Source organism: Budorcas taxicolor, chromosome 22 (assembly GCF_023091745.1).
Source record: "Budorcas taxicolor isolate Tak-1 chromosome 22, Takin1.1, whole genome shotgun sequence".
NCBI lineage: Eukaryota > Metazoa > Chordata > Mammalia > Artiodactyla > Bovidae > Budorcas > Budorcas taxicolor.
Genome location: NC_068931.1, coordinates 54735128 through 54879306, shown reverse-complemented (window position 1 = coordinate 54879306; position 144179 = coordinate 54735128). Strand labels below are relative to the sequence as shown.

At 41.2% G+C, this 144179-nt stretch overlaps 2 protein-coding genes across 2 annotated transcripts; one reads left to right on the top strand and one right to left on the bottom strand.

Moving 5' to 3' along the window:
* The first annotated feature begins 45914 nt into the window (after positions 1-45914).
* On the top strand, positions 45915-104518 carry CCDC68 (coiled-coil domain containing 68). The gene is made up of 11 exons (XM_052660537.1): positions 45915-45940; positions 68070-68198; positions 70000-70086; positions 71918-72058; positions 73284-73409; positions 75188-75316; positions 81970-82052; positions 92633-92738; positions 94039-94122; positions 101492-101568; positions 104423-104518. The coding sequence occupies exons 2-11, from the start codon at positions 68079-68081 to the stop codon at positions 104478-104480; spliced, it is 1011 nt and encodes a 336-aa protein (XP_052516497.1). The 5' UTR covers positions 45915-45940; positions 68070-68078; the 3' UTR covers positions 104481-104518.
* Positions 104519-120624: 16106 nt separating this feature from the next.
* RAB27B (RAB27B, member RAS oncogene family) lies at positions 120625-133186 on the bottom strand. The gene is made up of 5 exons (XM_052660554.1): positions 133034-133186; positions 131238-131323; positions 125825-125928; positions 122356-122479; positions 120625-120814 (listed from the first exon to the last, which is right to left on the bottom strand). Exons 1-5 carry the CDS (start codon positions 133184-133186, stop codon positions 120625-120627), a joined length of 657 nt encoding a protein of 218 aa, XP_052516514.1.
* Positions 133187-144179: the final 10993 nt, after the last annotated feature.

Sequence of the window (144179 nt, the reverse complement as noted above, 5' to 3'; positions counted from 1 at the left end):
TGTAAGCACTAAATATTTCATTTTAAACAAATAAAAATTTGTACCAGCTTAATTCCTAGAAAATATTTATTTGATTAGTGGAGATTGAACATTTTTCCATGCACTTACTGACTAATTATATATTACATGTGTACTCAGTTGCTCAGTTGTATCTAACTCTTTGTGACCCTATGGACTGTAGCCTGCCAGACTCCTCTCTCCATGGGATTTTCTCAGCATGAAGACTGAGTGGATTATCGTTTTTACCTCCAGGGATCTTCTCAACACAGGGATTGAACCTGCATCTCCTGTGTCTCCTGCGTTGGCATTTAGAATTTTTACCACCGAGCCACCTGGGAAAACCAAGTATATATTATCTTTTGGACATTACCTGATCCTGACCTTTATGAAGTTTGAAGGGGAGGGTGAATCAGAGGTTTTATTGGCTGCTCTCTAGTTGGTAAGACCTATTTCTGTTAAAGAATAATAAACTGTCTGTCATTTATCGTCAATATCTTTCTCGGTCTCTTATTTGGCTTTCTTGGTCACAGAAATGTAATATTCTCCTGTGCTCAAATCTCAGGGACTTGGAAAGAATGACAAATGCGAATGCATAAGTAAATAAATCTAAGCAGGACCTTCCTAAAAGAGCTCGGAAATGGGGGCGGTTATGTTTGTGGATGCAGGTGGCTGCAGGCCGCCGTCAGTCCAGCCCCAGCCCTCTGACGCTGGCAGGGTGGCCAGATTACAGTCGTGTTCCCTGCCACCGCTCCCGGGGAAGGCACAGGCTAGGTGCCCTTCCTGCTGCTCGGTGGTGGATAACCTCGCGAAGAACCCCGTCAGAGAGCGAGTTACTTAAAATAAAATGAGAGGAAGACTTTAAAGAGATGGAACATCTGCGATAAACTCATTTTCTGTGTGAGCACCCATGGAGATGCCTGTCTGGGTCGGTTGAACAGCATTTCTAGAGCAGTTGAAAATTCATTTCATTTCATTATTGGAACGGTTCAGGCACCCCGGTTTGGATCAGGGAACGGCTTCTTAAACCTGCAGGAAGCCCATTTACCCCTGCTGAGGCTCCAGTTCCCTCTCTTATGGGAAGGTAGAGAGGTCTCGCTTACAAATCCTGGCAGATACATATATATATATATATATGCCTATCCATATATCTTCCTTGATCATAGAGACAGATAGATTTGTATTAAAGGAATGTGAACATTTCTGTCTCAAGCAGCCTTAATACTATCCCTTTTCTGTTTGGGTCTGTTTCAAGACTACTTTCCCAACCCTCTCATCTGTTAAAAATACTGCTCTTGGTGTATTCTTAAACAGAGAAGACACCTCTGAGGTGACACACAGCAGAACAGAGCATCAGTTCTCTCATAGCCAGCCGTGAAGCAAGTTGGGGTATTTTTCAAGCAACAAACACTGATTGAGAAAACTTTTCAAGAATCCCAGATGGCATTTACAGAGTCAGAACGAAATTAATGGAGGGAGGAAAAAAAAATCCATATAACTCGAAGCCTTCACAATGAGAGCTATGTTTCTACCCCTTCCTCTGGTGTGACACTCCTGGCCTCAAAAGCTGTAACTACAAGCCTGTTCTTTCACCCTCCATGTCACAGAAGGAGCCCAAAGCCAGCAGACAGTGGGAAGAGGTGGGTGAAGTGACTGAGCCTGGGGCAGGGGGCGCAATGTTAAGGATGGGGGCGTGGTGATTGGTATAACACAGGATAACAGAAGACAGACAGCCGGTTACAGCCATTCTGCATCCGCAGAGTGGACTGGCAAGGAGTGAGTGGGAGCAAAGAGAGTTGATTAGTGGGTACCAACATCCCCGAGACCGGGGAGCAGGCGCTGCTGCAGGGGAATCTGGACAGTTGGGGCCCAGATCAGGGTGAGAGAGTTTAGAAAGTGAGTGACTCCAAAGGGGAGTTTCCCAGGGGAACTCGGTGCAGCCCCCATCCCTGGGTCCTTGGCAGGACCACACGACTTCTCTAATAATATGAAGGATGGAATATAAGGGATTGAATAATAATATAATAATCCCTCTTGAAAGCAGAACCAGACAGTCACTGAAGCGTGGACCTAGGCTCATGAGAAACAAGTCAGAACCCAGGAGAGATGGCTCCCAAAGACAGTAGCAGACCCACCGCTGAGGACGAGTAGGACAGCTCTGCAGAGGGGTCCACCTGAGGCCCCCTCTGCACGTCTGGGGTTCTGGACCCTTCTCAGGTCCCTACTAAATATAGGATCAGTCTTACACCTCCAGACAGCTACATCCGCTGAAGAGAGAGAGAGAAACAGAAATGACAGAGAGAGAGTGTCCCGCTGGACTAAAGACAAATCCATATAGTAGTAACGTGGTCAAGTTCGATGACTCAGATGGTAAAGAATGCCTGCAATGCAAGAGACCTGGGTTCGATCCCTGGGTTGGGAAGATCTCCTGGAGGCAGGCATGGCAACCCACTCCAGTATTCTTGCCTGGAGAATCCCATGGACAGAAGAGCCTGGTGGGCTACAGTCCATGGGGTTGCAAAGAGTCAGACATGACTGAGTGATTAACACTTTGTAGTTAAAATTGAAAATTTAAGAATATTTTACTAACGTCAATGCCTGGTAGTAGATGTGCATGTGTTTTTAAAATGGGACTTTCAAGTCAAAGTTGATTAACCTTTCCCAATGGAAAAGACCAAACTGGGAATTAGTAGGCAAGGGAAGACGGGGAGGGTAGGAGGACTCAGAAGCCCAGTGTGCACTGGAAGAATCGTAGCACCAAGATTCTTGATGTTAAAGGCTCTGTTAATGTTTACTTCACACCCCAAGCCATTTCTATCCTCTATGTAGTTTATCTGTCCTGGCCTTGGGCATAACTGGGAGCCTTATTAATGCACATTGCTGGACTGGAGGCATCACAGAAAATCAGGGAAGCTGGTCTTCTGGCTAAGCAACTGGAGCCAGTTCTGGTCCCGAGAGAGCTCGGCTCTGCTTTGTGGGATAAAGTAGCCGGGTCATGGACTGAAGCAGGGCCGTGCCAACACCCATTATGTGAAATATTTTGCAAGCGCTGAACGCTTTGAGACGGGTACTGTTTACCATTTTAAGCAGTACAGCTTGCACATCGATTTGTCTGGCTTGGAATCTTCTGGTGCTAGAGGCTATAGAATGTCTTCTTGGTCTGGTAATATTTGTTAGATGGAGGGTCAGCCTGGTGGATTCACCATGGTACTGAAAGTACAGGATGACGGATCTGGTACAGGGTATTTGATCTGAATTCCCGACCTTCAACTGATTCACCTTTTGCCCGCGTGAAATTAGTAAAATGGCTACATTAACATTTCTTTCAATGCTCTCTTTTAAAGAGTACATTTTTAAGCACGGAAATAATGCATTTAAATGTGCTCTGCAGAATGCACATTGTTTATAATAGACCAAGAAAATTGCAAGTGCAAAAGTACAAATTGTTTTAGACATGAGCAATTTTTGTACTTAGAGTGCTTATAACCGCCCAAAATGCACATTTTAGTGTATAAGTGCTGAGAAATGTCTTTTTAAATGTTGACTTGTGATATAGACATATCAAACAGTCTCATTAATTGCAAATACATCTCAGTTACTCTCTATCTCTTGAACTAGAATAATGCCTACCTCATTTTGATGACCAATACAGAGCAATTCACACATATATAATTTATGAGTAGGAAGCAAGATGGGAAAAAGAAATGTACAAAATGGTACGTCCTTTACCTCAAAAGACAAACACCTTTATTTTATGTATTTGAACAACTGAGCTTGTTGTTAGATCTGAACCATAAAGGTGGAAACTAGGAGAAAGAAAAATAGACAGGAAGGAAACAGAAATAGAATAATGGTGGGAGTTTGGGGAAATAACAGTTATTTATCCATATGACAAATAAAAATGAATGATTTTTTGGCAGAAATATTTCATTAAGGTAGGGTTGTGCCTTTTTTACTCATTTATATTAGGCTCAAATGCCAGAAAAATGTTATTATTTTGCCTACTCTCATTTATTAAAATCATTTTTAAATGTAGTTCCCAGACTTCCATCTGTCATATCAGGAAATAAGCTAATTTTCTCTTTCCTTTTTTTCCCCAAATATACTAGAAGAAATTAGATAAACTAATGTAATGTAGTTTATTATATATTTTTTTCTACTGTATAAGAATTTACATCCTTGTTAGAAAACTCTGAAATATAGAAAAATTGAGGGAAAAAATTCATTATTCTCACCACCCAGAGGGAACAAATCTTAACATTTTAGTGAATTTCCTTCCCTCCAGTCTTTTTCCCCCCTCTATAACCACTTAAAGGCTTAAATCAGCAGTTTTGCAAAGGGCTAAAATATCCGGAGTTTAATAATGATTAGCTACATTCTTACTATTTTCTCGCAGATTGAAAGGAAACAACGAAACATTCAGGCATCTTGCTCTGAGGCCCAAAGAAATGATGCTTTAGTCTACACTGAGTTAATTTCAGCCTTGCATCCCTCACTGCTTTTGATGTATCCAACCATATGTGCCACAGAGCAGAGCCTCCGTATACTGTTCCCAAGCCTCTCTCCCCAGTGCCTCGTAATGAGGATGGAACCACGAAAGCAGCGGCGGTGAAGGACTCATACCGTTCAGAGCGTCAGTGCAGAATAAATCTAATGAGCTGAGTGTCTCAGGAGGCATCCAAGGGTTCCAAAATTGGAACATAATACATGGTAAGAATTTTCTTCCCAGGAGATGTTAGCCAGTAATAGGTCTGTTTTAATCCCATTAGTTTAAAGTGTAAGTTGCTCTTTGCATGGCTTAGTCTTTTACCAAAGATTGATGCGAAAGCAGTCTACGTCTTCCAAGTGAAGGGAGGTGTGGATCATTCCGTGGGAAGTTCAGGTTTTAGGAGCAGACTTTGCCTCTAACGGTGCACGTTCACACTCACCCCACTTGAACGCTGTGCTGTGTGTCTGCCTGCATGAGGATTCAGGAGACCTCGGAAGCTCAGCTCCAACCACCGGCCACTCAGCTGACTGACCTTTATTCTATTGTCCCCAGTGGAGGCACAAGAGAGGTTGTTCTAAATTTGCGAATGCAGATTTGACGTTAATTATCACCGATGTGGTTTACAGACTTAACCGTTGCAGACTCAAATTACGTATGCTTGGGAGCCTTCATACATGAGTAGCCAACTCTACCTAAGAGAAAATTTGGCAACTTTGTCCTGGAACCAGTGGTTTCTTCCTCGGGAAAGTAGTTCTGGTCTGACCTTTTCTATGAATTTTTGTTTCAGGAAGGCACTGTTGTCCTAATCTTTCTGAAGACTTCGTAACTCAGCCCCGAACATCATCCAACTGTTATCTCTGGCAGGCTGCTCTTGTGTTATCTTCACATACTTTCCAAGAGGTTGACACCTGCTTTTACTGAATCAGAGGACTAGACTTTGGGGGAATACTCTACGTTCTATTTGCTCTGCCTAAGTTGTGCCATAGTTAGTGTCAATACTGTTAATGTGCACGCACACACCTTTTTAGGAATTGTGTACGTCACTGACTCATGTGCACGCACACACCTTTTTAGGAATTGTGTACATCACTGACTCATTTCTGTGTTTTATTATTGCCTTGGGATACAGAACTATTCATCATGAAGATGGTATTCCTTGTTTGCCTTGGTTGATAACACTGAACTTCATTGTACTCTCTCTTCCTCATTTGTTCCCTGTCCCTTCAAGGCGATCCTTACTCTGGCCCTCAAACAAGCCAGCTTCTGCTTATTCCTTGCGATTATTCTGCTGCTGCTCAGGAATCATTGCTTCTCCCGTGGTTACTACTACTGTTTTGCTTGCTAACTAGTGAACCGGGGTCATTGTCAGACAGTCACTTCCTTTGGTATTTCTCTAAATACTGGATTTTCTTTAGCTCCAAAACATTCTTCCCAAATTCCTTGTATTTCCTTTTTAGTCTGGATAAGGGAATGGTAATTTTTTTCTGTGGAGGGCCATGTAGTAAATGTTTTAGGGTTTTCTGATGAAGCTGTCTCCGTAGCAACCACCCAACTCTGCCACTGCAGCACAAAAGCACTGCAGACAAGATTTTGACAAATGGCTGTAGCCATGGTCTAATAATACATCATTTACAAAAAGAGGCAGCAGAGCAGATTTAGCCTGTGGGTCACAGTTGGCCCACCTCTGTTCTGGGCTATCACCTGTCAGGTCAGGTTGGCTGGTCTCCTATCCCACTTTTGGCACATTAAGGAGTTATAAATATTTACAAGCACAGTTATGTTAATCATTAGCCATTGAAAATCTAATAATCATAATAATGACACATTTTTGGACATTCAGTATGTCTTAGGCACCATGTTAAGCATAGGAGGTGAATTGCCTCATTTAATTAGCACCATGACCTCATGCGGTCGATTTTAATATGAGTCTAATTTTTTCAATGGGGAAGTTGAGGCACAGAGAGGTTGAATAACTTGCTCAAAATTACCTGTTGGAAGGATTCCAGTTGTTACCTCCAGACCCCATGCTGGTCACCACTGCTCAGGGCTGCCTCCCGGATATTTGAACACGTGACTTCAGGTGAGAGACTATAAATCCAATGACATCACAGGGACAACAGCTGGTCTGGTGTGTTTGGTCAACTGTATCCAAAGAAGTAACAATATTGCCATCGGTGACCCCGCCCCCCCCACCCCGTTCTCGGGTGATGTTAAAAGCTGAGCATCATGACCTCAGAAACCACTCTGAAGTACTTTAGCCAAAGGTAACTGCTTTTTCTTGCTGTCTTTTGATTCTCCACAGAGAATCCGAGGGGAAAAGTGCTCGTTGGTGGAGAACCTCTTTATTCTATGGTGCACTGACATCACTTGGATTTCCAGTCACGCAATTAACATCAGCCTCAGGTCAGATAACTTTTAAATTTTGGCAGAAATTTGGGGCTGGAGGAACACATCCTCAAGGGTTTGCTCTGACTGAAGCCTGTAAACAGCAAGTCCTTACTCAGCTTTGTCGAGTGCAGATACAAGGTGAGGGTCAGTTAGCCGTGTTATAATGTGTGACTATGGTTTTTCCAGTTGTCATGTATGGATGTGAGAGTTGGACTATAAAGAAAGCTGAGCGCCAAAGAATTGATGCTTTTGAACTGTGGTGTTGAAGAAGACTCTTGAGAGTCCCTTGGACTGCAAGGAGATCCAACCAGTTCATCCTAAAGGAAATCAGTCCTGAATATTCATCGGAAGGACTGATGCAGAAGCTGAACCACCTGGTTGACCACCTGGTGCAAAGAGCCGACTCATTGGAAAAGACCCTGATGCTGGGAAAGACTGAAGGCAGGAGGAGAAGGGGACGACAGAGGATGAGATGATTGGACGGCATCACTGACACAATGGACATGGATTTTGGAGGACTCAGGGAGTTTGTGATGGACAGGGAGCCCTGGCGTGGTTCGGTTCATGAGGTCGAAAGAGTCAGACATGACTGAGCAACTGAATTGAACTGAACTGAACTGAACTGAATGTCTGGCTACGTCACTTAGCCTCTGTAATAAATGAGTGCAGATATATTTTTAAAAAATCTTTGTCTATATAAAGAAGCTACCAAAAAGCTTTCTCCTTTTTTCTTTTTAGATTTTTTAAAAATGTGGACCATTTTTTTTAAAGTCTCTATTGAATTTGTTACAATATTGCTTCTATATTATGTTTCGATTTTTTGGCTTAGAGGCATATAGGTTCTTAGCTCCTTGACCAGGGATCGAACCTGTACCCTCTGCATTAGGAGGCAAAGTCTTAACCATTGGACTGCCAGAGAAGTCTCTCCAAAAGCTTTATCTTAAGTGAAATAGTTTAAAAGCAGCTTATGTAGGGAAAGGTCCCCAGAATATTAGTGTCTTTATGTAAAAATAAATAAATGAATGAATTTTCTCTGAGCATCTATCACATAAAAATACGTATTCATTTCCTAATATAGGTATGGTTGAGTGGGCAGTAAGTAGTTTATCTATGATACAGTTTTAAAAAGCCTAACAACCTTAAAAAAACCTGATCACACACACAAAAAGCTGAAAAATAAAAAAGGAAAGAGGAAAAAAATTAAAATCCTCTTCAATTGCCCATTGAAAGAGAACCGTGGACCAGTGTCTAGTGTTTCCCACTTTTCTGGGCATAGTCTACATGCAGGTCATTTTTAAAAAGCAGAGCTAAAGACCTAACCTTCCCTGTACCCACCCCATCCGTAGATCATTGTTGAGCTAGTGCAGAATATAGCCTTGCCTCTTTTCTGCCATTCACCATTATAAAGTGAGCACTTACCATATCAATGGCTCAGCTGGGAAAGACTCTGCCTGCCATGCCGGAGACCTGGGGAGACCTGGGTTCGATTCCTGGGTTGGGAAGACCCCCTGGAGAAGGGAAAGGCGCTCCAGTATTCAGGCCTGAAGAAGTCCATGGACTGTACAGTCCATGAAGTCACAGAGTCAGACACAACTGAGAGAGTTTCACTACACTTCACCATGTCAATAAATGGCATGCAAAAGTATCATTTAAATCGGACCTTCTAATTCCTCTTCACCAGGTAACAGGATTTCCTTCTCACAATTATCTGGCACTCACTTGGATTCCTCATCAAAATGATTTATTTAAGATGTGAGGAACATTGGGACCTTTCCCTTAAAATGATAAAAATAAAACCTTTATGGGTTTAATGTTGGTTATCTGGAAAATTCACTTATGCCAAACTCATAATGGTAAATGAATGAGCTGTTAATGAATGCATATCATGTCTGGTCCAAAAATGTCTATCTACATGACAGAATATAATCAGTATTCCTTTAAACCAATGCAGAGCAGTAGAATCTGTGTCTCAATACAGGTGTATTTTTAAATGAAAATCCAAGAACTATGGATACATAAGTCAAACAAAAACTGAAGTGATTACTTGTTAAAGCAAATTTATATGAATAATTACTGCAATTTAGACATCCAACAACTTCTTTTTCAGATAAACATTTTCAATCTTGCCACTTCCCCCCCTTCAAAATACATACACTCATCTGACACAACACACAACACACAACACACACAGCAAACACACACACTTGCTCACAAAAACACTCTTGTATTCCTGGATTAGTCAACCAAGTCTCCGTTTTGCTGTCGAGTTTAATCATAAGATTTAGTGACAGATATTTTTCATATCTTGTCATATCTAAACTTGTAGAATCACGTACATATGGTGAATTTTGGTACAGAGTCATGACCAGATTTTTTTCTAAAGCACAAATCAAAACATTTTGATCTTTCATTTAATATAAGCAATAAACCCCTTCACTTTACCTTTTTTTGTAACTTTGTAAAGCATGTGATTTGGGTGGTGGGTGGGGGGGGGGGCTGGGGGCTGTTTCACTGTGTCAAGAAGCATCTTGAATCCCTCTGCCTTTTTTTCCCTTCCTCCTCGAAGGCTCTTCAAGCTTGGAATTCAGCTCCAAATTGGAGTCTAACTAAAATTTAATTCGGTTGTTAATCCCATAAGGGAATACAATAACTGCTACACATGCTGGCGGATTCAAAAATCTACAAATTTTTACTTTTAATAATGTTTTCCCTGTCTCTAATTTCCTGTGCAAGAAAACATTCTCTTGGACAATTACCCCTGTAATGGCCTTGCCAGAATCAATTTCAACTTTAGCTGTCTCAAAGAGTTCAGTAGCAGTCTGAGATTCTTTTCCCCTACTATTTTCATTTTGCTGCATAAGAAACCTGTTTCCTTTTTCCTTGCCTTCTCAAATGCTCTCACATATCATTAAATATACATAGGAGGTATAAGTATTAGCATTATGGAATAAGGACAATATTCAAACTGTCTCCAACTCCCAAATTGGTTAAGTTCTAAAACCCCTTTAATCAATCATTTAAAGCATGTTACACATCTTTACCCTGCTGGCTCAGTGGCAAAAATCTGCCTGCAATGCAGGGGACGCAGAAGACTGTGAGTTTGATCCCTGGGTGGGGAAGATCCCCTGCAGAAGGGAATGGCAATCCACTCCTGTATTCTTGTCTGGAAAATTTCATGGACAGAGGAGCCTGGTGGGCGACAGTCCACGGGGTCACAAACAGTCGGACACAACTGAATTGACTGATTACACACACGTGCACGCACACATCTCCCCAGAGAAACAGCGGTAGCCTTAAAGGATAGGGTCCAAGAAAAACACACAAAAAAATAATTTAAACCATAATGCATCGGTTTAAAACACTTTCAGCAATATTTTAATGGCACCAAGCCACTGTGATGATGAGAAATTCATTCTGAATTCCAGTAACACAGAGCAGAAACACATCACTCCCCATTCAGTGGTTTCTCTGCAGGGGACGGAAGAACTGGCATGCGGGGCTAGGGTGGATTGCGTGACAGAGGCGAAAGTAATCCCTATGCCAATATCTTGTTAACACTCTACAGCTTCAAAAGGAAACACATTTCTCTGGGTAAATCACACCCCAGGGGGATCCAAGTGGAGGGAAAAAAGGATACATTTATCCAGAAAAAAAAAAAGGAAGTTCTAGTCTTCAATATATTCATTGGCCTGGTCTTTGTCTATCAGATTCTTTTTTATTTTCACTGAGAAGAGCGTGAGTTTTTTGGGAATAACTTTAAGATGTAACGACAGGCAACTTGCGTAGTATCGGGGGCTCATAAGCTTCTCTCCCGTCACTGTTGCATTTGCACGTAAGACTGTCATCAGCAGAAGCGACCAGCAAGCTGACTGCAAGGAGGTGAGTGAAAGCATCACTTAGAGAGCGTGTCACCATGGAGGGACCAAATGGCAACTTCATGGCTCAGAAGCAGTCCTTCCACTTCCTGTGCCCAGTTCAGACATCACTCAACAATTGCTCTGTTGTGACCTGCTGAGTCTGAATGAGGCTTCAGAATCTTTTCCTACAATGGTGCCATATTTTTTTCATAAAAACATTCATTAAAAAAAAAACACAATCAATATAATCTATCATATTATCACACCAAACCAGAAAAACCCTGTAATCTCAACAAGAAATGCCTATGCAAATCTAACTCTAAATGGATCATGGACTTAAATGCAAAACCCAGGAGTATACAGCTACTTGAAAAAGATCACAAGAGAAAACCTCTGTGACTTTAGGAATTTTTACGTATGAGTCTAAAAACATAATCCATAAAGGAACAAGTTGATAAAATGGACTTCATCACCCATAAAGACTTCTGCTCTAGAAAGACGCTGGTTCAGAGAATGAAAATCTAACGAGAGACTGGGACAAAATATTTGTGCGTCATGCATTTGACAATGGAGTTTTAAATCTAGAACATACAAAGACCTCTTGAAAATTAATTATAGGAAACAAAAACCCTCATTTTAAACATGGGAAACAGATTTGAACACACTTTTTACCAAAGAAGACATACCAATGGCAATGAACTCATGGAAATATGCTCAACAGCCTAAACCATGAACGAAGCTCGAACTGGAACCATAGACAAGACTACACACCGAATATGGTGGCTAAAATGAAGAAGTCTCACCACGCCAGGGGTAGGGAGCAGCTGGAAGTGACTTCTTGGTGGGAATATAAAACAGTGCCACTCTTTGGCAATTTCTTAAAAAGTTAAACACACACACACCATATGATTCAACCATTGGGCTCCTAGGTATTTACCTAAGAGAAATTAAATATCCATACAAAGCCTTGTATATATGAATGTGCAAAGCAGCTTTATTTATCATAGCCAAATACTGCAAGCAACGGAGATGTCTGTCAAAAGGTGAATGGATAAACATTCACCTGCATTATTTCCATGCAGTGGGGTGCTAGTCAGTAACAAAAAAGAATGAACTCCGTGATGGACATAAAGGACTTTTAAAATGGTTTTGCTGAGTGAAAGAAGCAAGGCAAAGAGAGTATAGAATGAATGACTCCATTTACATAAAATTCTAGAAGATGTAAACCAACCTAGAGTGACCGAAACAGATGCATGGTTGCCTGGGGGCCTCGGGGCCGGATATAATAGAGGTTACAAGAAGTGCACCGAAACTTCAGTATTTCACCACTGCAGTCACACTCAGGGCTTCCCTGGAGGCTCAGACTGTGAAGAATCTGCCTGCAATGTGGGAGACCTGGGCTGGATCCCTGGGTTGGGAAGATCCCCTGGAAAACGGACCAGCTACCACTTCAGTATTCTTGCCTGGAGAATTCTATGAATAGAGGAGCTTGGTGGGCTACAGTCCATGGGGTCACAAAGAGTAGGACACGACTGAGCGACTTTCACTTTCATTCGTGTGTCAAGATGGAACAAGTTTACGTTTTAAATATCTGCTGCTCACTGAATGTTAGTTGTAGCTCCATAAGGTTGTTATCAGTTGAATTCAGTCCCTCAGTTGCATCCCACTCTTTTCGACCTCATGGACTTCGTGGCACACCAGGCTTCCCTGTCCATCACCAACTCCCGGAGCTTACTCAAACAAGGTTGAGGTGTTATAAGGTTATAAGGCTTTGGGGTGTTATAAGGTTGCTATAACATCCCCAAATAAAAATCATCAGCTTTACAGACTAATTCAATCCTTTGGAGAGAATCCAACGGGATGGATAGTTCAGTTTCATGCGAGGAAAGAGTATTAGTATTCAAGAATGGTTTCTAAACTGATCAGAGGTTAGAGATGGACTATTCGGTGACTCAGTGGTAAAGAATCTGCCTGCCAGTGCAGGGGATATAGGAGACTTGGATTTGACCCCTGGATTCGGAAGATCCCCTGGAGGAGGGCATGGCAGCCCACTCCAGTATTCTTGCCTGGAGAATCCCAAGGACAGAGGAGCCTGGCAGGCTACAGTCCACAGGGTCGCTAAGAGTCAAACAGAACTTAGCGACTGAGCATGTACATGTTAATCCTGTCTAATTCGGCTAAGAGATCAAACAACACTGATTATTTTTTAAATAAAAAATGCAAACGAGCTACTTATTAGCAATAGTGGAGAGAAAGGCAGATGTCCGGATCGACCTGGGCTTTCCCCACTGATGCTCTCCGGACTGAAGGCAATGGACTTCCAGGCATCCCCAGCTCAGAATGGACGTGACTGGCGATGGCTAGTCTTGGACCTTCAAGACTCCAGATGGGAAGACAGCATCTCTCATTCTAGATCTTTAAGGGGACAGCACAGTCCTCTCACTTCCAGACCCAGACCCAACTCCTTACAATGCTCCTGTTTGTCTCTCTGGTCCTGCCAACACAGGCCACTCTGAACTGTCCCTTCCTACCCATGCTCAGGGCTTAGGTCCTCAACTGACTTCCTCATAGAAAACTTACAGGTTCTAGTTGCTTACCCTGTGTTGGGAGAAACAATTTAATCAGGGTCAGGGTGTAGAATCTCATCACTGCTACATTCAAGTCTTGCTGACCAGCTCAGATTGATAGCTAACCCACATTCTTTTTAAAAGATTGTATTTGTTTATTTATGGCTGTGCTGCGTCTTTGTTTCTGCACATGGCCTTTACTTAGTTGCAGCGAGTGGTGGTACTCTTTCTTGAGAAGAGGGGCTTCTCACTGCCTTGGTCTCTCTTGCTGTGGAGTTGCTCCGCAGCATGTGGGAAATTCCCAGATCAGGGATCGAAGACATGTCCCCAGCATTGGCAGGTGGATTCTTAACCACTGGACCACCAAGGAAATCTTAACCCACGTTCCTAAAGCAAAAATCTATAACCAAGCTACGGGCTGTGTTTTCCGACTCCTAAATCTCCAGGTGAGGAAATCCTAAGCAAGCAATATACTCTAACAAAGTCCCTAGAAATAGCGTCACTCATTCTTCTTCCCTTTGATTCATAAATGAAAGGGAGAGAAAAGAAAAGAATCTTAAGGAGTCTTCTAAACTTCAAGGGTCCGTAGGAGCTTTGGGTGAGTCACAACTTGTTAGTCTTTGATGTTCCCAGCTGTAGAAATGGAAAGATTATACAGAAAGATCTCGAAGGTCTCATTCAATTCTATGCAGACACATATGTTCGCAGGCCTTAGTGGGTTTGCAATCTGGTAAAAGTGGAAGACTAACCATCCTGAAAACACAGCAAAGATTGCTAGGACAAAAAAAATACAATTAGGTATCCAGTTATGTGGTACAAATTCTGGATATTCTAAGGATTGGGCGCACAGTCATCTCTGAGGTTGCAGAAGCAAGTCAAGGTTCATGGCGAAGTGGTAGCATCCTCTGGGTCTTAGGCATGACTTGTTAGCACTGTAATTCCAAAATCCACTGGGGCAGTGGCACATTTTCTGGGCAGGAAGTGTGTCTTCCTAATGGTTGCACTTCTCCCGAGACCTCCCAGTCTACCCATTGGATTTAGCTCCAAATCCAGTCTGTCTTGTCCTGTTTACTGTGGACTCATGCATGCTAGTCCAACTCTGCTGTGAGGCCTTTGAGAGCCTGGTCGAGTCTCTACTTTTCTGTATCCAGATTCACTGATTCTGTGGTTCAACACCAAAGTGAAACCCATACTCGTTAAGTCACAACCCTTTCCAAACTCTTCTCACGGATTTAAAATAAATTTAAAGTGTATGATAAAGGCATGTTTCAAAGGAAAAGAAATCATTCAAGGAAAACCCGGGGGCCTGGAGAGAAGGGAGTATGGGTGTAGATGCCTGTCCGGTGTTGGGTACGGGCATGCTATTCCCTTCAGTCGTGTCTGACTCTAGGCCACCCCATGGACCCGCCAGGTGCCTCTGTCCATAGCATTCTTCAGGCAAGAATGCTGGGGGGGTTGCCATTCCCTTCTCCAGGGGATCTTCCCGACCCAGGGATCGAACCTGTGTCTCTTACGTCTCCTGCACTGGCAGGCGGGTTCTTTATCACCAGTGCCACCTGGGAAGCCGTGTCTGGTATATACACACCACAAGAAGTGCATATATGCACAAACATGCACCACCCTTTGGAAGCCATGGGTTGGAGAATATGGGCCTCAAGGTTTTTGGTTATTTGGCTTATGTTGTTTGTGGTTAGTTCTGCTCTCTTCAATCCTGCTTGCTGTCTTTTAAAATCCTTCCTCCACACTGTATAATTTGGGTACATTATGCTGAGGTCCTTAGGAATTGTCGTCTTGTGAAGACTGTGTCAATATCCCTTCCCCAGCCTCCAGTATGGAGCTGGGCATAGAGTGATGCTTTATAAGGATATCAGTTTCTTCATCTATTTATTTATCCCTTATATTTGATTTTCCTTAGGTAATCGAAATGTTCTTTGCTTCATTAAATTACTGTAGAGTCAAATTTCAGAGCATGGCACAGCAGTTGGCTAAAGCCAGAAGCTCCCTTGAACCTAGACCCGCCCGAATAGTATAGAAATTTGAGACATGATGGTTTAGGGTACTTGAGTTAGAGTATGGCTTATGTCTAGTTTCTATGTAGAGCATGGGCCAGGAGAGGTGTAGTGGATTGTGTTAATAGCCCCAAGTTTTCTGTGATTGAACAAAAAACAAACTTGGAGCCATTAACACCAGCTATTAAACCCCTCCTGTTGAAGCTGAAACTCCAGTACTTTGGCCACCTGTTGAGAAGAGGCAGCTCATTGGAAAAGACCCTGATGCTGGGAAAGATGATGGGCAGGAGGAGAAGGGGACAACAGAGGAGATGGCTGGATGGCATCACCGACTCGATGGACATGAGTTTGAGCAAGCTCTGGGAGATGGCGCAAGACAGGAAAGCCTGGTGTGCTGCTGTCCATGGGGTTGCAAAGAGTCAGACAGGACTGAGCAACAAACACTTGCAAGTATTTCTGATTCCTTCCTGAACTTGTGCCCTCTGCCATGGGAAGCTGCGCTTGTAGTCAAGAGGTGAACTCTGTTCCCGCCCACCCACCTTGGGTTTGGGCCAAACTTGTAACTCGCTTTGGTAAACTGACGACGGCAGAAGTCACAGTGGGATGGGTCCAAGTCCAGGCCACAGGGGCCCAGGCATGTTTCCCCCTGTCCTGCCCTTTGTCCCCTGCGACGTTGATGAGAACATACTTGGGGGAGCCTGCTAGACGCTGTGATGTAGGAATGTTTCTTTTAAAATCATACATCTAGGCCTAGAAATTCTTAAATTTCTGATTTTCTGGAAGTGCGGTGATTATTAATTGGTTTGCTTTAGTTTGACTCTTAAACTGCATTGCCATTTTATTGACCTAAACATTTGCATACACAATTTAATTATTCCTCATCAGCATAGACCCAGCTACATTATTTCCAAATTATGAATTTTGTTTGGTTGACATAAATTACCAATCAATATTTAAAAAAATCTCTTGAAGGATCCCCTACGTCATTTTCAGGGCAAAGTAACAACTGAGCTGAGAAAACTAGCACACCACCAAATTGCCTATCAAGTGTTTTAATTTTAGATAAATCTAAATTTATATAAAATTTAATAAATTTAGTTATTGACTTTCAGACATACCTAAATTTATTTTATGGGGCTTCCCTGGTGGCTCAGAGGGTAAAGAATCTGCCTGCGATGCAGGAAGCGTGGGTTTGATTCTTGAATCAGGAGAAGGGAACAGCAACCCACTCCAGTATTCTTGCCTGGATAATCCCATGGACAGAGGAGCCTGGTGGATTACAGTCCATGGGGTTGCAAAGCGTCAAGTCAGACACAACTGAGCGACTAACTGGGCAATTTTAATTTATTCATACCAAAAAAAATGTATTAAATAAATACCACAAGTCTGGCACTGTGGATGCCAGAGGGCTGGCATCCTGTCTGGGTGGATACCAGAGGGTACAGAGATGCTAATTCCATTTTTTTTTTTTTTTTTTTTTTGGTTTGTTTTCTGCACTTAGGATCCTGTGTGAGGCAAAGGTACAGGTGATGGAAATATTCATTAGAACAGAACCAAGTGCTAGAGAAAAGGCTCACACAAATTGCTGTGTGTTGGAGGAAAACACTGTCTCTCCTTCATTCCACACGCAAATTCCAGCCCCAGTAGGCAGACAATCCCTTGACTTCTTAGTTCTTAGATTCAAAGTTTCCTCTCTTCTACTGCACCAAGATGGGCCGGTGGAGCTTAGAAGAACAGGCAAAACTGGGTTAACTCGATCACATATTCACAGATTCTGGGCTAGCTCCCCAGATAATGTCTTGGCCCCTAAAAAGTGACCGCTCAGCGACTGGACAGCCAAAGTTTGAATTCGGGAGGTGCTTTGCCGCAAAGCGGTGAGGAGGGTGAGGCTACGGCGATCCGACTCCAGTGGGGCCGCCTTCTCTGCTCCAGCCCGAGGAACCCACTGCTTGAGGGCTTCTGGGTTTCTTTCTTGGAAGCCTAGAGCTACTCCAAGTATCACATTGTTGCTGTTTTTCAGTCACTCGGTTGTGTCTGACCCTTTGCAACCCCACAGACTGCAGCACACCAGGCTTCCCTGTCCTCCACTATCTCCCAGCTTTAACTCAAACTAATGTCCATTGAGTCAGTGATGCCATCCAACCGTCTCATCCCACTGTCATCCCCTTCTCCTCCTGCCTTCAATCTTTCCCAGCATCAGGGTCTTTTCCAGTGAGTTGGCTCTTCGCATCAGGTGGTCAAAGTATTGGAGCTTCAGCTTCAGCATCAGTCCTTCCAATGAATTTTCAGGGTTGATTTCCTTTAGGATGGACTCGTTTGATCTCCTTGAAGTCCCAGGGACTCTCCAGAGTCTTCTCTAGCACCACAGTTCAAAAGAGTCATACACATTCAATAAAAGCATGAAATCACCTCACCCCCAGTGCCGTAGTTTACTGAAGGCCATTCCCTGTCTTTTGCATAAGATAACTGGGAGAGCGAGTGATCCCTGTTCAGTTAAGAACGTGGGCTCTACGTTCAAACCTCAGCTGCACAGCTTGGGACCAAGTGACTTGGGTGAGTTACTTAACTGTCCTATGCTTTGGTTTCTTAGTTTGTAAAATATGGAGATAAGTATGTCAGATGATCTCATCAGTTCAGTTCAGTCGCTCAATCGTGTCCGACTCTTTGCAACCCCATGAATCGCAGCACGCCAGGCATCCCTGTCCATCACCAACTCCCGGAGTTCACTCAGACTCACGTCCATTGAGTCAGTGATGCCATCCAACCATCTCATCCTCTGTCGTCCCCTTCTCCTCCTGCCCCCAATCCCTCCCAGCATCAGAGTGTTTTCCAATGAGTCAACCCTTCGCATGAGGTGGCCAAAGTACTGGAGTTTCAGCTTTAGCATCATTCCTTCCAAAGAAATCCCAGGGGTGATCTCCTTCAGAATGGACTGGTTGGATCTCCATGCAGTCCAAGGGTCTCATATAAAAAAAATCTAGGTAAACTTGGGACAAAGTAGATGCTCAATAAATATTAGCCGTTTCTCATTTCTGTCTTCTAGAGTTGACATTTGATTTTACAATCCAAATGTGGATGATTCTAGCACCTATGACCATCCCGTGAAACAAGAGCACTGTTTAGGGCAGCGTGAAAATTTCCCGAGTCCTGGGTTTTGTGATCCTAAGTATAATCCTGACGACAGAAACCTGGATGTCTAGGCACTTTCTGAAATGTCCACTAGGTGGCGACATGCTGTCATATTTACTGTGCTCACTGTCTAAATTTGAAGCAGGAATCCTGAGATTTGTACGTTCTCCTCAACTGATAATTAAGAATCTTGTTATTAAAAAATGCACTGGCTACAGTCATCATTAAAAGAAAAAAATCTCAAATTAAAGACTTCTTGTTTAAAAATAATATTTTTTTATTCACATGTTTGAATTAGTTATCTTAGTTTCAATAAGAGCAAAACAGTGTTAACTATTACACTCTAGGATTGTCTATTTCCTAGTCTTGGGCTCTTTTTTATTTAAATTTTGAATGTTCTATTTTAACTTGCTGCTGCTGCTGCTAGGTCGCTTCAGTCGTGTCCAACTGTGTGCAACCCCATAGACAGCAGCCCACCTGGCTCCTCTGTCCCTGGAATTCTCCAGGCAAGAACACTGGAGTGGGTTGCCATTTCCTTCTCCAATGCATGAAAGTGGAAAGTGAAGTCGCTCAGTCGTGTCAAACTCTTCGCGACTCCATGGACTGCAGCCTACCAGGCTGCTCTGTCCATGGGATTTTCCAGGCAAGAGTACTGGAGTGGGGTGCCATCGCCTTCTCTTTAACTTGCTGGTTTCCTGACAAAGGATAAAGAATTTAAAAGATGTTCATATGCATGATTCAAAAAAATTCATTGCCTGCCCTTCCTTTTATTTGCCATGATATCAACAACTTAGAGGGGCAAAGGATAAAAAAGTTTCCTCTTCTCATGGATTTTATGATCTTTGATGAAAATATTGATACAGACAAAAAAAAGTCAGAAACAGCACCCGGGTTTGATTGTGTGGTGGTAAAACAAGGGTGGCACTTGCCCCCCAGAAATATCAAAGTAATTTTCCGAAGCGAACTTCTGCTTTATGTTCTTCGGCAATCCCTTTGGGCTTCCCTGGTAACTCAGCTGGTAAAGAATCCGCCTGCAATGTCAGAGACCCCAGGTCGATTCCTGGGTCAGGAAGATCCCTTGGAAAAGGGATAGGATACCCACTCCAGTATTCTGGCCTGGAGAAATCCATGGACTGCGTAGTCCATGGGGTCGCAAAGAGTCTGACACGACTCAGCAACTTTCACTTTTAGTGTGTTTATGTGGAGAGGCACGGAAAAGACACAAGGGAGAAGAAATAAATGAATCTGACAAGAAGCTTTGGGAAGCAGTTATCAATATGAGAACAAAGATTAAACAAAAATGTTTGTGGATGAGATGGAAAACATTTCTAGTGATTCCAATTGGCATTAAAAATTTATATCCAGAGGAAGGGCTCAGGTTAATAAGGAAAGCATAATTATATAACAAAACCATCGTAAGGATGGAAATTATAAGGAGGATTGGAAAATGTTTGCATGATGAAACTGGTCCTTTACATAATGTCCATTTGAGGACATTGTTGAGAATGCTTTGCAAGTGCCGTGACACATCTGATTGCTTACTTATATTTACTGTAAAGCATTAAGTGGATGAGGAGCAGTTGATATTAACGAATGAAGTTCCAGAACAAGTGCTGTCTGTAGGCATTGCTTCTGAAATCTCAGAGCCTAGAATAAAAGAGTAATATGTTCTTGATCAACACACATGCCAAGTCTTTGCTGCTGCTGCTGCTGCTAAGTCGCTTCAGTCGTGTCCAACTCTGTGCAACCCCATAGACGGAGCCCACCAGGCTCCTCTGTCCCTGGGATTCTCCAGGCAAGAACACTGGAGTGGGTTGTCATTTCCTTCTCCAAGTCTTTACTTTTTCATTAAAAGTCATTCATGATCCAACTATTGCTTGAAAATGAACCTCTTGGCCTGTTTAAAACTGTCGTTCTCAAACTCAGATTTTCAAGCAGACTTTCAAAATTACTTTTGCCTTTATTACTGACAGTACAGGGGCCATAGTGGAAAGGGAGGTTTATTGATTACAATGTGTATTATTGAGGAAGGATTAGCTAGCATAAACTTCCAATTAAATTGAAAGTCATCCTGTGGTAATATATATATACATATTTGCAAATGCCGTGTGGTAGGGTTTTATCTTACTTGTTTCGTACAGAACACCCAGTCAGTACCTGAATGGCTTAGAATTATCGAAAGCCATAGTTGCTGAGCATTGGAAACTTAGCCTTGTCAACGGTTGGCCAAAAAGTTCATTTGGGTTTTTCAAAAGCATCTTATGGAAAAACCTGAATGAATTTTTTGGTCAACCCAATATATCATTGTTGATTAAACAAATTTTGACTCTGTGATACAGGTCTTAAGATGGTAATGCATCTCAGTGTTGCATAGCGGGTTTTCACCCATTTGCTTTGTAAAGAATGCACTGTCAGTAATGAGCGGTTCAGAACTATTGATCATTGTAATTGCCGAGAGAAGGAAGCTTAACCTTAGCAGGAACAAAGAATATCATTGTTCCTTCAACAAATATTTACTGACTTCCTGACTTAGGTGAGTCCAAACAGCCATAGCCTCTGCCTCACAATTACTCACTGATTTTAACAGGGAAACAGGCCATAAGTAAACATTTGTAATACATGTAGCAATGGTGGGAAGGCAATGGTGGAGATCTGAAATTAAGGAGGAACGTTTGCTCAGAGTATAGACCTGTAAAGATGTGGACGGACCTAGAGAGACTGTTATACAGAGTGAAGGAAGTCAGAAAGAGAAAAACGAGAATCATGTATTAACGCGTGCACGTGGAACCTAGAAAAAAGGTGCAGATGAACCCATTTTCAAGGCAGGACTAGAAATGCAGATGTAGAGAGCAAACAGGCGGGGGGCGGGGAGGAAGGGTGAACTGGAAGATCAGGATGGACGTGTGCACGCTACGGCGTGTAAACTAGATCCTGGTGGAAGCCGCAGTTACAGCCCAGGGAACGCAGCTCGCCCTGCATGATGACCTAGAGGGCGGAGAGGCGGAGAGCGGGAGCAAGGTCCAAGAGTGAGGCGGTGTATGTGTGCGCAGAGCTGCTCCACTTTCCTGTGCGACAGAGACTAACGCAATATTGTTAAGCAACTATATCCCACTTAAAAAAAAAAAAAAGAACGTAAGTCTGCTAATGGATGGCATCACCGATTCAACGGACATGAACTTAGGCAAATTCCGGTAGATGGTGAGGGTCAGGGAGGCCTGGCAGCTGCAGTGCACGGGGTCGCAAAGACTCGGACACCACTCGGTGACTAAACGACATCGGCAAGTCCACTAAATCAATGACTCACACAGGTAAAACAAACAGCCCCTCACAAAACCCCGTGCTGTTTAATATAATTATGATCTTTCAAATAATCAGTAAGGACGTCACATTACTAATTTGTTGATATCCTTCAAGCTAGCACAGAATCTACAAAACAAAAAAATCAAAATTCTATCTGATACCCAGACTGCTGACTCATAGGATTTAATTTCTAGTGTCCATCCCATTGATAAAATCTATGAGTATTACCCCCGACTCTGGATACTGGCAGCTGGTGAGGCATGTCTCTAGAACCCCCAAACACTTCCACTTATACCAGTGAATTATATGCTTATTAAGTAACAATTACATTTTCCCCAAACCTGTTTATGCCAGTTCTACACTACATTTTATTTTTAAAATGTATTTAAATAGTATGTAAACTGATAAAATAGCATTAAAAAAAAGAGCTCTTAAGATAAGCACAGGTAAGAAAACTAATGGGTTAGGAGAAATAGTAAAAATCTAGAAGGGTCCTATCCTTAGATTGCTTCATAAGCATGTTTAAGTCTCTGCTTTTTTTAGAGGAACTGAATTTGGACATTCTAGGACATGACCTTTTGAGTGTATGTATTTAGAGTCAGGAAGGAGTGGCAAGAACACACAGAAGAACGACATGGAAGCAGTCTTAATCACCTGGATAACCACGATGCTGTGGTCACTGACCTAGAGCTGGACATCCCGGGGTGTGAAGTCAAGCGGGCCTTGGGAAGCATCACTGCAAACAAAGCCAGTGGAGGTGATGGAATTCCAGCTGAGCTGCTAAAAATCTTAAGCGAGGATGATGTGAAAGTGCTGCTTTCAACATGTCATCAAATTCTGAAAATTCAGCAGGGCCACAGGGCTGGAAAAAGTCAGTGTTCATTCCAATCCCAAAGAAGGGCAACTCCAAAGAATGTTCAAACTGTCATGCAACTGTACTCATTTTACATACTAGCAGGGTTATGCTCAAAATCATTCAAGCCAGGCTTCAGCAGTATGTGAACCGGGAGCTTCCAGTTGTACAAGCTGGGCTTTGAAAAGGCAGAGGAACCAGAGATCAAATTGCCAACATTTGTTGGATCATGGAGAAAGCAAGGGAGTTCCAGGAAAACATCTACTTTGCTTCACTGACTACACTAAAACCTTTGATTGTGCGGATCACAACCAACTGTGGAAAATTTTTAGAGAGATATGAGTACCAGACCACCTTACCTGTCTCCTGAGAAACCTGTATGGGATCAACAAGCAACAGCTAGAACTAGACACTGAACAACAAACTGGTTCAAAATTAGGAAGGAGTATGACAAGCCTGTGTATTGTCACCCTGCCTGCTTAACTTATCTGCGCGGTACATCACAGGAAATGCTGGGCTGGATGAATCACAAGCTTGGACAAGATAGCCAGGAGAAATAATGACCTCAGATATGCAGATAATACCACTCTAATGGCAGAAAGTGAAGAGGAACTTAAGAGCCTCTTGATGAGAGTCAAAGAGGAGAGTGAAAAAGCTGGCTTGAAACTCAACATTTAAAAAAGACTAAAATCATGGCATCTGATTCCATTACTTCATGGCAAAAGATGGGGAAAATGTAGAAACGGTGACAGACTTTATTTTTTGGGGCTCCAAAATCACTGTGGGTGGTGACTGCTGCCATGAAATTAAAAGACGCTTCCTCCTTGGAAGAAAAGCTATGACCAACCTGGACAGCATATTAAAAAGCAGCGACATAACTTTGCCAACAAAGGTCTGTATAGTCAAAACTATGGGTTTTCCAGTGGTCATGTATGGATGTGAGAGTTGGACTGTAAAGAAAGCTGAGCGCAGAAGAATTGATGCTTTTGAACTGTGGTGCTGGAGAAGACTCTTGAGAGTCCCTTGGACTGCAAGGAGATCCAACTAGTCCATCCTAAAGGAGATCAGTCCTGAATATTCATTGGAAACACTGATGCTGAAGCTGAAGGTCTAATACTTAGAGCACTTGATGGGAAGAGCTGACTCATTGGAAAAGACCCTGATGCTGGGAAAGATTGAAGGCAGGAGGAGAAGGGGATGACAGAGGGTGAGATGGTTGGATGGCATGACTGACTCAATGGACATGAGTTTGAGTAATCACTGGGTAATAGCAGAGGAGAGAGGAGCGTGGTGTGCTGTAGTCCTTAGGGTTGTAAAGAGTGGGACACGACTTAGTGACTAAATAACAACAAAATTTAGAATCAAGATGCCCCATGATGATTCAACAGAATTCAGTCCCTTACTCAAAGACTTGGACTCTGACTCAAAATACTGATGAATAAAGGTATACTTACGTTTTGCTGCTAAGTCGCTTCAGTCGTGTCTGACTCTGTGCGACCCCAGAGACGGCAGCCCACCAGGCTCCCCCGTCCCTGGGATTCTCCAGGCAAGAACAATGGAGTGGGTTGCCATTTCCTTCTCCATGCATGAAAGTGAAAAGTGAAAGTGAAGTCACTCAGTCGTGTCTGACTCTTAGCAACCCCATGGACTGCAGCCTACCAGGCTCCTCGGTCCATGGGATTCTCCAGGCAAGAGTACTGGAGTGGGGTGCCATTGCCTTCTCTGAGTTAAAGTAAGATGTTTAAAGTACTTACAGATCATTTTTTATGATTCTACTTTAACCCACTTTTTGCATCCCACTGTAATTTTTTTCACCGAAAATTCTTTAATGATAGTCCAATACCCACCACTCCCACTTTTGAAAGCTTCTTCCTCCTTAAACCCTCAAATCAAGACTTCAGTGATATCGAATGGTTCCCCTGACAGCCCAATACAAATCCAAGGGCCCGTGTCTTTCATTTCATTTTTATTCACTTTCCATTCCCTGTTCGTTCCATGTTCAGATTCTCACATTTAGTAGAAGGCTCCCAGCTAGCCTGCTGCCTCCAGCCTGCCCTACACATGGTGGTCAGATTCATCTCCCTAAAATACAGTTCTGTTCAGTTGCCCAGGTCCTTCTTGGAAGGTTTGTGTGGCTGGGCAGGAGTAGGTTTGATATTGAGGGGGCAGATAGGGGCAGGAGAGGAGGACTGGAATAGGGGTGCATGGAGGGGGTCCAGAGGCAAGTTGAATGGACCGTGTAAACCAAATCAGAAGAGTTTACAGAAAAAACAAACAAACAAACAAACACACACACACAAACTGTGGTTGAGGAAGAGCCAGGAAAAAACACTGCCAAATGTGAGGGCTGAAGGGTCTCACTGAGGGGGAAAGCCATGAAGGGAAATAGGGTTGCAGGACCGGAACGTGGTGCAAGTGACAAGAAGGCTATGAGATAAGGAGTATGGGGTTGGCTTTCTTTGAGCTATTTGGTCTTTGAGTTGTTGAGCAATCCTGGAATTGGGGTTGGGTCACCTGGTAGCTCTATATTTAGTTTTTTTAAGGAACTTCCAAACTCTTCTCCTTAGCGGCTGTGGTTTAGTTGCTGAGTTGGATCTGACTCTTTCAATCCCAGGGACTGTAGCCCGCCAGGCTCCTCTGTCCAAGGGATTTTCACACTCCTGTCAACAGGGTAGAGAGTTTCCGTTTTCTCCACACCCTCTCCAGCAATCCTTGTTTGCAGATTTTGTTGTTGTTGTCTTTGATGGCCCATCTGACCCCTGTGAGGTGATACTTCATTGTAGTTTTGATTTGTGTTTCCTCTAACGACGAGTGATGTTGAGCATCTTTTCCTGTGCCTCTTAATGCCTTTTCAGTTGTTTGCCTACTTTTGGAAATTCCTTGCAAAATTATCAGTCCCCACTGCTTGCATTCTTGTTGGGATTGTTGACCAGCATGCTGTTTCCAACTTTAGCCGGACAGGGAGCAATGACTCATAGAGACCCTTAGGGTTCTCTGTCTTGGAAATTTGAATCTTGGGTGGAGAGAATCTTGGGTCCTGATTCATTTTAACAGTGTCTTGGAAACACTTCCTATTGGAAGTGTTAATTCAGTTAATTCTGTTGCAGGCTGTCTGAGAGCACCGACTGATTCTTCGGATTAAAAGACTATCCTGGGGCTTCCCTGGTGGTCCTGCGGTTAGGAATCCGCCTTGAAATGCAGGGGCCGCTGGTTTGATCCCTGGTCTGGGATGATACCACATGCCTGGAAGCAACTAAGCCCGTGTGCCACCACTACTGAGCCTGTGCTCTGGAGCCCAGGAGCTACAACCACTGAACCCTGAGCGCCTAGAGCCTGTGCTCCAGGAGAAGCTACCGCAATGAGATACCAGCCCACTGTGTCCAAGAGTAGCCCCCGCTTAGCACAACTAGGGAAAGCCGGCGTGTAACAACAAAGACCCACCAGAGTTTAAAAAAAAAAAAGACTATCCCGGCCTGTGCCTATGGGGCTTTTCTGTCCAAACAATCACTGATTCCCTCTGATCTGGCATATTGCATTCATTTCTGGCATATTGCATTCATTCATATTGCATGACTTTCAAATAATGATCTAGTTCTCAAGTTTTATTTCCTACAATGTTTCCTATTTATTCTCTGCTCTCTAATCAATAAATTGCCTGACATTAGCCATCTGGGGTAAACTGTAACAGTAAAGATTGACAGTGGAACACAGCCCCGGTGTCCATGCCTTTTGGGGAGTTCCTCGTACATTAACCCTGGATTTGGCTGTGTGGCTTACTTTGGCCAATGGGATGTTAGTAAACGCACAGAAGCTGAGGCTTATAAAGAAAGCCCTGTGCACTGGGATTTGTCCTCTTAGAACACTGCTGCCACCAGGTGATGAAATCCGGTCTAGCCTTCTTGAGGGTGAAAGGGCAGGCAGTTCTGACTCCCATCAATCCTCCTGCTGAAGCCTCCTGAGTGAGCAACTCATAGAAATCCAATTCTAAGACTTGATAAACGATGACTATTTAAAACTACCAAACGCTAGCATAGTTTTTACATAGCAATAGATAACTATTCCCATCTCCTTAATCAGAGCCATAGTTCATTAGACACATTTTAAAAATTGTTTTCTGTTACTTTTTTATATTCCAACAGAAGAGCCTGGTGGGCTACAGTCCATGGGGTCGCGAAAGAATCCATGTGATTTAACGACCGAACAACAGCAACGTCGCCCTTACCGCTGCTCCAGCCTCTGCCTGCTTTCTGGTTGGAAAGTGGAGAGCATGTGTTTTACAAGCTTTCCTTTATTTTCATGGCAGCATCTGCAGGACCAGTTTTTATCTCTTGCAAATTACTGCAGCCATGTTTTTTTTTTTTTTTTTTTAATGTACTACAGCATTTAAACAATGCCACTTCTTCCATAAAGCCTTTCCCCCTGGGATAGATGTGGCTTCTCCCTTTTGAGACTCTCGCAGTCTGGGTACTTGGAACCTCTTCCCTGACGCGTGGTTGTCTTCCAGGTAGCCTCTTGGGTGGCCTTGACCAGATGTCAAAGCACTGGTCTCTGCACTCCTTCTGCTCTGCTTCTCAGAATGTGGTCCCCAGACCAGGAGCAGTGACTTCACTTGCGAGTCTGTCAGGAAGGCCACATCTCAGGCCCAACCCCCAAATACTGCACCAGAATCTGTTTTACCAAGACCTCCAGATGACTTGAATGCATATTAAAGCTTGAAAGCATTACTTTAATGTAGGAGCATGCAGCTGAGCATTAGAATAACTTGGGATTAAAAAGACAAAAATCTATCCCAATGCCTGGGGACCATACTAGATGAGTTAACTTAATTTATAGTCTCAGTTGATACCCACTATTTTAAAGTAGAATTGCCAGGCTTAGCAAATAAAATACAGAAATATCCAGTTACATTTGAATTTTCGAACAACAGTAAAGCCAGTAAAGCTTTTCTATTTTTTAGTGTAAGTCTGTCTCTAATATTGCATAGGACATACTTACACTAAAAAATTCTTTTCAGTTGGTTTGAAATTCAAAAGTAATGGAGCATCTAAGTTTTATCTGCAGTCCATGGGGTCGCTAGGAGTCAGACACGACTGAGCGACTTCACTTTCACTTTTCACTTTCATGCATTGGAGAAGGAAATGGCAACGCACTCCAGCGTTCTTGCCTGGAGAATCCCAGGGACGGGGGAGCCTGGTGGGCTGCCGTCTATGGGGTCGCATAGAGTTGGACACGACTGAAGCGACTTAGCAGCAGCAGCAGCAGCAGCAAGTTTTGTCTGGCAGCCCTGCTGCTGCTGCTAAGTTGCTTCAGTCGTGTCCGACTCTGTGCGACCCCATAGACGGCAGCCCACCAGGCTCCTCCGTCCCTAGTCTAATGTTTGTTCCAGAGCACCAAATGATTTTCAAATCGTTGTCCAGTCACTCTGTTGTGTTGCGACCCCATGGACTGTATCACACCAGGCTTCCCTGTCTTTCACTTTCCCCTGGAGTTTGCTCAAACTCATAGCCATTGAGTCAATGATGCCATCCAACCATCTCATCCTCTGCCACTCCCTTCTCCTTTTGCCTTCAATCTTTCTCAGCATCAGGGTATTTTCCAATGAGCCGGCTCAAATATTAGACTGCAATAGAACCCCTTGGAAAGATTTATCAATAGAGTCCTAAGCTTTAATCTTCAGAGTTTCTGATTCACTGGATTTGGGATGAGGAAGAAGAAATTGTATTTCTCACAAGTTTCCAGGGAAAACTCTTGCTCTGGAAACCATATTTAAGAGCCCCTGGTCTAGGACTTCCCTGGTGGTGCAGTGCCTAAGACTCTGCATGCCCAGTGCTGGGGACCCAGGTTCAATCCCTGGTCAGAGACGTGGATGCTGCACACTGCCACTAAAACCTGGAGCAGCCAAATAAATAATGGGTTGTTTTGTTTGTTTTTTTAAACCACATTAAAAAAAAAAAAAAAAAGGAACCATTGGCCTAGCATGAGATTTGTCTCAATGGAAGCTTCCAGTTCAGTTCAGTTCAGTTGCTCAGTCGTGTCTGACTCTTTGCGACCCCATAAATCGCAGCATGCCAGGCCTCCCTGTCCATCACCAACTCCCAGAGTTCACTCAGACTCATGTCCATCAAGTCGGTGATGCCAAATGTATACAAATCGGTGATTGTGGAAAAACCTCTGGGTAGATACCGCAGTTACCTTCATCAGCAATGCTGAACATGAAAATATGTTTATACAGGATTATATAAAGATCAAGTGTGTGGGTAATAAAATCAGTCCCCTACTGGACACAGTGAGTTTCGGTGCAGTCAGGCTCCCTTGCACCAGGGCTATGAGAAGCTTAGCTTATCCCCAAGAAGATGGCTGTCAGCCAGAGCCGACCCACAGAAACACCATGTGAGCCACAGATATAATTTTAAAAATGCTAGTAGCTACATGCAATAATCAAAGGCACAGATGTAATTAATTTTAGTAACAGATTGTATTGAACCTAGTATATCCATCATCTTAATCTGTAATCATTATCAACAATTAGTGAAATCACTGACATTCTTTTTTTCATACTAAGTCTTTGAAATCTGGTGTATATTTACACTTAACTTGTATCCAAATTAAGACCAGCTACATCCCAAATGTTCAATGGTCACATATGTGGCTCGTGCCTGCCTTAACGAAAAGTGTAACTTAAAATTTACTGCCTGACCCTGAACTGCAGGACATGACTGACCTTGGACAGATCAGTGGTCCTGCCACTGCATTCTCTGACCACAGACTTGGGCTGGTTCCCAGGCCAGATGTACCCTGTGATTTTTCCTTTTTCCAAATTCCTACCCCTGTCCTTCCCCTCCTCACTCCTGTGCCTTTGCTTGAGGGGAAACTGCATGAAAGAAAATTCCAGTGTCAAAAATAGCTGCTGCTGCTGCTGCTAAGTCACTTCAGTCTTGTCCGACTCTGTGCGACCCCATAGAAGGTAGCCCACCAGGCTCCCCCATCTCTGGGATCCTCCAGGCAAGAATACTGGAGTGGGTTGCCACTTCCTTCTCCAATGCATGAAAGTGAAAAGTGAAAGTGAAGTTGCTCAGTCGTGCCCGACTTCGAGACCCCAGGACTGCAGATACCAGGCTCCTCCATCCATGGGATTTTCCAGGTAAGAGTACTAGAGTGGGTTGCCATTGCCTTCTCCGCAAAAATAGCTAGTGGGGCTTAAAGGGACTTTGCTGTCCATCCAGGGTCATGTTAAGTGGCTGAAACATGGCGTGAGTGCATTGTATGTTTGCTTTGGACAGGATTTTTCATTACCCAGGAGGCTTAACAAGACCTTGTTTAATCTGGTTTTAAAAATCGTAAGTGCCAGAGAGAATGGCATTGACCTGGGATAGCAGGGAAAGCGTCCTAAAGCTTTCCTTTTCAAGGAAACTGTTGCTGTTGTTGCTTAGTTGCTCAGTCCTGTCTGACTCTTTTATGACCTCATGGACTGTAGCCCACCAGGCTCCTCTGTCCTTGGGATTTCCCAGGCAAGAATACTAGAGTGGGTTGCCATTTCCTTCTCCAGGGGATCTTCCCGACCCAGGGATGGAACCTGTGTCTCCTGATTGGCAAGTGGATTCTTTACCATTGAGCCACCTATGAAACCCCCTCAAGGAAGTTGGCTCCGTGTTGGCTCGGACTGCAAAGACTGCCTGCAATGTGGGAGACTCAGGTTCTGTCTGTGGGTCAGGAAGATTCCCTGGAGAAGAGAATGGCAGCGCACTCCCTATTCCTGCCTGGGAAATCCCATGGACAGAGGAGCCTGGTGGGATATACAGTACATGGGGTCACAAAGAGTTGGACAGGACGGAAAGACTAACACACAACACACAAGAGAAAGAGAATAAAGACCAGCAAAAGGTGATAGACCAAAAGTCTTACGTTCCTTACGTAAGTCTTACGTAAAACATGCATGGTGTTGTAATTGAAATTACTGTTTGTATTTTTTTTTTCACAGATTAGTGACATATTGATTTCATATTTCAGGCTCTTTAAGTTGCAAAGTTGTCAGAGAATTTAGTCATTTATGGTTAAAAGTCAGATGAAGTTATTTATCAAACTACTGCTCTATGAGACAGAAAAGACAAATGCACAGATTTTCTGTGTATTAGTTCTATTGCCATAGCCTTGGAAGGTTCAGAGAAGCTTTAGTCTGAGGTTCTGTGAGATTTGGAACTTGGTTACCTTCATACAGAAGCAAAAAGGCGCACAGGAGGTTTGCAAGCTAGGATCACAGATATGATCTAGAATTAGGTGTGAGGTCCTGAGACACAGGTTAAATTTAACTTAGATGATTAACCAGATGAATTTTCGGCTAGGATTTCAACTGTAAACAATCTGACAGGGTGATTGGCAGCCTCTCATTATAGAGGCGTAGTGATTAATTAACACAGAGCTTAATTAATTTTGTAAGTCAAGGAACAGTATTGCCTTGCAGTGAAAATCAATATTTGAATACTTGGAGCCCTTTCTCTGAGTCAATTTCACTCAGATATTTAGCTCACTTTAAATTCCCAGTTCTTAGTAAATGTTATGTGCTTCCAACTATTAAGATAATTGGGAATATTTATGATATTCTACCTCAAGCTATTTTGGGAAAGATGTAAAATGTGGATAAATACATTTTAAAATCCTAGTTTCAATTTCAAAAGCATATTTTTATTATTGTACTCATCACGATGCTAAACTACATTGTTGAATGTAAAGAAGTGCATAGAAATAAATTGTGGAACATCTCTCCCCATTCTAGCCTTGCCTTTGGTAGGAATTATCTTAATGCTGTGCTCAACTCACATTTAAGTTTTTTTGCCACTGTCAAAGTCTACAGAATTATTTCCTTACATATTGGAGTAAGTCTCCGGTGCTCCACAGAAAGGAGACTATTCCCTTGGCATATGACTTAACAATAATTTTCATTCTGCAGAAAAATGGAGAATAGGGGATTTTCTTCAGCCTGGAAAAGTAATGTGCTGGGAGAAGCCAAAAATTGTTCAAAGGTTGGGAATTGGAAGGGCTGGATCCTTCCTCTGGCTGGGAAAGAGGGATGATGCCTGCCAAGTAGCACAAAATGAAGACTGAGATACCAGGTGGTCACTTGGACCATCTGAAGCTGGGCTCTGAACAAATAAAGATGCTCTCTTCCCTGAGGAAGACAGTGGTGAATGTGGGGTTGACCCGTGGTGCAAGGCAGAGACTGGGAGGGAGGTGGGATGAGGCAGGGGTGGCCCTCCAGAGTAGAGGCTCTCCAGGCATTCCTATAGAGGGAATGTGAAATCTTCTAGAAGCCTAGAAGCCCAGGGAAGGCTCAGAGGTATGGGGGTGGGGGTCTTTTTTTTCCCTTTAGCTAAACCAAGAGCCAGAGCAAAGCTTGAGGATCCCTGGAAGGGGAGGGTGAAGAGAGCAAACAGGGAATGACTCTGCTCCAAAAAGGCCAGAGAGGACTGCAGGAAGAGATGATCAGGAAACAATCCCAGCCTGTACACTGCCGGTGGAAATGCAACGCAGAAAACACAGCAACTGCCTCAAAAAATTAAGAATAGAATCACTGTATGATCCATACACTCAGAAGAGTTAGAAGCAGGATCTCAAATAGATATTTGTACATCAATGTTCTGTAGCAACATTATTCACAGCAGCTGAAACACAGAAAGTAACCCAAATGTCCACCAGCAGATGACTGAATAAGCAGAATGGGGTCTGTCGCTCAGTCGTGTCTGACTCTTTGCGACCCCATGGACTGTAGCCTATCAGGCTCCTCTGTCCATGGGATTTTCCAGGCAAGAGTGCTGGACTGGATTGCCATTTCCTTCTCCAGGGGAATCTTCCTGACCCAGGAATCGAACCCAGGTCCCCCACATTGCAGGCAGACGCTTTACCGTCTGAGCCACCAGGGAACCCCAATGGAATATCATCCAGCCTTAAAAAAGAGAAATTCTAACAACTGCTACAACATGGATGACCCCTTAGTGGTGGTGTTTAGTTGTTGAGTCGTGTCCGGCTCTTTGCGACTCCATGGACTGTAGTTTGCCTGGCTCCTCTGTCCATGGGATTTTCTAGGCAAGAATACTGGAGTGGGTTGCCATTTTCTTCTCCAGGGAATCCTCCCAATCCAGGGATCGAACTCGCATCTCCTGCACTGACAGGTTGATTCTTTACCACTGAGGCTCCAAGAAATGTAGTAGTTATTTGGTTTGTGTGTGTTTGGACAGTCAGTTGTGTCCAACTCTTTGAGACCCCATGGGCTGTAGCCCTCCAGGCTCCTCCATCCATGGGATTCTGCAGGCAAGAATACTGGACTGGCTTGCCATTTCCTCCTCCAGGGGATCTTCTGACCCAGGGATCAGATCCACGTCTCCTGGATGGGCAGGCAGACTCTTTACCATCTGAGTCACCTGGGAAGCCCAGTTACTTGGTTTAACTAAATTTTTAAGTAAACATCACTTGTTTGGGGTCTCTTTAAGGTTGTAGAGAGGGAAGCAGTGACACCAACTCAAGTGTGGGGTATCTGAGCCTAAAAACCAAGAGAGAAGCAGTGATGCGGGACAGGTGGAGATGAGGTACCAGATAATTTGAGGGTCATCTGTGGACACTTGGGTCCTGAATTCCTGCTTGTTACCAAAGCCAGGCTCCTCCCCAGGCATCTGTGACTGCTTAATACCATGTATACCAATCATGTGCACAGAGGGGACATTTATTTTCTAGTAAAGATAAGCAATGACCTCTGGTCACTCTGTTTTCAGGAATAAGATACAAATTATTTTTCTTTACAGATTTTAAACTGACTCAACAGTCCTAAATAGCTTCTTATTTTATTTTGAATAAAATTTTAATTTCACAGTTTATCATCATGAAAACATACATACATAAGCTTTAAGTGGTTGCCTACTCGTCATTTTAATTCATTAATTGGATTTGTCATTGAACCGTATTTTTATGGCATCATGAAATTTACAAAGAAATCTAAGACTTCAAAGCTATGTAAATCCAGCTTTTCTCCCAATTCATTTTTTTTTTAAAGTCAGTTTTTGGTGCATCATCCTATTTCTGTCATCTCAATATTTCCTCTCTGTACTCATTCTCTTAATTCCTTCATCCAGTTTTACATTTTCCCATGCCTTTAATACTTTATATTTACTTTTATATATTTACATTCATTTTTTAATTCCAGACTCATTTATTCAACTACTTCAGTGTTATCTGTCTTCATTGCCTATCCAAAATGCATGTCAGTCCTTCAAGTTTGAAAACAAAATGCTCAATTTTCTCTAAAACTTGTCCTTTCTTCTGTTTCTCCAATCTCAAACTTACTTTATTCAACAGATATTATTGATAATATAATGTCAGATATTGCTCAAGATTCATCAGGGAATAAAAAAGGAGGGAGAAAATAAGCAACAAATAAAACAACTAAATTACCTAGTGTGTCAGAGCGATTTGTAAAAAAATTTAGAGGAAAATGAGATTGGGGTGCAGTGGGAAAAAGCCAGGATCGTTAAATAAGGTGGTCAAGGGGACAACACCTAGGTGGCATTGGGACTTGAAACTGGCGAGGGAGTTCAGCATTGGGAACTGGTTTAAGAGAGATAAGAAAAGAGACACTGAGATAATAACACTTTTTAGGGGTTCCTCTATGTGTTGGTCCTAAGGAATGAAGATCTAACTGGCAGAGCAAATGGAATCAAGACCATGTTTTCCCTTTGTTTTTATTAAAATTTCAACAGAAATACAAAAACATAGAATGTGCAAAAATTTTAAGTGTAGATTGTGAAGAATTTTCATAAGGGCTTCCCTGGTAGCTCAGATGGTAAAGAATCAGCCTGTAGTACAGGAGACCTGGGTTTGATCCCTGGGTCAGGAAGATCCCCTGGAGAAGGGAATGGCAATCCATATAAGGTGAATGACAGAGAATGAGATGGTTGGATGGCATCACAGACTTGATGGACATGAGTTTGAACAAGCTCCGGAAGTTGGTAATGGACAGGGAAGCCTGGCGTGCTGCAGTCCATTGGGTTGAAAAGAGTCAGACACGACTGAGCGACTGAACTGATAAGGTGAACACTAAATCAGAAAATAGGATAGTGTCAGCACTCTGAAGATACCTTTGTACTCAACCCAGGCACTAGGCACCCAAAGGTTACCGTTGCATTGACTTCCGATTCCACAAGTATCTTTTTCCAGTTTTGGAGCTTTACGTAAGTGGAATGATTTAGTGTGTACATTTTTGTGATGGTCTTCTTTCCTTAAATTATGTTTGTGAGATTTATCTATGCTGTTGCATGCAGGCAGAAGGCATTTATTCTCATTTCTGTATAGTGTTTAACTGTACAGACTTAACTGTGATGAAAATAATTTATCAATTTTAATTTATTAAATTGAATAATTTAATAGATTATTAAAGCTAATAATTTAGTGTAATGAGATGTATTAATTTTATTCCTTAGAGTGTGCAGTTTTTGTGTTCTGTGTAAAAAAGTTTGCCTTTGCCAAAGTTATAAAGATATTCTCCTATGTTAAATTCTAGAGCTTTGTTTACTTTTTAAAAATTTAGGTCTAAAATCCACCTGGGAGACTTTCCTGGTGATGTGGTGGGTAAGAATCTACCTGCCAAAGCAGGGAGTACGGCTCAACCCTTGACTCAGGAGGATTTCACGTGCTGTGAAGCATCTAAGCTCATGCACCACAGCTACTGAGCCCTTTCGCCCGCAGGCTGTGCGCCACAATGAAAGGCGGCACCACAGTGAGGAGCCCAAGTATCCTAACAAAGAGCAACCCCTGCTCACCGCAGCTAGAGAACGCCTGTGCACATCAACCCAGACCCAGTGCAGCCAACAAGCAATTAATACATAAAATTTAAGAGACACCAGTAAAATAAAACCCATCCGGGATTAATTTTATGTGACATGTGAGGTAGAGTACAAGATTCATCATTGATTATTGTTATTAAAGACATCTTTTCCAATTTTTTCATTTCATAAATTCAGTTCAGTTGCTCAGTTGTGTCCGACTCTGTGACCCATAGACTGCAGCACACCAGGCTTCCTTGTCCATCACCAACTGCTGGAGCTTGCTCAACCTCATGTCCATTGAGTCAGTGATGCCATTCAACCATCTCATCTTCTATTGTCCCCTTCTCCTCCTGCCTTCAATCTTTCCCAGCATCAGGGTCTTTTAAAATGAGTCTGTTCTTTGCATCAGGTGGCCAAAGTATTGGAGTTTCAGCCTCAGCATCAGTCCTTCCAATGAATATTCAGGACTGATTTCCTTTAGGATGGACTGGTTGGATCTCCTTGCAGTCCAAGGGACTCTCAAGAGTCTTCTCCAACACCACAGTTCAAAGGCATCAATCCTTTGGTGCTCAGCTTTCTTTATAGTCCAACTCTCACATCCATACATGAGTGCTGGAAAAACCATAGCTTTGACTAGATGGACCTTTGTTGGCAAAGTAATGTCTCTGCTTTTTAATAAGCTGTCTAGTTTGGTCATAGCTTTTCTTCCAAGGAGCAAGTGTCTTTTAATTTCATGGCTGCAGTCACCATCTGCAATGGTTTTGGATCCCCCCCAACTTAAGTCTGTCACTGTTTCCCCATCTATTTGCCATGAAATGATGGGGCTGGATGCCATGATCTTCATTTTTTGAATGTTGACTTTTATTGCATATATGCAATGTGTCTCTGGACTTTCTATTCTATCCAGTTTGGGTTACTGTCCATCTTTGGGCCACTTGCAAAACTAATTACCATAGCTTTTTACCCAGTCTTGATATCTGATTGTATAAATCCTCCAACTCAGCTTATCTTTGTTCAAGTTTGTGTTGACTATCTTTGGACCTTTAAGTTCCTATATAAATTGATAAATAACTTGTCAACTTAAATTTTAAAATATCATTTTGATTGTTATTTCATTAAAACTAGAAAGATCAATAGGAGTACAGCTGACATCTTTCTAATATAGCTTCCAATTTACTAATTAGTCTCCCAAACTCTTATCACAATACAGCCTCCTTTTCTTACAAACCTTTTTCAGTTTGGCTGAGTCTGTTTTGCTGCTTTCTGTGTAGAGGTCTTTCATTTTTATTTTATTTATGTTCAGTGGTGCTATCTTTCTAACATTCATCATTTTCTATGATAATTGTTGGTTTTATATAGAAATGGAATTAACTGATTTTCTTCATGTGTTAGCCGTGTATCTAGCAACATTGATGAATTCACTTCTTAGTTGTAAGAGTTTATAGATTTTTGTGCACATTTCACATACACAATCACATTATCTGTAAATAAGGACATAATTTTTCCTTTTCAATCTTCATATAATTTAGTTCCTTTTTTTGCCCTTTTCACTGGCTAATATCTCCAATATAACATTGCACAAAAACTGTCATGAAAACATCCTTACCTCATTTCTGATCTCAGATCAGATGCTCTCAATTTCTCACCATTAAATATGACACTTTCTATAAATTTTGTGGATATTCATTGATCAAATTAAGGAAGTTACTTTCTTAGTTTTCTAAGCATTTTGCTTGTTTTTAAGTCATGAACAGGGGCTGAACTTCAACAAATTAGTTTTCTCCATTAAAAAAAAATTATCAGATATTTTTCTTCTTAATGTGGTGAATTTTATTGATGGATTTTAACAGATGGGCCAGTCTTATAACATAAGCCTGACTTGGTTAGGATATATGACTTTTTTTGTAACTTCCTGGATTCAATTTGATAACATTTGTTTGAGCACATAATGTATGTGATCACGAAGGACAGTGGCTTGTCATTTTCCTTTCTTGTAGTGGTCTTGTTACGCTGTCCGGTGGTCCTGCTATGAGCACCAGGTCACTAGCGATGCCAAGGTCAGTTGATGATATCATGCTATCTCTTGGCTATAAGGCCTGCATTTCTCTTTTTGGTCCCCACTTCTGGCTAAAGGTAAGTAATGTTATGCACTGATCTAGGATACGCAGCTTTTTACCATTGCTATGAATTTACTGATCAGGAGCTTGTCCAGAATATGTTGTCTGTCACTGGGGGAGGGCTTGTGTTTCCTGCTCTCTTTGTTGCGAGTTATCCCAACCTCTGATATCACAAGAACTGTGCAGTATCTATGTGTGTGTGCATGAGTTGCTCAGTTGTGTCCAACTCTTGGCGACCCCACAGACCATAGCTCTCCAGGCTCTTCTGTCCATGAAATTCTCCCGGCAAGAATACTGGGTTGTCATTCCCTTCTTCATGGCTGTGCAGTAGCATTTAATAATCAGGGAAAGATAACATCCGCCAACTGCAGCCCCAGTGGTTACCAAAGTCAAATTGACCATCTGTTCTTATAATAGACTCTAGATGATCATCCCAGCGTATGAAAACATCTCCTGAAGTTCAGCTGGTCTTTTCTAGAGATGCAGGTGGTTTTCTTGTCCTTACAATACAGAGGGAAGTGACACTGATTACTCTAAGTACTGTTAAGGCAGAGTGAATTGTGATAATCATGGCAAAAAAGGTTATAAAAATCTGGCTTGTTAAGTCCAAAAAATACACCAAACTGTATTCTTTGAAATGGTATATTTTTTAAAAGAAAGTGAAAGGACATTAGTTTTGCTAAATAAGCAGCAGTAGTTTTAAACAGTGATGTCTAGAGCTGATCTACCACTGGTCCACACTGGTTCATCCATACCAGCTCATCACCGCCGACAGCTTTTCTGACTGGTTGGTGCCATGGCTCAACCAATAGACACTTATTTGGAATATCAGCTTGGTTATGTCATGGTTTCTGTATCTTTTATACAAAAGGAGTCTTAGAAAGAGATCTACCTGTTTAGATAGACATGTATATACAAGCAGGCAGTCATACATTGTTCATAAATATTTGCTAAGTGTTTTATTCATGAACTCAAAACAACCAGAGTTTCATTTCCTATGGTGACTTTTTCTTTTCTCTCTTAGCAGAGGTGAACAAGAAAAATATATTACCTGGACCTTTTGTTTGTTTCACACAATGTGTTTCCACTTCTCTGATTTACCTCCCAATAGTGTCCCATGGTCCAGCTGGACTGGTCTACTGGGTAGGTCCCAAATCTGCCTGAATATTTACTTGCTTTGTCTCATCTCAGAAGACTCCTTTGCTGTCCCAGTGTAACAGAGTACCTACACTCAACGTCCACTTCCAATCCTGCCTCCTTCTGAGGGTTTTCCTTGGCCACTAACTAAAATCATTTTTTCTCTCTTAGTCTTCTAGTACTTACTAGCTCTCCTGCGACCCAGTGATAATTTGTTTGGGGTGATATTAATTTATTATGTAATTCCATGTGTGACTTATCCATGTCAAGTGTAAACTCACTGAAATTTAAAATTATAAAAACTGACCCCAGCACTCAGCATAGCAGGACTTCCCATGTGGCACAGTGGTAAAGAACCCGCCTGCCAATGCAGGAGATGTGGGTTAGATCCCTGGGCAGGGAAGATCCTCTAGAAGAGGAAATAGCAACCGACTCCAGTATTCTTGCCTGGAAAATCCCGTGGACAGAAGAGCCTGGCAGACTACAGTCCATGGGGTTGCAGAGTCAGACATGACTGAGTGAGCACAAACACTGGCAAAAACAAACAGCCCAGCAGCTTGCAAGGAGCAGAAGGATTGTTGTCCCAAGCTGGTGAGAGGCATGTAGACACTCACTTTCCCTAGCTCAGAGTTTAGTCTGCAAGACTCAGGGGGCCCAGAGATTTCAAGCTTGTTAAGATCAAATGCCTTCATTTCCACATTTGCATTCCCTTCCCCATTGAACAAGTCCTAGAAAGCCCAGGAAGACTTAGGTATGGGGTAAGGGGTAGAGCTTAGAAAATCTGCCAACTTCGGGTCCTCCTCAGAGCGGCATGGTGGGGGTAGGGGTGGCAAAGGGAGCAAAGGGCAGGCAGAGGCATCACTAAAGAGGAGACGGGAGCATGCCTCCTTCATGACTGTGCCAAGCCTTGTTGATTTTATACCTTTAGAAACTGAAACATTTAATGCTGAAATCTAATTAATCTTTGAATTATAAGGTTATTTAGGAGCATGGCTGTGATTAGTAGAATCATGACCTCAAAAAAATGCCCATATCCGATCTCTGGGACTGATAAATACGTTATTTTACTTTGTAGATGTTTTAAAGTTAAGGATCTTAAGATGGAGAGATTATCCTGAACTATCTAATTGAGCTAAATGGAATCTCAAGGGTCCTTATAAGTGGAAGAGGGAAATTCAGACTGAGAGCCAGAGATGGGGCTGGTCTTGAAGATGAAGAAAGGGCCCAGAAGCCGAGAAATGCAGGCAGCTTTTTGAAAACAGTGGAAAAGGCAAAGGAAGAGATGGTCCCCAAGAACTTCCGGAAAGAACACAGCCCTGTTGATTTACTGATTTCAGCCCAGTGAGGACTTTGTCAGGCTTCTAATTTACAGAACTGTAAAATAATATATGTGTATTTTTTTAAAGCAATCAAGTTTGTGGTAATTTGTCACAGTAGCCAAAGAAACTGACACAGTAGCAAAAGCAATATATCAAGCATTTTATGGGATGACCTAACTGGGAAGGCCAAGATAAGCTGGAGAGTTCAGGGAAGGTTTCCCTGTGTGCAGCAAATAAAGGGAGAAGGAAGTTTCAAGACTAAGAGAAGGGGAGAGGGCTTTGTAGTCTCTGCGGTCAAAACGTGTGTTGAGGGAACAAGAGCAGAAGGGAAGAGGGTGAAAAATGAGAGGGAATTTGGAACTCTACAAGCTGCCGCACCTTGCTAGCAAGCAACATGGGAAGAGACGCAGCAGGAAGGATGGGGTGAGAGCGTGGAGAGGACTCCTCTGTGCTGGAGAGGGATTTAGGCTGTCATCAGGGGGCCATGTGGAGGGAATGAACTCTTTTACCTCTTTTAATGAATTGCAGTATGTGAGCGTATTGGGGGGTTGGAATGACATAGTAAAAATTTGCATGAAAAATATATCTTACATATCATATATACACACATATGGGGCTGCTCAGGGGGTGCTAGTGCTAAAGAATCCGCCTGTCAGTGCAGGAGGCATAAGAGGTGAGGTTTCAATCCCTGGGTTGGGAAGTGGCAACCAACTCCAGCATTCTTGCCTGGAAAATTCCATGGACAGAGGAGTCCGGGGGCTACAGTCCATGGGGCTGTGAAGAATCAGACGCAGCTGAGTACACATACATGAAAGTGAAAGTGAAGTCCTTCAGTCGTGTCCGACTCTTTGCGACCCCATGGACTGTAGCCCACCAGGCTCCTCCATCCATGGGATTTCCTAGGCAAGAGTGCTGGAGTGGGTTGCCATTTCCTTCTCCAGGGGATCTCCCCATGTATATATACAGAGACACATAGATATGTACATATGGCTGTGTGTATATATATATACGTATACACATACACATATACATGGAGAAGGAAATGGCAACCCACTCCAGTATTCCTGCCTGGGAGGTCCCATGGAGAGAGCAGACTGACAGGCTACATACAGTCCATGGGGTCACAAGAGTCAGACAGGACTTGCCGACTAAACCACCACATACACATACATATAATATATATGTGTATATGTAATTCTTCCTGTTAGCAAACAACTTCCAAACAGAAATGAACAATAGTGATTTCCAAAATAAACCCTGGTGGCTGAGTGTCGCCCAGCACAGTCTCTGAATGCGGGTGCTTGAATCACAGTCAGACCCTCTTTCCTTCTGGGCCACAATGTGCTCTGTGCTGGGTGAGGAGGCTGCACTTTCTTTTGCCCCATGCTCCTCCTCCTCCTGGCCCCATGCCCCTCCTCCTGGCCCCACGCCCCTCTTCCTCGTGGTCCCCATTCAGGAAGGGCGCTGATGCAGGTTTGGAGACGCTTTGGTTCCTACGCTATCTGCATCAGATCAACCCAAGCCATTCCAAAATAATACACGACACTAATACGTTTATAAAAATATGGGCAATCTTATCAAGCTGATAGGTGTGGAGCTGCTCTGCTTGGAGGGGGTGTGGAGGCCAGACTGCCTTCTGCTCAGCTTTCTGTCTCGGCCCAGGGCACCCTCACACAGCCCCTACGGATTCTTCCATCATAGTCGGTAAACTACCACCATCGCCCTCCTTCACTCCAGTTAGTGTGAAACTACTGTGAGTCTGGAACTGCTTTAGGCAATGGAGGTAGAAAACTAAAACGATAAAATTCTCTTCCTTTCTAACTAAGCTGCAGGTAATAATTAGTGCCATGGAGAAAAACAAGTCTGAAAACAATTTAGAAGTTTGGAGTTGGAGGAATAAACTTCAAACAGGTTAGAGAAGATAGAGTTTATCTTCAGATGCTTTGCTCTTATCAGCTCAGCAGAGAAGGTTATCAGCTGAGCCTGCTGGAGGGGAGTTGTTGCTAGAAATCTGGGAAGAGAAGCGGAAACTTGAAACAGTCATGTGGGAGGAGAGAAACAGGTATGGGATCACTGGGAAGTGTCACGGCCCGCTTGAGGTTAATGATGATAAATGCAAAGTGAAGCCAGTTGACACCTCTCCCCTCTCTCCCTTCCCAAAAGAGAAATAGATAATCTTAGGAGAAGTGTGAAGAAAACAAGCTTTAGAATATTTGGCTATTTATCGATTGGTTTGAAAATGTATTTATTTATGTCTGCACTGAGACATAAATAAACGTCTCATAAATAAATAAATAACAAACGACATGGACAGTGCCGCATGCGGGCGTTCTCCAGGGGCTGCGAAGCTGCGGTGTGCTGACTTCTCTTGCCATGGCTTCTCTCGTTGGAGAGTCTGGGCTTTAGAGAGCCGGCTCAGTAGTTGGGGCGCAGGGGCTAAGTTGTAGCATGTGCGATCCCAACCACTAGGATTCCCAACCACTAGACCATGGGGGAAGTCCCTATTTGGCTGGTTAAAATGGTTTGTATTTACTCGGTCATAAAAATAGCAGCCAAATGCTAAAGCGATAAATGAAATCTATACACATTTGATCTGTCTTTCCCCAATTTCCAACCTCTAAGACACACCAATGGCATTTTATATTTATGGGTGATTTATAGATTCTTCTGAACTACATTATGTAGGTTGCCAATATTTTCTAACTCCACACTCTTGTTAAGGAGTAGTTGCCCGTTCCCCTCCACACAAGATACATTAAAATTACCTAGTGACTAGTACACTTGAAGAACTGTGAGATACAGTCCGTGTTTCATACCAGTTGGAATTGTTACTTTCAGTTGACGTCTCCTCCAGCAAAGTGCACAGAAAGCGCGCCTTCTCCTCCGATCTTGTCCGTTTCTTCTGGAATACAGTGGGAAGAGTTGGACACGCCTGCGAGACTGGACAGCAAGAGCAACACAGTGGGGCCGAGATGTAAAATGTTTTCCCTTAGCCATTATTACGTTTAGTCACTTTGAGAAAATCAGTTCGCTCTGTCCTGCTGGACACTGAGCCATCCGTCCTGTATCTACCAGGAAAATCTTGGACTAATGGAGTAGATTTTCTTCCTCAAGAAGAGTTGAGGAAAGGAGCAGAGATGAGAGGGTCTCAGGACGCCAGGCAGCATCAGATTCTGAGCCAGACGCAAGCGCAGAAGAAGGAAGTGTCGTGTTTATGGGATCAACTTGCAAATGCAAACATGAGTCAGCCAAAGCCATATAACAAAGGATCTCAACAGCTGGATTTCTTCGGTGTTTAAGGCAGTAATAAACATCCATGACTATCTTTGGAACATGTTTTATCTCTACTTATACATATACATATACCTGTTTCATAGAACTGTATGGATTGGTTAACCAAAACTTACCTAAGCACGCTCAACTTCCACTTCTCTAATTGGGTCCCAACCCATAAATTAATCTGTTGGGAATTTTTTTTTATTTTAATTTCCTATTACTGGAGTAGGAATCAGCAGTTGTAGGGTTTCAAGGAAGACCCTGAAAAGCCCTCAGATTTGCGGGGATTTGGGCTGCAGTTTTCTGTTACATGAAAAGGAGGAGAACAAATAATTAGTGAGGTTTTTTTTTTTTTTTTGGTCTTCCCAATGGCACCCCACTCCAGTACTCTTGCCTGGAAAATTCCATGGACAGAGGAGCCTGGTAGGCTGCAGTCCATGGGGTCGCAAAGAGTCGACACGACTGAGTGACTTCCCTTTCACTTTTCACTTTCATGCATTGGAGAAGGAAATGGCAACCCACTCCAGTGTTCTTGCCTGGAGAATCCCAGGGACGGGGGAATCTGGTGGGCTTCTGTCTATGGGCTTCCGCACAGAGTCATGACTGACGCGACTTAGCAGTAGCAGCAGCAGCAGCTCTAAAAGTTTATGAACTTTCAAAGGGATACAGGAGCCAGTCTGAAAGCATTTCAGCCAAAGCTGTAACTATTTGTGAAACAAAACATAATGTATTTATAGCTCAAAGAGATATAACTCAATTCATCAGGGGCTTCCCTGATGGCTCAGCAGGTAAAGAATCCGCCTGGAATGCAGGAAACACAGGAGACCTGGGTTCAATCCCTGGGTCAGAAGGTCCCCTGGAGAAGGGAATGGCAACCCACTCCAGTATTCTTGTCTGGAGAATTCTATAGACAGAGAAGCCCGGCAGGCTACAATCCCCCGGGCTGCAAAGAATTGGACACAACTGAGCACAAAAGCACATAAAATAAACACGTATGAATCCATACTGATGTAAATGAATGACTGAATCGATAAATATTTAAGAGGGAAGGGACACATCTTCCTTCCAGAATAATTCCAAATAATAAAGCAGATACTCTCCCCTCCAGGATGGAGTTTCATTCCCCCACCCCCACCCTCCCCTTGAGTGTGGGTTGAACTTAGTGACTTTCACCCAAAAAGAGAGTATGAAAGAGAAATAGTAATTGCCTGGGAGAAACGGGGCAGACAGCTCTCTAACCAAGCGATGAAGGTCAACATCATCAGTAATAAGTCCTGTTGCTATCATGTAGCCCCAGACAGGGCACTTTGCCTGTGTGGTCGCCTCTCTCAAATCCATGTACTGTGTTTAGTCACTCAGTCCTGTCAGACCCCTTGTGACCTCATGGACTGTAGTCTGCCAGGCTCCTCTGTCCACAGGATTCTCCAGGCAAGAATACTGGAATGGGTTGCCATGCCCGCCTCCTGGGGATCTTCCTGACCCAGAGATCTCCCTCATTGCAGGCAGACCACAGCCTAATGATGAGAAAAGCATCAAATGAGACCAAATGATAGATATCCACAAAACAGCTTAGCAAAATCTTTGGAGACTGTCAAAGTTAAGAAAAAACAGAGAAGACCAAGAAACTGTCACAGATAAGAGGAGATTAAAGAGATACAACACTGAAGTGGAGTGTGGAATACTGAAGGCAATTCTGGAACAGAAAGATCAGAAAGAAAACTAGATCAGCAGAAAAAAGATCAGCAGAAAACTAGTGAAATCTACACTAGGTCAAGTTTAGTTAATAGCGATGGATCAATGTTCATTTCTTAGTTTTGACAGCTGTACCATGGTGATGTAAGACGTGACTGCTAGGGGACACCACAAGGGAGGTTTAGGGAATCTTGTACTCTCTGCAACTTTTTCGTAAATCTAACGTGTGTCAGTTGCTCAGTCCTGTCTGACTCTTTGTGACCTTATGGACTGTAGCCCGCCAGGTTCCTCTGTCCATGGGACTAATCAGGCAAGAATACTGGAGTGGTTGCCATTTCCTCCTCCAAATTTGGTAAATCTAAATTTACTCCAAAATAGTCTTCAGTTCAGTCACTCGGTCGTGTCCGACTCTGCGACCCCATGGACTGCAGCACGCCAGGCTTCCCCGTCCATCACCAGCTCCCAGAGCTTGCTCAAACTCATGTCCAATGAGTCGGTGATGCAATCCACCGATCTCATCCTCTGTTGTCCCCCGTCTTCTCCGGCCTTCCATCTTTCCCAGCATCAGGGTCTTTTCCAAGGAGTCAGTTCTTCGCATCAGGTAGCCAAAGTATAAAAAACAAAAAGTATATGAGCTTGGAGATTAAACAGGACCATTTTTAAAAAAAAGCAGCAGGAACTATCTACCCCTCGCCCCCAACAGAATAACCCAATTACTGAGCGGTGCCCAGGGTTGGGGACTTGAGTGTCGGGGTGCACACAAGGCACCCCGGGGCGCCTGGAGCCGGGCGCGCGATTCCGGCCGCTGGGAAGCCCAGGCCCCGCCCCGGAGCCGCTCCGGCGCCCGACTCTGCCCCGGGCGCGCCCTGCCATGCGGGGCGGAGCTCCTTGGAGCCGAGGTGGAGCCACCGAGCCCGGCGGAGCCGACCCGCCCTACCCGCCCGAGGTGCGGAGCCAGGGGAGGAGCGGCGCCGGGACCCCGCGCTCGCTGAGCGCCCTCCAAGGTAGGCGAGCCCCAGCGATCTTCGCCCGGGTCACCCCACTGCCTCCCGGGCGAGCGGGGGCCAGGCGCCCTTGGAGCGGGTCCCCTCCACCCTCCCCTCGTCCCGCCTGGAGCACCAAGGGCATTTCCCTGCACACAGGTCCTGGGTGAGGACGGCATTCTCCCTGTAAACCGTTCTTCTGGACTCGGATTCCCTGGGCTAGAGGTTTGTGCGCCTCCAGGGTGGCATCACCCACTCGGTGGGCACGAACTTGGGCACACTCCCGGAGGAGATAGTGAAGGACAGGGAAGCCTGGCGTGCTGCAGTCCGTGGGGTCGCAGAGAGTCTGACACGACTTGGTAACTGAACGACGAGGAACCGAGTTGCCTTTCCCGAGAAAGGATACCCCCTCCTTCGCCCTGCGCACGCCCGATTGTTTATTTAGGTTGCTCTTAGGCAGTCCCTTGGCTGGGGGGGGGGGGGGGGGTCCCCCTCTTCAGAGGCGGTGGAGAAAGCCTTCTGGAAAACTTGGCTGTCACCTATGGACCCCCGCAGGACGACTTTGACAGTTCCCTGTGCCCCGAATTCTTAAGAGCGCAGACGGTCATCCTTGCTGGCTTCTGTTAGCTTCTAGTGAAGGAAGAGGGACCTGTTGGATGACAGTTTTCGGCTGTCATGGGATTCTAGAGCTGAAAGTTACTTATCCCCCCGGCAGGTGTGCAAAGGGGCAGTGTCATCTTAGGGAAGGAATAGCGCGGGACCGTGAGAGGGGAGATTTAGATTGCATGAATGGCATGGCTGCAAACTTTTAACCTTCTTGGAGAGCAAATACATTTACATATATAAAAGAAGCAGTTAGTTCCAAAGGTACCTGAAACTCAGTCTGCCATTTTCACTCTAGTTTTATTTTTAAGAAATAAAAATCTTTTTTTTCTTATTGCTATACATTGGCTAGATAAAGTGTTCAAAGGGAATTATTTCTCACTTGCAACTGGGGAGAGATACTGTGTGTCCTTTTATGTGCCTGATGGTATTAAATATTCAGCTCTGCAGAAATCTGGCTTTTCAGAAATGTGATCTGAGCTGCAGTCTCAGGTACTCCTGCAGACACAACAGGTGCGATTGTTTCCTGCTGCTGGGCCGTCCTCCTCCCTCCCACCCTACGCTGACCCTTTGAGTGTGAAGGTCTGTGACACAGAGGAATTTGTGCCTAAGGCAGGGACTTCCCAACTCACTACGGAAAGAATGAAAATGGCTTACACTTTCTGCGACCTCCCAAGCTTCACAAGGTCTTCACCTTTTAATTTGCTAAATAAATTTAGTAACCAAACCTGCACTAACTAAAGAGAGGCTTTTGAAAACTATTTCAGTGGTATTTTTCACGTTTATGATTTCAGAAGATATTAGCAAGCATGTTAATATATTTGTTAGTGTAGTGATTTATAATGTGTTGGAAAGTGGGCTTGAGTTGTAATCCAGATTCTGGACGAAGTTGGAAAAATCTAAGCTAGATTTGGTCAAAACTGAAAAATGAGGCATATATTTATTTGTTTGGAATGATGACTGAAAAAGGAAACAACTAAGACTTCTGAGGGCTTCCCAGATGGCTTTGATGGTAAAGAATTTGCTTGTAATGCAGGAGATCAGAGTTTGATCCCTGGGTTGGGAAGATCTCTCTGTTCTCCTGGAGAAAGGAATGGCTACCCACTCCAGTATTCTTGCCTGGAAAGTTCCTTGGAGGAATGTCAAAGTCTTTTACAGTAGTGGGCTTGAATCTTTGAGATTTTTACATTAAAATTAGATGGCCATTTATTGATGGAAAAGCATTTCAAAATGGCAACATGTTACTATCAATTTAGTAGCATGTTTAAGTGAATTTACATTTTACTAAGCATCTAAACATGGAAACAGTCACGAGCTTGGAAAACAAAAATATGTGCGTGTGTGTGTGCTCAGTTTTAGAAAATATTTGGTGCACCTGGGGATTTTCAGGCCTGTTCATATATTAACTGAACCACTGAACCAACATTTATTGTATAGGGCACCATGGTCTGTCTTGGAGACACAGGGGGATAAAAGTTGGTGTAAATGAGACACATTCCTGTCCTCTGGAATTTATACAGCTTTGGAATCCTCCAGAACACCCTGAGTCCATAACCAGAAACCATATCAGTCATCATCTATCATTTACACTGACCAAAACTAGATTAGTTTCAAATCACAGACTCTTTTCCACTGATTTAAATGGTCAAATTTAAAAATTGTAAAGAAATTTATATGTTATTTAGGTCAGTTTCCTCTTTTACTTAGGCTGGGAAAGAATTTAGGAATCCTGTATTCTGAGTTTAATATTATGAAATATTAAGATCTTAAGCCTGAAATAGCTTAAAAATTCAATTTCATGCAAATTCAATAAAATTTAAATTTGTAGTAGTAGTAAGTAGATGCCAATCATTTAGGGGTTGAAAAATTTTAACTGAGAAAATTGTATCCATCAAGTTATTTTTTTTTCTTGTAAATTTAAAAAAACATGACTACAATTATTTTTTAACCTCAGAGGGGAAAAAAAATGACTTTATGTAAGACATTCTTGCTTTTTTTTTTTTTGGCTATTTATTTTAAAACCAGCTCTATTGGAGATATAATTTATAAACTATCAAATACATCACACTCTACAATTTAATGATTTTTAGTAAACTTACGGAATTATGCAATCATTATCACAATCCAATTTTAGAACATTTTCATCCCCGCCCCTCTCTCCCCAAATCTCGAGTGCCTGTTTGTAGCACTCACCATTCTCACCCTCAGACCCAGGCAAGCACTAATCTGTTTTCTGTCTCTTTAAATTTGACTTTCTGGGCATTTTGCACGATGAGATAATAGAATATATGGTATTTAGCATCTGACTTCTTTCACCTGGAGTAATGTTTTTGAGGTGCATTCAGGTTGTAGCATGGTGGTTCCTTTTTATTGCTACTAATGTTCCTTCCATTGGATGGCTATGCCAAATTTTGCTTACCTTGATGGATATTGCTGCAATTGAAGTGGTAAGACAGATATTTTGGTCCAACTTCCATAATTTGAAAATAACTGATAGGAGCCAAACACTTATTTATATTTATGAAAAAATGTATTTCTGACATGCAATACTGATACTTACCAAATGTCATAACTGTGATCTTTCTGTGATACTCCCTGAAAATAGTAAATAGTAAATCCCAAGCCAGTAGCAGAAAGCATCAGTCATTTCATATTCTAGGTTGGACTTGGAAGACACTAACTCTTAATGTTAACATTTGGAAAGAGGCCAGGCTTCCCTGATGGCTCAGATGGTAAAGAATCCACCTGCAATGTGGGAAACCTGGGTTCAATCCTTGGGTTGGGAAGGTCCCCTGGAGGAGGGAGTGGCAACCCACTCCAGTATTCTTGCCTGAAAAATTCCATGGGCATAAGAGCCTAGTGGGCTACAGTTCATGGGGCCGCAAAGATTTGGACACGACTGAGTGTCTAAACACACACTCACACATCTCCTTTGTGTGTTTTCTTCGCAAATAATATGCATTTAAATGGGAGAATTTTGATGCATGTTTCATCCAACAGTGATAACTGAACTACTCTTAAAAATATGAGCCCTTGTTAATAACATTCTTTAGTGGCACACCTAACAGAAAGCAAGAGTCATCTGTAGCCGTAAGCCAAAAAGTAGAAGGGAGCGCATCTGAATTTGCATGCTTTTCATTTTATTATTTTGTCGTTTCTATCACTGTGCTGAAGGGTGAAACTGATGCAACTGATGTTGACTTACCAAATCAGGCACTAGTTTGAACTCTGAAAATCTAAAACAGAAGAAATACCACTCTTTTTTTCCCCTGAGGCATTTAGAGGAGCTAGACCAAATGATAAATTATTCCAGGTTTCTATTAAATAGTGATGTTTTCTGTGAACAAAGAACTCTCTAACACTACAAAAGCATTTTGGTATATACCTTTCTTAGGTGTTCATTTAGGGGAGATGTTTTCTTCTATACCCGCATTCACCCTGTTTTGTGTCAATTCTTATGGCAAATGCATTTTTAGTGGTTTACGTTTGACAACTTATGCTTAAAGATCCGCTTAGGGAGATTTCTCCAGTTGAGTGGAAACTCTTCTATAAAATGTCGGCCAATTCTGTGCAGCTAAAGAGAAGACACTGTCTCTGAATGCCTGTAAGTTACTGCTGAAACTGCAAGTTCCTATGGGGAAAAAAAGCATTCAGATAACTTGAAAGTCTATTTTATTGACAATGTGGAGTGCAAAGAATTTTATGTTTGAAACTAGAGCAGTCTAAGTTGAATAGTACAGTTTTCCAAAGCTGGGTATGTTCCTTTGGAGCTCAGTTTGTCTGCTACTATCAAAACAACTTGCCAGAACTCTTGGCTCAGACCACTGCTGTTTTACTGATCTGTGGTTGGATGAATTGATAAGTCTCTGTTGGTAAGTCTTTTTTTAACTTGGTATTGATTTAAAAATTTCCAGAACAGTTTCATTTTCTAGTCTTAAACCGGTCATTTCATTTCAAATGTCTCTTGAGAGTGAAATGCCAATTATAGGAATCTATCTTCATCTTTTTCACTTTCTGGAAATCGAAGTGGACATGTTCTCCCTCTTGTGTCTGTTCACCAACAGGAAAAAGGCTTGCTCAGCATTGAGCTATAAGCTTGTCCTAATTATTTTGGGGAATTCACTCACTCATCACTCATGTTTATGGGCTTTGATATAAGGAGCTTGGTTTCATCCAGAACCAGGAGGTGCTTCTCGCCCTTGTATCTTTCTGTTATCCCCTGGGTTTGGGTAGGATGCTGAAATCAGTCTGACCTCTTCCTGGTACGGGGCTGCAGGGGGAGGGAGAGGGGGGCGGGGGGCACAGGGTCCCCACTGCCTCGGGGGTGGGCAACCTTCACAGAATTTGCCGTCACTGCCCCAGTCGTCCATGTGCTTATGTTCTACTGTGAAGAAGGGAAACATGGATTCAGGAGATGATCAGAAAGAGGACGGTCAGTCGTAGAGACACTGGTGGACCTGGAGTCTGTCATACCGAGTGAAGCATAATAAGTCAGAGAGGGAAAAACACACAGTATAATTGTATATTAATACATACATGTGAAATCTAGAAAAATGGTACACATGAGCCTATTTATAGGGCGGGAACAGAGATGCAGACGTAGAGAACTGACCTGTGGACAGTGGGATGAGGGGAAGGCGAGGCTGAGATGAACTGGGAGAATGGGATTGACGTCTATACACTGGCAGGTTTGAAACAGATAGCTGTAACACTGGAAAGCAACGGTACTCCAATTAAGAAAAAATTGCAAAAAAAAAAAAAAAAAAAGAATGGGTTGGTGAGATAAATTCTATTTCAGAATTAGATTTAAATCTTCTTGTTGCAAGTTTTCTTGCATATTTCTTATATATTTTTATATATTTCTTCCTACTTTTCCACCTCAGTAAGTAATAAGTATGATTAGCTTTCATAAGATGTTTAAGATTTCCCTTGCTTTTGTCACCTTATTGAAAGTCAGGCTCCATGGACTATTCTTGTAAGAGCAATAGCTTTACCTGCCTGTCAGCAACTCACACAATTCTGACCCTATTGCTTTTTGTTGTTGTTGTTGTCATTTACACTTTTGGAGGGCTCAACAGTTTGAATTAGGAAATAAATGTAGTTAATTGTAGCTTGCAGTTAATTGCATTTTGAAATCTCCACTGTACTTAGCTTTTACTAGGGTACTGTTTACTTACTATTTAGAAAATAAAAGTATATCCATCCATCTTTTTTAGTATAGAGTTCTGAGTCATGGAACCACCGTCACCATCAAGATAGAGAACAGTTTCATCATCACTCCCTCAGTTCAGTTCAGTTCAGTTCAGTCGCTCAGTCGTGTCTGACTCTTTGTGACCCCGTGAATCGCAGCATGCCAGGCCTCCCTGTCCATCACCAACTCCTGGAGTTCGCTCAGACTCACGTCCACCGAGTCAGTGATGCCATCCAGCCATAGTCCCCTAAAATAGTCCCAAGTGTCTCTTTTGTAGTCAATTCCAGTTCAGTTTTCTGACCCTATAGTTTCAAATTTTCTAGAATATCATATAAATGAAACTATGGAATATGTAGCCTTTGGGATCTGGCTGTTTTTAGTCAGTGTAATGCATCTGAGATTCATCTATATTGTATCAGCGTTGTTCAGTCGCTCACTTGTATCCAGCTCTTTGCGACCCCCATGGACTGCAGCACACCAGGCTTCCCTGTCCTTCACCATCTCCCAGAGCTTGCTCAAACTCATGTCTGTTGAGTCAGTGATGCCATCCAACCATCTCATCCTCTGTTGCCCTTTCCCCCCATCTTCAATCTCTCCCAGCATCAGAGTCTTTTCCAATGAGTCAGCTCTTCACATCATATCAGTTGATCATTCTTTTGTATTGATGAATAGGATTCACCTGTTGATGAATATTTGAATTTTTTCCAGACTTTGGCCACTATAAATGTGTTTTATGGACATACAAAATCCCCTAGGAGAGGGACTGCTGGGTTGTACAGTCCATGCTTAACTTTATAGGAAGCTGCCTAAGTGTTGATGTCTCGTGTGGCTGTGAGTTTGGTTTTCTCACCAGCAGCACCCAGGAGTTGCTGCTTCTCCCCATCCTCACCCACAAGTGGGATTGTCTGTTTTTCCCTCCTTCTCTGGATGATTTTTAAAATGATGTAGATGATGTTGAAGCTCAGATATCCCAAGACCAGTTTGGGAAGCTATAGCTATTTTGTAAATCCCTGAGCCTTTTATTCTTAAAATATTTCAGGAAGCCACAGAAGAAATTTTCCAAAAAGGCACCTTTCTTATCAGTGTTGCCAATGACTGAGATAAATATCAGTGACAACTAGTTCTTTTCATATTCTTTCACTGATGAGTCGTAAGTGGCTTTAAAATAGATCGGTAGCCGAGAAGCTCAGAGCAGCAGGTGTAACTGACTGATGGGGCTGGGGGCGTGGAAATAGAAAGGGGACAACTGGGTTTAGGCCTTGATACTTTCAAATGATGCTCTTTAAGCAAATGTTCATTATAAGCTGTGAGCCTAAACACGATTATTTAATATTCTCTGAATGTGGATTATAGTCAGATACCACATTAAGCACTTTTTCTGCATTATCCTATTTAATCATCATATAACTCAATGGCTCCAGCAATAAGAAATCAGCCTGCAATGCAGGAGACAACAGGAGGAGATGCAGGGGTCGGGAATATCCCCTGGAGAAGGGAATGGCAACCCACTCCAGTGTTCTTGTCTGGGAAATCCCATGGACAGAGGAGCCTGGTGGGTTACAGTCCAACGGGTTGCAAAGAGTCGGACATGACTGAGCGACTTAGCAGCAACTCTGTGAGGAAGTTAACAGCTTCATTTGGGTTTTTCAGTTGAGGAAGCTAAAGCCTAAGGGAGATTAAAACTTTTCCAAGGAGGGGTTTGGGATTAACAGGTATACACTACTTACTATACATAAAACAGATTATCAACAGAGACCTACTGTACAATACAAGGAGCTCTACTCAGTACTGTCATAAACTATATGGGAAAACACTCAAAAGGAAGAGATCCATTTATGTGTGTCAGTGAATAATGGTGCTGTACACCTGAAGTGAGCACAACCATTGCCAATCAACTACACTCCAATATAAAATCAAAATTAAATTTAACAAAATGAACAGACATCGAGATAGATTAGAAGAGAACCCAGAAATGTTCTCCAAACACACAATCAATTGAAGATTTCCAAACCACTTGATTTTTGACAAAGATAAAAGTGTAATTCCATGTGTAAAAAAGAATAATTTAAATAAATGGTGATAAAGAATTGAAAAAAATAACTTTCTGGGTTCAGGTGATGAGATTAACTTAGGACTTTGAAAAACATATCACTTCTCTGTGACCTGGCTGCCTTATACATACATATAGATAGATATAAGTATAGAGGCCACAATTATTGCACACGGTGTTTTGATGATTAATTTTGACAACACATGGGAAATAATTCCTTGGCAAATGGCACAGTGCTCTGTCAATAGTATGTATTTTCTATCGTGTTTGGACTAGTATTTCAATCCTTTTATCCCCCTGAATGAATTCGCCTGTGTTACATATCTAAGAGCTTTCTATAGCACTGGCTATGATATGAACACATGTGTTTACAAATGAGTAGCATTTAGAAATTAGTAGAAATTAATTCTACTTTGAGAATCTTAGATTATTGCTTGCAAACAGCATTGGACTCAGTGCTGACACGCATGTCTTTTGATGCTCTGTGCGTCATTTTCAGGTAAACTGCACCGTCACCTGAGGTTTAGCCAGCTGACACTGGATGTCACCATTGTGCCGTGTAATGTCGCTGCAGAACAGGTGTGCTATTCAGTATTCGGGACACGGCCAGTCTCTTCAAGGGTCTGGAGACCCGTTAGCTTTACTTTACCCCTCATATAACCTCATTATCTTTGTAGCGTCTTATTGTAACTTAACTCTCTCAGCTTCTAATATCTAAGCTCTCTATCATAGTGACTCAGAATGATGAGACAATTGTCTATATCGTTAGCTCAGAACTGAGAAGCTGAAAACTCAGACAGTGTGCCAGAGCAGGGCTCTCGCTTCCTAAGCACTGAGTCTGGCTCACCTAGGTAGGAAAGGAGTTTGTGCATGGGCGTGCTCAGTTACTCAGTCGTGTCCTACTCTTTGTGACCCCATGGACTGCAGCCCCCCAGGCTCCTCTGTCCATGGGATTCTCCAGGCAAGAATACTGGAGTGGGTAGCGATTCCCTTCTCCAGGGGATCTTCCCCACCCAGGGATCGAACCCGTGTCACCTATATTGGCAGGTGGATTCTTTACCACTGAGCCACTTGGGAAGCTGCAGGAAAGGAGTTTACTGGAAGTAAACTCGGCACCCAGAATTGATGGGAAAGCTAGATATGGAAATGGGAGAGTCCAGTGCTGGTACCCTGGCCAAGATTAGTAACGGGCGGGGATTCAGTCCTCTGGGCATTGCCCTTGGGTGCTAGATACCGAGTGTACCTGCTGCTGGATCTAAAGCACTGCTCTGTGCTAGAGTCCCTCCCCTCCAGATCAAGAAGGGGATTTTCACTGCCTCTAGCACAACAAGCCGGAGGGCCAATCCTCTGATGACCTTTCTGGGTGGAAGCACTCAGCTGATGGAATCTAGGAGTTGTACATGCGCTCCGGCACCGGGGAGTGATGAGGAAGGAAGAGGTCTTCGCTGCAGAGGCTCCTGCAGACGGTGACCCCACACACCTGGGAGGGAGAGTCAAGCTGGGCACCCGCTGTGCTGCTGCGGGTATCAGCACTCACGGAAGTGAGTCGAGAATGCCACAGTGTGGTCAGCTGCTGTTACCCAAGTGCCCCTTCCACCGGGGGGCCTACACTCAGTTGCATATGCCCTGTGGCAGCTGACAGCACCCCAGACATCACTGTCCCTGCCGTCATGCTCAGGGAGCCTCACCAGCCAGGGCTAGACCTGCTTTTGTTTGCTTTTCACATTTGATTTTATACTGGAGTATAGCCAACTAACAATGATGTGCACAGCAGAGTGACTCAGCCACACGCACACCTGTATCCATTCTCCCCCAAACTCCTCTCCCGTCCATGCACCCCAGTGTTCCCTGCAGCACTGTTTACAATAGTCTAGGGCTTCCCAGAGGGCTCAGCGGGTAAAGAATCAGCTTTCAGTGTGGGAGACACGGGTTCGATCCCGGGGTTAGGAAGTTCCCCTAGAGGGCAGCATGGCAACCCACGCCAGTATTCTTGGCTGGGGAATCCCGTAGACAGGAGAGCCTGGCGAGCTACATTTCATGGGGATGCAAAGAGCTGGACACGACTGGGCACGATAAGACCTGTTTAAAGTGGCCTAAGAAGAAGACTCCTTAAGTTCAGTTCAGTTCAGTCGCTCAGTCGTGTCTGACTTTGCCACCCCATGAATCGCAGCATGCCAGGCCTCCCTGTCTATCACCAACTCCCGGAGTTCACTCAAACTCATGTCCATTGAGTTGGTGATGCCATCCAGCCATCCCATCCTCTGTTGTCCCCTTCTCCTCCTGCCCCAAATCCCTCCCAGCATCAGTCTTTTCCAATGAGTCAACTCTTCTCATGAGGTGGCCAAAGTACTGGAGTTTCAGCTTCAGCATCAATCCTTCCAATGAACACCCAGGACTGATCTCCTTTAGGATGGACTGGTTGGATCTCCTTGCAGTCCAAGGGACTCTCAAGAGTCTTCTCCGACACCACAGTTCAAAAGCATCAATTCTTCTGCGCTCAGCTTTCTTCACAGTCCAACTCTCACATCCATACATGACCACTGGAAAAACCATAGCCTTGACTAGATGGACCTTTGTTGGCAAAGTAATATCTCTGCTTTTCAACATGCTATCTAGGTTGGTCATAACTTTCCTTTCAAGGAGTAAGCGTCTTTTAATTTCACGGCTGCAATCACCGTCTGCAGTGATTTTGGAGCCCCCAAAAATAAAGTCTGACACTGTTTCCACTGTTTCCCCATCTATTTCCTATGAATTGATGGGACCAGATGCCATGATCTTTGTTTTCTGAATGTTGAGCTTTAAGCCAACTTTTTCACTCTCCTCTTTCACTTTCATCAAGAGGCTTTTGAGTTCCTCTTCACTTTCTGCCATAAGGGTGGTGTCATCTGCATATCTGAGGTGACTGATATTTCTCCCGGCAATCTTGATCCCAGCTTGTTCTTCCAGCCCAGCGTTTCTCATGATTTACTCTGCATAGAAGTTAAATAAGCAGGGTGACAATATACAGCCTTTTCCTATTTGGAACCAGTCTGTTGTTCCATGTCCAGTTCTAACTGTTGCTTCCTGACCTGCATATTGGTTTCTCAAGAGGCAAATTGAAAGGCTTATATTTCAGTCTATTAAAAAAATTTTTTTTCCTACCCATTTAAAGAAAAAGAAAAGAAAAAAAAAATGGTAGGCGACCCTTTGTACCTTGTTCTTAGAAAAGGACTTCATGCAAGTTCCAGCCTGCTATCTTGCTCGCCGTTAGCCTGGAATCCTCTTCTTCCAGATGGCCACATGGCTGCACCTCCTTTATTCAAGTCTTTTGCTTAAATGCCACCTCTTCAGGTTGGCTGTCTCTCTCTACCCATCCAAATCAACACTGCTTTTCATCCTTTTACCCTGTTCTGCTCTTCTTCATGAAACCACCTCTGATTATGTTCTCTGTGTAGTCGTTTTGTTTCATGTCTGTCTCCCCTTCTGTACTGAGAGTTCCATGAAAGCGGGGTCTTGAACTTGGTTCTGCAGTTACAAATTTCTAAAACAGCTGTATTCAATAAATATTTAATACACGAATGAATGAACCAAGGGTTAAATAAAGGAAGGACACTCTTTTGTTAAAATCTCTAGTCTGTAGACAGTTCCTGTACTCATTTTCTAAGGTTGCTAAAATACAGTATCACAGAGTGGCTTTAACATAGTACTTTCTCGTCTTTCAGTTCCAGAGGCTGGAAGTTCAAGATCAAAGATCAAGGTGTTGGCAGGGTTGTTTCCTTCTGAAAATTGTAAAGAAGAGTCTGTGCCCTGCTTCACCTCCAGCTTCTGGTGGTTTTCTGGCAATTTTTGGTATTCCTTGTCATGTCGAAACATCACCTTGGTCTCTGCCTTCAGCTGAACATGGACTTTTCCTTGTGTGCATTTGGGTCCCAATTTCCCCCATTTATGAAGACGTCAGATTGGATTAGGGGTCCACTGGCTCAGCTGGTAAAGAATCCGCCTGCAATGTGGGAGACCTGGGTTCAATCCCTGGGTTCCGAAGGTCCCCTGGAGAAGGGAAAGGCTACCCACTCCAGTATTCTTGCCTGGAAAATTCCATGGACTATATAGTCCACTGGGTCGCAAAGAGTTGGACACGACTGAGCAACTTTCACTTTCATTCTACTATGACCTTATCTTTCTTTTGTTGTTCTTTTATTTATTTGTCTAATTTATTTTTTACTGTGTTGTGTTTGTTTCTGCCATACAAGAACTCGAATCAGCCATAATTATACATACATCCCCTCCCTCATGAGCCTCTCTCCTCTTCCACCATCCCACCCCTTTAGGTCGTCACAGAGCACCTAAGTATGTTTGCAAAATGATGAGTGCTCATTTGTGTCCGACTCTTTTTCGACCCCATGGACTGTAGCCCGCCAGGCTCTTCTGTCCATGGAATTTTCCAGGCAAGAATATTGGAGCGGGTTGCCATTTCCTCCTCCAGAGGATCTAACCAACCCAGGGATCGAACCCACATATGTTGGATTTCCTGTGTTGGCAGGTGGATTCTTTATCGCTAGCCCCACCAGGAAGACTCAGGTTTGCAAGGATTCTATTTCCAAGTAAGGTCACATTCTGAAGTACTGGGTATCATGGCTTCAACATATAAATGGAAGGGAGGACAAAATTCAGCCCACATAGTGCCTTATATGTGCTTATTGTATAATAGCTGAGCCATTTGTATGTCATTAATCAGAGAAGTAGGTTTAGTTACATAATCCTGGGCACCCAGTGATGTGTTGGTTTGTCACATAGATTATAATTCAAAAAATGTGTGTGAATTGCTTTGTAAATAGTAAACTATTCATTGTATGTTAGCATAATCAGCTGGGGATACTGACAAATCATTGATGCGTTATCAAGAAAGAATCAATACTATGGATTTGCTGGTCTTTGCAAATTGCCCAAAGCAGATTTTGCTCTACAGTCCAGCTCGATCTGCAAACTGTTTAAAGTATTACTGGCTTCTTTTCTACCACTCAGAATACTTGTCAGCAGTAATTGTGGAAAATGGCTTTATTTTATTTACTTATTTGAACAAACATGTACAAGTCATTTTTTTATGTGCTAGGCGCTATCAGTCCTGAATATTCACTGGAAGGACTGATGCTGAAGCTGAAGCTCCGATACTTCGGCCACCTGTTGCAAAGAGCCTGATGATGGGAGAGATTGAGGGCAGGAGAAGGGGGTGACAGAGGATGAGATGGTTGGATGGCATCACCAACTCAATGGACATGAATTTGAGCAAACACTGGGAGATGGTGAAGGACAGGGAAGCCTGGGGTGCTACAGTCCATGGGGTCCCAAAGACTCGGACATGACTGAGCGACTGAACAGCAAGCACCATTATCCCTGCTTGACAAATGTTAACTCACAAACAACCCCATGTTATTCGTGATTTATACTGTCATTAATCATTAATTATAATATTATCTGAATTTTACTGATAGAGAAACTGAGGCACAGAGAGGTTAAGGAATTGCTCAGGGTCACACAGCTACTGAGTGGAAGAGTCAGGCCATGAAACTAGGCAGTCTACCTCTGGGTCTTTTCGTTGTAGAAACTTCTTTCGCCACAGAAAGTCACATGGAAGAATTCAGTGTGAGACAGAACAAAGCAGAACTTCTTTGGTTCAAGTCCGGACAGCAAAGCCCTGTCTGCCCAGCACCGCCCCTTCCCTTGGGAGCCCTGTTTGAAAAGCCCAGATCTAGGAAATAATACCTCTTGGCGTGATGCCACTCGTAAGCTGTCTTCAGTCCACTCTAGCATAAAACAAATAAAATTCTTTTCTCACTTTAATTAACTGATTGTGTTTTATTTTGAAAATTTTATCTGCCTAATCTACTTCTGGCAGAAATAAAATGCTAAGATGGATTTTTTCCCCTGGACGGTAATGCCATATGGCAATTTGCACTTTGCTGGCTCAAGTTCCTCTTGGGTTTCTTTATACAAACGAAGGACTGTGGCCGTGGACATTTCCTGAACCAAGAGAAAGATGGGATTTGATTTCATACAAATAGAGACGCATATAAACTTTGCAACCAGATAGGCATAATCGCCCCCCTCTCTTATGGACTGCTCATTTTCTGTGGTCCTTCATAATATAAAATCATCGAAGCAACAGTATTAGCAGTGACTGTCCCTTGAGCGCCTTCTACAACCGGAGGTTTTAAAAATCGCTCATTTTTACAACTCTAGGGGTTATCACCCCTATTTTACAGATATGTAAGTTGAGGTTAAGATTTTATGGAACTTGTTTAGGATGACCCAACCAGTGAGGGGATGTAGTATGATGTTTTGAGAAGTATCAGTAGAGCAGAACTTTTTTTTTTTTGAGTATAGTTAATTTACAATGTTGTGTTACTTTCAAGTATATGGCAAAGTGATTCAGGTATACATATATACATGTGTGTGTGTGTGTTCTCAGTCACATCAAACTCTGTGACCCCATGGACTGTAGCCTGCCAAGATCCTCTGTCCAGAGAATTTTCCAGGCAAGAATACTGGGATGAGTTGCCATTTCCTTCTCCAGGGGTAGCCCAGTGGTAAAAAAATTCTCCTGCCTATTTTTCTCTCTCCCTCTCTCTCTCTATATATATGTATACATATTCTTCATATATATATATCAGATCAGATCAGATCAGTCGCTCAGTCGTGTCTGACTCTTTTCGACCCATGAATCACAGCACGCCAGGCCTCCCTGTCCATCACCATTCCCGGAGTTCACTCAAACTCACATCCATCGAGTCCGTGATGCCATTCAGCCATCGCATCCTCAGTCATCTCCTTCTCCTCTTGCCCCCAATCCCTCCTAGCATCAGAGTCTTTTCCAATGAGTCAACTCTTCGCATGAGGTGGCCAAAGTACTGGAGTTTCAGCTTTAGCATCATTTCTTCCAAAGAAGACCTGGGACTGATCTCCTTTAGAATGGACTGGTTGGATCTTCTTGCAGTCCAAGGAACTCTCAGGAGCCTTCTCCAGCACCACAGTTCAAAAGCATCAATTCTTCTGCGCTCAGCTTTCTTCACAGTCCAACTCACATGCATACATGACCACTGGAAAAACCATAGCCTTGACTAGATGGACCTTTGTTGGCAAAGTAATATCTCTGCTTTTCAACATGCTATCTAGGTTGGTCATAACTTTCCTTCCAAGGAGTAAGCGTCTTTTAATTTCATGGCTGCAATCACCATCTGCAGTGATTTTGGAGCCCCAAAAAATAAAGTCTGACACTGTTTCCATTGTTTCCCCATCTATTTCCCGTGAATTGATGGGACCAGATGCCATGATCTTTGTTTTCTGAATGTTGAGCTTTAAGCCAACTTTTTCACTCTCCTCTTTCACTTTCATCAAGAGGCTTTTGAGTTCCTCTTCACTTTCTGCCATAAGGGTGGTATCATCTGCATATCTGAGGTGATTGATATTTCTCCTGGCAATCTTGATTCCAGCTTGTGCTTCTTCCATCCCAGCATTTCTGATGATGTACTCTACATATAAGTTAAATAAGCAGGGTGACAATATACAGCCTTAATGTACTCCTTTTCCTATTTGGAACCAGTCTGTTGTTCCATGTCCAGTTCTAACTGTTGCTTCCTGACCTGCATACAGATTTCTCAAGAGGCAGGTCAGGTGGTCTGGTATTCCCATCTCTTTCAGAATTTTCCACAGTTTATTGTGATCCACACCATCAAAGGCTTTGGCATAGTCAAGAAAGCAGAAATAGATGTTTTTCTGGAACTCTCCTGCTTTTTTGCTGATCCAGAGGATGTTGGCAATTTGATCTCTGGTTCCTCTGCCTTTTCTAAAACCAGCTTGAACATCAAGAAGTTCACAGTTCACCTATTGCTGAAGCCTGGCTTGGAGAATTTCGAGCATTCCTTTACTAGCGTGTGAGATGAGTGCAATTGTGTGGTAGTTTGAGCATTCTTTGGCGTTTCTTTTCTTTGGGATTGGAATGAAAACTGACCTTTTGCAGTCCTGTGGCCACTGCTGAGTTTTCCAAATTTGCTGGCATATTGAGTGCAGCACTTTCACAGCATCATCTTTCAGGATTTGAAACAGCTCAACTGGGATTCCATCACCTCCCCTAGCTTTGTTCATAGTGATGCTTTCTAAGGCCCACTTGACTTCACATTCCAGGATGTCTGGCTCTAGGTGAGTGATCATACCATTGTGATTATCTTGATCACGAAGAATTTTTTTGTACAGTTCTTCTGTGTATTCTTGCCACCTCTTCTTAATATCTTCTGCTTCCGTTAGGTCCATACCATTTCTGTCCTTTATCGAGCCCATCTTTGCATGAAATGTTCCCTTGGTATCTCTAATTTTCTTGAAGAGATCTCTAGTCTTTCCCATTCTGTTCTTTTCCTCTATTTCTTTGCATTGATCACTGAGGAAGGCTTTCTTATCTCTTCTTGCTATTTTTGGAACTCTGCATTCAGATGCTTATATCTTTCCTTTTCTCCTTTGCTTTTCGCTTTCTTCATTTCACAGGTATTTGTAAGGCCTCCCCAGACAGCCATTTTGCTTTTTTGCATTTCTTTTCCATGGGGATGGTCTTGATCCCTATCTCCTGTACAATGTCACTAACCTCATTCCATAGTTCATCAGGCACTCTGTTTATCAGATCTAGTCCCTTAAATCTATTTCTCACTTCCACTGTATAATCATAAGGGATTTGATTTAGGTCATACCTGAATGGTCTAGTGGTTTCCCTACTTTCTTCAATTTAAGTCTGAATTTGGCAATAAGGAGTTCATGATCTGAGCCACAGTCCGCTCCTGGTCTTGTTTTTGCTGACTGTGTAGAGCTTCTCCATCTTTGACTGCAAAGAATATAATCAATCTGATTTTGGTGTTGACCATCTGGTGATGTCCATGTGTAGAGTCTTCTCTTGTGTTGTTGGAAGAGGGTGTTTGCTATGAGCAGTGCGTTCTCTTGGCAAAACTCTATTAGCTTTTGCCCTGCTTCGTTCCATATTCCAGGGCCAAATTTGCCGGTTACTCCAGGTGTTTCTTGGCTTCCTTCCTACTTTTGCATTCCAGTCCCCCGTAATGAAAAGGACATCTTTTTTGGGTGTTAGTTCTAAAAGGCCTTGTAAGTCTTCATAAAACCGTTCAGCTATATACATATACCTATTCTTTTTCGGATTCTTTTCTAGATTATCATGAGATGTTGAATATGGCTCCCGTCTTTGTTGTTTGTCTGTTTTTTACATGGTAGAGTATATTCATGAGAAGCCAGGTTGCTCAGTCGTGTTGCAACTCTTTGCAATCCCATGGACTGTATAGCCTAGCTGGCTCCTCCATCCATGGAATTTTCCAGGCATGCGGTCTGGAGTGGGTTGCCATTTCCTTCTCCAGGGGATCTTCTCGACCCGGGATCGAACCCAGGTCTTCCGCGTTGCAGGCAGACGCTTTACCCTCTGCGCCACCAGGAATGCCCCAGTAGTGTGTGTATGCTAATCTCAAACTCCGTATTTATCTACCCCCCTCCCCATCCCCACAACTGTCTCTTTTGAGACAGGTTTGTTTTCTACATTTTAGGATATATAATGAGAGGCCTGATGTGATTTTCAAATTATGAAAGACAGAATGCGGTGAGGTTCATTCTAAAGAGTGATTAATTCCTATGATGAGTGTCCTTTATCACTTGGTAATGTTCACAGTGTATAACCCACTGAAAAGAAAAGAGAAGGGAAATCTCCAAAATGGGAGGGTAGACCAAGGGAGAGTGAACTGAAGAAAAACAGCAACGAAAAACTCAGACCGAGGCTTTGTCTGCCTCTGTTTGCCTCCTTCTTTTGCTCCCATCTGCTGCCATTCTTTACCCCACGGGAGGGCAAACATTTCCCCGTAGAGGACCAAACAGATAGTCCGTATCTTAGACATTGTTTGCCATGTATTTTCTGCCTCAAATCTACTCAGCAGAGCTGTTACAGTGCAAAAGCAGCTTAACGACACGTAAGTGCTTGGCCATGGTTATTTTCGACTATAGCTTCATCTGTGGACACTCAATTTGAACTTCATATAATTTTCATGTGTCATGAAATGTTATTTTTCTTTTGAATATTTTTGGAACCATTAAAAGAGGTAAGGACCATTCATAGACTGTCTTAACAGGTGGGAAGGCAGCCTGGGATCGTGGCCGTGAATGGATGACCACCACCCCAGCCTGACCACTCCTCTCTCATTTCCAGACACATTGTTTATTGTCTCTCTGGGCATTTCTTTTACTTCCACCATTTAAATGTTGTTTTAGGCTAAGAACTTAATCCCGGAAGAGACTTCAGAGGACCAAATAACAGATGTAGCTCTGCTCAGATTCTGGGGAAAAGAAAAAAGCAAAATTTGCAGAGCTGCTACAGCCAAATCAAGTTCCTGAAACAAGTAGAAGCCACAGTGGCTGTCTAAGAGGATTTAACATACAATGGAAAATTCTTGGCATACTCTGTTAATTTCATTGAAGATTAAAGGATAAATGCAGGACTTTGAATCATCCACAGAAGCTATTTAGTTCTAAATGGATGCTAGCAAATATGAAAATTCTTTGTGGGTTTTAACAGCATGGGTCATTGCTAAATTTTAATTTTTTTCTCACCAGGGAATCTGGCCCTAATGTGATAGAAAGACTCTTGATCTTGGTGTCCAAAAGACAAAGGTTTGAATTTCAGCTCTGTTAGTTTTACTGTGATCTTGGGTAAGTTAACATCACCTAAAAGAATCTTAACTTCTTTATTAGTAAGATGAAATTAATAATACTACCTCACTGGGCTTTTATCTCATTTTCTTAGCTCTTAACTATTTCAAACAGGAGCACAATGGTAGAGAACTATAGAGAACCCCACTGTACAATTCACTGCATTTTATCAAACTTCTTTCATCTTTATCTCACCCCATTTTTCCCTCTCTTTAAACACTAGAGTAAAATATTCTCTTTAAAATTCCAAGTATAATATTATTTAACCTTCAAATATTTCAGTATGTATGACCAACAGATAAGATCTTTTAAAGGAATATCATAATTCCATCATCACACCTAAAATGGCAATAATTGCAAATAATGCTTTGCAAAATTGCATTAATTCTTTAACAGCATCTGTTCTCCAGTCAGTGTTAAAATTCCCCTAGTTTTTAAAAAAATGCCTATATAACTGGTTTATTTTAATCAGGAGTCAAAGAAGACCCGGGGCTTCACTGGTGGCTCTGTGGTAGAGAATCCACCTGCCAATGCAGGAGACGCCAGATTCGTGGCTTGGATCCCTGGGTCGGGAAGATCCCTTGGAGTGGAAATGACACCTCACGCCCGTATTCCTGCCTGGGAAATTCCCTGGACAGGGGAGGCTGGCAGGCTGCAGTCCACGGGGTCACAAAGTGTTGGACACGACTGAGTAACTGAGCACACACTCGCACAAAGATTCATGTTTTGTATCTAGTCATATGTTTCTTAAAATTCAAAATTTATGGACATTTCTCTTCTCATCTTTCTTCATGTAATTGTTTTGTGGAAGGAATAATAATTTGTCTTGTAGAATTTTATGTAATCTGGATTTGGCTGTTTGCAACCTTCACCCTTGTAGAGTCATTGAACAGTTTCTTCTTTTTCAGATATTTCCCACTGGTAGATAGAGGGACTTCACACATCACACGTGGTGTTTCTACTTGTGATTGTACCACATCTAGAGAACATAATGCCTGGTTGCCTCTTTTCCACTTTTCTGTTATGATTGATTAGTGGAGTCCCTGGGATTGATGCGTTTTTCATCAACCTCTTGCCTAGTGTTTTTAGCACTGGTTGATGACTGTTGCTTAGATCTATCACTTCATAAGGGGTTGCAAAAAGTAGGTTTTCTAATTCTACCAGTCCTTTTGGATTTATTGGCAGGAATTCTTTAGTACAATTTTCATAATCAACTATATGGTTACTACATAGTTAACTATATGGTTAAGAAATATAGGGTAAATTTGTATCATAAAGGCAAAATAAATGTCTGTTTGCATTCCCCCTTTCTCTCTTTCCTGGGCTAATTTTTAGTGTAATGGTGGCCTGTCTCTGGTGAGTTTGAGGATTGTTGGTGATAGTGGTGGTTTTTCTCTTGTTAACAAAATTTCAAGAATTAAAAATTTTTGATATGTTTTAATCAGTCACAGTCATTCCTCTTCAGGTGGGCTCTTTGTGTCTTATGCAAGTAGTATTTGACACTTTTCCACTTTCTGATACAACAAGATATCTCAATCTCACCTTCTGCACTTCATGCCTCAGATCTAAATCAGTCAAGAAGCCCTGGCTGCATTTTCGTATTCATAGAAAATCATGTACTAATACCACAATCTAAGCACTGGGAGTGTTAATTGCTTCTATTTCTAAATTTTCAGTGGATAGACTTGGAATATACATTTTTAAATGAAGATAAATATTTTATACTCATGGTTTCAGTTTGGATTATAAGATTTTTACAGAACATTTTTGGTTCTAATTTAGAATTTTTTCTTTTATGATAAAAATTTTGGCTCTTAAGACATTGAGGCAGTGACTTCTTCATTCTACGTTTTCTGTCATGTGGGTGTCTCGCATGCATGCATGCACACACATATAATGGTTTCAAAATAGCAATGTTTCCACTGACAGTATTATTAGTGAGTACAGCTTAAGATTGCTTTGTGATTCTTTTTGTTCTTAGGACATAGCACACCTGGGAAAGTCAGTCCCAGGATTCTCAGGTGACTCAGTGGTAAAGAATCCACCTGCCAACGCAAGAGACGCCAGAGACTCGGGTTCGATCCCTGGGTCAGGAAGATCCCCTGGAGTAGGAAATGGCAACCCACTCCAGTATTCTTCCCTGGGAAATCCCACGGACAGAGGAGGCTGGCAGGCTATAGTCCATGGGGTTGCAAAGAGCTGGACATGACTGAGTGAGCACACGTGTGTCACTTCAAATAGTTCATGTGGATATGCCACCAATTTGGTAGGCAGATGTATTTGCTTCTTGTTTTTTATTTTGGAAGATATTTTTCCTTTTAATTTAGTTATATTTTATAATTAGGTAAAATAATTACACTGTTCAGTGTCAAAACTATAAATCACAGATTTTCTCCTTCCATCCTTCTCACCTTTCTTAGAGAAATTATGATGCTATGTATCCTTTTCTGCCCCATGCTTTTTCATTGAAGAAATATATCCTAGGGAAGTTGTAGATAGTTCATTTAATCAGTCCTCTTTTTGTGGGCATCTGCACATTTCTCGATATTTTCTTATTACAAATAGTTCTTTGGTAAATGGCCTTTACAGGCTTTTGAGAGTTAAATAAAATGCAGAATATTAAAGGTCTCTGTGACATGTAAAATGAAATACTTACATGTTTGTAAGTTATACATGTCCTGTGTTCTCAGCCATGTCCGACTCTGGGACCCCGTGGACTGTAGCCTGCCAGGTTCCTCTGTCCATAGGATTTCCCAGGCAAGGATACTGGAGTGGGTTGTCATTTCTTTCTTCAGGACAGCTGCCCTGGCCCAGGGATTGAATCCAGGTCTCTTGCGTCTCCTGTACCGGAAGGTGGATTCTTTACCACTTGTGTCATCTGGGAAGCCCTTATTGTAAGTTATATATATGTGTGTGCATTTTTATATACATATGATTTTATCTCATTTTAGCTCCATAGACATTTATTAAGCACTTACAATGTGCTGCTGCTGCTGCTAAGTTGCTTCAGTCGTCTCCAACTCTGTGCCACCCCATAGACAGCAGCCCACTAGGCTTGTCTGTCCCTGGGATTCTCCAGGCAAGAACACTGGAGTGGGTTGCCATTTCCTTCTCCAATGCATGAAAGTGAAAAGTGAAAGTGAAGTCGCTCAGTTGTGCCTGACTCTTAGTGACCCCATGGACTGCAGCCTACCAAGCTCCTCCGTCCATGGGATTTTCCAGGCGAGAGTACTGGAGTGGGGTGCCATAGCCTTCTCTTACAATGTGCTAGAATATGAATATGAATAAGGCATAGTCTCTACTTTGAGATGTTATAGTCTAATTAATATGGAATAAGAAGAAAAATTCCATATTTTTCTATCTCAGTTTAATTTTTAAATTTCTAATCAATGATTGTTTCAACTGGTGGTGTTTTAATATTAAGTTAATTCCTGGATCTTAGATACATGCAGATTTCAATAATTTATAATATTTTCTAGTATTACTATATTTGATTACAGTGCCAGTACAGAACTCCGTTCAGTTTACAACCACAGAATTACAACATCAAAGGAATTAGTTTTGTCCAACTGATTTATGTTTTCCTAAAGCTGGATGTCATGATGACAACAGTAACGGGGACCGTGACAGTGCCCCAGAGGGGGAAGACGGAAGATGATTCTGCCTTGTACGAGTCCCCATCAGCTCACATTATTGAAGAGACCGAATACGTGAAAAAGGTATGTGGGCGCTGGAAATCATGTTAGCACGCTATGAGTTTTTACAGTAAAGTCTGCTGCAAATTAGCGGGCTTTGTTTCTCCCTCCCTAGAATATGTGAGGAAGCACAAACCTAGTTTGGCAAAGGACAGCCTTGATAGCTGACATGCAAACATGGGTGCATTTCTCCTGAGTGTGTAACCGTTTCTCTTGAGGGTATGAGCCTCTGTTCTTCACTTGGAATAAAACTGAGTAAAGGACCAGGAGGGTCTGGGACGCCTGTCAGCGCTTAATTTGTCCCCTGCTGTTCGCCCCTGCATCCTCCTGGGGTTTTTGTCGCTGTGGTTGTTGGTTGGTTTGGGCTGCTCTGGGTCTCCATTGCTGTGCGTGGACTTCCTCTAGATGCGGGCCAGGCAAGCCGGCGCTTCTCTTCACTGTGGTGTGCGGCCTTCTCCTTGGGTTGGCATCTTTGGTTGCGGAGCACAGGCCCTGGAGCGCTGGGTCTGCAGTAGTTGCGGGCTCAGTAGTTGTGGCCCGTGGGCTCTAGGGCTCAGGCTCAGTAGTTGTGGAGCATGGACTTAGCTGCTCTGCGGAATGTGGAATCTTCCTGGATCAGGGATCAAACCCGTGTCCCCCACATTGGCAGGTGGATTCTTATCCAGTGCACCACCAGGGGCGTCCTATCCTGCTGTTTCATACATTTCTTAGTTCTTTCATAAGCGTGGAGACTGTGTTGCCAGCTAGATGTTTACCTTTCTTGCTGAGTTCCTGTCTTTCCTTACCCAGCAAGGAACACCTTCTTAAGCAGTTCAGAGTAACTATCGCCAATGACTACATGTTGCACATGATTAAAAATGTGAAATCTTACTGAGAATCCAGTGATAATGGCTGACAAAAGTATATATTCCCATAAAATGTGTTTTAGAACAGATGGAAGAATTTGGACATAGCTAGTTTATAACTCTAGTACCCTTGCCTGGCAAATCCCATGGATGGAGGAGCCTGGTGGGCTGCAGTCCATGGGGTCACTAGGAGTTGGACAAGACTGAGCAACTTCCCTTTCACTTTTCACTTTCATGTATTGGAGAAGGAAATGGCAACCCACTCCAGTGTTCTTGCCTGGAGAATCTCAGGGACCGGGGAGCCTGGTGGGCTGCCGTCTCTGGGGTCACACAGTGTTTGATACGACTGAAGTGATTTACCAGCAGCAGCAGCAGTTTATAAATTATTCAGGTCAAGTAATTCATCTTTGAGTGTCTTGCAGTTCCATAGATCACCAAGACATGAAGCTTGTATTTCATGTATAAATTTGTATGATCTCCTCTGAGTAATTATTCTCTAGTAATTGCTAAATAGTAGTTATTCTCTAGTAATTACTAGATAGTAATTATTTTGTAGTTATTATTGGATAGTAATTATTTTGTAGTAATTACTGAATAGTAATTATTTTGTAGTGATTACCAATAGTAATTGTTTTATAGTCATTACCAAATAGCAAATTAGTAGGAAATTACTATATAAAAAAATAGGACTAAATAGTATTAAACACTAATTACTAAATAGCAATTACTTTGTGGTAAAACATTCATTTCGGTTATATTTTAGGTTTGCCTAAGGAATAGTTTTAAAGACAAAAATGCTCATTTTCTGCAATCTAAACAATATTAGCATAAATGTAAGTTAAGTTGATGGCAGTTGTTTAAATATGATATCAATATATATGTACTACTTTCAGATAAATTTAGTACCCTGTAACTGGTATAGAAAAAGAAAGTTTTGGGGATTAAATGCCTTTGAAAAAAATATTCTTTTTTTCTTTTAGATTCGAACTACTCTGGAAAAGATCCGCAATCAAATATTTAGAGATGAAGTAAGACATAGCAGTACAAATCACAAACTAGATGCAAAGGTAATGAATTTATCTAAATGTACCACTTTTATTCCTTCAGTAAGTGAACATAAAGCCATATAAACTTCATTTAAATAACTTTGATATTATTAAATTATTCTTTGCATGTCAAGTATTAAATCTTTCGTTGGTATCTAAAGATATTAATGAGCATATGTATGAAATATTTAACCACAGATGTCATTAGTAGGATTAGACTGGAGTGGCCAGATCTTACTTGAATATTTTAAACCTGACTTACTCATCTAAAGTATATGGGAAGATTTTGGCCCAGTAAGTGGAAGCAACATGTTACAGCGATAGACAAAGGTACAGACTTAGATTTGCCGGGGTCACACCAGTTGACACCCAGTTGGAGCCATTAGGCTGAGTGATCAGACAGTCCTTCCCCCATGACCAGCCTTTTATTCATAATTTTAAGCACTCTGCACTTGCCCTAGTCTGGGTTATGCCAGGTTAAACCTCATCTGAACCACATGTACCTCATCAATGACAGTGTCATCTGCTCTGTAGAATGGCCACAGAGAATACTAGAAAGTACCATACGATGATGCATAACCATAGTCTTTATCATTCTTATCTCCCACACTAACACAACCAGCTCCAATTATTTTCTTAAGTGCTCTAAAGCTGGAAAAATGATTAATGTTGTGAATGACAGTAAAGATCAAACATTCAGTTCTGACTATGCTGAGTTGCTTTGTAGAGCTCCATGTGAAGGTTCTAATGGATGGTTGGATAGCTGATTCTGGAGTTAAGGGCAGAGGTCTGTGCTAGAAGGCTCAGACTATGGGGTAGAGATTTGGAGAGTAAGGATGGTATTTAAAGTTCTGAAAGTGGAGGAAATGACCAAACACATGAGTGTGGATAGAAGTGAGAGAAAACCTAAGCATGGAGTCCTGAGATTTCCAATATTTAGATACTGGGAAGAAGAAGAGGAATCATCACAGGAGGGAAAGAAGTGAAGCTAGTGAATAAAGAGGAAAGGTGGGAGAGAATAGGGCCATTGAAGATGAGCAAAGAAGGGTTTCAGAAAGCGAGCAGGAACTGTTGCATCATATACTGTTCACGGGTTGAGTGAATCGAGGGCTGGTTATCTACCCCTAGGGCTTCCTAGGTGGCTCAGTGATAAAGAATCTGCCAGCCAATGCAGGAGACCCAAGAGATGCTGCTTCAGTCCCTGGGTCGGGAAGATCCCCTGGAGGAAGAAATGGAACCCACTCCAGTATCAACCATTGGCTAGAACAGTGGGAAGGTTGTTGGAGCTATTCTTAATAGGAATAGCTTCTTGGGGATGTAGATGAGCTGTGTTTCCAGTGGGTCTGCCTCGGGGATCTCAAACCGCAGGAGGTCAGCAAACAACATAGATACAAAAAAACAAGCCAACTGGCTTTGTGGATATCATCAATCTCCTCAAAGGTCTTAATAGTATATGTGAAACTGTAGAGAATGTAAAAGGCATGAAAGATGTACTTCTCTCCTTTCAATATAAGAATCTATCCAAATTTGTGCAAATATAGGGACCAGCTGCTTCATCTAGAATTTCTCATTGATATTTTAGAGTCAAAAGATTTATTTGTGTTGACCTGAATCTTCCTTGATACATGTAATGTGCTGTGCTATGCTCAGCGGTGTCTGACCCTTTGTGACCCCATGGGCAGTAGCCCGCCAGACTACTCTGCCCGTGGGATTTTCCAGGCAAGAATACTGGGGGTGGGTTGCTATTTACTACTCCATTGACAGAAGTAATACTGAGCGATAATTATTGTTATCAAAGTTAGTAAAGTAAAAGAAAAGTCAGGTGTGTGATTTTCTTGTTTGTTCATTTCAGCGCTGTGGAAACATTCAAAATGGCTCTGACTCTGCGGTGGATTCCTCTTGTGGCAGTTTGGATCCGCTCATGGAAAGGATAAAAGAAAAAGACCTACAGCTCTTAGAAATGAACAAAGAGAATGAAGTGTTAAAAATCAAGGTGTGACCAGTAGGAGGAAGTTCTCCTTTTGTACTTTGAGCCTTTGAGCCTAGAAGATAGATTCATGCTTCTGTGAGAGCAGACAGACATCCACGTATATCCATAAATCCACACAATGTGCTCACAAACTTAGTGAAGCAGTTTTACACTTGATAAATTTAATCTCACTGTTTTATTTTGAAGATAATTTTTATTATTAAAATGATTTTACAAAAGTTCAATGGGTATAGTTTCAAGATGTACAAGATGAGTGAATTCTAGAGATTTACTGTATAATATTGTGCCTATAGTTAATACTGTATTGCACACTTAAAAATCTGTTAATGGGACAAGTCTCATGTTAAGTGTTTTTACTGCAATAAAATTTAAAAATCTTTACATATACAATAATTAATATTAATAATTGCATATAAATTCATAGTGAAATGTCTTATTGTTTTGTTTAGCTAATTACTTGTTGGTGCCTTATAGTTTCCTTTTTTTGGCTTATTTTATATACAGTTTTATGGGGCTTCCCAGGTGGTGCTACTGGTAAAGAACCCACCTGCCAATGCAGGAGACATAAGAAACACAGGTTCGATCCCCGGGTTGGGATTCGATCCCCTGAAGGAGGCCATGGCAATCCACTCTAGTATTCTTGCCTGGAGAATCCCATGGACAGAAGAGCCTGACAGGCTACAGTTCATAGGGTTGCAAAGAGCTGGACATGATTGAAGCGACTTAGCACATTTACAGTCTTATAATGATTTAGTAGGTAAATCTTTGTAGTCATCCTTGATTATTTCTTAGGTGATAATCCTCGAAAGATTCATGACACTTTATCTTTATTGCCCCTAGTACTTCAATCTTGTCCAGCTTCTATTTCAGGAAATACATTTTTAGTCCTGTCGTCGCCACTGATGATAAAACGCTTGCAAATTCGTGTATAAGCCAATGGGGCACCAGGGAACGCTTTACAAGGTGTGGTCTTTAATGCAGGGTGTTGTTCTTGGCTCTTGCTTGGCTGCCCAGTGCTAATCACTTTCATGACAGCCCCACTAAATAGGGCTTTCTCATTTTATGTTTTCTTCTTACCAGGTAACAGCATCTTTCCTCCTAGCCATTGTCTATGATGGTGCATATGGTTTGGTTACAGACTGTGCTTTTGGTTGCCCATCAAACTGCCCTGTCTTTAACCTTTCTTATTGTACATGTCAGAGCGTGCACAGTGACCTTTTGTTTCTAGCTCGAAGCCTCCAGAGAAGCAGGAGCAGCGGCTCTAAGAAATGTGGCCCAGAGATTATTGGAAAACTATCAAACACGGTCTGAAGAAGTTAGAAAGAAGCATGAGGACAGGCGGCACCTCCTCCAGGTACTGAGCTGGTGAACTAACCTCCAAGTTGTCCAAGTCTCCCTTTTAGGGAGGAGTTAGATGTGAAACAGGCAATGGCCACGTGACCAGGCAGGCCCCGGGAAGGGCAGTCTGCCTGTCTTCTGCCCTGATCTCCCCCGAGCCCTGGTACTTGGTACCTGGATGTTACCAAGCTGCTCTGTTGCCACTGTTGCCCAGAGCCCTGCAGAGCGCTGGCGGGAGGAAGGACATGCCACTCAGCCTAGAAATCAGGGATGGCCCCATGACACTAGCCAGTGGCTTCTCTTCTGGCTCTGCCTTTGACTAACTAGGTGACCCAGTTTGAGTCATTCTATCTCTCTGGACTTGACTCTAAAATGAAAAAGTTGGGGGACTTCCCTGGGGGTCCAGTGGCTAAGACTCTGCACTTCCAATACAAGGGCCCCAGGTTCGATACCTGGTCAGGGAACTAGATCCCACGTGCTCACATGCAGCTGAGAGTCCACGTGCCGCAACTAAAGGTCTTGCATGTCACAACTAAGAACTGGCACAGCCAAATTAATTAATTAGTTTAAAAAATAAATATTAAAAAAATTCTTTTTTAAATGATAAAGTTGGGCTTGATAAATAGGTTCAAAATTGTTTTGGTCCTGTAACGATTCTATAGGGAAACAAACAAAAATCATGTATATGTACATATATATTTCATATTAAATTATATTTTATATTTCTATATTTAAAATCATTAAAATCATATAATATTATATGAATGTCTGTATATCATACACATACACTTTTTTTTTCATTTATTTTTAAACCTGAACTATGTATCCTAAGACCAATAAAACCGTATCTGGAAAATGTATCCAGGACTAGGGAAGAGGGGAAATGTGTGTATATGTGTTTGTCAAAACTCAAAACAGGAAGGCTCATTCAGGCTTGGGTGGGGCATCTGGTCCCTGCCAGCTCCGGCCCTAGGAGGGTCCCCGGGGAGCACAGGAGGAAACCCACTGCCTAGGTGACACGCCCTCAGGCTTGCTCTGGGGGTGATGGTCACAGACTCGTAGGCATGAGGATGCGGGTGAAGTACCCAAGTGAGCAAGTGAGCAGGGTGGACGGAAGTGCCCGTGTCCCTGCCAAAGGGACTCTGCCCAGCCTGGGGTTCCAGGGCAGGAATGCCCACCTAGTGTGTTCAAGGGAAATCAGATACTTTTTTTTTTAAACCAAAAAATCTCAAGTCCTATTAAATACAGAAGCAGATGTGCCTGCTTATGTCAAGTACAAGTCAGTAGAAGCTCTCCCACGTGTGGCCTGGGGCCTGCCTGCTAAAGACTTCTCTACTGTTAGTGTAACTCCTAGGTTCAGTGGCTCAGAGATAACCCCCTGACAGCGTGGAGATAAGTGTTCTGCTTTTATCACATTTTCTGATTGAAAATAAAACATTTTTTACTTGAAGACATAAGATCTTGGTTTTGTTCTATGTAAGTTTTGTTGAGAAAAATTCAAAAGTTTTGCTTTTTTAGAATTACTGTCTTTTCTTTCTGTCCCTCTTTCAGAGAGGATGCTTTTTAGTAACAGATATCAACTTCTAGAAATAATATTTATGTATTGTTAATTCTCCATTGATTTAGTGTTGCTGTAGTCCATCAGGTTTATTTTAAAGGAAGACTGAATTCACAGAAGTAATTCTAAATATGTGTAAATTATTAATTTATATAGATATATAAATTATAGCAAGAGATAATATCTGTATAAGTTTAGTTAAAACAATGGGCTGACAACTGCTTTTCTAACCAAAGGTTGACAAACTTGAAAAAGAACAGAAATTGAAACAACATGTTGAAAATCTGGATCAAATTGCTGAAAAGCTTGAAGAAAAACATAAGCAAATCACAGAGTTGGAGAATCTTGTACAAAGAATGGAAAAGGTAGGTCCTTGGAGAATTAAAGGCACTTTTTCCTGATATGGTTAGGATGAGAATGAATGAAAATAATATGAAAATAAGTAGCATTAAGTGAAAGTGCTCTTTGTAGCTGAAGATGTTAGAATGCGCTCAATAATGTTCGTTTCTTGCCTCACACATTTATATGATGTGTGTTGTGGTTACTGATTTACCTTTTTACAAACACTGCAGTCATATTATGTCACTTTTTTTCCCTAGTAAAGGTATGGCTGAGAAAGGGGAACTAGGTGAGGCCATGAGTAGAAATACTGGAAAGGATCACAAAGTCCACCTGCTACTATAATAGTGCAGTGGATCCCTGCAATCGTAGCACTGTGTACTGGTCAATGGAGTGTTTAGTTTTGGCCAACCGTGTTCCCTTTAGGTTTATAAAATCCTATGCTTGCCATAGGACAGACATAGTTCACAAATAAGAAAAGACATTCGATGGAAATTGTAACTTTCAAAAGAGACAATTTAGGGAAGAATAATAATAGAACAAAAATTATTGAAAAGTTTCATGCAGCACTCCTTTAAGTAGCTGGCCCTCCAAATACAGACAAAAATGAACACATTTCATTTGGCATGCCTTAGAATTCAGAATTCAGACAAACCAAGGAATATTTGTTAATAATAAATGGACCGTTGGCATCTTTGAAACTGAGTTGGAGTAGGTAATACAGACTCTTTTAACTTCTCGTAAATATTGCCCAGTGTTGTCGTTGTTTTCCAGTCATGACTAAGACCCCACAGACTGCAGCGTGCCATGCTCCTCCGTCCTTCATCCAAAGTGTTCAAATCTATGTCCACTGAGTCTCTCTCCTTCACGCTCTCTTGGAATTTGCAGATTCACGTCCCTCATCGGTGGTACTGTCTCACCATCTCATCCTCTGCTGCCCTCTTCTCAATGCATTTTTATATTTATTATATGAATTTGCCGATTTGCCTCCACTCTTCTCAGCCTTATTTTCTTTTATGAATCTGCTTGAACTGAGGCTATTTTAGAAATGTCAGGGCTTCCCTGGGGGCTTGGTAAAGAATCCACCTGCAATATGGAAGACCTGGGTTTGATCCCTGGGTCGGGAAGATCCCCTGGAGAAGGGAATGGCTACCCACTCCAGTGTTCTGGCCTGGAGAATTCCATGGACAGAGAAGCCTGGCAGGTTACAGTCCACGGGGTTGCAAAGAGTTGGATGCGACTGAGCGACTTTCCCTTTCCTAGAAATGTCACTTCCAAAGCATCACATGTCAACATTCAGGATATTTGCCTGAGAAATTTTGATCAATTTTTTACATATTTCCTAAGAATTTAATTTATAACTGTGAGTTTGGCTGAATTTGTGATCTTAATGAAGGTCCTATGAAGAAATCAAGAAAGTTAAAGAAGCCTAAACTTAACTGAACTTAGTAATAATAATCAACTACAGCTACAATTGTGTTGTATGGTGGGTGATGTTCAGTGTTTTACTTTGGCCAAAATCACAGGGCTAGAATGCCCTCAAGTAGCTGGTTTGCCCACGTGTAGCAGTTTGTAAGTTAGCAGTTTGTAATTTAGATGTGTTGGACAAACTGTAACATTTGGATGAATACTTTGCTGTGAGAGTATTTATCCTGCAAATAGATAAAGGAGATGTGATATATATATACAATGGAGTATTACTCAGACTTTAAAAAGAATGAAATAAACCATTTGCAGCAACATGGATGGACCTAGAGATTGTCATACTGAGTGAAGTAAGTCAGACAGAGAAGGAGAAATATCGTATGGCATCCCTTATATGCAGAACGTAAAAAGAAATGATATAAGTGAACTTATTCACAAAACAGAAACAGACTCATAGACTTAAAGAATGAACTTATGGTTGCAGGAGGGAGAGAGGATGGGGAAGAGATAATTAGGGGGTTTGGAATCGACATATACATGTTGCTATATATTTAAAATGGAAAACTAACAAGGACTTAGGGTAAAGCGTAAGGAACTCTGCTCAATGTTATGTGGCAGCCTGGATGGGAAGGGATTTTTGGGGAGAAGGGATACATCTATATACATGGCTGATTCCCTTTACTGTCCACCCAAAACTATCACAGCATTGTTAATTGGCCGTAGTGCAATACAAAGTAAAAAGTTTTTTTAAAAAAGAATATTTATCCTGTGATAAAATCCCATGGACAGAGGAGCCTGACAGTCTACAATCCATGGGGTCACAGAGAGTTGGACATGACTTCGCGACTAAATAACAGCAACAAAATTGTTTGGCAAACTCAGATAGCACAAGGGACATTTGCATCGAGGAAAGGAAGACAATTCCTTGTCCGACTCTTTGCGACCCCATGGACTGTAGCCTACCAGGCTCCTCTGTCCATGGGATTTTCTAGGCAATAGTACTGGAGTGGGTTGCCATTTCCTTCTCTAGGAGATCTTCCCGACCCAGGGATCGAACCTGGGTCCCCCGCATTGTAGACAGACACTTTACCGTCTAAGCCACCGGGGAAGTCCTTCAATTCAAATAGAGTTGCTTAATTAAACTACTTGATTAACCAGCTTGACATTTAAATTTAGGTTTGCAATCACCTCAAACCCAGTAACACTGGGTCACGTTTAGTGGCCAGTTGTCAGTCCGTGAAAATTAACAACGAATAATGGAATGTAATTTCTATCTTCTAGAAACCTGAGGAAATCTGCCCTGGATGTGAATTCATCTCAGAATTCTGGGGTATATTCACTGGACTATATATTCAACAAATATTTGAGCTCCTACCATGTACCAGGCAGAGCTAGAGGCTAGATATCTATTTGGAGTGGACCAGATATAGTCTCTTTGTGGAGATTGCAATATAATGTATCTGGGTCGTGTGAGACTCCAGGAACTTCCCAGCCCTCCTTTCATGCATTCTCACAGAGGTCTTCAGGGAAGCTGACATCCTACTGAAGGCGGGGGAACGGACCCCAGAATGAGGTTAAGCAGCTTAGATCCTGGCAGATTTTGAGAAGTGATGGCCTGCCATTCTTCTTGATATTGACCTTTAATGGAGAGTTCTCGCGAGGAGCTTTGTGACAGGAGTGGACTGGACGCCCAAGGTTCAGCAAGGCCATGCAGGACCCTTCCAGAACATTCTAGTTCAGTGACTTCCTGAAGCGGAGTCTTTGGGGATCTCTGGGAAGTGGAGGTAGATGGGGATGCAGTGGAAAGAAAATGTGAAGGAATTTTTTTTAACATAGTTAAGGATACATTATATTTGTAAAATAATCAAACAAATATAAGAAGCAAAGCTTGGTAGCATCTTGTTTTAAGGAGGTACTGAGCATACAGGCCATGATGAAGAGTTTCTCAGTAGCGGAGTGTGTGTCAGAATGAGGAGGGGTTACTGTTAATACCTTAGTATTAATAAGAAAAAGACACGAGTTCAAAAAGAAATGACAATTAAAAATGAACATCCCCAACAAAGGTTGATAAATACTGCCCTGGTGGTGAGCACCCCCCTGGAGAAGGATTCATTTTCTACTCACTTGCACAAGCCACTGCTCCAGTAAATAGCCATTAGTGGTATGAGGTCTGGTAATGAACACATTACTTAAAACCTTCACCATCTGTCCCACTTTAATCAGGAATGCAGTGAGAATGAATCCCATAAACACAGTGATATGCCAGCAAAAGCGCCCAATAAGAGCATTTTAATATGGCATATGTTCCTTTGGCTAACAGTGCACTACGGTTGCGTCGTATCTGTTTTCCAGTGTCGTTGATTTAGCGCTAGTAGAATTTTAGAGCTCAGAGGCACTTTTGAGACCACCTAATTCGTTATCATCATTTTATAAACGAGGACCGTGTGAACAAGGAACTGTTCCACAGTTCTCCAGTTAGCAGTTTACAGTCCTTTCTGTTATGCCCCCAGCTTCTCTGCTGTGGGATAAAAAGGATGCCCGTGATTCCTGAACCATTTAGATGTTAACATATGGCAATGATTTACATTGGTGTCCACTTCACCTTGATCAGTAAATGAAGTGGTGAAGTGAGAGTCGCTCAGCCATGTCTGACTGTTTGTGATCCCATGGACTGTATAGTCCATGGAATTCTCCAGGCCAGAATAGAGTGGGTAGCCTTTCCATTCTCCAGGGGATCTTCCCAACCCAGGGGTGGAACCCAGGCCTCCCACGTAGGCGGATTCTTTACCAGCTGAGCCACAAGGGAAGCCCAAGAATACTGAAGTGGGTAGTCTATCCTTTCTCCAGGGGATCTTCCTGACCCAGGAATTGAACCAGGGTCTCTTGCATTGCAGGTGGATTCTTTACCAACTGAACTATCAGGGAAGCCATCTTCCGAAAATAGGGTGAGGGAACAAGATGCTCTTCAGAGGTGTGGTTTGGGCAAGAGTGTATTGTCCACTGGGTGGCGCTGTGAATGCTTTTTCCTTTCCAGAAGATACGGTCCCTGAAAAGTGAAAAGTGCTAACTGGCGTAGTGTGATCTTCCCTGTTGTCAGAGAGAAAACATTAACAGTCCAAGCTTCAAGGACCTACTGTATAGCACATGGAATTCTACTCAATATTCCGTAATAATCCACCCAGGAAAAGAATATGAAGAAGAATGGGTATATGTAAAACTGAACCACTTTACACAGAACTGACACAACATTGTAAATCAACTATACTCAAATATAAAATAAAAATTAGATTTAAAAAAGTTCAAGCTGAATACTGGAGCCTTGGCTAAGGCAGACTATTTGCTTGTCCCACTGTGTGGTCTGCTTAAATCCTTGTTATAAAGATCCATGAACAGAGAGTAAGTCCATTAGGAAGAATGTTTGTTAAAACACCTTTTTTTTTTCCTGTAAATTCAAAATATATTATAAGTGATATGTTTCGTTGGGGATCCAAATATCATAATAAACTTTCAGAGTATCTTGTTCCCTCAGATCAACTAGGACTACAGCAGAAAAATATATATGATGTATATGTATATAAAACCAGAGTGCCACAGAAACGTTTTGAAAAATTTAGTATAAATTTTAAAATTAACAGCACACATATGACATACATGGCATCTTAACATTATTATATGTTGAGGTTCTAACGCGTTCTAGAAAAGCATGTCGACCTTTCACATACATCCCCAATCATCCCAACATTTCAATGTAGGTAGTATTATCCCCATTTTAGGGATGTTCGAAAAGTCAAAAAAATGACTCTGATATATTTAATGAATACATGTCAGATGTTTTATTCAACTCCTTAACTAGAAGGAGCCAACAAGATGGTAAAGCTGATTTAAATAAAATATTTTTTGAAATTGGCTGTTGACCTGCATTTTGAAAAAAGGGACATAGGATAGATTACTGGGTTAGATACAAAGGTAGTTAATATTCTTTAAGTCAAGAAACCATAATCTTTGGGATTACTTTTCTACCAGGCAGAAACCCACAAATTAACAAGCAACTGCACAAAATCAGGGCTCTAATCAAATAATAAAAAATAAAGTCAAACACAAAGAAATTCTCTAAGAGAATTTTAAAAATTCCTTGGGTCAGGTTATTAAACAATGACCCAATATGACATTAAAATCATGTATTTTGAATCATAAGTTTTGGTTAGTTTTTTTTTTTAACAGTGATAAGAGCTAGAGAGGTTAAAGCCTTGGCAAAAACTACACAGTCACCAAGTTTCAAAACCAGGTCAGTCCATGTCCCAAGACGTTCTGATATTTTGCTACAATGGCACTGTCTTGTATTTTACCATATAAATTCTGCAGAATGTATGATTTTAACCAGCATTGCAAATAGTGTCAAAACATCTATTTCCATCAAATATAAAAAAGAGTACAATCATGACAGCTTAGTTTTTCATGGATGTGTCTGTTTTCCTCTTGGATGGAAAGAGTTTTGTTTAATAATGACATCAAGACGTTTCTGTAGGTATTCTTTCAAAATGTCAAAATTTCTGTTCCATCCTAATTAGGAAGTGACTTTATCACTTATGGCTTTGAGCCTTCACTAAAAATACACTTACTACTTTTCTACCTTCTGACAGTTGCCGTGTGAGAGGTAGGTATCAAGACCAGGGCAACAGTATCCTTGGATACCAATAACTGAGACTAATGTAGGAGAAGCAGGTGGAATGATGGGAGAACCAGTGCCTAGAGAGAGATGAGCAGTTAGCATTTGGGATGGGATGGAGAGCCACAGAAGTTTGACCAAGAAGTGGGCTAGGGAAGGAGCCAAGGTCTCTAGACAAGTGAAGGCGGTGAAGGCACCTAGTCTTGACCTGTCATTCAGCTACTTATAAAGGGACGGCAGAGGATGAGATGGTTGGATGGCATCACTGACTCAATGGGCATGAGTTTGTGCAAGCTCCGGGAGTTGGTGAAGGACAGGGAGGCCTGGCATGCTGCAGTCCATGGGGTTGCGAAGAGTTGGACACAACTGAGTGACTGAACTGTGCTGAGCTGAAACCATGCAGGAGAATGCCTGTCTGGGCCACTGGGATGGACTGTAACAGCTCCCTATGAAATTAACTCGAGCTCAAAACGTATTTCTGGTATTACAAGAAGCATCTTTAGTGAACAGTTTGCAAGAATGCCTTGCGAAACACACCCACACACCGAGGACAAGAAATAAGCAAAATTTGTCCTTATTTTCTCCTAGGAAAAGAGAACACTGCTAGAAAAAAAACTGTCTTTGGAAAACAAGCTTCTGCATCTCAAATCCAACGCTACAAATGCTAAAAGGTTTGCAAATCTACCTCCAAAGTAAAAGCAGTTCCTGGTGTATTTGCCCTCCTCTGGTCCACTGAGCAGAGGATAGAAGGCTTCTATCCCGCAAGAGAAAGGAAGCCTGAAAGTGCGTGAGGAAGGGAGATTTCTTTGTATTAACTGCCATGTGCTCTCTTCCTTTCTAGCTACCGAGGGATCAGGAAGGAAGCAAAGGTCACTGGGGGTACAGGGAGATGGCTATGTGTGTGGGAGGGGGGCAGTAAACCCTTTTGAAGAGTAAATGAGCCTGTCCCCTCCCCTGGTGCTGAACAGGGTGCTGATGAGGTCTCCGTTCACCCGATGCTTCTGATTTGGTTTATGGATGTCTGCTTCAGCTGGCATTAAATTAGCTAGCCCACAAGTGGAATTATAAGACAGTTTTGTCACGCTCCCAACTTTGTAGATAATGAAGGAAATACTGTGAAAAGCATCCTTAGTTCTTGGGACTTACTTACAAATACTCATTTGGTGTGCTGGTCCTTGGTGTGCTAGGGGTGGGGGTGGATTTAAGAGTTTATGGATATCAAATGGCTTGACAGCTTGGCTGCAATTTGAAAAATTCTCTGAAATATGATAGAATAAGTGGTATTATATGAAATTGCCTGAACTTTTTCTTTTCCTTTCCTTTCTTTTCTTTTAATTCTAAGCCTTCCACAATCATCATATATTCTGATATAACATTCAAAGTTCAATCTGTTTCAAGATCTTAGTTCATCCATCCAGAACTATTGCTCTGGGCACTATTATGAACCTCAAAATGTGCACATTCTTTTTCTCATTTAATAACTTACACTCAAACATCAGTTTCTCTTGACCCTTTGATTTTTTCCTATTTCCTTTTGTTTCCCTGCTATCTCTTTCTCTTCATTGGCCCACAGAAGCTAAAGTCTAGAACTGGACTGACCCTGACAATTTTGGACTGGGCCTGTACCTACATGTTTGAAACACACAGGGATACCACTAATATTAATTTCCCTGAATGCTTGTGAACAGGCATACAGCCCCAGAAGGTGGATTTCTAACTTTTGTAGCACTGCACATCTCTAACTTATAGGTAGGTCTTCCCCAGGCGGCGCAGTGATAAAAACTCTGCCTGCCAGTGCAGAAGGTGCAAGAGATACGGGCTCAGTCCCTCGGTTGGGAAGATCCCCTAGAATAGGAGATGGCAACTCACTCCAGTATCTTGCCTGGGAAATCCCTTGGACAGAGGAGCCTGGTGGGCTACAGTCCATGGGGTTGCAGAGAGTCAGACATGACTGAGTGCAACACAGCAACCTACACACATCTCTGTAGATAAGGAAGAAAATACTATGGAAAATATCCATAAACCTTTGAAATTACCTGTATTTACTCATAATTTAACTCTAAGTAAATTTTTGGCTTACCTCTTTTTTTTTTCTAAAGAGAGCTTTTCCATGCTGTAAAACTACAGTTGGTGCAATGTGCCTTCCATGAAAAGTATAGACAATTTGTTTGATTTTTTCCTTTAAAAATAGTTTTGTTTTGTTTTGTTTTTCTGGATAATAGGTTTTGTCAGTGTTTGAGCCAAAAATGTAACCATTTTAGAAACCAAACTGATCTGTTCTTTCAGTTCTGTTATATATGAGCTGTCATGATGAAGAACTCTCAAAAAGCTCTTGACGTTTTAAAAATATCTTGAGGGAAATGGATGTTTTGTGTTTCCAGAAAGGTATTTGAATGTCCTGGCTTGTGCAGTTTTCATAAATGGTAGGTATCACAAATATTTGTTTTACTTGTTACTTCGAGCTGTGTGTGGAGGCATTCACTTTGCTACGTGACAAGAAAATGAAATCAGTATGAGTCAGATTCTTTTGGTTAAAGCAACAGAGACTTGGTTAAGCTAGCATAAAGGATTTCTGTTCAAGATTAAGACTGGATAGATATGGCTGTAAAGAAGATGTACTCATGGGAAGATAGGAGGACCACACTTTTAGCACCTAACGTGATTTGAAAAATCAGGTTATTTTGTTGACCCTGCTTAGCAAGGTGCCATTTATGCAGTTTCACTCTTTTGTTGTTCTTTGTTCTTCCGGGATAATTCGTTACCTTTTCCCACCATTTCTTCCTTTCAAATTCCAGAGAAAAGATTCTGATTGGCCTAATACCACTTCCTGTTTTGGTCAGATCGAACACACTGACCAACACCTGCATGGACATCCAACCAGTGGTCTGTGGCAGGTGCCCCCTCCCAATCTTGTGGGTGATCTCCGCTTATTCAAGGCCTGCTTCCCTATGGGGCAGGGAAGCCGCTGTGGGCGACTTAGTGATTTAATCAAATCACCAAATTTGATTTGGTGGCTTGGGTGATTTAATTATCACTGGGTGGGTGGGTAATTAATTAACTATCTTAAACATAGATAGTGAGTTAGATAGGTGCCATGACTTTCCTGAATTGCAGTGAGCTTCATTCTATCATTTTGATAAAGAGATAAAAGACATAATATATTGTAACTTGGCATTTCTAATGTTAGAAAGCATCTCAGAGGATGATAACTTTTAAGCTTTTATAATTCAGAAGAAAAAGCTTTTTCTTTTTAGAAAAAGAGAGAAGTCATGTCTGACTCTCTGCAACTCCATGGATTGCTGCACACCAGACTTCCCTGTCCTTCACTACCTCCCGGAGTTTGCTCAAATTCATGTGCATTGATTGAGCTAGTGATGCCATCCAACTATCTCATCTTCTGTTGCCCCCTTCTCCTCCTGCCTTCAATCTTTCCAACATCAGGGTCTTTTCCAATGAGTCAGTTCTTCACATCAGGTGGCCAAAGTACTGAAGCTTCAGCTTCAGTATCAGTCCTTCCAATGCATATTCAGGACTGATTTCCTTTAGGATTGACTGATTTGATCTCCTTGGTCCAAGGGACTCTCAAGAGTCTTCTCCAGCAGTGCAATTCAAAAGCATCAATTCTTTGGCGCTCAGCCTTATGTGGATATGTATATATCATTATATTAAGCTAATCCTCACAATTACTTTTAACAAGAGGTAAAAGATTTGGCAGAAGCATCTTAAAAACAAGGTTGACCCCATATTTCTACTACTGTCAGTACTCACTGACACGTGGGTGTGCCTTTCAGTTTTTAGAGTAGCCTCAGTCACTTATTTAATCTTTCCATTTTCCTTCCAGAAATAAACAGAGCTTCCAATTGGTTGCTTGATGTGTCAAGATTACTCCGCCTTCCAGCACTTGTAGGGCTGGGAGTTAGGCTCTGGTATTGCCATAGCAAACCCTGTGGCTCCTTCTTCCATAGAGAAGAACTGACTTTCTCAGGAATCTCCAGAGACCTTCTCTCAGACTGGTTTCCTGGGTCCTCTGTGTGGCTGTAAGCAGAAGGCAGTTTTCCAGCTTTTCTCTCTGCCCTGTGACATCTCAGACAAGCACACAGGCCCATTTTAGAGGTATCCTTCAGGGAAATACGTTTGGAGTTTGTAAAGATAAAGAGTGTGTTGGCTTCTCCGTATCTACAGAAGCTGCTCAGGGACAGCACATTTGTTAGAGGAGGAAACAGGGTATCTTGAAGATGTGGTTACATATTTTTAAGCAAATTTATTTACTTGGGTCTTGGTGGCAGCACCCAGAATCTTCGTTGCATCGTGCCAGACCATTCACTGGGGCGCACAGCCTTGGTTAGATGCATGTGGGATGTTAGTTTCCAGACCAGACATTGAATACGCATCCCATGCCTTGCAAGGCAGAGTCTTAAACGCTGGATCATCAGGGAAGTCCCGTGGTTGAGTGTTAAAGCATACTTTTGTTTCTAACAGTAGTTTTGAGGGTTCTTTTAAGCCTCCCCACCCCACTTAGTGCCATCACGGAAAATGACAACAGGGAAGATTTTGACCAGCAATAGAAATTCCTGAGTTTGGTTGAAATGTGAGCAGAGCTATACCCACATCTTAGCTCATTCTTTCGCCGTGATCTGACCTGGGAAAGGTAAGGACCTGGCCTCTCCTGTTCTTCCAGTTGTGATCTTCTCTTCTATTGAGGATTCTCATTTCGTGATGGCCTCCATAAAGGTCCGAAGAAACATCAGATCCTAAACAGCAGGAAACCTGAGTCCCTGTAGGTTCTAGTGTGATTCTTTCACAGTTTCAGAGAAGCTCCAGGATGCCACCAATCTCACCATCTTCTCTCTCCAGTGGGAACTCCATGTTGGATTATTCATGTTCCCAATGTTTGCATATGTGACAGGTGCCCAGAAGCAGCAGCATCTTGATATATGCAACGTAATTTGAGTTGCCACTTTCCCTGCATTCTGCTTGTATCTTAGCACCCAGCTCTTTATATGTCCTCTGGAATTTTCATTCCACTAAATATCATAATGGATTAATCTCTGGTAATAAATGTTCTTTCAGTTCAGTTGCTCAGTCATGTCCAACTCTTTGTGACCCCCATGGGCTGTATCACGTCAGGCTTCCTCATCCATCACCATTTCCTGGAGTTTGCCCAAACTCATGTCCATTGAGTCAGTAATGCCATCCAACCATCTCATCCTCTGACCCTTCTCCTCCAGCCTTTAATCTTTCCCAGCATCAGGGTCTTTTCCAGTGAATTGGTTCTTTGCATGAGGTGGACAAAGTATTGGAGTTTCAGCTTCAGCATCTGTCCTTCCAGTGAATATTCAGGACTGATTTCCTTCAGACTAGACTGGTTGGATCTCCTTGAAGTCCAAGGGACTCTTTAGAATCTTTTCCAACATCACAGTTCAAAAGCATCAGTTCTTCGGCACTCAGCTTTCTTTATAGTCCAACTCTCACATCCGTACATGACCACTGGAGAAACCATCCCTTTGACTAGATGGACCTTTACGTGCTGTACGAGGATTTAAAAGTGTTATATTCTGAGCCTGTGTAAATGTGGCCACTATCATGCTCTTCATACTCTTTGTAATTATATATTTATGTCCCCTGAATTCTAAGAAATGTAAGACTGTGTACAAAAACTACATAACATAACAATCCTTTAACTGAAAGTAAATTAGATGAGGAAATCAGGGAGAGAGAAGAGCAGGAGATAATGGGGTTAGTCCCCAAAATGTGTACCGTCAAGCGCTATAAACCTCTTCACAAAGTTTAAACTTTCTAGCAGCCAACCCAGTGAGGAAACTGTGATTAGTTTTATGATTCACCATGTCCATGTGACTAAAACCAACCAGTCCTTTGGGAGAAGTCTCTTTTTAAGCAAATATGTCTATAAGAGAACAGAGAACAATTTCTAGGATTAGCTCATAGAAAGCACCATGAACAGTGTGTTCAACTGAATCCTTACAGTAAACACAGATGCTGTACCTCACAAAATGCTTTTAAAACAGATAGCATGATGGCAGAGAATAATTCGATCAAAGCCATACTCACAGGGAGAAGTCTATGAGAAGGTTCAATAATGCTACCTCGGATGGTGGAAGTTAACTCCTGAATAGATTTAAAGTATTCTGACAATTGGATGGAGAGACCGTCCTCCATAAACTCAATTTCCTTTGACCAAATCTGTGGCAGACATCGGCTGACAGGGAGACTGAGGGTTTGCTTCTCGCCTGGTGCTTATTGTACAGTCATCCCATGTTACTAAAGGCAAAACTGTGTGTTTTCACGTTTCTGCAGGTTAAAGAGAGGGTTAACTTCCTTTCTTGCACAGTAAGGAATCTATCATGAAGAAGACCAGAAATGGCGCTTTGCTCTCTCTCCATGGTAAATTGAGGGAGCATCCTCAGTTCCCTTTTTCATCAGGATAGAGCCAAGATTTTCCTCTCTTTTAATTGGGGCTTTTTAGTCTGCTGCCATTGCCATTCCCAGGCTGTGGACTTTCTCAGCTCCAAGTCTGGGATCTTCAAAGAGAAAGCCTTGGGAACTCATCCTCACGTTGTTCCCTGGATCCCAGGGTCCCGCACCGGTCTTCCCTTTTCTCTCCATCTTTCTTACATACACACGTGCTCAGTTGTGTCCAGCTGTATGCAACTCCAGGGACTGTAGCCCGCCAGGCTGCTCTGTCCATGGGATTGTCCCAGCAAGAAGGCTGGAGTGGGTTGTCATTTCCTCCTCCAGGGGATCTTCCTGACCCAGGAATTGAACGTGTGTCTCCTGTGGCTCCTGCATTGCAGGCAGATTCTTTTTCTTTTTTCAGTATTATCAGCTTTATTTTGTTTAATTCCAGGTGAAGACCAAGGAGTGTGATACTCTGATTAAGCTGTACAAGTTTATGTAGATACATAGAAAGTTTCCACTAGGTTTTTTGTTTTTTTGTTTCATTTTTTTCCCCCAGAAACTGTGTTTATTAAAGCACCATTGGAGAAGGAGGAGGCAGGATCTGGAAAGGGATAGGAGCCTGAGGAGTAAGAGGCCAGCCTGCAGGATCCCCATTCCATTTTTTTTTGTTGTTTTTTTTTTTTCTCTTTTTTTTAATTTCAGTTAAAAAAATTTTTTTTTTACTTTACAATATTGTATTGGTTTTGCCATACATCAACAGGAATCTTCCACGGGTGTACACGTGTTCCCAATCCTGAACCCCCCTCCTACCTCCCTCCCCATACCATCCCTCTGGGTCATCCCAGTGCACCAGCCCCAAGCATTCTGTATCCTGCTGGCAGATTCTTTACCACTGAGCCACCTGGGAAGCCCTATCTTTCTTCTTGCTTTTGTTTATATATAATGTTCAGGTTTGGGATTGTACTTACTGGGAAGAATGGGGAAAAACCACATCTTTTGAATCTTCCTGGAAGTTTTTCAATAATTTCAATACTGAGTTTGTATTTATATTGAGTCATTGGGAGGCAGCATAAATCCTGGATACAGACATTTGTCCTCCTTTCCTAGGCCTGGTCTATGTTAGATTTCTTCTTGATATTTTGCTTTAGTACATCTTAATATTAAGACTGAGTGCTTCAACTGAAAGATAAATAACAGTGATTAAAGGGAGCTCAAATGGTGGCTTATTTAGTATATTCTCACATTTAAAGACCTTAAATGGATGACTGGGTTTTATATTTACTGAAGAAGCTTAAGGGAGATTTTTTTCTGCAACGTCCTTTAATCACTGTTCTAGTGTATGATGCAGATAATTCTGAAAGCTCTACGGTTTCAAGAGTGCTTCCAGAAACACTTTTCTTCCATCTTAAGACCCATTTTTTATTTTTATTTATCTATGATGAGCTTAATAGTAATATTCTTGTGAAATACACAGGGAAAGTTCCCGAGTTTTATATTTTTGGGAGCATATCTACCTACCCCCATCCTTCTAAACACTTTTCGCATTTGGTCCTCAAGTTCTGGGTCATCATAAGACAAAATCAGACCATTTTGAATACTTACCTTTACTAATATACAGTATTTTCATATTTTATGAATTTTTAAAGCCAGCCTGGCTGTGCAAAGCATCCAAGTTCTTTCTCGTTGTCCCCCAGGAAAGTCCTGAGTCTGACTGCTCTTTCCCTCTTTTCTTTTCTCTTTTTCCCTCTTCTCTCTGGAGCAGTTTTGAACCTTAGCACCAGCTATTGGCCAGATTTCTGTTTGCCTTCTGTGCCTCTTTGATCCATAAATCAACACCTCATCCTTTTTGTGAAGTGCTTCAAGTCACTTTCTAATTTTTCTGCTGAGTTCCCGTGCCCTTGATTTATAGATGCTCTTTATATATTCTGGATACAGTGCCTTTATTAGTCATTTATGTTACTGAGATTCTGAGGCTATCTGATTAACTTTCATTTGATGATCAGTGGTTTTAAGTTTTTGTCTAGTCAAACTTATTAGTCTTTTCCTTTGCAGTTAATACTGTTCTGAGTCCTGTTGGGTTGGCCAAAAAGTTCATATGGAAAAACCCAAATGAACTTTTTTGCCAATCCAGGATTTTAACAATCTTTCTCTATTCCAAATTCATTAAAATACTCTTCTATATTATCTTCTTAAATTTTGGGGGTCCCCAGTTTTATCTTACATAGAATTTTTTTTTTGATGAGGTGTTCAGTTCAGTTCAGTCACTCAGTTGTGTCCGACTCTTTGCAACCCCATGAACTGCAGCACACCAGGCCTCCCTGTCTATCACCAACTCTCAGAGTTTACCCAAACTCATGTCCATTGAGTTGGTGATGCCATCCAACCATCTCGTCCTCTGTCGTCCCCCTCTCCTTCTGCCTTCAATCTTTCCCAACATCAGGGTCTTTTCCAATGAGTCAGCTCTTTGCATCAGGTGGCCAAAATATTGGAGTTTCAGCTTCAACATCAGTCCTTCCAGTGAACAGCCAGGAATGATTTCCTTTAGGATGGACTGGTTGGATCTCCTTGCAGTCCAAGGGACTCTCAAGAGTCTTCGACAACACCACAGTTCAAAAGCATCAATTCTTCGGCCCTCAGCTTTCTTTATAGTCCAACTCTCACATCCATACATGACCACTGGAAAAACCATAGCCTTGACTAGATAGACCTTTGTTGACAAAGTAATGTCTCTGCTTTTGAATATGCTGTCTAGGTTGGTCATAACTTTCCTTCCAAGGAGTAAGCGTCTTTTAATTTCATGGCTACAATCACCATCTGCAGTGATTTTGGATCCCCCCAAAATAAAGTCAGGCACTGTTTCTACTGTTTCCCCATCTATTTGCCATGAAGCAATGGGACCGGATGCCATGATCTTCGTTTTCTGAATATTGAGCTTTAAGCCAACTTTTTCACTCTCCTCTTTCACTTTCATCAAGAGGCTCTTTAGTTCTTCTTCACTTTCTGATGAGGTGAGGTTAGGATTAATCTTTTTCTTTTTTTCCTGTGAGTATCCAGTTTATCACAATATCATTTGTTGAAAATACCATCTTTTTTTAAATAATATTCTGTAACATCATCTTTGATATAATTTGTCTGTTGGTCTATCTCTGCTGTATATACGTAAATGTAAAATAAAAGTGGTGTGGTTATAGCATAATTAGTTTTATCAGTCTTCTGTAGATGAACATTTAGATTGTTTCCATTTTTAAAGTTGTGGACAATAATAAACTATATTTTATGTATATTTTATGACATATATATGGTATGTAATTGTACAGAACTTTTAGTAGAAATTATTTCATTCCTTAGGATAAATAATGATGGCTATCTTTATACATCATTTGTACTTGTGCAAACATTACTATAGTTTTTTCTAAAGCAATTTTTTTCTACAGTAAAACAAACTCTTTTTAAAACTCTCTTAAACAAGACTGAACAAGCGGAAAATTAAGATTGTCTTAAATATTGCAAGTTGCATGAAAGCTACTTGGTTTTAAGCAACTTTATTATATATTAAACATTATTGGGTGAACCGTAGTTTCTAGTACTAGCCTACTCAGAGCACTCAAAGGCTGGCTCAGGGACCATCAGAATCACTGGAACACCTAGAGCATGCTGGGACTGCAGATGCTCAGACCCTACTCCAGCTTGTTGGATCAAAGTATGCATTTAGTAAGATTCTTGACAATTTAATAAGATCTTCTAATACGTATTAAGTTTGAGAAGCAATGTTTTAGCACAGGATGTAAAACAATGGAAACTCTTTTTTAAAAATAAAAACAAGTTCTGTAGTGTCACATGAATTTCCATGACCTTTGTGATATTTGTAGACTATAAAAAGTCAGAATTGTGATTGCCTTGGATCTTGGCTACTAATTGTAAAGCCATAATAAGCTAAAATAAAATAGTACTGTGTAAAAACTCATTTTCCAAAAGTACATTCACTTTACCTCTTAAAGTGTACCATGCAATCTTATAGTGCTGTAAAGGTAAGGATTATTATATCTGTTGTACTGAGGCTTAGAAAGATAGTGTGATTCCAAAGTCACAATGCTCCCAAGTTTGGTGGTCTTGCCACAAGGCGTTTTGCCTCAAACTCTCATAATAGTGAAAAGAAGAGAAATAGTCAAAGCTGTATAATCAATACCAGCTACCTAAATGGAGCTTTGGGAAAGGATGAATAATCTAAATTCAAACTTCACTCATCTTTCTTCACCAAGGTTGATATGCACTCAAAATATTAGCCAGAATTTAATTTTTTTTCTTGCCTTATTTACAGGTAGTTAAACTAACAAAAACAAGTAACTCCTCCTCCTCCCCTAAAAGGCAAACACAGGCAATTCACTACATATATTAAACCCTGTATCCCTGAAAACTGGTTTCTGATATATATGAAAATTCCTGGCCCTGTGTTCTAATCCTACTATCCCAGTAATTATCTGTCTGTTATGGCTGCTAGGCCTACGGGTGCTCTCACAGGTGAGACAGATTAGTTACGTAAGTGCTTCATCTGGCTCAGTCCAACTTGACTCAGCTACCTGCTGGAAGGAGGGAAGTCACAGGTGGCCCCAGAGGAGCTTTTGACATGAACTGATCTTCACATTCAAGTTCATGTCTGAGCTAATCAGAGGCTGCTTCGTGGCTGTTTGTCTTCATGTGTCTTGTTTGGCGTAAGGCATCCTACACGCACGTTGCCCAGTAGGAGAGTAGTGTAGGAGGAGAGCTAGGTGGCACAGCTGTAAAAATAGCGGTATAATGCATTACCAAATCTTTCTTTTTTCCTTTGCATTTCTAGTTGCCAGGATCTTCAAAAGGAGATTTCCCTCCTCCAGGAGCAGATCTCACATCTGCAGTTTGTGATTCACTCCCAGCATCAGAACCTGCGCAGTGTCATCCAGGAGGTCAGGTTAATCAAGTGTGTTTCTCTGGCAGATGGTATGTTTACAGTGAGAAGACCAAATACACGCGCCTTGTCTGGACTCTGCAACTGAGATCCTTCTCCCCACTGACATTTCCTTTTTATTCCCATGAGACATGGCTCTCTTTTCAGTGTCCTCTTTTGTCCCTTTGCCCACACCTGTGATGTTCTCAGTGAACATATTTGGGAAATTATATTTACTCTTTAGAGGTTTCAGTGATTTTTTTTTTTTTTTACAGTGTTCTGAGCCAGGTAATGTACACTGTTCTTTAGAAGATTTTTTAGATTAAGAGATTCAGCCTTCTTAGGGAAGAAATGATCTGTTTTCATTATTTCATGAAAAACGGTTAATTTACATAGGGGGTGTGTTAGCACAGGGATGTGTTCTGGCCCTTCTTCACTGGAAACATCTCAGCAGGTGAAAGAGGTCATTGTGATGGCAGCCAGATGGATGGTGAATTGCACAGTCAATTTATGTCAATATTTATATTGATCTGATTTGGGAATTTGCTTTAGACTTAAAACCAGACCTTCATTTTTGTTTGCTATACAATATTCATTTCTAAATGGAGTCCTTCCAAATAACGCAAATGCCTTTCTAACACAATTGCAGCATTTGTACTTGGTTGGCTAGATCTCACCAAAAGGCCAGAGAGTTGAGTTGTGACAATTTGAGAGCCAGGGAGGATGGAGGGGGCATCCTATTTTACAGATGAGAAGGCTGAAGTCCACAGTAGTTAAATGGCAGAAGTGGCTTTGGAATCCACATGCTTCCTCTCTCACGGCATCATCCTGGAATTCATCACCCCACCTCCCCATCACCCCCACGTTGCCTCTTAGCAGATGTTCCTCCAAAGCAAAGTGGGCTTACCTTAACATGCTTCTGGTTGACCAGATCTCTGCTGCAGGGAGTCGCCCTGTGCCAGGCTGTGGCTTTCTGCCATGTCCACTGGCCTCTGCTTCTGCAGGAGGAAAGCATTATGGGATTGAGTCACAGACAAGGACCCGGGTTGCTTCCTACAGGATGCATCCTGCTGAGCTTGGCTTAAACGGGTTTTCTAAAGATTAAAATGTTTAATCGCACCAGCTGTGTGCTTTCTTGTCCCCAGGTGCCAATTTGTCCTGCTATTTTATGTAGCCTGCTGAGTCTGCTAATGCTCGGGATTTAATTTTGTTTATTTGATAAACATTATTTGACCACAGAAACCTGCACAATTTCTAACTTAAGGAACTATTCTCCATTGTCTGGCAAGATTTTTTCATTTCTATTTCTCAATTCTTAGATAGAGGCCTTAAAAAATAACTTAAAAGAACAAGATAAGAAAATTGAAGATCTGCAAGAAAAAGTTAACATACTGGAAGCCCAGGTAAGGAGGGCCTCTATTGTATATTTCAGTGTGAATGTGAGTATGTGTATGTTCAGTGTATCTGTGAGTCTGTATATGACTGTGTCCTCTGTGTGTATGTGACATGCCTGTGTGTGAGTTCCTTGTGTGATGGTGTACCGGTGTGACACTATGTCCAAGTATGTCTGTATGTGAATGTGTGTGTCTGTGTGGTTGTGTGTGACTGTGTGATTGTCTGTGTGACTGTGATTGTCTGTGTCTATGTGTGAATGCAGGTGTCTGTGTCTGTCTATGAGTGTCTTTTTGTGAATGTGTGTACACCTTCTATGCATAAGAATTAGAGCTTTGCCGGGGAGGTACTCTTAATAATTATTTATTATCAATACTACAGGCTTTCCTGGTGGCTCAGATGGTAAGGAATCTGCCTGCAATGCAGGAGACCCAGGTTCAATCCCTAGGTTTGGAAGATCCTCTGGAGAAGGAAATGGCAACCCACTCCAGTATTCTTGCTTGGAAAATCCCATGGACGGACGAGCCTGGGGGGTTACAGTCCCTGGGGTTGCAGAGTCGGACACGACTGAGTGATTGAACACACATCAATATTAAGTCATTGTTCAAGGTTCATTCAGATTTTCAGAAATCCTTTCTCTCTTGGGGAGATCAGTGGTACTATCTCTCCATGTAGACTTGAATTAGAAGCTTCGTCAAGGCTCCTCTTGTGTGAGATCAGCTCAGCCAGAGAGCCAGGTTTGCTGTCTCCTTCTTTCCCCACATCCTGAGATGTCTTCTCTCCTCCTCTTTCTTCATCCACATCCATCAGGGCATGCAAGCTTTGCCTCAGGGCTCACTGACTTCAACCTAATAGAAATTTACTTATGTTTCAGTGTTTTAAAACTAATCATGAATCTATAATTGACTGTGATACACTGTGATTTTCTGCCCACTCATCCCGTCTTGGGCTGGCTTCCCTGGTGGCTCAGACGGTAAAGCGTCTGCCTGCAATGCGGGAGACCCGGGTCTGATCCCTGAGTCGGGAAGATCCCCTGGAGAAGGAAATAGCAACCCACTCCAGTATTCTAGCCTGGGAAATCCCATGGATGGAGGAGCCTGGTAGGCTACAGTCCATGGGATCGCAGAGTCAGACACGACTGAGCAACTTCACTGCGTCCCCTCTTGATGGGGAAGCCCTTTTTAGGCATTCAGCTGCAGCCCTAGGCTGGTGGTGTTCCCCCGCTGCCCCTCCGCTCGCAGGAAGCACAGCAAAGCCTCGTGGTCATTGGAGTGCTTGAGGACGCCTGTGCCTCCCGCCCAGCTTTGCTTGGTGCGCAGTGTCAGCCCTCCTGTCTCTGCTGAGTGACTCTTCACGGGCCGCCTGGGCCTACTCACCTTTTCTACTCCGTCCCTCGGTATTGTGGACCCTCTGTGTGTCATGCTGTGCTATTCCGTGAAAGACAGAGATGCTCTGCCTTCCGTGGAAATCTCCTCCTCTTTTGGAGCTGCGCTGCTCCCCCGGACAGGCCAGAGAGGAGCGCGGCGATCCGACTCCCAGCACACGCCTTACCATTCCTCCCACCTTCACATCCGTTCTGCTTTCCTCAAACAGAAGGAAAAAAGTCATCATAACATAGAGAGGCCGTAAATATTTTGCACCGTAGGTCTTGTAGCCATCTCCCTGTCTTGCCATTTCTGCCTTCCTAGAGGACCACTGTTATCTTTATTCTAGAGGGTAAGCTCATGGAATCTTGGGTTTTCCTTAGATTCTCACCTAATCTAGGTTATCAGGGACCGTTTGCTTGAGGCTTATAGCTCTGTGGAGCTGAAAAATGTAGTGATTCTAGAATAGTTGGCTCAGATCGATGTCCACTCAAGCACCCTTAACCGCTTGTCGGTTTACATCCGGTAATGTGATTCAGGTCACATTAGAGCCTCTTCCTCCGAAGAAATGTCTCTGAAGGCATTTTCTCACAGCTTTTCTTACATAGTAGCCTTTGGCAAATGTTATTTATAAAGGATTTTCTCTTAACCTATTTTAATAACTATTTTTCTCTTTTTACAGAACTAACATATGTTCATCCATCCTGTACAAAGTAGGAAAGACAGATAAGCAAATATAACAAGTAAATCACTCAAATATACTGCCCATGGGCAGTTATTCAGCACGGTTACGTATATCTCTATTTCTGTAGGAATTTTGTGCCTGTTACATACTTGTGTGCATATATTAAAATACAGACTATATATGGCACCATTTTATTGTAAACTTTTGTTTCATCAACTTTTTCCATGTTGTTAATTCTGTAATTAAGTCTGTAAAGTCTTATTGAGTGGGTACTGTGGTGTTGGCACTAAGTTTGGGAAAACAGTGTTAAACAAAATAGACATGAGCCTTGCTCTCTGGAATGTACTATCTAGTGAAGGGGACAGACAGAAGTACATTAACATGTAACTAACAGTACCATGGAAAGGTTCTGCAGGAAAAGGATAAGATGCTCTGGGCAATGACACCGGGTGGAGGAGTGTATGTGGGCCATTTAGATTGGTGGGTGGGAGGACTCTCTCTAGAAAAATGAATTTCAGCGTGAACTTTGTGGGAATTGGGTGGTAGGGCATGTCAGGTAGCCAGACAGGAGGCCATTGTGGGTGCTTCTAATCTAAGGGGTTAGATCATGAAAGGCCTTTAGGCCATTCTACGGTATAACAAGAAGGTCTTTGCTTACCAGTCAAATTAAATTAACATTATCCTTTTAATGTTTCCACTGTACCAAAGTTTCCACTGTACTGTTATGAAATAATCTAATTAACTTCATCCCTACTGTTGGATTGCTTTCCAGGATAGCTTTTGTAAACAGCAATGAACTCAATGTACTTGTACAAGTATTTTACTGATTATTTGTATAATTGCTTCCTTCCTGAAGATAAAATTTTAGAAACAGAATTGGTAACTCAAAGACCAGATCCATCTTGAAGATTGTTGATATGTGCTCCAATTTTCTGTGTCTGCTGGATCAGACATCTGCTTCAGCGGCCACAGCTGCACCTTCAGCATGCTTTCAGTCTTTCAGTTCTGACATTTCTGACCTGCTAATAGCCCTCTTTTTTATCCTCTTTATTTTTAAGGGATTTCAATATTTAAAAATCCTTTGCTGTTGTTTTAATGAAATCTAAGAAAGTTGAGATGAAAAACACAAGTGTTCAGTTTCCCATTTTGAGCTGGGATTCTCCCTCCGATCCAAGTTTATCTGTACTTCAAAGCGGTCAGGTGTGAGGTAGGGATCTAATGTTTTAGTCATTTCCCTATTGAGCAGTCTGGCCTTCCTTCATTAAGTTGAAACGCCTGTGTATCCTAGGCTAAATTTCTATTCTGGGAATCCGTTCCAGTGGTGTGTCTGCCTGTTTGGCTCCTTCTGCTTTAATTATCATAATCTGTCATAGTCTATGATGTCAGACACGACTGAGTCGTCGCTGACTCCTTGCGACCCCATGGACTGTAGCCTGCCAGGCTCCTCCATCCACGGGATTTTCCAGGCAACAATACTGGAGTGGGTGGCCATTTCCTTCTCCAGGGTATCTTCCCAGCTCAGGGATCAAAGCTAGGTCTCCTGCATTGCAGGTAGACTTTTACCATTTCAGCTACCCGGGAATCCCATCATAATCTGTAGTACCTTTCAGCTGGAGAGGTTGTTGTCTTTCTTTGATCTTTCATTATGGTGTTAGGTGCTGGTCATCCCTAATGAAGTGCCAGCCCTCTTCACAGAGTCAGGGCATCAGTGGTGCTACTGCTTCTAAGTCAATCTAATGTTCTTTAGTTGTGTCTCTATTTGCATCATCCCCAAAGCTAATTTTATTGTCCTAAGTAACCTGGCAATCCATACACTACTAAGGCCAATTGGCCTTTTGGTGTAATAGTCAAACCAGAAAAATGTATTGTTCCCATTGTATTGCTTCCATATCCTCAAATTTAGCAAATAATTGCTGACTAGTCATTCAGTGTAATAGGAGGAAGCAACAGATTGCATTCCCTTCATGAAACTTCTTGGTTGCGTGCAGTCCGTCTATACAAGGCTGCCATTCCTATAGCCTCTTCTCTAAGAAAACTCCACAGTGATGAGACAGCATCTCTCAGTACTGCCTAAGATTCTCTGTATGAAGCTGAGTCAAACTACTATTTTTTAACACTTTTTTACATAAAAAGTCTTCAAATTATAGTGGTATTGATGAATGTCTTTGTGATTTTGAAATGTATTATCTTCAGCAGGTAAATAGTTTCCTGCCCTGCAGGGAATGTTATAATGCCCATTTCAGCTTTAATAAAACTCATCCAAGCCACATTAATTTATTTATTCAGCAAGTAGTTTTGTGTGTTTATGATGTACCAGGAAATGTTCCAAGAGGTAGATATATGGTATAAACAGGACAGACTGTCCTGATCTCATCTAGCTTTATTTTATTGAAGATGTGTACAATAAATACATGAACAAATAAAGCACAGCTTAATTAGGGAGGGGTAACTGCTCCAAGAAGAGCAAAACAATACGACAGTTACAAAGTGATGGGAGTCAGGAAGGGTGTCTCTGAGCCTGTGGTCTTGAACTAGGTACCTGAATAGAGTGAGTGCTTGAGCTGGAGTGAGCCTGTTTCTAGTCTAGCCCTGGTCAGTACTTCGTTATGAAGATCTTAAACTGAAGTGACATGTGAAGGGGTGTCCTGTCTTGCATTACAAACTTAAGATCATGACCTATTTTGAAATAACAGTGTGAGCTGATTCTGTTTATGAAAAATTGATCACCAGAGCTGAACAATCCTTTTAAAGATGTCAACTTTCTAAACCATAGAGACAGCATCTTTTTCTTATCCATAATCAACACACGTGTCTCTTTGAAGGCATGCTGCATATTTCATTTTGTTTAATCCTCAAAGCTACTTTGGGTGAAAGTTATTAATTACTACATTCCCTAAGGGAATAAACTGAGATTCAGAGAAATTAAGACACTTGTTCAAAATGACTCAGCTGCATTCAAGTCTTCCTGGCTTGAAGCACATGCTTTTCTTCCCCCACTATCTACTTATCTGGGTGATCAAATAAGTGTGTGTGTGTGTGTGTGCAAATAGGCATGTGTGTCAATATACACATAGGTATATGAATTTAGAAATATTTATTTCTATACACTTAGCATATATGCTTAGAAATGAATAGTAATAATGTTAAGTTTTCAGGGCCATTTATATGTATTTGAGCCATTGTCACAGCTATTACATTAATATTTTTAATATTTTCTAGAGTTTTGAATCATGAAAACAAATATTTTTTTCTAACCTAGCAAGGATTTTTTTTCTCCCTCCACAAGGGGAATAAAAATTCACTCATCTAAATCTGCTCTCTTTTTTCATTTCAGTCTTTGAGGATTTTAAACCTCTTTTAAGTCTCAACAGGAAATTTCTGCTTAACTCTGCCAAAATTATTTACTTTTCTTTCTACTTGGCATGTCTTCATCATCTTAATTTACAGCTCTGAAGTTTATCTTACATTTCATGCATTTCTAACGTCTTCACTAATGACCTGCTCATACGGAGATGCATCTTAAGAAATTACTCCATTTTCTAGACTTTGAAGAGTATCCTACTTTATGTAATCACCACATCCCTAAAATTTAATTTACTTCCAAGACTGTTTTGCTAGCAGTTTAAGTATGCAAAAATTCAGTTCTTCTGGAAAATTGTTTCAGTGAACTATCCTTGGGTAGACTCAATAATGGTGGACTTACTCTGGCCATTAATTTATAATTTTGTAAACTAAGGATATAATTAAAGCATATGAAAGTCCATGAATAAAAATTAAAGAGCTAATTCTATTTGATGAAATAAATCACCACAGAAGTTGAAATATGTGAAAATAAAGACAGTCTAAATTGATAACACTTACACTTGTGTATTTTTTGGAACCTAACAACTTGAGAAAGTAGGAGTTTGTTTGGGAAAACACCCAATAATTTCTACATACTTGTCCAGCCACAGCAATATTTTTATTCCAGTGCTTGTTGTCATCATGATATTGAGTTTCAAGTTGTACTTCATGACTTATAAAGTATTGTACAGAAAGGAGTTTTTCTCAGTCTTGAACTTGGCCCTGATAAATGCAGGCACTTGTTTGGAATGTATATTCAATTTATCTCCATTATACAAGGAACACCTTTATCATCAGTTTGTCAAATTCGAAATACCTTTCCTGGGTGAGATTTAGGCACTTAACTCTTGAAATATCACAGTGAAATGATTCATGTAGGAAGAATTTTGCTCCATCTTTTCATTGTTATTCCATGTAGATGCTGAGGGATGAGAATGTGCCAAGTTCATATCTTGTCTTGGCTTTCCTTAGTTCAGTGGGTCTTCATCTTAACTGCACATGAGTATCACCTGTGGAGTTTTGAGACCTCCAGAACACTGACTGCAACCAAATAAAACAGAAACTTTGGATGTAGGACCCAGGCATCAGTAGGTTGTAAATCTCCCAGGTAATCCTAATATACAACCAACACTGAAAACCACTCCTTCAGTCCAGGAGGCTCTCCTATGTGAGCAGGTATCTTAAAACCTATCACTTGGCCACCCTGGGTTTCCGATTCAATGGCTTGGTTGGGAATTGAGGATGTGCAGTCCTAATAGGTTCCCAGGGGATGTTAAAACTGTTGATCTCAGGCTTATGCTTTCAAAACTGTGCCTCCATCCTTTTTCTATCCCTTTTTTCCACCTCGCCCATTTCACCTTGTCTTATAGGTCCAGGTAAACCCAAGGAAGTCCAAGGGCACATCCAGATTTGAAATATGATCATATGCTACGTTTCTTCCACCTTATATAAGATAGACAGGCTGTGTATCATTTAGCGCTAGTATAGAGAGGAAGAAACAGAGGCTTCGATGAGAAAATTGAGACTAAGGCTTCCATGAACTGAAAGAACAGATGGTGCCTGTCTGTGTTCATGGAGTTTCTAATCAAGAGATTGCACCAGAAAGACAAATATGTAATCAATATTGTGAATATCTTTCAAAAGGTTCTTTAATAAAGTTCTTTCATGAAGTTCTTTGCATCTGTCCATATAAAAGAAACTGTAAAATGAAACAGTTCAGCTGCTGAATTTCAGAAGCTAAGCCAAAATACTAAATTTGAATCCCTTGGTAAATGAGGCATTTTTCAAGGTGTGTGTTTTTGGAAGTGATATTTAGGGACTCTCAACAAGCTTATGTCCTGTGTTCTAACAGAATGACTGGAACAGCAGATTGACTGCTAAGAAGGGATGTAGGTGGTGGGTCAACCAAGATTACTGAGCGTGGGACCAGTAAAGGTGCTGCCTGTGTGATCGCTGCACATTTTTTTTTTTTTTTTTTTCAATTTTTAGAACGAAGAACTAAAAACCAAGGTGGCGCTCTGGCCTGAAACTCCTAGGACGAAGGTATCTAAGGCTGTCTCTACAAGGTAAGGCCTTTCTTCTCCCACCACCTTCTGACTTTGTGACCCCTGTCGAACATGTTTGACATTCATCCCACTTGAGTAAGAATCCAATCCGTGAATACTTATGTAATCCTGTGTTTCCTGTCTGTCTCCCAGTTCTTTGAGAACGGAAACTGTATTGATCTTGCTTACCACTGACTGAATCCCTGAAATCTGATGCATGAATACTTACGTTAAGAGTAAATGAATGAATAAGTTTAGATATCTTTTCCTTCCTCTTTGGTATAAAGCAAGCCCAGTCTTGGCTTCAACACTTACTCCAAACAGTACAGATTACCCCCTCTACCATTCTTGTCCCTCCATCGCTTGTATTTTCTGTGCCATTGATAGGCATTTTAATCATAAAAAGTGTATATTTAGTGAAATTTCCATGTCTGTATCTCAAATCAAAGAGATTGTAAATGTCAAGAGGGCAAGAATAGTTCTTTATTTTCCACTTTATTTCCTGTATTGTTAAGGACAAGTGTCTTTAATAACTACCTAGTAATGAGTGAATGAAGCAGTGATAATGACCCCTAAAGCAATGGAAATGATAGCTGAAACCATCAAATCACTTTCTAAGGTTGACACAATCTGAAGTGACAGGTCGGTGGAAAAAAAAGACTTCTGAGTTCAAATCTCATTTCCATAATACTCCATGAAATTATCACTTAAAAGAAAACATAGTCTGTAATTACATGAATCATTTTGAAAGTGATTAAAAACTTCCTGTTCTGGCAGCTTTTAAATTTCCCCGTCTGGTCTCTCTAGGGCAGAAACCCATTTTCTGAAACTCTCTTCTGCACAGTGCCTGACATGAAGAAATCAGGTCCCCTATGATTAGCATCAGTCTAGGAATTCAGGCAGATCCATCGCCCTTTTCAAAACACCCTGCAACCATGCTTCACTTTGCTAATGATGTATGTAATTAGGGACTAGAGATGGAGCCGTTAGGGATCAAGCTTTCTAAAATCTCTGGGCCCCTAGATGCTAAGTTATTAACTTTTTTGGCCAGTAGCCCTGCAACATCTAATAAAGAAAAATTAAGCCTAAGAAGTGTAATATTAGGTGAAATGCCTACATTTTAGAAGCAATGAAAAAAAAAAATTGAGTCACTTCATGAGGGGAAGAGATGAAGAGTTTAGACTAGAAAGGCAAACGTGGTGACTTCCCTGCTGGTTTTGTGGTTAAGACTTCACCTTCCAACAGAGGGGATGCAGGTTCTATCCCTGCTTGAGAAGCTAAGATACTGTATACATCATGGCCAAAAAACCAAAACAAAAAAGGAGAGAAGCAATATTGGAACAAATTCAATAAAGACTTTTTAAATGGTCCATATAAAAAAAATCTTAAAGAAAACAGCAAGCCAGACTTTGCAAGGGAAGGGAGGATGGTCAACTTTAGCTCCCTTCCTGGGCACCTTCTCTTGGAGTCGTGAAGCATCGTGCCAGTCTCAGCTGTTCTGACCCTGCAGAGAATGGAATCAAGAGTGGAACAGAGGAGGGAGCAACAAGTGGTCTCTGTATTGACTGTATTGAGTGTTGAGACTCGGGCTGGTACAAGGAGGATGAATTTGAGACAATGACTTCTTATGGCCAATTCTTTAGCTTCAGTTAATTAATAAAGGTAGTTTTAAAGACTTTTTTCCTCCTATAACTTGGGAAAGGCGAAATGGGAAAATCTCCTAATTGAAGCAGGGAAACTGGACTGAATATGTCCTTTGGTTTATGATTTTTTATGAAGTTCCAATAGTAATGATATATCTATAATGGTAGCTCTCATATTTGCAAAATCAAATCTGACCAATTGGTTATTTGAGAATGTAAGTGGTAGTATGGTTTGGTAAATCTAGAGTCACCAAAATAAAATGGAATTATAACTTTAGGGAGGAACTGGAATATAAAAGTGGCCATTCTTGCAAGGAAAAAAAGAATCACATACATTTAAAATGTATCTTGGCAAATCTTTTAAATCACTTATGAAATAGAGTTCTATGTTATTTTTCAATAAGTACAGAAAACAAGGAATTTTTTTCAAGCATTAAAACATATAGATGTTTCTCAAACTGAACACCAGAGGAATGGTCTTCTGGATATTAAAGATCAGGTTGTTTGAAAATAGCAAAAGAGCAACAATAAAATATGCATGAATATATATATATATGTATACGTGTGCACACAGATATCAATGTGTGTGCATATAAATATGTACATATATTTGTATATATATATTAAACTAGATTCACACACTGAGAAGTTTAAGCTATGATAAACCCACAGAACTAAAACATTCTGAGGGAACGGTTGATTTATGTGTGCCATCTCGAGTCACTCTGGTGCACGTCTTCACTGAGTAGAAGGGCAAATACACTCTCCCTCTTCCTCGCCCTGTCCTCTTACAGCTGGATGAATTTACATAAGGTAATGCTTCCGAAGGGCTTCCCTAGTGGATCAGTGGTAAAAAATCCACCTGCAATGCAAGAGATGTGGGTTGGTCCCTGGGTTGGGAGATTCCCTGGAGGAGGGCATGGCAACCCACTCCAATACTCTTGCCTGGGAAATCCCATGGACAGAGGAGCCTGGCGGGCTGCAGTCTGTGGAGTCACAAAGAGTCAGACACAAGTCAGCAACTAAACAACAACAAGGCTTCCATAACATGCTTTCTGCTGTGTCTCATGGGGAACTAGAATCAATCAATTAACCATCATTTCTCAGGCTGAAGCAATTAACAGAGCCTTGGCAGTACAGCAGCAGTGGTGATGGTAACGGTGGTGATACTCCAACTGTAACAATAAAGTTTTATGTGCCCGGTTTTGATAATTGTGTGGTCTTTTCTACAGTGAACTGAAGACTGAAGGCACAACCCCATATTTGATGTTGGTGAGACTACGGAAGTGAATTGGCTGGCTGGAGATCTGAATGAGAAAGATGACTACTTGGGTCTTATTTGTTCCTTGAAACAGTCTAAACACATATTAAAATGGTTCAATGCCAGTATTTAATGGAATTTGTTGTATGGTAGTCAATGTATACATCAATAGCTTTGCAGGAAGATGTTTCATAAAATCAAACAAAGGAAATATATATTCAAGAGACTGGATGCCCTCCCATGATGGAAGATGAATTTTGCTTACACTTAAAAAAAAACTGAATCTTTTTTATTTTTATTTTTTGCAAATATTTGCTTAAGGGACCGGTTACGGTTGCCTACTTTGACCCTTTGATAGTGGTTTCTATGTACAGTCATCATCCCTTGATCGGAGAAGGAAATGGCAACCCACTGCCATGTTCTTGCCTGGAGAATCCCAGGGATGGGGAAGCCTGGTGGGCTGCCGTTTATGGGGTGGCACAGAGTTGGACACAACTGAAGCGACTTAGCAGCAGCAACATCCCTTGGTATCCATGGGGGTTGGTTCCAGGAGCCCCAACAGGTACCAAAACCCATGTGGATGTGGCTGGTCAAGTCCTGTATGTAAGATGCTGAAGCACAGTTTGCCCTCTATGCCACAGTTTCCACGCCTGTGGACTCAATCAGTCATTGGTGTGGGTCCTGCAGGTATAGAGGGCTGACTGTGTGTAAATGTAAGGAAGAGCGTACAGGCATGCTTCCTTTTATTGTGCTCCACAGACACTCTGTATTTTTTTTTTCCTGACAAATTGAAGGTTCATGGCAACTCTGCATTGTCAGATGATGGTTAGCATTTTTTGACAATACAGTGTTTTTAAGTTAAGGTATGTATATATTTTTTAGACAATACTATTGCACACTTAACAGGCTATGGTATAATGTAATATATAACTTTCACATGCACTGGGAAAGCAGAAATTTCATGTGACTCACTTTATTGTGATATTCTTATTGTTTTGGTGCTCTGGAATCACAGCTGCAATGTCTCTGGGTGTGTGTGTGTGTGTGTGTGTGTGTATGTGTGTGTAAATAAATAATATACTTTAAAGCTGACTTTTGGATAATAAGTAATATCTTACCATGATATAAATTCATCTCCTAACCCATGGTTAGTTGGGAGAGTTATTTTCTATTGGATTAAGGGTAGAAGAAGGAGTAAGTTTTTTTAACTAATTCCCCCACCCATGCAACCCTCCAAAGCTGAGAATCCTGGCTGCTTCACCACAGTTTAGGTTATTGTTCTTCACTTGGGATTGATCTTTGGTTACTAGAGGCAACTCACATATCAGCACAAAGAAATGCACTTTGTGATTCTGCCTTTGTGACTAATTTTCTTTTCGATCTTCATTAATATTATCTAAGTAAAATGTTTAGGGGGATGAATAGAACATAATGCTCTGAGTTCATACCTGCATAAAAAGGTATTTATTAATACTGTGGATTCAAAGGAACAGTGGTTGTTGTCTGCAGTGAGGAAGAATCTGAATTCATGAACTTGGAATGATGTGTCTACTGCTTTTGTGAAAGTGTATTTCAATACATGCATTCATTACAGGTGGAATTTGTGGTTATATAAGTAAAACGAAAGTCTAACTTAATGCAAACACACTGACACTCAGGAAAGCAGAAAACACTTCAGCTTAAGGCATAATGGGAGAACTTCATAATCCTCAAAGGTGAATCACCTGTAGGCTTTTTGATCCCTCTCTTTGGTGTATAACTCTGAGCATTTTCTCAGGAAAGATGCTTCATGCCTTTCAAAGTAGAATGTGAAACATCTAATGTCTTTGTAAGTTCAGCAAAGTACTGTAATCCTTGCAGTGCTGCCTAACTCTATATGTTACTTTCATCAAGAGGCTTTTTAGCTCCTCTTCACTTTCTGCCATAAGGGTGGTGTTATCTGCATATCTGAGGTTATTGATATTTCTCACACTCTATGTGTGAGTTTCATAACTTCTTGTTTTGACTGCTGTCTAGTTTTTAAGGTGTAGTTATCTATAACATTTAGGACACAGTCACCCTCTGTTATTCGCTTCAGTTGTGTCCGACTCTTGGCGACCCCGTGGACTGTAGCCTGTCAGGCTCCTCTGTCCATGGGATTCTCCAGGCAAGAATACTGGAGTGAGTTGCCAAGACCTCTTCCAGGGGATCTTCCCAACTCGGGATCAAACCCGGGTCTCCTGCATTGCAAGCAGATTCTTTACCATCTGAGCCACCACGGAAGCCCAGTCACCTTATGCCAGGAACAATTCTAAGTACTTCACCTATATTAATTGCTTTAATCCTCCCAACAAGCCTCTGAAATAGGTCATATTATTATCCCCATGATTCAGAGGAGGATACTGTGAGTGAGCAAATAATTTTTCTAACGGCTGACAATGGAGTAAGCATTTGAACCTTTTGATTTGGCTTCTGATACATCTGCGTGCTCACTTGCTGTTCTGATACTTGCCACCATAGAAATGTCTCTCTTCTTGCTATTTAAACCAACACACATCTTCTGTTGGCTTTCTTCGCCACCCTGTGGATGACACTGAGAAACAGTACACTGAGTAAATATTTTGCTGAGAAGAATTGGTCTTTTACCTGTTGGTCTACCTTGCGGGGACTTGATTCTGAAAAACTTCCCTGCTAAAACTGCCTATTTTAACTTTATTATTGCCGCCTTTATGCCACATTGAGGATTTTTGGTCATATATTTCCTGGCACATGTGTAGGGATATTGGGATCATGAATTCTGCTTTAAGCATCTGCAGAGTGGTAGGAAATCTCACTTTTCACTTGGACATCACTTAGGTTCCTCTTAGACCCCAACCATTATGCTGGGTTGCATTAAATCTGGGTTGTAATAAATGTGTTTTTAAAATGGATCCATTTAACTGACCTAACAACCTTGATGATTTACATGAAAATAATGTATTCTAAACTCAAAAATGAAAAGACATTGTTGAGTTTTATTTGAGTTCCACCATACTCATTTTTGAACATGGAAGTACAGTTAAATAAAATAAAGGAAGGATCTGCTCACACGATCTTCATCTCCACTTTGGAATGGTATTTGGATCTCTTGAGAATAAGAATAAACAGCTTCAGTTCAGTTCAGTTCAGTTGCTCAGTCGTGTCTGACTCTTTGCGACCCCATGAATCGCAGCACGCCAGGCCTCCCTGTCTACCACCAACTCCCGGAGTTCACTCAGACCCACATCCATCGAGTCCGTGATGCCATCCAGCCATCTCATCCTGGGTCGTCCCCTTCTCCTCCTGCCACCAATCTCTCCCAGCATCAGAGTCTTTTCCAATGAGTCAACTCTTCGCATGAGGTGGCCAAAGTACTGGAGTTTCAGCTCCAGCATCATTCCTTCCAAAGAAATCCCAGGGCTGATCTCCTTCAGAATGGACTGGTTGGATCTCCTTGCAGTCCAAGGGACTCTCAAGAGTCTTCTCCAACACACAGTTCAAAAGCATCAATTCTTCGGCGCTCAGCCTTCTTCACAGTCCAACTCTCACATGCATACATGACCACAGGAAAAACCATAGCCTTGACTAGACGGACCTTAGTCGACAAAGTAATGTCTCTGCTTTTGAATATACTATCTAGGTTGGTCATAACTTTTCTTCCAAGGAGTAAGCGTCTTTTAATTTCATGGCTGCAGTCACCATCTGCAGTGATTTTGGAGCCACCAAAAATAAAGGCTGACACTGTTTCTACTGTTTCCCCATCTATTTTCCATGAAGTGTTAGGACTAGATGCCATGATCTTCGTTTTCTGAATGTTGAGCTTTAAGCCAACTTTTTCACTCTCCTCTTTCACTTTCATCAAGAGGCTTTTTAGCTCCTCTTCACTTTCTGCCATAAGGGTGGTGTCATCTGCATATCTGAGGTGATTGATATTTCTCCCGATAATCTTGATTCCAGCTTGTGTTTCTTCCAGTCCAGCGCTTCTCATGATGTACTCTGCATATAAGTTAAATAAGCAGGGTGACAATATACAGCCTTGACGTACTCCTTTTCCTATTTGAAACCAGTCTGTTGTTCCATGTCCAGTTCTAACTGTTGCTTCGTGACCTGCATACAGATTTCTCAAGAGGCAGGTCAGGTGGTCTGGTATTCCCATCTCTTTCAGAATTTTCCAGTTTATTGTGATCCACACAGTCAAAGGCTTTGGCATAGTCAATAAAGCAGAAATAGATGTTTTTCTGGAACTCTCTTGCTTTTTCCATGATCCAGCAGATGTTGGCAATTTGATTTCTGGTTCCTCTGCCTTTTCTAAAACCAGCTTGAACATCAGGGAGTTCACGGTTCATGTATTGCTGAAGTCTGGCTTGGAGAATTTTGAGCATTCCTTTACTAGCATGTGAGATGAGTGCAATTGTGTGGTAGTTTCAGCATTCTTTGGCATTGCCTTTCTTTGGAATTGGAATGAAAACTGATCTTTTGCAGTCCTGTGGCCACTGCTGAGTTTTCCAAATTTGCTGGCATATTGAGTGCAGCACTTTCACAGCATCATCTTTCAGGATTTGAAACAGCTCAACTGGAATTCCATCACCTCCACTAGGTTTGTTCATAGTGATGCTTTCTAAGGCCCACTTGACTTCACATTCCAAGATGTCTGGCTCTAGATTAGTGATCACATCATCATGATTGTCTGGGTCGTGAAGATCTTTTTTGTACAGTTCTTCTGTGTATTCTTGCCACCTCTTCTTAATATCTTCTGCTTCTGTTAGGTTCAGACCATTTCTGTCCTTTATCGAGCCCATCTTTGCATGAAATGTTCCCTTGGTATCTCTAATTTTCTTGAAGAGATCTCTAGTCTTTCCCATTCTGTTGTTTTCCTCTATTTTTTTTTTTAATTTTTACTTTTACTTTATTTTACTTTACAATACTGTATTGGTTTTGCCATACATTGACCTGAATCCACCACGGGTGTACATGCATTCCCAAACATGAACCCCCCTCCCACCTCCCTCCCCATAACATCTCTCTGGGTCATCCCCGTGCACCAGCCCCAAGCATCCTGTATCCTGCATTGGACATAGACTGGCGATTCATTTCTTACATGATAGTATACATGTTTCAATGCCATTCTCCCAAATCATCCCACCCTCTCCCTCTGAGTCCAAAAGTCCACTCTACACATCTGTGTCTCTTTTGCTGTCTTGCATACAGGGTCATCATTGCCATCTTTCTAAATTCCATATATATGTGTTAATATACTGTATTGGTGTTTTTCTTTCTGGCTTACTTCACTCTGTATAATCGGCTCCAGTTTCATCCATCTCATTAGAACTGATTCAAATGTATTCTTTTTAATGGCTGAGTAATACTCCATTGTGTATATGTACCACAGCTTTCTTATCCATTCATCTGCTGATGGACATCTAGGTTGTTTCCATGTCCTGGCTATTATAAACAGTGCTGCGATGAACATTGGGGTACATGTGTCTCTTTCAATTCTGGTTTCCTCGGTGTATATGCCCAGCAGTGGGATTGCTGGTTCTTTGCATTGATCGCTGAAGAAGGCTTTCTTATCTCTCCTTGCTATTCTTTGGAACTCTGCATTCAGATGCTTATATCTTTCCTTTTCTCCTTTGCTTTTCACCTCTCTTCTTTTCATAGCTATTTGTAAGGCCTCCCCAGACAGCCATTTTGCTTTTTTGCATTTCTTTTCCATGGGGATGGTCTTGATCCCTGTCTCCTGTACCAAGTCACGAACCTCATTCCATAGTTCATCAGGCATTCTATCTATCAGATCTAGTCCCTTAAATCTATTTCTCACTTCCACTGTATAATCATAAGGGATTTGATTTAGGTCATACCTAAATGGTCTAGTGGTTTTCCCTACTTTCTTCAATTTAAGTCTGAATTTGGCAATAAGGATTTCATGATCTGAGCCACAGTCAGCTCCCGGTCTTGTTTTTGCTGACTGTGTAGAGCTTCTTCTTCTTTTGCTGCAAAGAATATAATCAACCTGATTTCGGTGTTGACCATCTGGTGATGTCCATGTGTAGAGTCTTCTCTTGTGTTGTTGGAAGAGGGTGTTTGCTATGACCAGTGCATTTTCTTGGCAAAACTCTATTAGTCTTTGCCCTGCTTCATTCTGCATTCAGCTTCAGAAGCCTAAAAAGATCTGCTGTTCAAGTACAAAAGTATTCTTTTTACTAACATAAGTAGATTACTTATTTGTCATGTGTGGATTATTTCCTATATCCTCATCATTTCAGCTTTATCATTTGAATTATTTCTTTAAATAAACATTTCTGAGTGACAAAACAAGTCATTACAATGGAGAATGAAATTTAATAGTCTAAAAGTAGTGCCACACAAAAAATACAAAAACAAAAAGCCAAGCCATTAACTAAATGGTAGTCAAAATATTTGTACTTATAATTATACTAATCAATGTATTGGATAAGAAGGTCTGAGGTGGGCTTTGAAATAAATACATGAAGATGAGAAACGAAGTTTCATTTTACTTTGATTACATATATTGTTATAAATTATCATTAAGAAGTGTTTAAAAAATTGGTATAATGTATACCATTTGAATAATTGCTTATGATATGCCTTAAAATAAAGCTGATATCATTTTGTGGGTTTTGTTTCTTTTTATGTTAAAATTATTATGCATAAATTAATCAAGCAGTTATTACCTGACTGTTCATAACAATATAATCCATAATTTTTGTCAGTGAGCAGATATTTAGATAGCACCTTGAATTTTTCTCCTAATTTTCTCTGAATCCAAATTAATAGCAAAACTAATCTATTAAATTTTTCTTCTAAATTTGAGAAAATGGTGGCATTATAAAATTAAGAACATACAGACACTTATCAGATTCTTTCATATTGTTTTGCTTTGAAAATTCTTACTTGACTAGATCTGAAAATAATTATAGGATCTTTACCAATATCAAGTAGGGGCCCAATCTTTCAGTAAGTAAAAACTCTTTAAACAAATAAAATAATTATAATTCCTTTCCTTCCTTTCTGCCTTCCTTCATATTGGAATATAACTCAACAATAAAAATAAACCACAAATATGGCAACTATGGATAAATATAAAATTATGATACCTGAAAAAAAATCCAGAAAAGAGGACATATTCAATACCATACGATTTTATGGGGACAAGGTGTAAATCAGTATTTGAGGATAGGCATAGAGGGAGAGAGTGTGGAGGAGTACAGAGAAACATTGGGAAGTAGTAGTTGTATCTTTAATTTTGTTCTAGCCAATATTTTCAATTTTTTATTGGAATATAATTGATTTATGGTGTTGTATTAATTTCAGGTGTACAGCAAAGTGAATCAGTTATACATGTGCATATATCTACTCCTTTTTAGATTATCTTCCTGTATCGGCCGTTACAGAATATTGAGACGAGTTCCCCGTGCTATACAGTAGGTTTCTGCTAGTTTTATTTTATATATCGCAGGGTCTGTTTAAATCCCAATCCCCCATTTTTTCCCTCCCTTCCTTATCCCCTTGTGACCACGTTTGTGATCTGTATTTGTGGCTCTATTTCAGTAGAGCACCATGTCTTTAAGATTCATTCATTTCTTATTCCACTAAATATTTATTGAGGCTCCTTATTTGCCAGGCCCCTTCTGGATGCCAAGGCAACAGCAGTGGGGAGAGGGGAGAGAGTGCACGTGGTAGGGAAGAAAGAAAAGAGGAAAATCTCAGTCTTCATGGAAATATCTTCTCATGATGAGGAACATAGATAATACACTCAGGGAAGTCCCATGGACTGTGAAGAAAAGTGAAGCAGAAGATAGGCATAGGGAGTAACCAGGGGTGAAGAGCTGTAGTTCCAGTTTTTAATTGACTGATCTTTGAAACTATTACTGTGACTAGATGTCAGTCGCATAGGATGCTGATTTTAAATAAGACCTCTCTCTCTGATGGTAATGTTTAAGCAAAAATAGGAGGAAACGTAGGGAAATGAGTGGAAGGAGATATTCTTGGGTTGAAGAGGGGTCCAGACAGAGGGGGGCACAGGTGCATGAGTCCCGCAGGCCAGGTGTATTCTGAAATAGCCAGGACATCAGCTGGACAGGCAGGTGAAGAATAAGCCCCAATATTATCTGAATCGCTTTTCATGCAATGTATTCTTTCACATTTATATTGTGTAAGTCATCCCTTTTATTTGTTTAGTAAGTTAGCCTTCAAGTTCAGTTTTGACTTCCTAGCAGTGGTAAGCTAATGATTTTCAGGAATCTGTGTCTCAATTCCCTCCTTTGCCTACATTTCCCTGACTATGAAGCAAGCCCAGGTTCTGTGGAAAGGTCAGTGATGAGAAAACTGCCCTTAAAAGGCTCAGCTGAGGTTTTGTTTTGACCTACCCTGTTGGCCTAGAGAACTCAGGCAGAACTGTTCTTGGAATTCAAGGGACAAGCAGGGGGCCCATGAAGCTGGGTAATACGGGTTCATAATCCAGTGTCAACTAACATGATGCCAAATCGCTCCTTTGGGTTCACTTTTCATGAGAGTGAATGCACTTATGATGTAAATATCTCTAGGAAATTAAAGAGATTGAAGTTTGCTGCTTTTTTTTGAAACTTTTGGCTAAAAAAAAAAAAAAAAATCTCTCAGAAACCTCCAAAAATGGTCCAAAGCGATGATGATTTCAGAAATCTGACATGTATCAGAAAATCTTTCTAGTACTTACAATAAAGCCTTAGTCAAATTATAATTAGTGTGTTGGCTTCCTGTATCATAATGCAAGCCCCCTACATGAGTTTCTAACAGAAGAGTAATGCTCACACTCTTATTATAGTGATTCCTTCACCACAGCTAACAATCCATATTAGAAACAAAATTTTCCTTGGTATCGTGAACTGTGATCACACAAATACCTTGCATACAATTTTAAAGAGAAGTCCTACCACTGCAGTTGAATGTCTTGGTGGTCTTACTTTTTCTTCAGTATGGGGGACGCTATGACTATTTTTACACCCTATAAGCCCATTAGGAAAAGCAAATCTCTAATGACTTACCTTGAATTATTTAAGGTGAACCCAGGAAAAAAAGCTCTGCCTGTGTGACGTGGCATTACTGCTGCGGTGAGTCACTCAGCTGTGTTTGACTCTTTGTGACCCCATGAACCATAGCCTTCCAGGCTCCTCTGTCCATGGGATTCTCCAGGCAGGCATACTACAGTGGATTGCCATTTCCTTCTCCAGTCATTACTGCTACCAGGGAGTAAAGTTGAGAGAATGGTGCCAAGGATTTATTTGCTTACTGTGTGAGAGCTGTTTATCTTCAAGTTAAAAACTCATCATTATCTTGGCAAAGCTTATCTATGTAACATATGGAGGAAGAATAACTCTGGGAACAACTTTGCAAATGAACATTAAAAAGTAAGATGTATGGTTGTGGCCTTGAACTGGCCTTGAACATCAGTCCTGTTCCCAGTCTGTGACTAAAGGAGATATGACCATCTTCAGCATTTTCTTATGGGAAAGAAATAGGTTATCACACATTGAAGTATTGCCGAACCTTGACATAACTTCAACATGTTAACTGCCAATTTTATAACTGCATACTTCAAAATTATTAGAAAAGTTCCCTTGAAAATCTCAGTCTTCAAACAAATAATATGTGGCCTTCCCTGGTGGCTCAAATGGTAAAGAATCTGCCTGCAGTGTGGGAACCCTGGGTTCGATTCCTGTGTCAGGAAGATCCCCGGGAGAAGTGAATGGCAACCCACTCTAGTATTCTTGCCTGGAGAATCCCCTGGACAGAGGAGCCTGGACAGCTACAGTTCATGGGGTTGCAAAATTGAACACAGAGTGACTAACACTTTCACTTTCACATTTTAGAAAGTTTAGAGAGATGGATAAAAATCACTTGGCGAAATCTAAATCATTTCTTTCCTAATTCCTAATGGACATCACGTTTAACGTGATATGGTTTCCATACTGGTATTCACTTAATGTTCCCCATCCTCCATACATTTGACTACAGCACAGAAATAAGATTGCCTTGAGTATACAAAATAATGATAAAAATGCATTTTTATTTGAAAAGTGTGCGGAAACAATCACTGAATACAGTTCTCAACTGTAATATTTAAACCCACACACCACAAAATCATTGGATGCTCTGATTTCTGAAGCTACTAGAACTTTGGTACAACAAAATAATGACCAGACAGTGTCTGTCAGGCACCACAGTCTATTCAAGGGCACAGAGAATAAAAACTCCATGTTTAAGGTTTTAATTTACATTCATAGCACTAGACAAAACAGAGATCTGAGTAGATGACAGACAAAACAATCAAACGTGCTTAGCCTAAAAATGAGGATAATATCACTTAAATGTAGACTGTTGAGATACAGTGAAGCACTTCAGTGTTAGGCCAAAATGTTGTCTACTTTTAACACATTAAGCAGGATAACTTACTTTCCTCAAATAATTTCAGATACAGTCAGTATCTCTTACAAGATTGTGGACACAAAGCCCTGTTTATACAAGGAGGATTTAGACCAAATTCTAATATCCTATGTAGAATGTAACTGGATTCCTTGAAAGAAATACAAGATGACCTACAGAATGAAATAGAACTCATATTTGTTTTTTCAATAACTTGAAATATATTAAACATTTTCAATCAAAGACAATGACCAGAGCTGACTACCCATTTCACGTTTCCGATATCTCTACTAGAATTTAGTGTTTTGTGCCTGCTATAACACTTGTGAACATATGGCTGTGAAAGTATGGCTGTGATATTTTTATTATTCTTAGCTTGGGATAATAGTGTCAGTTTGTGAAATGGAACATAATTTATAAACCAGTTTCTACATATGTTCTCTTTGGAGCCTGAAATGAACCTTGTGAGTTACACAGGATTTATAAGCCACATACGAGGAGAAGCCATATTTAATAACATACCCACAGCTCCCAAATTGTTCTATCTGGCTACTTTCCTTTCTATAATACTAGTCTTCCTCTCAAAGAGTGTTTGAAAAAATAACCTGGAGAAGAGAAGAGTAAGGATAAGCATATGTTATTGCTTTGCTAGGAGCAAATATTTTGATGTGTCAATAATAGCCATTGGTTAAATAAGGGATCCATTAGGATAAGAACAGACGTGCAGCTCCGACAGAATTTGCCAATGACTGAGTCTACTGAGGGATAAAAGCCATGACTTCCAAGACCTGTTGGAAAGAAAAGGAACTGGGGAACAAATTTAAATAACTCAATCAAAGATGACTTCTTCGTATTTTTTTTTTCTTTGAAAGATGACATGCTTTTAAATAACCATGTTATTTTGGTACTCATCTTTTTGTTTGTTTGCCTGTTATTCTCACTAAATATGGATTAGAAAATATCTTAAACATAGACTGTTGGTAAAAGCAGCTCTACAGAAAGGCCTTTGTGATGCCACTTCTTAAAAAATTAAAGTGAATTTATGAGGAAATTAGATTCAGATAGGATAAATAAAATGATTCTAAGCATCTCAAATTTTGATGCCAATCATGAAATATTTGGTATTTAAATATTTTTATTAGCTTAGTTCTAAGGGCCTGAACTTCTACTTGGAAGATAAAAATAATAGGTAAATATTTGCCATGGTGCTGGTTTAGTCACTAAGTCGTGTCTGACTCTTGGCAACCCCATAGACTGTAGCCAGCCAGGCTCCTCTGTCCATGGGATCCTCCAGGCAAGAATACTGGAGTGAGTTGCCATTTCCTTCTCGAGGGGATCTTCCCAACCCAGGATTCAAACCCAGGTCTCCTGCCTTGCAGGCAGATTCTTTACCGACTGAGCTAAAAGGGAAGCCCCAAATATATTAACTCTTTCTCTGTTTTTTTTTTTCCCCTACATAAAAATCAACCTTTTAAGTATGGTCTTCTTCATGTTCCCCCATAGTTAGAAACTCTATTTAGACAACTTGAATCTCTAATCTTTCTTTATAGTTCTTACTCAACAGTGTTGTCATGGTTGGGTCTCTACCCAACAACTCCAAGGCAATAAGTTCATAAAATTCCCTATTCATCTAACAGTTCTACTTTATGAGGCAAGTTTCTCTATAGATTTATACAACATTGAGACAACACTCAACTCCGAGCATATTCTCTACTTTCCATGTTTAAGAGCTCAGCACTCTTCCCAGAAATAAGCTTATACCATTCTGGTCAAAGATGACGAAGAAAATATAGCTTTTGGCGAATTCCTAGACAATAGTTTTAAATATAGACAGCATCTTGGTATCTTTAAAAATGATAAAGCTTTCCCTAAAATATTAAAAAACATTAGATATCTTTTAATGCTTTAAAGCTTAGGAGTAGAAGGTAAAGGATAACTTTTCTATTGCTTTGGCTAACATAGCTCACAGATATTCCTTTAAAAAAATTATTAAGTACCTTAGGAAACTAGAAACTTCAATATGATCTCTTTACAATTTGAGTTTTAAGCTCTAAAATTCTTTATGGGTGAGGATTCTTCCTCATATTTGTAGTTCCAGGTTATATACCTCACCTAGTTATATCCCTTTACACATATTGCTTCTCCTTCTAGCCAATGCTCCATTGGTGAGAATTGTATGAGCTTCATCAAATTTGTTGATTTGCAGTGCACAAAATTTACACTTTAAAGAATACTTCAGCTGTTACTAAAATGTTTTTTAATGTAGTCAGTCCTTCTCTATGGTCAAAGCTTCTCTCTCTTATAAAGGAGACAAGAAAGGGCTGGTAAAAACTCTTGCCCAATTCTTATCAGAATGGGTTGGCAGAGAATATCTTGTACTAGCAACATAACAAAAGCACTCACTGATACACAGAAGGTCCTATCTGGTTAAAAACAACAGGGAAAATATTTACTTTAGCAAAATGCTGGTTTTGAATTATTTGTAGCATGATAGCTGATAATATGGAAATGATGGCAACTTGGCTAGAGTGGTCACTGGCCAGAGTTTTAAAAGTCTTATGTCAAGACCCACAAGTTAAATTTCCAGTATTCAACATTTTTTCTGCCAATCTGTGACTTCTTATCCTCATCACAACAAGACAGACATGTTCTCTCAACTAACCTCTGATACATTTTCCAAAGGATTATTTTTTTTTTATTAAAAGCTAATCTTGTACCTAATCACAGTTAGAGTCTCAAGAAATGTCCATTTCCCAAAAAGTGACTAAGAGATGGTGGTAATAATCTTCAGATTTGAATAATATCTTTATACCCTTTGCTGAAGACATCAAAATAACTTTAGCTGCACTAATGTCTCTGTGAGCCCTTCCTATACCATGGGATTATAGGAAATGAGCTATGTGGCTATAGACAAATTTGGTCATGGAGGTATCCGAGGCACTGTATTAGGACAATGTAAACATCAAACCAGTGTAAACACTTCAGAAATGGTTTCTATATCAGAAAGAACTTCATGTACATTTTAAATAATTCTCCAAAATAAAATATGGCTTACTAAAGCATTTGGGAGATAATAAGTAACACATGTTGCTGTGTGTTAACAATGCAATTCTTCAAAAGCAGTCTTATAGTTCATGGCTCCAGATCAATTTAAAATTATAAAATGAATTATATGGAATAAATAATTCTGAAATAATGAAAGAGTAATGGTTACATAGACTGGGGTCTTAAGTCAAACTCAACAGAGAATAAAATATTTTAGATCAAGTATTTATAAGTAGAATACTATTTTAAAATAATTTTCTTGACTGTTTTTAATTTTGTTCCTCTTGATATTATTACCCAATAATTGTTATTTTTATAGGAAATAGTTCTATAATTATAGGCATCATCACCCTCTACTTCATGCTATGGCTATCAAATAATAATCTTAAAATAGTTCCTAAATAAAAAGCTTGTTAAGTAACTGACAGTGACAGAATCTTGGCATAAGCAAATCAATCATATAACTGGAAAATAAATAGAAAAAATAAATATCCAAAATAGAATGCTTCTTGGATTTTAGAAAGTCTAAATATTTCGTATTTTGGAAATGCAGGGGACATCACAATTTGAATCCAAAGGAGAAATTGATCTAATGACCACAAGAATTCACCAAAATTTGCCACATCAATGGTTACATTGGTTTTGCTCATATTCCTTCCAGAGGAAACATCTTTGATGTTAGCTAATATCTAATATACTTTCAGCACAGGCACTGAGGTCACGAAGAGCATCAAAGAGAAATGCATCATGGGAGGGAATACCCCACCCATGACCAATTTTAGAAGTTGGCATCATGCAGAAATCATAGGACCTGGGCAGTCAACACTGAGGTTGTGTTAGTCTGTTAAGGGACTGACTTGAAAGCTTCCCAATTACCTGATTCATGGCACATTTCTAGGTCTCACAGCTGGATACTCCCTTTGATCTGTGTTCCAAAAACTGATTCGTACCAGATGGAGGTTGATAGAGGAGGTTAAAGGTGGGGGACTGGGATTTGGAGTTTCCTACATTTGTAAGTTAACAAAAAATATACAGAGTCTAGATAAGTGCAGTTTACTTGGCAAAATTCTCTACAAAGAGGAACTACCCTTTAGAAAAATCATATACTCATAATAAACAGAGAAAACAGAGCATGATGACTTTGTTATTGATAAACTTGACCGAAACACTTAAATTTAAAAGGAATGGCTTATGTTTATCAGAAGCTAAAATAAAACACCAATGTAATATTAGACACAGTCATAAGAATAGGCAATGGAAAATGCTTTTGTGATCATTTTTAGAAAGAAAAGACAGCATTATGGGAAAAATAAAGCCATTAACCAAATTTTGGTGAGACAGGATACAGAGATTCATCTCTGCCAACCCCCAAATATAGTTCACCCATAGGTATTTTGCCTCAGGCAAAATAAAAACAGATGCTAAATACACTGCAATATGGCATGAGGTATCATCAACTTTTTTGTGATGAATGACATGAAAATTCAGTGACCATAAAATTGATCCATCATTATTCTGAAGTTGTTGATCTACAAAGTGACACACCTGTGTTTTTACAGTTAAATCAAAGCCAGGGGTGGGTGTAGGCTGGAGGGGAGCAATGTGATATAGTTTCTAGTACTTCATAAATTAGAAGCTTAGAATTAATAGTCACTTTTTATTTCATATCACCAGCATATTTTATCTAAAAAATTAAGGCTAAATAGTTTTTCTTGAGTTCATAGAGAGATATTTAATAAACAGCAATCTTTTAATTTCTCCTTGTGACTATTTATCATGATTTGCTAAGAAATGTGAAATGTGAAGCTGAACGCTACACCAGAAGCTGAACGTTAGACCAATTTCTAAAACTGTGCTGGAAATGGAAACCTCTGGGCACTCTCTTAATGCCAACCGATAACGTCAGCTTCCAATTGGCTTGATTGAAATTTGGCTAAGTAACTCTCCCAGACATCTGTAAGAGACACGTTTAATTTCAGTTGCCCAAATGCCTTTTCCCATACCTTCATCTCTCTCTCTGGGCCTTTTTCTTGTCCTCTGTCATTCACAGTCCTATTCTTGTCTATCTGCCATTTATTAAGAATATACAAATGGCATGATTACACAGTTTCCTACATATTCTCAGATGTCTGACATTCATCCTCTCGTAACCTTATCAGCAATGTTGTCATTCTAGCACACCTTATAGGATATACATAGTAATGTCACTCTAAATGAACCACTTAGAATTCTTTATTGTGTATGCACTTTTAGCTAATATGTCCCCCTCAATGCAAACCTGAAAGTCCAAATCAGATTCTATATAACAAGTAAATTCAACCTTTAAGAAAAAGTCATCCTTCTGTGTTCTCCCTTCAGAAACCTATTCTTGTCCCCAGTGTGACAAGGTAATTTTGGTTCTGATGGAAAACCCACTGATATCTGTTCTTCTACACTCTTTTCTATGTTCATCTTCTTTATGAAAAAACAAATTGGGTACCCATGATGGTATGATGACCCTGGGAAATCTCTGATCTTGTTTGGAGGGGCTTCAGGGATTACTGGTCAACTCTTCCGAACACTGCTGACTAGTCAGGTTTTTAAAAATTTCTGGCAGGAAAAGAAAGACATGCCGTTATACACGGTTTACTCAACAACAATGGTGGGGTTTGTCGCTCTTTTTGGAAGTGACGTTTGCCTGGGGTTCTGGATGATCAGAGGCTGGGGTAAAGTCTAACAGGCACATTTCTTCTCTGCTGACTTCTCCCCATCCAGCTTTCCAGAGCTGCTCCCATTGACCGTGTCGGGGATGTGGGTCTTCTCTACACACTGCTCCATCCGTTTCATTATTAAGTCCAGAAGGGTTTCCACAGCTTTTTCCACATCCTGGCCAGTCGCTGCACTTGTTTCAAAATATGGTATGCTAGCATGGAAGAGATGACAAATATTTTTGCAAGGAAGGAACCAGAAAAGATACAACAAGATGTGCCAGTGAGTCACACGTGCGAAAACATGGCTGGCTGAGAGATTGTGAAATAATCACGATTTTGCTGGCTGAGTTGGAAAACATCCTTGGTTTTCCTCAGTGAGTGAAAACTGGTGAGTTGCTTTTTCATGTGGGTGTAACCAGCATTATCGGCAAGGAAACTGCTACAAGAGGTGCTCAGGTACTTGAAGCCAAGCCTCATCACTGACTTTTTAAAAATGAAGAGGGCAAATATGCCAGACTAGTGATCAATGTTGCCATTAAACAATTAGTGTGTTAGTCCCTCAGTCGTGTCTGACTCTTTGCAACCCCATGAACTATAACCCACCAGCCTCCTCTGTCTGGGATTCTCCAGGCAAGAATACTGGAGTGGGTTGCCATTTCCTTCTCCAGGGGATTTCCTGACCCAGGGATCGAACCCAGGTCTCCCACATTGCAGGGCAGGTTCTTTACCATCTGAGCCACCAGGGAAACCTATTAAACAATTACTTCTCTCCAATCAATTATCAAGAAGTCTGATTTAGAAATTAGGCAGGCATGGCATAGCATAGGATATTCATGTGAATACAATCTACATTTATTTAGAATCCAAAGTTTCAAGAAGACATGTACATTTATTTGTAAAACTCTCAAGGAGGTACAGAACTGTCACATTTGGCAAAGTACTTAAATTTGAAAAAGAATGACAATTTCTGCCTTGGGAGTCAGTTTCTAGCTACTTTGGGTGTTTAAAAACGTTTTTTACTCTGACATTTAAGCTAGCTAGGATAATAATAATTGGGCTTCCCTGGTGGCTCAAATGGTAAAGAATCTGCCTGCAATGCATGAGACCTAGGTTCAATCCCTGGGTCAGAAAGACCTCCTGGAGAGGGGAATGGCAACCCACTCCAGTATTCTTGCCTGGAGAATTCCATGGACAAAGGAGCCTGGCGGGCCACAGTTCCTGGGGTCCCAAAGAGTCAGATAAGACTGAGTGATTCACACTTTCACTTTCAGGATAAAAATTGCAGTATTACATCCAGGTCAGGTATTATTCCTTAGAGTTTTGTAGCTATTGAGAGGCTGTAGAATACAATATTCAAAAGAATGGGCTCTGATTTCAGACAGCCTGGATTGAATTCAAGCTCTACTACTCACTAGCAATGTGGCCTTCCATAAGTTACTCAACTTCTCTGTGTCTCAATTCCTCATATATCAAATGGAATAACTCTAAATCTCATATACATAATTACAGGGGTTAGATAAATTAAAGTCTAGGAATAGTTGCTAACACACAATAAGCATTCAGTAAATGTGAGTGGTTATTAATGTTAAATGGTTTCATTAAAAGCATCACATATATTCTTCTGGGAGATCTTTTTCATTCATCTGTCATTCCTTAATCGAGGGGATCCCTCCGAATATCAGTCTCATGACCTTGCCCCCTAACTAAGCAGCAGTGTGTGAGGTCAGAGGATATTTCCACATAGCTGACTTACCTGTATTTTTCAGCCAGGTCCCGGGCTTGCCGTTCATTGACTTCCCTCTGGTCTGGCAGGTCTGCCTTGTTGCCAATTAATACTATATCTGGATTTTCACAATAAGCATTTGCTTGCAGTTGGCCTTGGAAAGAAAACAGATGGAACCAGCAAGTTAGTTATAAACAAGTGATGTCAAAAGACTGCTCATACTTCAGGGTCCTAATTGAATTGTTCATCTCCAGCTTGACTGTTTACGAGTTAAATTAGCCCAGGTGCTTAACTCTTCCCAGCCACAGTTTCCTCATCTAGAAAGTGGAGATACTGCCTCACAGGTGGCAGGCTGTGAAGACTAGTAAGAGTGTATACGAAGCACCTGTGTGAATACCTGTCAGTGATCTTCTGTATCTGGGGAAACGTCCTCTGAGATGAGCACAGATGAGGTGCAGTGTGATCAGCCATCACAGATGAGGTGATGTGTGCTCAGCCATGTCCAACCCTTCGAGACCCCACAGACTATAGCCTGCCAGGCTCCTCTGTCCATGGGATTCTCCAGGCAAGCATACTGGAGTGGGGTGCCACTCCCTTCTCCAGGGGATCGTCTCATCCCAGGGATTGAACCTGTGTCTCCTATGTCTCCTGCATTGGCAGGCAGATTCTTACCACACCCCGTGGAAATGAACATCCGGGAATGTTCACCTGAGTTGAATATACTGCTTTTCAGACCATTTTTTCTTCAAATATAAGGGAAGATAAGAGAACATGGTCTTAAAGTATATGTGCGTGTGTGCTAAGCCACTTCAGTCGTGTCTGACTCTCTGCGACCCTCTGGACTGTAGCCTGCCAGGCTCCTCTGTCCATGGGATTCTCCAGGCAAGAAGACTGGAGTGGGCTGCCACCTCTTCTTTAGGGGATCTTGCCCTGCTCCCAGGGGTCGGACACCCGTGTCTCCTATGTCTCCTGCATTAGCAGGCGGTTTCTTCGCCACTAATGGCACCCGGGAAGCCCCTTCAAGTAGAGGGGCTGTCTGCTCTTTCCTTCAGGAGGCTGCTACATTTTTCTTTCCTGAAAGCCAAGGTAATGATTCATAAGGGCAGAGCATTTTTGAACCACCACAAATTCATGTAGAAACAATATTAGGACAGGTTATTTGTTTTTCTCTATTTTCCAAAAGAAGGTGGTGGGGAGGAGAAGGAAGGGAGGGAGGAAGGAAAGAAATGATTAAAAAAGAAAAACCTTGCCAACCTATATTTTCAAGGTTATGGGACTATTTTACTGTCTACCTCAAGGCATGCTGAGTGCAACCTTGTTGAGGCCAGAGGAGGAACTGACTCTGTAACACCGGTTATTTGGATATTAGAAATTAAAGCCTTATTAGAAACGGCAATTAATTATCTTAAATTCCAACAGTATCCTGGAAAATTTTACAATCAAGGGAGCATCGCATCTCATCTACCTTGAAAAATGATGAATAAATCACTCTGAAAGAACTGAATAACCTTATTATCTCCTTATCTCCCAGAATCTAATAATAACATTTGGTGTGTTATCTAATAATATTATCTAATAATAAAAACAAAACATTATCTGTTATCTAATAGTAACACTTTTGATAAAGAAATGTAATAATAAAAGAAAATGGAGACAGATCCTAGGATAAACCCTCATTTAGAGAAGCAAATAAGTAAGTCAGAATTTGTTGGTATTTTTCTCCAGTAGCACAGCTGTGTTAGCGAGCTTACATTTAAAGCCATTATATATATAGGTGTGTATATATATAAAAGTATTAATTACATGTAATATGAAATAATAAGATATGCATATATTTAAGAATCTAGACAGCCAGATACTCAGCCAGGTGCTCTGGGGTATCTCAATAGAACAAGCAGAACAAGTTTGAACCTTTATAGAGCTCACATTCTAGAGGTGGAAAGAATCAAAACCACAAGTAAGCAAAGAAAGAAGAAGAGGGCGGCAGAGGATGAGATGGTTGGATGGCACCACCGACTCAGCGGACGTGAAACTGAACACTAGTTCCTGGACATAATGAAGGACAGGGAAGTCTGGCATGCTGCAGCCCCTGAGATCACAAAGAGTTGTATACAACTTAGTGACTGGACAACAACCACAAAACAAAAAAATATATATGATATGATATAATATAATATATATGATGTCAGGTGGGGGCAGTGACCAAATGAAGCAGAAAGTGTCCTCAGCGCACACAGAGTGATGAAGAACGGTTTTAGATGGAGCGGTCAGGAAAGCTTCTCCCAAGAGATAAATGAGGTCTGAACAAGAACTTAAAGGAGGTGAAAGAACTAACAATGGTGTAAATGGGAAAACAGAAATCAAGGCAGGAGGAAATAGAGACCAAAGGCCCCAAGGCAGGACTGCGCTTTTCAGGAGAGACCTTCGGCTGGAGGCCAGTGATGGGGGCGGAGTGGGAGTCAACTACAGAGGAAGCGACGATGATGGTCTTTGCTGTTGTTTAGTTGCTAAGTCGTGTCTGACTCTTTGGGACCCCATGGCCTGCAGCACGCCAGGCTTCCATGATGGCCTTAGAGGTCAGCAAAGGACTCTGGATTTTATTCCAAGCGAAGTGGGAAACCCCAGAAGGACTTGGAGCAGGGGGATAACATGATCAGATCTTTCAAAAAATAGCCCTCTGGCCACAGACAGCCCCAACAACTCTAGAAATAAGTAGCACCAGCCCCATGGGATTGCTAGTGTGTCCCAGTGCATTCAAAACTGGCATTTGTAATCTTAAATATGGTCTTTAGTGCTACATCCATTGTAAAGAAAGGAAAAATGAAATACCACTTTCTGCCCTGACATACATCAATCTGGCTTTAATAACTGATTAGGTTAATTTGAAGCTTTATTGTGTTTAAATTGCCATGAAAGCTGGAGATTTTTCTATACCAGTCTTTCTAACATCCGAACACTTGTCCAAAATAAGTAAAATTTCAATGTGAGCTTATTGTAAAATTTCAACGTGAGCTTATTGACAGACACACTGTATGGTATCTTCATGAGGCTGCTCTGCTCTGAAAAAATTTCTCAGTTAACTGACCCCTGAGTTAATTAACTATTTAGTTAACCCATGTGCAAGGGCACACACTGTAGGTGCCAGTGTGCCTACTCGGAAAATGCCGTGCTTTCTCTGTGTCCACTCCAGGCTAGACAAAGTAGAAGTGACTGCTGGCTGAGTTGTAAGAAGTCCTTCGAGACTTACTGCACAAGTGGAATGAATAGCCCGTCCATTGCAATCATAAAGTCCTTACACATAGATGGTGGTTCGTCTAAGGTGTCAAAGGAAAAACCAATTCCAAGCCACTCCAGGTGAACCACACACGAGCCACCACTTTGAAGGTGACACAGGCAACTCGAAACTGTGACTTTTTCTGGTTTCATCTTGTGAGGCCCAGAAGCACATAGAGCCGCTGGGTCCCAAAGCGGCCAACAGAAGTTATTCAGTCCCACTTACTCATCCAGTTTCTGACATTTAAGAAGCTCTGTTGACTGGTGAGGTCAAACATTAATAAGAAACCCATGGCGTCTCTGAAGAATGCTGTAGTGAGGCTCCGGAATCTGCCAAGAAAACACAGTGGACAGTTCGGAAAGTTAGTCGGCCGGATACTCTGATGACAATACAAACGACACTATGTCCCTTTCAGATATGAACTCTCCATGGCATCCCTCTGGATCATCCTCCCGAGTGGGCGAGTGGGCGGAAAGACTGCTGAGGGGTCAGAGGAGACAATCTGGTTGTAGGTTTAAGATCCCGTTGAGGCTTTACGTTCCACAGCAGGCACGCATGCAAGTCTGTAACCTTCAATCACACGCTTGCTTACACAGCCTCTTGGAATCCTTCTCTCTTTGGCTCACAGGCATCTTGTGGCCCACGGTTAAAATATAAGGCACTTCAGAACTGAGACTTTAACTTCTACTTTTCAATTTTCCTGTCTGTGGCTAGAAGGAAGCTTAGCACATGGCAGGCTGAAAATAAGTGCCTGTGATTATGTGCAGAGAACCACAACTTGTCAGCAGTTGGAACTAGGGTTCTTTTGTAGGGAAAAACAACGTTGGCGAAAGAACGCTTTTATTCACACTCTTTGGGGATAAAACATGCATGTCTCTTAAGGAGAAGGAAGAAAGACAGTGAAGAAAGGAAGAAGGAAACTTTATGATTAGGGATGCGGAGGGAAGGGCAGAGAGACTTACTAGTTGAGGAGGGAAAGCAAGAACACTCATTTCTAAGGGAGGATTTTGAAGCATACACTTCATCATGTTCAGTCTAAGTACTTGCTCTCTCTTGCTCCAACCTTCCTCACCCCAACATCCTCAGGGAAGATGAAGATGCTCTGAGATCCACTTCAATGCGTGCAATGGGCAAAACCGGAGATGACACACAGGGTCCAGAGAAGCTCTGGGTTATACTGATAAAGAAGTGAAGTTGGCAACTGGTTTTAAGAAAGACAGATAACTAAACAGAGAAGCAGATCCTATCCTAAATGTCCTCCTAATTTTTTGGTCACCTATTTTGGCCTATTGGTAGATTCTTGGGTTTCCTCTGGGTTCTATTCTTGATCCCTTCATCCTCTACGTACATTCACTGGGTTATTTCGTCTACTTTGCTGGCTCAGTTATCCTGGTGTATATGTTGAACCCCAAGTTTATAGGTCTAGCTCTTTCCTGCCTTGCTACTTGTATGCCCAATTACTTGTTGGGTATTTCCACTTGGAGGAAACTAAGGTACCAGCAACTTCACATGTTTGAAAGCAAACTCACCCTCTCTATGATTTTTCTATCAATGGCATCACCATCCTCCTTGGGTGCCACAGCCTCCTTCTCCTTCACCTATTATATACAAGCAATCAACAAATATCTCCTGACCCTCTCATTTCTCTCCACATACCCTGCCACTACTCTAGTTTCGAGGCCATTATCTTCCACCAGGATAATTTCAGCAGCGTTCTCAACAGGCTTCCTGTCTCCAGTGTTGTTTGGGTCCTCTTGTTCCCCGATTTCTTCCTATTGATTCTATAAATCCTCTCCTAAAAAATGTTAGATGATGATACCTGGCTCTAAAGATAATGACTGAACTTTTCAATAATCCGCCAAGGCTCTGCATGAACTGACCCTTGCTCCTCTATCCAGCTTTATCTCCTGACTACCCACAGGCATGCTGAGCTTCTTTAAGTTCTTAGAAAGTTCACTCTCTCCCCTGGGCTTTCACTCATGCTGTTATTCCTGTGGGTGACCTTGCCTTCAGGCTTCCTTTACCTCCTACCCCGTTAGCCAGGAAAAGATTCACTCATACATTGTGTATGAGTATATATATTTATATATATAAGTATCACTTCTTTAGACTTTCCAATACCGCCATCCGGGTTATGGACTCCTCCTGGTGTACCGGACAGCCCCCAGCCACTTTTTGTTTTCCTGTTACTAGCCTGAAGCTTTATTGCAATTGTTGATTTGTCCAGATTCCACCCTAGATAGGCACCTCCAAGAGAAAAGAAGCTGTGTTTGTAACTCGCTATTCATTGCGTTTTCATGACTCTGAAATATTTTTTTGATGATTAAGTGTTTGCCAGATTTAGAGAAAGAAACAAAGATAGAAAATAGCAAAGGATATGAAATTATTAAGGAGTTAAATGACTTCAATAGAAACAATACTATTGTATTTTAGATATTTTAGTTAAGACTATTTCCAAAATAAGATTCTTTAGTAGGATATAATCATGATGATTATGAAATACCAAAAATCTTACTCAATTTTATCCTTGTGGATTTGTCCCTACCAGTCACTAGAAGCTCCGAGATTATAGTCCTTTTATTGAATGGTTGTTTCTCTCTCTTTGGGGACTATCTGTACTCACAAAACTGTCTCCTGCTCAAACCACAAGAGTGTGGCCAAGTCAGCCACAATAGTCTGTTCTCTGGCCTCTCTTTTAGTGTGTGTGTGTGTGTTCTCTTCTGAGGACAACCTACTGTGCCTTACTCCCCTCTCATTACCACAGCCCATGACAGTTACTTTAAAACGTGCTTGTTGGGTAGATCGCATTGGAGCAAACACTTTTGCATCCATAGCAACAGGGACAGGACACTTCTGCTCTGAGCCAGGCTCATACCCTGGACCACTCAACCCCAGGACCCTTGTGAGCCCCCGGAGTTTCCAGGGCTTTGTGCCCGTGCTTAGTCGCTCAGTCCTGTCCAATTCTTTGTGACCCCATGGACTGTAGCCCACCAAGCGCCTCTGTCCATGGGATTTCCCAGACAAGAACACTGGGGTGGGCTGCCATTTCCTCCTCCAGGGGATATTCCCGACCCAGGGATCGAACCCATGTCTCCTGTGTCTCCCGCACTGGCAGGCGGATTCTTCACCACTGCACCACCCGGGAAGCCTTTCCAGGGTTTACTCCATGAGTAATCTTATTTATTTCTAGCTCCACCCACCAACCTCATTCTGTCCCCAGAATGTGGAATGCCAGGACCCCATGAATAAACAGATCCCAGGGGCACGTGATAGCTTGAGAACTAAGAGAGAACTAAGTCTGTGCCCTGCATCCTTTTAGTTTACTTAAGGGGTATAATCTTTCTCCTCCTTCCTATAATGTGACTTTTATCAATAACCACTATCTTACATGGGTTACAGTGCCAGACGTCCTCGGGCACAGGCTTGAGGTGTGAGGCATCGTTTACCTTGTTGCTTAGCTACACTTTAACATACAGAATGCAAAATTCTCAAGGGATGAATAACCTTGGTGTTACTAAGACAATCCCTAGTATTTCCATTTCTCTCCTAGAGCAGCTGTCTTAAGGGGACAGATGAGAGAAGCCTGCCATCACGCTAGGCTGACATATCGTGTGCGAAGACATATGGGAACCACATTTTCTCATATTACTTCTTCAAAAATGAATTAAATTGGTCTATAAAACATACATCTTTGTGACAACAAAACTGACATATGAACAGAGATTCCTGTGAGGAACGACTTCAGAGGAACCAGCCGCGTTGAAAGATGCGTGTAAATGGAATTCACAGTCAAAAGAGCTCACAGAGAGGGCCCGGCACCTCTCCTGGCGTTTACACTCACTGAAAGTGAGAATGTTTTGGACTCATTTCAAAGACTGAAGTGTTTACAAGCATAAACATTGTGAGACATGTGATGCAGAATTTGGAGGTATGTGCCTTCTATGTATCTTCTCTGACAACCTATTGCCAATTTTTGTTTCATCTAATATTGAAAAGCTGCACTAGCTTGGGGTCTTCTGCGCTTTGAAAGCTTGGATCTCAAAGAAATATATTTTCTTCAAATCATGGCATAGCAGCACCAGCTCTAAACAATCAACACTACCGTCTACCGTGTGTCTCTTGTCTGGGTTGCTGCACCAGAGACAAGGCTGAGAAAACAATCATGGTCTCTGTTCTTATGAAGCTCACAATTGTGTTGGGGTGAGAAGGCCACAAGTGGATTGAAGAACAGCCGTTAGAGACAAAAATAAAAGACACGCCTTATCACAAGATGTTGTTCAATCACTAAGTCGTGTCCAACTCTCTTGCGATCCCATGGACTGTTGTCTGCCAGGCTCCTTTGCCCACGGGTTTTCCCAGGAAAGAATACTGGAGTGGTTTGCTACTTCCTTTTCCAGGGGAATCTTTCTGACCCAGGTATCGAACCCATGTCTCCTGCATTGGCAGGCAAATTTTTATCACTGAGCCACCAGGGAAGTCTTATTACAAGGTGGTATATAATTAATTAACTTATTTAGTTAAAGTAACTTAAAGCATGGATGGGCTTCCCAGGTGGCACTAGTGGAAAAGAACCCACCTGCCAATGCAAGAGACACAGGAGACTGGGTTCCATCCCTGGGCAGGGAAAATCCTCTGGATTGCAGTGGATGGCAGTCCACTCCAGGACTCTTGCCTGGAGAATCCCATGAACAGAGGAGCCTGGTGGGCTACAGTTCATAGGGTCGCCAAGAGCTGGACATGACTGAAGCGACTTAGCATGCAGGCAGCCTCCCAAGGCATGGAAGAATAGACATTGTAAGAGTTCAAGAAAGAGGGAGTTTGTTTCAGCTGGGGAGTTTGGAAAAGCCCCACCAGGCACGTGTAATGTGAGCCAGGCCTATTGAAAATCCAACAGGAGGGTGATGATGTGACCGAAATCATAGTAAAGTCAGTCAAATGGTACAGGATGCATGGCTGTGTGTAAAGACAGAAAGAGATGAAAAATATATTAACACCCTTTCCTTCAACTCACTCTTCAAGTAGCACTTGTAACAATGTTAATTTCCTACCCCAGTTCAATTAAATTCTGGATTTTTTTTTTTAATGATCACAAAGTACAAAGACAGTGCATAGGAATCTTCACAGAGATTTCTGAAAATTTGATTTTTGCAATCTGCACCAAATACACAATTGCTAGTTATGGTTAATTCACTACAGATAATTTATTTTTATTTGTTGATACAGATGTCTATTCTGAAACCAGGAGGAGAGCTGCATTTCCTTACATTTTTCAAGTTCACATACAGTAGTCGTACTAAAGTGGCACATACAATACCACTTCCCAGGTGGCACTAGTGGTAAAGAATTTATCTGCCAGTGCGGGAGACATAAGAGACATGGGTTCGATCCCTGGGTTGGGAAGAGCCCCTACCCGAGGAAACGGCAACCCACTCTAGTATTCCTGGCTGGAGAATCCCATAGTCAGAGGAGCCTGGCCTGCTACAGTCCACAGGGTCACAAAGAGTCAGACGTGACTAAAGCAACTTAACACACACACACACACACACACACACACACACACACTGTACAAACACACATTGACATTAAAGTAAATTTTTCTAAGCTATTTGTAGCTAGAAACAAAATAATTCACTATTACCGCTCTTGTCCTGCAGTGTCCCAAAGCTGAAGATGCACCTTAAATGCTTTCCCTGTTGACCCATTTGGTCCCTGTGTGTTGTAAACCTGAAAGAATACAAATGTCATTAGTTTATGCTGCTTTGATTTCGTCAGCATTCAAATTCCCTGGGTTCACTCTGTGTATTTTTTCTCAATTATTATAGTCAAAGTTCACAGTGGAGAATAAATATTTGCTTTTTTTCTCCTAGAAGTTATCACATATACTCTCACTTTTAAATGTCAAGTATGGTTTTCAACACAATTTATGCATCCTGCAAACTTAAATTAGACACCTTCTGTCATTTCCTCAAGGAAGCAGCAAACAGTCGACTAAGGACCCAAGTTCTAGGTTCGAATATCAACTCTTCATTTAACTTCATAGATTTTTACTTTCTTACTGGCAAATTGAGACCCATAATCTCCTGTTTTACAGAGTTACTGCAAACTTAAGTGAAATAACACATTTGAAGGAATTTTTAAAACAGTAAAATATTTTACAAGTATTTGAGTATCTTCTACTGTGGATTGGGACTTTCAAAAAGACTTAGCCATGAAATGCACACAGGATTGCTCAATAAGTTTACACAGGCTATTCCAAGTCTTCCCTTTTTACCCATTTCTTCAAAGGCTCTTTTTAGAAAAGTTTAAATTTTATAGGTGATGGCCTTTTGAGTTCTTAATTTAAACCAAGTATAACAACTGTAATATTATCTAGCTCCCTTACTTATGGTTTAGTGAAAATAAAATATTTTAAAGGGAAAACTTTGCACGGACTTATACCTAGATCTGTGGAGACATATGGGAGGGGAGAAGGCCCAGAAATACCCTGGAGGGACTGGAAGCAAATTTGCTAAGACTACAGTATGGATAAGTTTCAGATAAGGGACAGGACATTCTAAGAAATCATGATTTAACTTCTCAATCCTCATTTTCTTTTTTTTTTCTCCCCAATTCTTGAGGAATGCGTGAATTTATTTTTTAAGAAAGATTTTATTGGCGTATAGTTGCTTTAAAACGTTGTATTAGTTTCTAATACGACAAATAGAGCGAAGCGAATCGGCGTTAGAGGTTCGAGGGGACTTGCCGCCATGAACCGGAGCCGCCGCCATCTTGGCGCTCAAGATCCCCTTGGGCGGCAGCGACTCTGGCTCCGCTTCTGTGCCTATGCTCCACGTCTCACATGTCACAATATCCTTACTCCTGTCATTAGCGTCTAGCACAGGGGAAGGAAGTGGTTGTGATTCTCACTTTAACTCTCTTATCTGGAAAAATAGCATGGGTTGGTCTCACATTCTGTTCATAAGAAGCTAGTGATTGATGGCTGAGTCTACACATAAATAAAAAGGCAGCAGGAACTCACAAAGCTCATGTTCCAGCTATTTGCCAATCATCCTTTTAACCTCTTTCTTAAGCACAGGGAAATGAACACTTTGTTTTTATTGAGAAACTTAGATCAAGAGTTGATGGTTTTAGATAACGAATTCCTGTTTTGAAAGATTCCTTAAGAATTCATAGAAAACACACTATATAAACCCATAAATAATTTATTTTAGTTGCACTCTGTGCTTCTGGAGACAAGTGCCACTGGATTTTTTCTAAGCAAAACGTTATTTAGAGTTGAGACAGTGAAATATAATATTCAAATTGGATCACAGTGACAGGTTATGAATTTCATGTGATAAAAGACACCTTGCAATGCAATAAACATATTTTCTTAATTCTTATTTTATATATAGGAGGATCAGCAACCGGTTAACAGTATGGTTAAAAACTTACCACACGTTTTTCCCGAAAGTCTATCCCTACTGTCGTGATGAACTTGGGATTGAATTTGTTGTCTGTGTATCGATAAAGAAATGTTGTCTTCCCTACCCCTGAATCTCCAAGGGCCAGGAGTTTGATCAGATAATCATAGTCCCCATCGGTCATAGTGATGGTCGTGATGGTGGGCCTGTGTTGAAGGAAAAATAAGCATTTATGATGAACACTGTTTTCTTTTGGCTTCCTTCAAAACAATGTAAATTTAACTTTCAAAGTTATAAGATTTAAATGCCTCTATTCTGTGAAATTCTGAGTTAACTAGTTCAGAGCAGCCTCAGAACTAAGAACTCTCCCATGATTTCACTTAGTGCCTATCTTTTTACGTCACGTCAGGTGAAAGGGTTAGCTGCTCAGTCGTGTCCAGCTTTTTGCGACCCCATAGACTGTACCAGGCTCCTCTGTCCATGGAATTCTCCAGGCAAGAATGCTGGGGTGGGTTGCCATTCCCTTCTCCAAGGGATCTTCCCAACCCAGGGATCGAACCTGGGTCTCCTGCATTGCAAGCAGATTCTTTACCATTTGAACCACCAGGGAAGCGCTCATGTCAGGTAATATGGAGCAAAAAGCTATGTAATACCCACCATGGATGGCCATTGTCAAGGCAATAGTAGAAACTTAGAGTTACAGCTTTTTTTTTTTAAAACCAGTGTCCCTTCGGATCAGGAGTATGGTGCTAGGAAGATGAGTCACAGGGAGCAGAGAAGTATGTCCAAGACGATGCAGGTGTGTAGAGCGAGGCTGAAATTATATATGAGTAATGGGAGACAAAAACCTAGGGGAGTATTGTGCATCTAATCCTGCAGGATGAACTTTCTGTTATGTGAATACAAAATATTCTCTCTTTAATTAAAAAATTTAACAACGAAATGACAACCTTTAAAAACATCGATTTGAAATCATTTCAATAGCCATGTTTTAAAATCTTCTGTTTTGAAATACTGAACAGAGGTTCTTCAATGGCAAATCTGCTGTGTTTGGCAAATCTGCTGAATATTTTCTAGGCCTTGGAAAAAGAGGAAGAGCTATTCAGAGGCATAACTATGGTAATTCTGCTAACATTTCCCCTGAAGGAATATCTCTTGCCATTTCTCTCATTGCCCTAAACAACTGTCTCAGTCTTCATTTCTTCCGTTGTTACAATAATCACAGGCACTAGATGCCAAGGGTTAATGTTAAATACAGTGGTGACATGAAAACTCCTGCTACATGCTTCTGAATTACACCACCATCCACCAGACACTTGGTGCAGTGTCTGCTCTCCAGGGTAGCAAAATGATTTGCCATTTGGTACAATGGATCTGGGTTATAGAAATGGATTTGTCATATTCTATGTAGAGAAAGGCTTATGAAGATGTCCCTGGATTAGAAACATTCTCTTAGGTGATGGGGAGGAATATTCCTCCACTTCTACAGTTCAGAAAACACTGTACTCTTCAGGAGTTCTGAGGTGATCCAAATCAAATGTCAACAACAGGCTGTTCCATAAAAATTGCTACATACTTCTAATCACTTTTCTATAAGTAAGAAAATGATGCAATTTAAACAAAACTTTTAAAATTTTATATTGTCATTTTAGCACATGGTAAAACTAAAAGGTTTCAAGCCTTTGGATAAATAACGATGAAAAAAACATTACCATGTAGTTAGCCAGCCAGAATTATTACATCATTTGGAAGATTTACAATGTTTTTACACCAGAATTTTCTAAAATTTGAACTCTACTGATGCTAAATCCTAATAAACGTATTATGGGTGGTGAATATCTATTCTTTAATTAGTGAATGGTTTTTGAGTGCAGGTACTTTGAGAGAGAGCTGCCAATTTGTATTTCTGCACTAAAGCTTTCCTCTTATAACATCATCCTTTCTACACTGAGTGAGACTCTCAGGGTGGATGCTTGCTGACTACGAATGTACTCTTTTCGTTTTGTAATATCTATAGAAAGTATAATCACTGCTCAGGAAGAGGTGCCTAGCAACCATCCACAACCAGCCTTCCCTGATACAGGTATCTCCACCATTGATGTGAAATTCTTAGAAAATGTCTGCCCTGATGGACTGTGTAGCAGTGACTAGTTCTTCATTTGGATGGTACTAAATGTCTTATCAGTACTTTTTGGTTGAAGATATTGCTGCTCCTAGTCTTTCAGAAAAATGTGTTGCTAGAGGAGATTGACGCCAAAATTGTATAGTCCCTCGCCCCATTTAAGGTTCTCACCACCACCATCACTCTATCTTATTCTCTCTTTCCCTTCCAGACTTGCTCATGCGAAGCTCCTCCAAGGGTGATAAAGTCTGCCTGACTAGTAGAATGGGATAAAACTGTTAATTCTCTTGGGGAAAAAAACAGATTAAATTAAAATATTCTTAGATAGTTAAGTAATTAAAGCAAAATTTTCCCCCAGACACAAACCTTGATAATCAGAGGGAAGAAATTGAAGCTACTGGTTACCTAAATACAAGATAAAGTTGAGGGATACTGTGGTTTCCTGGAAAAATGAAAACAGAGTCAAGAAGATACATCAGCACATTTTAAAATTTTGCTTAAAGTCTACTATGTTTTTCACAATATTATTGGTGACAGTGTCACAAAAGGTTAAACCTTGAGCAAATCTAGTTAAATGTCTTCAACATATAGTATCAGGTCCAAAGACAAAAGTTATAAAATTCTTTTACAATTATGTGATTTTCTGAGTTCTAAAATACATGATTTTATTTCAATAATCTATCCTTGGCACAGCAAATATAACACTGCAAAGAAAAATAAAAGCCTTGAAAAGCCTTCTTTTTCCAAGAACTGGGCTAGAAACAAAGATCTGGGAAGGATAAAAAAGCTGACAAGTTTAGCAGTATTGTTTATTCCTGCACAATGACTGACAGTATTTGTAGTTCTATGAATCTAAAGAGGAAGAAAAAGCCAGAAGACTGTCATGCTTCAGGAAATGGGTCTGACTCCCTCCCTACATTATCTCTGTGTCACAAACTATACCGTATAAAATTACAAAAATTAATTACAAATTATTCTGTAATCTAACTTTTGACATGGCATGCACACACTTAGAAGTTGAACAAAGATGCAAGACAATACAATATAATTTTACGTGGTGGAACATGATTAGTTGATAAATGAGTCAAACAGTTGTGCTTTTTAGTTCCAACAAAACGATAGTTTTCATGGACTGCAAATGTCAGAGAAGCTTTTGTGGAAGAAGAGGAACTTGCATTTAACCTTACAGCATAGGGAGGAATGAGGTACAAGAGGAGATTCAGGACCATATTAATTGCCACTTACAGAATGGGACTATCGCTCCTTGCCAGCTACCTGACCTACCATGTACTTCTGCCCTGACGCCAATCTGCAGTGCATAGACGGCCTGGGGTTGCCGCCCAATCACATGCTTATTCAGAGTCAATGCCCCTAGCTAACGTGGATCAGTTCTGTTGCAGCCCACACAGAATCTTTCCTTTAAGTGAAAGAAGGTGGAGATTTTGTGGCACTGAGCATAAATTCCACCTGAAATGAATGGGAAACTTGGCATCGTGGAAACAATTTATCCAGTGTCTTCAATAGACTATTAAAGAAACTGACATAGTGAGCTGGGTATAAGATAGCTTGCCTCCATGTTTCTTTTACAAATAAATTTTATGAGTCAGTTTTTACTGCAGTGGGTAGCCGTTCCCTTCTCCAGGGGATCTTTCCAACCTAGGGATCGAAACCAGCTCTGCCGCATTGCAGGCAGATTCTTTACCATCTGAACCACCAGGGAAGCCCTCACTTCATACATATATACATATAATTGTTTTGCATTTAGCTTGTATTTTTTTTTTAGTTCTTTTGTATTTAGTTTGGTTCCTCTTTTACAATTATGTGATTTCCTGAGTCCTAAAATATATGATTTTATTTCAATAATCTATCCTTGGCGCAGCAAATATAACACTGCAAAGGAAAATAAAAGCCTTGATAAGCTTTCTTTTTCCAAAAACTGGGCTAAAAAAATAAAAAGATCTGGGAAGGATCAAAAAGCTGACAAGTTTAGCAGTACTGTTTACTCCTGCACGATGACTGAAAGTATTTGTAGTTCTATGGATCTAAAAGGGAGGAAAAAGCCAGAAGATTGTCGTGCTTCAGGAAATGGGTCTGACTCCTCCCTACATTATCTCTGTGTCACAGACTACACCACAAGAGCCACAAGGTCTTTTAGACACAGAAATAGCAGCGTCTGAGGAAGAGCCTTTCGTGGGACAGTGAGAGGCTGGGAGGAATAGGGGAAAGAGTTCAAAACACCCATGAGGCTCTGTTCAATGAAGCATCTTAAAGGTAGAAGGAAATCTAAGTAATTACATGGTCTAGCCTTTAGTTTGGGCTTCCCCAGTAAAGTGCAGTGCAGTGCAATGCAGGAGACATAGGAGATGAAGGTTCAGTCCCTGGGTTGGGAAGATCCCCCGGAGAAGGGCATGACAACCCACTCCAGTGCTCTTGCCTGGAGAATCCCATGGACAGAGGAGCCTGGTGGGCTACAGCCCATGGGGGTTGTAGAGTTGGACACAAGTGAAGCGCCTGAGCACACGTGCACAGCCTTTAATTTACAGATGAGAAATAATGTGTAGGGAAGTTACATAATTTATGGGGTGACAGTTTCTAATAGAGGAAACCCCAAGACTGCTGTTCATGATTTGGAATGGAAAGTGAGCTACAAAGGTAGAAAGCAGAAATATTTTCAGTTTATGAGGGAGAGGAGCTTTCTCTGGGAACATGATTTTCATGGTCAGACTATCTCAAATGAGGTTCCCCGTTTGTTCTTTCTCTCTCTTTTGACCCTCTTATGTTTCATTCTTGCTCAACATCAATTCTATCAGCTCAGGAATTCACTCTCCTCGACCACTGCTAGAACCACAGAGTCCAGTACGGTGGTTGATATGTAGGAGGAGCTCAATACACATGTGTGTGCACGCTAAGTCACTTCAGTCCTGTCTGTCTTCACGGCCCCATGGACTGTAGCCCGCCAGGCCTCTCTGTCCATGGAATTTCCCAGACAGGAATACTGGAATGGGTTGCCATTTCCTTCTCCAGGGGATCTTCCCGACCCAGGGATCAAACCTGGGTCCTTTTAAGTCTCCTGTATTGGCAGGTGGGTTCTTCACCACTACTGCCACTGGGAGAGGGCCAATACATATGTGTTAGTGTGTAAATCTATTTAAGCTTCTCAGAGCCACACCAGTGTGATGATTAACAATATTTATCTTTGAATAGTTGGCAGAAATGGTGTCTTTCCAAGTTCAGAACATGGATTCTCCTTCCTTCCTCACCTATAAAGTGAATATTTAGATGAAATAATGACCTTGTTAATTTCCATGTCTGGCTTCCTGCACTTATTTTTCTATTTTAAGTTGCACAAGAGTATAAAAACTTCCTCAAAACAGAATATCTTTAGAGGAACAGTTTCAAATAACCTGGGAAGAGGGAAAGGACAAAGGAATTACAATTTTTGAAAGTGAGATTTGCTTTGGCAGAGAATACATAAACTTGTCTGCTGAAGAGTTGAGAGCTCAGAGAATGATGCTCCAGGAGAGCACCCATTTGTCCATCTAACACCACTGGCACATTCTGTCTTGCATGATGCTTGCATGGTTCTGCGGATAAGACTCTGACTTCTCTAGCAAGGAGCTTAACCAATGCTACAGATATGTGTGGATGACTAGGACACAGACAGATGGACCCATGCAAACTTAGCTGGTTCCATAAATAACCACTTTAAGAACATCCTGACAAGCTACGACCTTGTGATCTGAACTTATTAAATTCATAAAAACCAACTTAATATTCTTAAGGTACTTCGGAAAGCTTAAAATGGTAGACAAATAAAATATCACTGATATTGCCTTGCATCCAGTGTAGATGGTTTCAATAAAATAAAACTAGCAAGCATAAAACGGACAGCTGTTGAATATTTTCTCATTTATGTTTATTTGATGGGTTTGTGTTGGGCTGCAGTAAGAGCATTTGAGGTCTGGGACTCTCCGAGCAAGCTCTTCATTATCTGAATAATAGCCTGAAGGTGGTTCTCATTAACTGACCTTGAAATACAGCTTCCTATAACCACATGCATGTCCAGGACGGTAGAGTTAAATTATGAATGGCTGGGGTACTCTAGAGACCCTCAGCCTTGCATCAGTACAACAGAAGGCATTTTCTGGAAGGAAGGAAGCTGAAGGAGAAGGGGTGTAAATTAAAAACAAAAAACATTCTCTGTAGTGTGTTCTATAACATTTTGTTCTTTTAGCAAGGTTTATTAAAGATAATTTTTACTTCCATATTTCTAAGGGCTATTTAGAATTATGGATGTGAACCTATATGGAAGATTCAAACCAAATTGCAAACATAAATCAACATCAACTTAACTGAACAACTTTTACTTAAGTTGACAGGGGTCACTGTGTCTCCTGGAGCAATCAAATCTATTTTAAAAAGTGTGTTCATTTTGTTTCATTCTATGGTCAAGGGATATAATATAACAGAGAGAAACCAAGAATTCATTGAGCTCATGCACACTAAAAATAAAGGGCAAAAATTCTAACACAGGTCAGCCTTAAATTGGTTTTTTCCTCCATTGATATATCATTATTCTCACAAACTAAGCACACTTCTAAACCAATGAATACTTTTATTTCTCTAAAATTCTTTTTTTCTGTAAGGTAACATTTTTCCCTTTAGCTTAATTTTGTGGTATCTTTTGAAACTGTATGAATTTCCCTTTTACTTTTTTTTATGAGAACTTCCAAACATACAAAGTTTGAGAGAAGAGTAGTGTACCGCCATATACTGACTGCCCAGCTTCTAAATTACCAGTACATGGCCAATTTTGTTTCATGTTTACAAAACTCTCCCTTTATCAGATTACTTTGAAGCAAATTCCAGAGCATCATAACATTTTTTTCATGAATAATTCAATATAAATCTGAAGACGTCTCAACTAAACATTGAGATTGTGCTTACCTATAGAGAAGACTGTCAAACATTTGGCTTTCTGCACATTTGATAGTTAGAAGCCATATCCTATACTGTTTTAGCCTGTGTTTCTTTTACAATGATCAAGGTCAAGTGTCTTTTCATATGGCTAAAGGTTATTTGTATTCCTTTTTGTGTGTGAATGGAAAGTTCACATGTCTTGTTCAATTTTTAAAATGGGTTATTCCTCCTATTTTTAGAAGTTCTTCATGCCTTTGGGATATTAAAACTTTGCTATTTAAGTTGCAAATACTTTCCCTCATTTGTCTCTTTACTTTGCTTGTGATATTTATGCCACCCAAAAGATTTTTATTTTTGCTGTTGGTGTTTGGGGGAGGAGAAATCAAATTCTGAACGGCAGCAATTCACTCATGTGTTCTTTGGCTACTTACATGGTTTTAATTTTATGTTTAAATATCTAACTCACCTGGAATTTACCAAAAATGTGTTATAAAAAGTGATTCAAACATATTTTTATTGGTATCCAAATATAACTTATGTACAAATTCATCTTCTCATCACTGATTTAAGGTACTACTTTTGATACAAAGTAAAATTTCATACCCAGTTGAGTGTATTCCTAGATTATTCTTCTCTGTTCCCATAGTCTGACTGTCTCTTCATGCAGCACCAGTTTAAATATGATTATTCATAAAATGCTTAATATCTGAAAAAGTTATCCCTTTCTCATTGTTCCTCTTTTCTCAACATCTTTACAATGTTAAATTTTCTTATCCCCAAACATATGTCTTCCATGTGGTCAAGTCACCTACTGTGACTTTCAGGATGACTTCATGGGTTTTCTATGAAGTATTTTATTTTTTCATTTGCTTTTGTAAGGGATTCATCTGTTACTTTCTGCCTACTATTGTTTTCCTGTTTTATGAAGATTCTTGACTTCTTCATATTGGTTTTATTACCCAATGCCTTGCCAAAACTCCTTATTATTTTAGCGTTTTTTCAATTCATTATTTTGAATTTTCCAGATGTACAATTATATCATTGATTAACAGATATACCTTCCTTTCAAATTTTTATGCGTCTATTTGTTTTCTCTTATCTTTTTTCATTGGCTGATGCCTCTACTATAAAGGTAAAGAATAGTTAAGATAGTAGACATCCTTGTTTCTGATTTTAGTTAGAAAGTCTCTTGTGTTTCCCCATTAAGGAATATGCTGGCTGTTTTTAACATGAGTGGATATTGAATTTGTCAATTATTCTTTCTTTTTCTATTGAGATGATCTTCCGGTTTTTCTCCTTAGCTTAATTTTATTGATAAATTTCCCTACAGAGCAATACTTTACCTTTCTGAAATAAATTTCACTTGTTCAGGGTGTAATATTTTTTAATGGGTTGTTGGGTTATGTCACTTACACTTTAACTTTTTATCAGTTTTAATAAGTAAGATTTATCCTGTTTTTGTAATAATCTTTGCTTTTGAGCTTTACATTGTAATCATTTCATTGAGAGGATATGAAAGTTTTCCTTCTTTTTCTGTACACTAGAGTAGGTTAAATATTATGGAGGTTACTTGATCTTTAAATGTTTGAAAGAATTTCCATGTGAAACCATCTTATCTGGGTGTTTTTTTTTTTTGTTTGTTTGTTTTTTTAGGGGGAGAGGATTAAATTAGTCTCTATTTCTTCTCTGATAATTGGTCCATTTAATCCTTCTCCAGTAGGATCCATTTTGCAAAGTTATAATTTTGTAGAACATTAATTGTTTCATCTAAAAATTCAAATGTACTTTATGGAGTTGTACAAACTACTCTCATAATGATTTTTAAAATATTCTGTTTCGATAGTCATTTTTCCACCTGACATGTCTAATTCTATATAATTGCACTTATTTGTGTAAGGCTTTAGAAAATCAGTGAAAGAAAGTACCAGTCTTATTACCTCGAGCTTATTTTAATTTTCATATTATAGCCCATTGTGCCGTAATCTTGTTTTCTACTGTCATTAAATTTCTCTTAGAATGCCCAGCTCTAACCCTACTCTTTCTTTTCAACTCAAATCATATCCACACTTTCCTTGCTCTTGAGTTACTACACTTCTCCAAATTTATTCTGGTTTCTCTGCGCCCATAAGGGGCATAGAACTCTGGGGTCAAGATCTAGCAGAGCTTGAAATTCTGGACTTGAAACTGCTAAAACCCAAATTTTCTCAATGACTATTCTTAAAACCCTGCAGCTTGCCAATAATTCTCACAGTCAGGGTCAGGATACAGCTGCTTCCTGGTCTAAGACATTTTTACCTGAATTGAAAGAGCTTTTAAATCATTCTGTTTACTAATATTGATCCATTTAGATCAATGATTTTTGTGTTTCCCTAACACTGGATCATTACAGATCAGCTGGAGCCTCCCAAACACAAAGCTATTTTGTCCCCAGTTGTAGCATCATATAGACATATGTTCTAAATGGAATATTTCTGAAAAGGACATGAGAACAATGGCCTAGCATTATCCCTGGGGCTCACATGTACCCCTGAGTAGAAATCAAACCCCTTACTGATATGTGGTTAAAAACACTGTTTAGAAAACATGATTCAAATCTCAGGGTAGTTAAAGCAATTCAGGCTTTTGGCTTTAAATGGTCAACAGGAATAAAATAGTACTTTACAAAGCTGCTGTTTCAGATTCAGAGAAACCTCTGAAAGCTTGTACTTATATTTTTTAATGCTGATAAACTGAAATCCCCCTTAAAAAAGAGAACTTCACAGCCTTTTTGGAAACTTAAATGTTTGCAGTCCCAAAGTGTGTGCAGGGTCATGCTTAGGGCACAGGCTTTGAAGCTCACGGAAGTTGTCGTTGACCTGTCACCTCACCTTGTTGGCACAGGAAAGAACTGGGCTACAGTTTCTCTAGCTCTCATACAATCTCCTTATTTAGCTTCTTGAAATCCTAGACTGAGTGTGTGTGCAGCTTCACAGAGAAGGCGTAGCCCCTTTAGCAGGTCATCTGCATCTCTGAGTTTAGAGGTGGCGAAAGACACAGGCACGTTCCAGGCGTCCTTCTGGATTCCTTGTGGATTTCCCCGTTTGATCTTGCTCTGACCTCATGTCCATCTCTCTTTCCTGACCCTGGTTCTGATGACTTCGGGTACAACACAACATAGAAAAGCAACAGGCTTACACAGACTGCCTAACCAACTCCCACAACTGTGTAAAATCCAATCTGATTAATAAAGCTCATGTTCTGTATCCCTTACAGTGATTCTACTTTTTTGAATGAAAACATTCAAATGCCATCATGCTAGAGAAGAATCTTGAGAGTCCCTTGGACTGCAAGGAGATCAAACCAGTCAATCCCAAAGGAAATCAATCCTGAATATTTTGGAAGGACTGATGCTGAAGCTGAAACTCCAATACTTTGGCCACCTGAGGCAAAGAGCTGACTCACTGGGAAAGACCCTGATGTGAAAAATTGGGGGCGAGAAGAGAAGGGAGTGACAGGATGAGATGGTTGGATGGCATCACCGACTCAATGTACTTGAGTTTGAGCAAACTCCGGGAGATAGTGAAGGACAGGGAAGCCTGGCGTGCTGCAGCCCATGGAGTCACAAAGAGTCGGACACGACTGAGCGACGGAACAACGACAACAGTTCAAATGCTTGAATGTTGAGAATCTCACTTCAGGTATATGCCTTTTTTTGAGGTTTAGGAAATTGAATAATTGACACACTTATAGTTAAGATAGTATCATGAAAAGTAAACCTATTTCATCTTGGGTCTCCTATATATGCTGTGCTTAGTCACTCAGTTGTGTTTGAGTCTTTGTGACCCCATGGACTCTAGCCTGCCAGGCTGCTCTGTCCATGGGGATTCTGCAGGCAAGAACACTGGAGTGGGTTGCAATGCCCTCCTCCAGGGGATCTTCCCAACCCAGGGATCGAACCCAGGTCTCCTGCATTGCAGGCAGATTCTTTACCATCTAAGCCTCCAGGGAAGCACTATATAACTTACTACAAACTCATAAATTGTAATTTTGAAAGACAGCCACGTAATTCCCACATTAAGGATTGCTTGGATGTCCTGATAAGCAGCTGAGAGGGTCTCTCAGTGAACCATCCAGTAGCTAAAGTGTTTGTTGTTTA

Excerpts from the sequence above, each read along its gene's own strand:
- CCDC68 (XM_052660537.1), top strand. The coding sequence starts at position 68,079 with ATGATGACAACAGTAACGGGGACCGTGACAGTGCCCCAGAGGGGGAAG. Across the intron at positions 72,059-73,283 it reads ATGAAGTGTTAAAAATCAAG|CTCGAAGCCTCCAGAGAAGC; the intron begins GTGTGACCAGTA and ends TTTTGTTTCTAG. Across the intron at positions 94,123-101,491 it reads TTAACATACTGGAAGCCCAG|AACGAAGAACTAAAAACCAA; the intron begins GTAAGGAGGGCC and ends TTCAATTTTTAG.
- RAB27B (XM_052660554.1), bottom strand. The coding sequence starts at position 133,186 with ATGACCGATGGGGACTATGATTATCTGATCAAACTCCTGGCCCTTGGA. Across the intron at positions 131,324-133,033 it reads ACTTTCGGGAAAAACGTGTG|GTTTACAACACACAGGGACC; the intron begins GTAAGTTTTTAA and ends GTATTCTTTCAG. Across the intron at positions 125,929-131,237 it reads GACACTGCAGGACAAGAGCG|ATTCCGGAGCCTCACTACAG; the intron begins GTAATAGTGAAT and ends TTTTCTTGGCAG.